Source organism: Anastrepha obliqua, chromosome 1 (assembly GCF_027943255.1).
Source record: "Anastrepha obliqua isolate idAnaObli1 chromosome 1, idAnaObli1_1.0, whole genome shotgun sequence".
Classification (NCBI taxonomy): Eukaryota; Metazoa; Arthropoda; class Insecta; order Diptera; family Tephritidae; genus Anastrepha; species Anastrepha obliqua.
The window spans coordinates 47,098,559-47,242,737 of NC_072892.1; the positions used below are offsets into that span (position 1 = coordinate 47,098,559).

The 144,179-nt window shown below is 37.4% G+C and overlaps 3 protein-coding genes across 13 annotated transcripts; 1 reads left to right on the forward strand and 2 right to left on the reverse strand.

Annotated features, from left to right (window-relative positions):
- The first annotated feature begins 993 nt into the window (after window positions 1-993).
- LOC129252524 (arrestin domain-containing protein 1) lies at window positions 994-55,925 on the forward strand. Of its 5 annotated transcripts, none has more exons than XM_054890942.1 (4): window positions 994-1,957; window positions 47,957-49,063; window positions 49,181-49,375; window positions 52,794-55,925. In XM_054890942.1, the coding sequence occupies exons 1-4, from the start codon at window positions 1,843-1,845 to the stop codon at window positions 52,850-52,852; spliced, it is 1,476 nt and encodes a 491-aa protein (XP_054746917.1). In that variant the 5' UTR covers window positions 994-1,842; the 3' UTR covers window positions 52,853-55,925. The 5 variants fall into 5 exon arrangements, with proteins under 5 accessions (XP_054746917.1, XP_054746915.1, XP_054746916.1 ...); XM_054890940.1 differs by having other exon boundaries at window positions 994-1,250; window positions 1,636-1,957; window positions 47,957-49,375; XM_054890941.1 differs by having other exon boundaries at window positions 994-1,250; window positions 1,802-1,957; window positions 47,957-49,375.
- Window positions 22,317-36,126, reverse strand: LOC129252580 (GTP:AMP phosphotransferase AK3, mitochondrial). 7 transcript variants are annotated; one of them, XM_054890946.1, is made up of 3 exons: window positions 36,020-36,124; window positions 35,836-35,931; window positions 22,317-23,515 (listed from the first exon to the last, which is right to left on the reverse strand). In XM_054890946.1, exon 3 carries the CDS (start codon window positions 23,394-23,396, stop codon window positions 22,725-22,727), a length of 672 nt encoding a protein of 223 aa, XP_054746921.1. In that variant the 5' UTR covers window positions 23,397-23,515; window positions 35,836-35,931; window positions 36,020-36,124; the 3' UTR covers window positions 22,317-22,724. The 7 variants fall into 7 exon arrangements, with proteins under 7 accessions (XP_054746921.1, XP_054746920.1, XP_054746918.1 ...); XM_054890945.1 differs by lacking the exon at window positions 35,836-35,931 and having other exon boundaries at window positions 36,020-36,126; XM_054890943.1 differs by having other exon boundaries at window positions 35,836-36,126.
- Window positions 38,571-43,194, reverse strand: LOC129252508 (tetratricopeptide repeat protein 14 homolog). The gene is made up of 9 exons (XM_054890937.1): window positions 42,354-43,194; window positions 41,851-42,056; window positions 41,592-41,788; window positions 41,142-41,351; window positions 40,643-41,040; window positions 40,459-40,557; window positions 40,104-40,285; window positions 39,866-40,041; window positions 38,571-39,805 (listed from the first exon to the last, which is right to left on the reverse strand). The coding sequence occupies exons 1-9, from the start codon at window positions 42,622-42,624 to the stop codon at window positions 38,800-38,802; spliced, it is 2,745 nt and encodes a 914-aa protein (XP_054746912.1). The 5' UTR covers window positions 42,625-43,194; the 3' UTR covers window positions 38,571-38,799.
- Window positions 55,926-144,179: the final 88,254 nt, after the last annotated feature.

Genomic DNA, 144,179 nt, shown 5'->3' on the forward strand with positions numbered 1-144,179 from the left:
TATAAAACTGTGGTGAAAAGAATTAAGAAGGTGTGGCCAATAACAGACCGTTATTCGGCACTGAGCAAATCTGACTGAATCAGCTGATGGGCTGGTGTCTCTTGGGATGTATTTACAACAAAACTGAGATTGTGTTGTTGATATGCGAAAAAAGTTAACCAATGACACTTCGTTGTTATCTGAACAACGACCAATTGGACGAGTATGAGCAGATGGGTGAAATTATCGTGCAGAACACGGCAGGTGAATCCCCTGTGAATGACTTGGTAATATTGTGATTATAAAATTTGTGAATTAAATAAACTAATAAAAGTTAAGTATGTATTACAACAATACCTCCAAATACTCGTATATTGTTTTGCTGATGACGACGTGGCAAGAAAGTGTGAATAAGTATAATTTCTTGTGTTTGGTAGTTTCCATTGCTTTCGCTTACTCTTCCTCTTGACAAAGAACTAACTTTTATTTCTTTTGCTTGCTTATCTGTAGCCCTGACGTCACAGCGAATTCAGAAGGTGCAATCTTGCACCCAGCCTTTTTAGGGTTTTTGGACGCACTCGTGCTCCAATTTTTTATGTGAGTTATAATGTTTCACCACAAATGAATGGCCTCCACTTTTATATATGAAAGGTAGATAGTTTTTTCCGTACTGTTGACTTTTATGAAATTTCACTCATATAAATACATACATATATACATATATATATATATATATATATATATATAAATAAAAGCATTTATTTTCATTTACATATAAGCAGAATGAGGAAAAGAGAAAACGAACAACTATACTGCAAATTAAACTTTGAGTTTCTTCAAAATTTTACACTGCAAAACAGCGTCAACCCTAATATTCATGAAGAAAGCTATTCACAATAGTTTCTTTAAAATTTATATACTTCAATTACTGCTTACAGCAAAAAGTTATTAAAGAAAATTTTTTTATTTAAAATGGTAGCACAAAAATTTACAGATGTTCTAATTATGTACTCAACAACCAACCGCTAATACTGTTCTCTTTCGCACACACATTGCATTGTGGCAATAAAATTCAGAGGAATGGTATTCTTCGACATATCTGGGAAAACTGTGAATGCCGCAGTTTTTCGCGTTTTCGATGAGTTCTTGCAGCTGGCGGCACCAACGCGTTTGATGCAGAATGAAAATATTAGTGAAAGCAGAAAAAAGCGAACGTAGCGGTAAATAGGTGCGGAACCGAGTCGGGTGAAGCAGAACAGCAAAGAAAATAAGTTCGGATATTTCTACATTTATTAACGCATTCGCTTTGTTTGTCATTTTTAGTTTGGTGCTGGAGTAATGAAAATTACAAAAAGTTCATTTGAAAGAAAAAAAACACAAAAGGAAGAAAAATGTTGAACATTAGCTAGAGTGTGTGTGTGTGTATGTGTATATATGCAAAATTCCTGATAGGGAAATCTATTGAAGGGAGGCGCAACAAAAAGTAGGTGACTGTTGTTGCAGAAACATACAAGGGACAAGGGGGAGCAAGAATTTACTCGAGTGTGTGTGAGAAGAAAGTGGAGGAGGAGCGGATGCGTGTGCTTTCGATTTACGTAGCGTTGGTGTCAAAGTGTTTTATTTTTGGATAAAATAAAAATATAAAAAAAAAATTAGAAATACCAAATATTGAGAGAGATAAGAAAAAACTTGGCCTTCTTTGCGATTTTGCTGGCAAAAGAGCAGCACAAGGCAACGAACTTGTGAAATGAACTAATTAAACAAATGCCTCGGGCTAGATTTAGTGAGTTTTGAGAAATTTATTTTGCTTTTTTTTTGAAAGAAAATCTAGCTGCAAACGTGAAAAGAAGCAGTGAATATAAAATGGAAACAGAAAGGTTACGTATCACGCTCAGCAATCCGGAAAAGTTGTATACAGCAGGCGAAACAATAAAAGGCGAAGTTTGTGTTAATTTAACCAAGCGCACAAAAATACGTGGTGAGTAAAATTGTACCAAATGTAATAACAGATATACATATTTACATGTGCAACTGCATAAGTACATGTGCAACTTATATGCATAGGAACCGTGCTTATAAAATTCATCATCATTAATTTTTATTTGTGTTTGCATACCGCATATGCAGTTATGCACTAAACTTATTTATGCTCATACACTCATCTGCACATACATAAATACTTGTTTATACTCGTAATCGGTGCAAATCTACTTCATTGGTCCAAGTATTATAAGAAAACCTGAATCATCAGTACTTGTGTATGCACTTACTCAGTGGCTCAACTCTTTTATTTAAGCTTCTTTTGTATTGTTGCCTTGATTCCAATGTGTTTTTCGAATAGTATTACGAACCGCAGTCGTGATGGGTGGAGAACAAAGAATTGTCATAAATCCAACATCGGTATTTTTGCCGCTGCCATTTTAATTTTATGCTTTGCTTTACAGTTGAAGGAAACATGTAAAGTATAGTAATTGTGATTCGTAAATTTCGCTTACGATGGTTACACATTTTATAAAATTGTTCTTACAGCCTTAACTGTTTGATTGTTTTGTTGTGTGCAATCGTTTGTTTTGTTTGTTGTTGCCGTCGCTAACGTCATTTGTAACTTGTATGTTTTGAGTATTTTTGTTTTGATTACACCGTGAATGATAGCCTCTGGCAAGAAGCAGCAGTTGGCAGGTGTGTATTTTGCCTGCCTTGTGTAGCTTTGTCACTCTACACATATCTGGGGAGGTATATCAGTTTTCTAGAATACTTTATTGGGTGTGAAATAGTAGTCTGTTTTTTTTTTTTTTGTTTTAGATAAATACTTTGAAATACTTACTCTTCGCTTACGATTACAACGATATTGGCGAGACTCGTGGGCAGCGAGCAATACAAATTTCAGGCAGATTTCTGCTCTAATTCAGATTTATATTGGTTTAGTTAAAGGGATAAAGAATTTAGTTTTTTTTTCGAGGAAACGGGTGTTATGTGAGTGGGTTGAATAAGTGGTTAGTATTGTACGGGGCAATACTGCTGTTTCCGTGGCGCCGCAATTTAATGGCGGATTCTTATAGAACTCGACAAAAGAAAACGAAATGAATAAGTAAAATTTTTTGATATCTCGCTTAGTTTTCAAGTAATTTAATGTTAAAGTTCTCTAATTTAGCGAAAAGTTGGTGTTGCCATACACCTGAAATAAAAACGAAGTTCGTATGCAGAGATGTTCAGTAGAAGGTTCATTGTAAAACTGCAGTATTTTTTGCTCTAATTTTAAGTTGAGAAATAATTTTGAAAGTAAAAACATACAACTCATTCAAACCTAAAAACAATGATATTAAGCGTATCTCAAAAAATAATAAAGTAATTAAAATTAAATTAATTAAGACAGTATTTTTGCGTAGAACTCCTTTTCGCGTGGGCGGCCTTCGGCCGCTCTTCAAAAAAATAACCCTCATCAGTCCAACTCCGGCTACGCAATCCACAGTATTTTTGCGTAGAACTCCTTTTCGCGGGGGCGGCCTTCGGCCGCGCTTCAAAAAAATAACCCTCATCAGTCCAACTCCGGCTACGCAATCCACAGTATTTTTGTGTAGAACTCCTTTTCGCGTGGGCGGCCTTCGGCCGCGCTTCAAAGAAATAACCCTCATCAGTCCAACTCCGGCTACGCAATCCACAGTATTTTTGCGTAGAACTTCTTTCCGTGTTAAAACCATGGAACCCAAAATTAAAACATCATATGCGTGTATGTAGTAAGGAGGCACAATAACCCCCTTCCCCAACATTAACACTAAACTTAAATACTTCATTTTTGTCCATATTTTTGTTTCATTTGCAGGCATCCGGCAACACCATACTGTTGTCATTCCAATCTTCTTCTTATTCGCGTTTAAAATTGGAAAGTGACTGTATGGACAAATGCATTTGCATTTTATTTTAATAAAAATAATTCGAATATAAGGATAAAAATAAGTAAAAACACGCGTGTGAGTGTATATTTCGTGAATTTTAGTGAAGTGTTAAAAAATATATAGTGTAATGTGGCAAATTATAGTGAAGTTCCGAAGGGCATTTTGAGATCTTTTTTATTCAATATCTCGAAAACTAAGCGAGATATCAAAAAATTTTACTCCTTCATTTCGTTTTTTTTCGTCGAGTTCTATAAGAATCCGTCATCAGATTGCGGCGCCACGGAAACAGCAGAATCCCCTTGTACGGCGTACCTTGACATGCCGGACACATCTTGAGTATGTCGGGGTCAATTATGGATAGGTAGGAGTTTAATCTGCTACAATATCTTGAAAGCAATTGTGCCAAGATCCGTATATTCCCATGACAAGCGGTTCTAAGAACCAGAATGATCTGAGCTTTCCCCGCCCAAGGGCTGTCTAGTGCGCTGAACGTCACTGTATTATCGGAGATGTTATTGGAAGGCTGTACAACAAGCAAAATTACACAATAACGACTAATTCGTGACAAAAAATGAATGGCGCTAGAAAGTTAACTAAAACTCAAAATATCTTAAGAACCTTAAGAGCGCAGATCTTTTGGTATTCCTTTACCTTAAGTAAATTCGATATCGGTGATATAATCACTTGTGTATACATACAATCTTATAATCCGAATAATAAAAAATTGATGTGAAAACCACTCGCCAAATGTTGAACGGCGGAACATCAAACAGCTGGAAAAGAAAGTATAAAAACAAGGAAAATTAAATGATAAATATTATCAGCTATACGATATCTCAGAATATGCTATATATGTCACGAATGTCAGTTATCTCTCCAGCCTTCTCGCTTCTACACTGCATGGAGTCTAATGCTCGCTTGGAAAATCCATGACCACAAGTTGACGGTTAACAACCTCAAGTTACTGGGCATCACAATCGACAGTTCGCTCTTGTTGTTGTTGTTTTTAACAGCGTAGTTAGCCCTGTCAGTGTAGGTATATCATCTGTCATCTTCGTCTAGCTCATCTAGGGGTAGGCCCAGGAAACATGCTGTTTCGACAGGTTGGGTCCAGAGGGAGAGGGGGGTTAGATGAGTCTGATTGAGGGGGCATGTGAAGAGGTGGTTAGTGTCGTGCGGGGTCCCTTCACATGCCGGACATGTGTTTGGTATGTCGGGGTCAATTCTGGATAGGTAGGAGTTTAACCTGCTACAATATCCAGAACGTAATTGTGCCAATGTTACACGAGTCTCACGGGGAAGCTGGAGCTCTTCATCTGCAATGGGTGGTGGTTGGACTCCGATTACGGCATTCACAGGACGGGAGTTCATGAAGGTGGTAACGGTCTCCCGGTGAATGTCGTTTATTGACTGTCTGAATACTGTCCTGTCCAGTAGGTCTCGGTTAGTTTTGTCCTGGAGTTCGTCAGCGTAGTCGAGGAGATGTCTCCTGACGTGTCTGGGAGGCGGCTCGGGCTCAAGCAGGTGTCTGCAGGGGTGAAACCTGCGGTAGCACCCCAGCAGGAACTGCTTGCTGAGCAATTTGTTGTGCTCCGCAACTGGGAGCATTTGTGCCTCGTTGTGCAGGTGTTGTATGGGCGACATCAGGAGGCACCCGGTCGCTGTCCGAATGGCGGTATTCTGACATGTCTGCAGCTTTGTCCACTGCGAATCACTAGTACCAGGCGACCAGACAGGCGCAGCATAGTTTAGAACCGGCCGGCCAATTGCCTTAAATGTCGAAAGCAACAGTTCTTTGTCCTTGCCCCAAGTGCTGCCGGCCAGCGATTTGAGGACCTTGTTGCGATTTTGGACCTTAGTGGCAATTGCGGTTGTATGCGCAGAGAAGGAGAGCAAGCTGTCGAAGGTTACACCCAAAATTTTGGGGTTATTCACAGTCGGAATTGGTGTGTCATCGACTTTTACCTTAAGGGACAGCTTGACCTCCTTTGTCCAGGTGGTGAAAAGGGTCGCCGTGGACTTGGTGGGGGAAAGTTGTAGATTCCTCGCAGTGAAAAAGCGAGAAAGGTCGGTGAGGTAGTTGTTCACTTTGGAACACAGGCCATCGATGTCATTGCCCGACGCCATTATCGTGCAATCGTCAGCGTATGAGATCAGGGAAACTCCCGCTGGTGGTTGGGGGAGCTTCGAGATGTAGAAGTTAAAAAGCAAGGGTGAAAGGACACCACCCTGCGGTACGCCTTGCTTAATCTTCCTCTGCTTTGACATTTGATCTCGAAAAATCACTGACGAGTGCCGACCGCTCAGGTAGTTTGCGGACCACCTCTTCAGCCCTGGCGGGAGTGTCGACTGATAAATATCATCTAGTAGCGTGGAATGGCTGACTGTATCGAAAGCCTTCTTTAGGTCCAACGCTACTAGGACAGTCCTCTCGCAGGGGCGGTTTTGGTTAAGCCCGCGATTTATCTGGGCGTTTATGGCGGTGAGTGCCGTGGTGGTGCTGTGCACTCGTCGGAATCCGTGCTGATGTGGGGCTGGGGCCAGGTGTGTCGTGAAGAGTGGGAGTAGGAGGGCCTCAAGTGTCTTCACTACTGGGGAAAGGAGAGTTATCGGCCGATAAGACTCACCTTGGTTGGCGGGTTTCCCGGGTTTCAATAGTGGGACCACTCTCCCTGCTTTCCACTTGTCAGGGATGATGAGAGTGGCCAGAGACAAATTGAAGACCCTTGTGAGATATCCTACTCCCAGGGGTCCCAGATGCTTCAGCATCAGCGCGTTGAGTCCGTCAGGGCCAATGGCTTTCGATGTTTTCGTTTTGTTGATGGCCCCCTGAACCTCATCACCGGAGAAGGTAAGTGGCGCACTGTCGTTCGTCAGTTTGTGCAGCCTTCTGGTAACACGACGTTTGGTTCTGTCGCCCGGAGGATGCAGTGTAAACAGCCGGCTAAAATAGCTCGCGCATCGCTTCGGGTCCGACGAAGTACAACCGTTGAAGGTGATTGCCACCTTGTCGTTGTGTTTCGTCGGGTTCGACAGGGACCTAACGGTGGACCAGAGCTTACCCACTCCGGAGGTGAGGTTACAAGTCTTCAGGTGCTCAACCCATTTAGACCGCTTATGTTGATTTACCAGTTGCCGGATCTCCAAATTAAGATCCCTTATGCGGGGATCCCCGGGATCGGCCTGGCGTAGGTGGTCACGCTCGGTTGCTAAACTGGCTGCTTCTGCTGGGAAATGAGGACGTATGTCCTTCGCTCTTCTTCTTGGGCCATACAATCGCGTTCCCGCCTAAAGACTGAGTGGCATTTAGGCTATGGTGACATAAACGCAGCACCTATTCGGTCGCTGGGAATTGTAAGCCGCAGTGGATAAGCTACAGATCCATCAGAATATCGCTCAGGACAACATTCGCTGAGAATTCATCAGCTCCTTTACACATTCTCGTCTTCTGATTACTGCCATCGGTAAGCAATTGCCACCAATTCAGACAATTACTTTCTGGAAATTTTAGCAGGTTAAACTCCTATCTAAGGGTGTTTTTTTTAGAGGTTAGGTTTTCAAGATGAAATAAAACGTATATAATTTAATGTTAGGGCCAAGAATTTAGCTTTATTATAAAGATAAGGGTTTGCCATTATGTTTTAAAAATGATTTCGGGCAAGTGGCCGCTGCGGCTGGCTCGAATAAATTCCAGCCGAGAGGCCCAATTTTCGACCACTTTTTGCAGCAATTGGGGCCGTATGTCATCAATAACGCGCCGAATATTCTCTTCCAAGACGTCAATCGTCGCGGGCTTATCTGCGTACACAAGCGACTTCACATAGCCCCACAAGAAATAGTCCAGGGGTGTTATATCGCACGATCTTGGAGGCCACGCCACAGGTCCACGGCGCGAGATAATGCGCTCACCAAAAGTTTCCTTCAATAAATCGATTGTTGCTTTGGCTGTATGGCATATAGCGCCGTCTTGTTGGAACCAAAGGTCGTCCACATCAACAACGTCCAAATCAGGCACGAAAAAGTCATTAATCATGGCTCTATAGCGCTCTCCATTGACTGTAACACTATGGCCGGCTTCATTTTTAAAGAAATATGGACCAATGATTCCCTCTGCCCATAGAGCACACCAAACAGTGACTTTTTGAGGATGTAACGGCGTCTCAAACTTCAAAGAAGGTTTATTTTTAAGATATGCCAATGTGACAATGGACGGACGTTGTTTCCTGGGAGAACAAGCTAACAAATTTGTTTTTGCGCGATACGTTCCTTGTTTTTCAGTATGGCTCTGAGACAACCTTAATCGATTACTCCGCCGCATTCCATTATTAAAAAAATTCGTATAATTTTTCTAAGTTATTTATTAATTTTACTGCTATAGTTTTTGTTTCGGTTAGCAGCTAACCAGCAGCCCATCGCCTGGTTCATTCTTTCACAAGTTGACTGACAGATGTTTGCTAACTAGCAAGTAAGTATGTTTCCACCAGCAATCATCAGTACAGAAAATAAGTAATGTCTAAAACAGCTTCTGTTAAGTATGAACAGTGACGTGCGATAAAATAGAAATACCAATTGCATTAACTAAATGTAATGAGTTATTAATATTCCGATATTTCTTGAATCAATTCGGGCTTACTACTTTAAATATCAGCGTCAGTAGACCGAATGCTGTCTAAATAGAAGTGCATTGAAATATAGAAAATTAAAAAAAAAAATGTTTACAACGAAAAGTTATTTGAAATTATACTTCTACAGAAAAGCCTCTTCATTTTCTTATGAACATAATGATAAGTAGCATAAATTTCAAAATCAAATGTAATAAGGTAAATCAGCTGTCTTTTTTTTCTTCTTTCGCCGTGTCCATGTGGCTGTCAGCCCCGAATGAAACAAAGCGAATTCATTCTTTGTTTTATACTTTGCCAATACTTCGCTTTGACAATCAAATGTACATAACATTGTTGTTGCTCTAGTGCCGCCACCTTTAATGAATACGCCATGGTTTAAAATTAAAAGAACATATCACTGAAGTCCAGCATGCAGGAAATTACATATAAAAGAAAAGCTTGCTTGTAATTGTAGGTGCTTGGGACAATGGGAAATATAAGCTTTGACCAGAAAATAAAGGAAAGAAGTGTTAAATGTCTAGATCGAAATTTCTCTTTGTTTTTGTTTTCAAAATTGTCAAATTTTTAGTAAGATATAATAATCTACTTGTAGAGCAAAATTCTAAATTCTGAAAGATACGCGTCGTTAAATTTTTAGGTGTGTATTTTTTAGAATGTACAATTTCTATGACGTGACATTTGAATTGATCTTTTTTTAATATTTACAGGATTGTGGTTCGACATTGTAAAAAGGAATAAGCAGTTTTAAAATTTTATAAAGTGCTGAAGTAAAAAAATTCTATAATATAATACATTTTTTGAAGTTAGTGTTCACACATTTGCCCATGCGTCAATTTTTTTGTTGTTGCTTAGCGCAGAAAACTTTAAGGAATTCGAAAATTCGGTTGGATATCAATATCTCTGGAATACAAAAATGCTGATTAACTTACGGACAAGATTAGTTCGGAAAATGCTTTTGCTCTCTAAAACTAAACTCTAAAAACGAGATTGCAATTTGTGCACGTGGATTGAAATATTCCTTGGTCGGATGAAACGAAAGCTTATTTCGTATGCTAGGCAGTCTTTCTACGTGAATACGCACAATATCGAATTTTTCCTGCAGTAGGACCATTAAGTAAATTTGAAAAATACGAGAGCGGGAACGATGTTGAGACATTTCTCATGCAATAGATTTAAATTACGGCATGTTAATTACATACATATATATGTGCTTATGTATAAAGTTTTTAAGTCACACTATTTTGCCTTGTGTTGATTTCTAATTTACCGCTTCGTTGGGCGTTTCAACAAAATATCGACCCGAAACATTTATCGCTGCGCGCTAATGAATGGTTTCTAAGTTATCATGCAACTTCGGGTTTGGGTCTAATGGCGCCAAACTTAGGTCATAACGAGAATTTGTGCCGAGAAGCAAAAAAGTGGTTCTAAGGTAAGAATTCATCTAATACGGACAAGCTATGGACTAGTTAAGACTAAATCGGAGAATGTATCAACCATTCATGCCAAAAATTTGTGGGTTTAATGCCTGGCCGAAAATTGATTGTTATAAAAAAAAAGAGGTCGTCTGTAAAGCCGGTTTACTGACGATAGTTTAACGTGACAACGTCATAAGAAAATATTGATGGAATGGTTGCAATTTTCAAAACAAAATTTTAATTTTATTTGTTTGATAGATATTTTGTATGGATATAGAGGAGGAGGTAAATGGAATTGCAATGGAATAGGTCAAGTTACATTTACACAAACGTGAAAAATGACGAAATATTTATCAAATTCATGAAAGATTTCTTCAATTTCGATTGTGCATCAGACGTTAATAAGTCAACAACACTAAGAGGCACCATCATCGATTTGCCTTTTTCAAGACACTTTACACTCGAAACACTCCCTTTCATTTCCTACTTTTTCTATCATCGTACTATTCTCAACAGAGAAAGGGTTCATTACCATGCACACAGGAAGAAGGCATATGCAAATACGAGTATGTGAATTTATATACAAATGCGCATATACATACATATATATGCTCACTCAAGTAGGACAGAGCCAGATGTCGAACGTTGCCGAACGCGGGGGCCGATTGTGCTCTTTGTCGTTCGTTCCGCGCTCTCGCTTGCAGTTCAAGCACATTAGCTTACATTTGCTTGCATGCGGAATAGATTTGTATATTTGATATGTCCATATGACTTGTATGCATCTTTACATATAGATTTGTTCTTTTTGAAAATTTCGCGAAATTGTATATGTACATATATGCATGTTTATATACATATATTATATTAGTATACAACATATCTTATAAGGTAATATATATGGTAAATATTACCATACATTTTTTCCTTCATATATAATATAATAAAAAATTAATAATAATAACATTAAAACAACAGGTATTATTAACAATCTTGGTTTTATTTTAAATTCTTCAAGTGAATCAAATTAATAATAATCAATAAGAAGGCATATGCAAATACAAATACGTGAATTTATATATGTACATATGCGCATATACATACATATATATGCTCACTTAAGTAGGAGAGAGCAAGATGTCGAACGTTGCCGTTCGTTTGCTTTGTTTGCTTTGTCGTTCGTTCAGCGCTTTCGCTTGCAGTTCATTCAAGGTAACGACAATGAGCAAGGTAACGGCAAATAATCAAGGTAACGACAAATGAGCAAGGTAACGGCAAATGAGCAAGGTAACACTAATGAGCAAGGTAACGACACATTTTTTCGTGCGTGCAGCCGGCTAAATTGAATTATAAGACGTTATCACGTCAAAAAAACGGTCACTCCGCTAAATATTGAAGTACAGTGAACCCTGTTCATTGTGCAATTTATTTTTCAACACTCACATATTTTATTTTGCAGAATCATATGTAGACTTCATCAAATGCAACACTGTCAAAGAACTTTGAAGCGTAATGTCACCTTAAATTGCAGTATGATGCATTGTGTACCTCGCGAGATATGGCTCTCTATATACGTACATCTAGCGAAAAACATACCGAAATATTTAATTCACTTCCTGTAATATGCGACTGTCATAAGCTTTTGTCGAAGCTTTCAATTGCACTTTATAAAAATATTGTAAAAGGCTGGAATCCAAAGCCTGTTGCTTTCAAAACTTTCCTTGATGTTGATTCTATATCATTGCACGCCACTGTAGCTTCCAATCAATTATTTCATATAATCTTTGTACTCAGCTACTCATCTAAAACGAGCTATCGTCATCGATATGTAGGAAATATTGACGTGATCTTAATTGTGGAAAGTCAAACAGCTGCTGCTATAAATATGAACTAATCACTTGGGAAAAATATGCTGATAAGACTATCCAATTGATTTAAAGTCAATAATAATCTAAATACAGACACATATATATGCATATGTACGTTAGTGTTTAGTAGTGGACTCTTACGCTACTTACGTAGTGTGGCTAATAAATAAAGAAACTAATGCTGTAAACCATTTTATTTAGATTTCATACATACATACAAGGTGAAGTCCAAAATTAACAAGACTGAGCTAAAATAGAAACGACAGGAGCTTTGTTCTGATAACTTCGAACTTTTAGAAAGAGTGTTTCAGGTCATTGACCGGAATGTTCTTCAGGATATCGGTACAAACCCTTTGGATGGCCTCTACGGACGCAAAACGTTTTCCTTTCATGGAAATGCAATTTTCCGAATAGGTATAAGTCACAGGGAGCCATATCAGGCGAGTACTGTTGATGGTTAAAATGCGATTTCTAGTCAAAAAATCAGTCATAAGAGTGGATCGATGGGATGTTGCATTATCATGCAATAGGCGTCAGCTTCCTCCTTCGCGGTATTCAGGGCGAATTCGACGAATGCGATGCAACAAACGCTTAAAAACGCCAAGATAGAAAATTGCATTGACGGTTTCGCCAGTTGGCAGGAACTCCTTGTGGACAATCCCCTTGGAATCGTAAAAACAAATGAGCATCGACTTGATTTTTGACTTCTCCAAACGCGATTTTTTGGGTGGTGGCTCGTCTGGGGCCTTCCATTCGGCACTTTGACGCTTAGTTTCAGGTTCATGTTGCAAACTCCACGTTTCATCAGCAGTTACAATGTTGTAAAGGATCTTCTCGTCTTTTCTCGCCTCTTTAATGAGGTCTTTCGAATGTTAAACTCTGAGCAGTTATTGGTCCTCAGTTAACTTGTGCGGAATGAAACGTGCACAGACCTTTCGTAAGCCCAAACAATCAGTTAAAATGCGCTAAATCGATGTTTTGGAGATATTAAATTCCGATTCCATGAATTTCAACGATGATTTCATTCATTTTTGATAAATCTATGAACAATTTCTATGGAGTTTTCGGTGATTATATGATTTTGGGCGCCCGTAAGTTCATTGCCATTTATGTCCTCACAACCATCTTTGAAACGTGTAAACCACTCATGAACTCTGACACGAGATAGACAATCATCGCCATAAACGTGTTTCATCAATTCAAATGTTTCGGTAAACGTTTTACCGATTTTAAAACAAAATTTGATATTAGCTCTTTGTTCGAAACTCATTTTTGTACCGATGACACAAACTCACTGACACTTTAGACGCAATAACTTCGCTTCCGCTGAATCGAATGCCACCAAGCTTTCACTGGAAGTCAGCTAGAGATGTAACTTCCAACGCACTAACTCATTAAAAAGACGGCGCCATCAAAAACATTTTTATGACGCCAGTCTGGTTTATTTTGGACTTCACCTTGTATGTATTTATTTATTGCAACTTCGACCATACACTCGCATCATTATCGGTACAATGATTCCATTGTGCGAAACAGCTCTGGAAGTTTTAAGTTAAGGGCGCTGATCTTTAATGGACTCACGTCTTGTTACTTTTAATGTAAATTCCACCTTACGAAACAGATAAAAGCCGCACGGCACCAATATTGGTTAATACTTTCACCTTCAGATACTCTTGAAGGGATTAGGGGTAGTCAGAGGCTCGAAAAAATGATGATTTTCAATAATGTTTTGTTGCTAGTCAATTGCTTTATTTTACAAATATAAAAACAGCATTAATGCATCATATTTCGACTTGACTTTAGCAAATTTTCAAAAAAAAAAAAAATAATAATAATAAAATTTTATTGGTTATTTCTGTTTGTGTGGAGCCCGTTCCTCCAGAAGTCCCTTGCGCTAATCATCACAAGTCCTTGGAGATTAATCTAAAATCAATCGGACAAGAGAAATTAGTTTTATTAATAGATAATCTTGAGCCTGATCGTAGCTTTTTTTTCAAAATTAACAATATGGCGGCCTGAGGAAATATTTTTCAGATTTTCGAGAAAAAACCTACAATTAATATAATTGTTAAAAATATTGAAATTAAAAAAAGAAAAAGTCCTTCGATCAGGCACGAGCTTTTTATGTTTTTCAAAAGCTGTATACATTTTATTGAAATCTACCAAGCGGTTTTTAAGTTATAGTGATCACCAGTTCGAAAATCATAGTTTTGAGAATAACGCATTTAAAGTTTTGCTATCGTTTTATGTAGAGTTATTCGAATTGTTTAATTACTTACACTCTGTCATCTATTCCTGGGCCATATAATAGTTCTTCAGCCGTCATAGCAGCTGCCAAAATATCGAGTTGCTGTTACCTACGTAGCATTCTACCTTCTCGAGTGCTATCATTAGCGCGGTTATCTGCCACTTTCATGCGTGCGGATGCTGGCAGCTGCTGCTGGCTACTTGCTCTCGAACACTCCGGAGCGCCCCAGCGCCCTTTGTTAATTGTTGAATAACTCGAAAAGTATTTGTCGGATTCACTTCAAATTTTCACACAATATTTTTAAGATATTATACTTTAAGAAAATGCAAAAAAACCCAATTTTTAGAAACTTGTGTTTTTTGTTTATAAGTTATTAGTTTATTAGTACTAGTTCATAAGAAATTAATTACGTTAATTAATTCGTTAAAAAAAAATATATTCGTGGAAGTTAGTTCTTCACATTTTGTCGCTTTATTTCGGCAATGATATTAACAACTTATATTTTACTAGGCAAACATCATTTCTGTCATCCCTCTTATGGCTTAACTATATTTCTAAAGTATCGAGTGTTTTTTTAGCTGCAAATTTAAACAACAAACGAGGGTAATAGGGCGCTTCGTCCATTTTACGTGCGGCTTACATGCCGGCGGCATTATCGGTCATTATTTCTAAATTGAAATTGAAATGAGGAAGAAACCGTCGTTACGGTGAATGGCGAGCGCTATCGAGTCATGCTGACTGCATTTTAGTTTCCAAATTTCAGCTAAACATCGACATAGTTCCAACAAGACTGCCCAACTTGCCATATAGCGCGCTTACAATCGTTTTATTGCAATATTCAAGCCACTATTTTTGTTTTGTATTATCATTTTCTCAAGCATTTAGAAAAACACCCGTTATATAGAAAGGTATTTAATGCTGAAGGGCAGACAATTTATCATATCAAGTTTATCATATAATTAGTTTAAAATCAAGCGAAAAAATTAACTCAAAAATTAACTTTCAATACAAATGCCAAAACATGTATGGTGTATATTAGGCCGGGTCGATTTGTGGGGAGGCAAAAAAATTGCCCATTACTCTGTGAAAATCGTATTCTAGGGATCAAAATAAGAAACTTTTCCGAAGTAACCATACCTCTAAAACGAATTCTGATGTCGCCCAATTTGGGTCGAACTTTTTAGTTTCTTTTCTATAACTCACTTAAATTAATTTTTTCATTTACATATGTTCTGACTAAATAAATTTCTTAAGAGAAAAAATAGATATTATTATAAATAAATAATAAATATTATTATAAATAAATAAAAATAAAGAAAAAACATAGCCATTTAGATGATTTTTTCATGTAAAGGCCAAAAATGGTGATATTTTTAAATTGGGGGACATAAGAATTCGTTTTAGAGGTATGGTTCCTTCGGCAAAGTTTCTTATTTTGATCCCTAGAATACGATTTTCACATAGCAATGAGATATTTTTAAATCGACCCGCCCTAGTGAATATGCCTCCTAAATGTATGCTTTAATATTGATACTGAATTGGAGAAACGTATAAAGCAGCGGTTTAAAAATAAGATTAAGTAAAAGAAGGTAAAATTGAGTACGTATATAGATGCAGAAAGGAACAAAAGCAAAGATAAAAATAAAGATTCGTAAACATAAAGACAAAGTTGAAGATAATACAAGGATAAAGGTAAAGGCGAATATGTAGATAAGGAAAAGAATTAAGATAAAGATAGAATGAAGATAAGGTGCCAAATATGGAATAAGTGCCCATTTACACACGAAGACATCTGGAAGGGAAACACTGGAAATTCTCTCTTCATGTTCTATTCGCGGTTACACGGGCAAAATTGTTTTCTACAACCTGCTAACATGTAAAGCGGTGAACGCCCGCAACAGTTTCTTAAATATTTGAATGAAGAATGCCAACTGGCTAAATACATTTTTTATTTACATTTTTGTACTTGAATAAAAAGAAAATTAAGTTAAAAATACTTCATATATGAATAATTAACTAGAGCATCTAGAAATGGGGGGGAAGATTAGAATTCAAAGTAAACATGCTCCATACGTTTTTTAAATTATACCTTTTTTACTAGGAAAAATATACTCCTGCATTTCTCAAACAGCGTTCTGATGTTTCTCATCGTTGGTTTGTTTAATTGAAAACCAACACAGAACTCTGAACTTTCTCCCACAAAGGAAGAAAACGAATAAAGCAATTGTCAATTCTTATTCGTATTTCTTATCTTAAAGCAATTTTTGACAGTTGCTTCATTCGTTTTCTTCTTTTGTGGAAGAAAGTTATAAGTTATGTGTTGGTTTTCAATCAAACGGAAGATAACAACGATGACAAACATCCGAACGCTGCTTGGGAAATGCACGATTATTTTTGCTAGTAAAGTAGGTATAATTTAAAATAGTTATGGGACATGTTTATGTTGATTTCTAATTTTTCCCTGCATTTCTAGATAGTCAAGTTAATTATTTACATATGAAGTATTTTTAATTTAATTTTTTTTATTCAAGTATAAGAGTTTATAAATATATTTCAATAAAAAAACAACAAATTATTAGTTATTTAACCAGTTTGCATTTTTGATTCATATATTTAAGAAACTGTTGTCGAACGCTCTTTGCTTTACAGGTAAGCGCGTGCTAGAATACATCCGAACCAGACGATGCTAAAGTATTAAATGCCAAAATGTCGCGGAAACATTTTTGCCCGTGTGTACGCGAATGAAACATCAAAAGAGAATTTCCAGTGTCTCCCTTCCAGATGTCTTCTCGTGTAAATCGGGACATACTGTCTTGGGTGCATAAATAGCAGACATTTTTTTGTCTATTTTTAAGTAAATGTATTGGTCGTGGTGGAGGTCGGAAGTGCGTAAATTATGTAATATATTTATATATATGTCAGTCGTAGTGATACTGAAAAATGCATCGAAGTGCCCCTCCAGTTTGGAACTCTTCAAAACAAAATTGGCCTCATCAAACATAAAATTCTTATACATATACTAGCAAACCCGGCCCGCTTCGCTGGACAAAGACACGGCGGGTCCACGTTTTGGCATATATTTCGAGACCCTAGTCATCAATAGGTATGAAAATTACCCCGCATTAAAGCACTTATCAACAGCTTTCATTTGATATCCATATTGTACAAACACATTCTAGGTTCCACGTGTTGGTCTCTATCTCGAGACCCTAGTCACGGAGCGGCATGAAAAATACTCTGAACTAAAGCATTCACCAACAGCTTCCATTTGATACCCATATTGTACATACACATCCGAAGGTTACCCGGGTCCACGTTTTGACCTATATCTCGAGACCCTATCTACCAATAGGTATCCAAACTATACGGAAACCATCTTCAATACCTCCTTAACAATGTGTGTAAGTTTGGTTTAATTCGGTGCAAAGACATGGCCGGTTAGCGAACACACACAAAAAGTTGAACACAGTGATTATAATTCAAATTGACTCCAAATTTTATTTTGAAAACGTTTATATGGGAAAAAGAAAAGTGCTGTTTTTAAGGTTTTCCCGGCAGTTATTCGAATTTTTCTCACCTTTTAAACCTTCCCATTTCAAGACCAAGATAAGATAAATCCGTTCAACCGTTCTCGAGTTTTAGCGAGACTAACGAACAGCAATTGATTTTTATATATATAGATTTTTTGTGATATGTGTCATTTTTTTTTTTTTTTTTGGTTTCCTTGTTCACTCCTCTTGGGACCATAGGACCTCGACAAGACTCTTCCATCGTACACAGTTCTGTGCTGTTGTGTTTGCACCATCCCTTGAGATGTCGGCTTCTGTTTTTTGGTCGACCGCGACCTCTCTTCCCTTGCGGGTTCCAGTCCAGTGCCGTTCTCGTGATGCTATCTGATGGTTTTCTCAATTTGTGACCAATCCATCGCCATTTTCTGCGTTTTATTTACCTAAGGATGGTTTCCCCGTTCGTTGATCTCTACAGTGCGTCGTTACTGATGGTGTTTGGCCAAAATATTCTGCAGATGATGTGGAGGCATTTGTTGATGAAGGATTGTATCCTCTTTGTGGTGGTGTTAGAGACCAGCCATGTTTCACTTCCGTACAACAATACGGACTTCACGCATGAGCGTGAAAAATATCTAGCAGAAAACATTCAGAAATTTTTACTTCACCAATATTTTTACCCTTTCAAATGAGTTTCGGATAATTTTCAATGCCATCCAATACGTCAATACAAGTTTTTTGTTATTCGTCACAATTTTATTCATACGGTTTAATTTTTCTACTGAAAAAAATAAGTCAACTCCACGGTAGTGAGAATAATGATGTGGCGCCTATTGTGGTAGGTCTCAGCAAATTTGACAATATCAGCTGATTTTCGTGATGTCACCCTAAAGCAATTGGGGATCAGTGTGGCCAGATTACAGTCTCCGTGACTAAATTGAATGGTTATTCTCTAGCAAATTGTGTTTTCTTCTCTACCCACGGAGTTTTAGTTCTTTCTTCCTGAAATTTTTTTAACCTCTTTCAATTAAATTGTGATGTCTATAATTATGTAAAATATAAATTCAGCTCTATTTAGCTTTACTTTTTTTATCATCTAGCCACTTTGTCGGCGATTGCGCTTATTGTGTGTCATTTGTGTGTGATATTTTTTTTAAATTTTTTTCGTATTTGTTCTTCTTCTTCGAGCAGTCAAATCTCTCACAACTGCGGTGTTTTGCCTAGTTTTGGCTATAAAAAAAGACATAAAATGCCCATTTAAAGAACAGAAAATACTAATTTGTTATTCAATTATTTAAATAACTTTGTTTGCGTCTCAAATTGTCTTTACTTGTGCGTTTTTTTAAACAAATGTGTTATGGTTCTGTACACTGGACTCTACTTAGACAGAGTACAACAGAGTTTTAAAAATCCATCCTTGCATTTAAAACTTATGTTAAGAGAATTTCGTTATATTTGAGGTTATGTAACAGGATAAGGTATTCCTTTTTCAAAACGGTTGTTGTTGTAGCAGCATATGCATTCCCCATACACATACGGGGAATGCTGCTGGAGTGAAAGTCCTTGATCGGTTCTAATCCGAGTCATTCCGGTAACGTACAACCGACTACCGTGGTAATATTTTCAAAAAATTCGTTATGGTTTCTTCAGTATTATTTGCATTTACTTTTTTTACTATGAACACACCTATATGGCTTTTATTCGTATTCAGCAAATTCAAAGGCTTTTTAAAATTTAAAAAAAGGTTTTAAATGTTGAGAAGAGTTGAGAGAAGAATATCCAATATTCTTGCATAACCTCAAAAGGAGCAGTTGGATTTGCACTTTCAAAACATTAAATTTTATAAGAATCTACAAATTTTCAATAGCATTGAAGTTTTCTTGGCATAAGCTGTTAAGGCAAGAGTGGCCTTTTTTAATTGTAAATTTTTTTTTACTTACAGTTTAGGCAGCTTTAAAAGAAACAAACACCAAACTCAAAAATGTTAGCATTTTGGGTATGAAAAAACACTAAATTTATTGCGAAAAGTTGGCAGCACTGCACGACTGCACCAATGTGACGTCACAAACGCTCTGATGGGCGCAATCTTGATTACATTATTCTTGAGTCAATTCTAATACCTATGAAAGCTAAGGTCAACAAGCTCTTGAGCAGATTTGTGATCGCAATCCTAGGGACCTCAGAGATCAGGAAAAAAGTTAGTAGAGGAACATCTCAAGGCGGTGTGCTGTCCCCTCTCCTATGGGTGGTGGCATTAAACTTCTTGCTAAAGAGCTTAGAGGAGAGAGGACAAAACGTCGTGGCATATGCGGATGATGTTGCATTGGTAGTAAGAGGGAAACTTCCCATTACACTTAGAAAAGTCATGCAAGATTTACTAAACATGGTTGAAAACTGGTCAAAAGCAAATGGGCTAAGCGTCAACCCCAATAAAACTGAACTCATCTTATTTACCAGGAAACAGAAAATTCCAAATATAGCTTCCCCGATTCTAGGTGGAACGGCACTGTCTTTCAGTGATGAGGCCCGCTACTTAGGTCTAATACTAGACAGAAAACTAAGTTGGAAGACAAATGTCGAAAATAGAGTAAAAAGAGCGATAATAGCACCCTACTCTTGTGAACAGCTGATAGGACTAAGTTGAGGTCTTTCCCCATCTATCGTATATTGGCTTTACACAGCAATTGTCAGACCAATCCTGAGTTATATTATATTAAAAGAACCATGGTACAAGTACATGCATCTGCGGGACCGTTAGGACTACGCCCACAGAGGCACTACATATTATGCTTAACCTTTTACCAATAGAGCAATTCGGTAAGGAAACAGCTGCCAAAGCAGCTCTCAAACCAAGAGAAAGCCTACTCAGAACGAACCAGAGAGGACACTCTTCAATTTTAGAAAAATTCCCCTGCATTCCTGGCACAACAGATTTCTGTAAGACCAAGGATATCGACTTAAATATTGTAAATCCTCCGTCACAGTACTTCCTTCCTAAAAGGATTGGGATAACAGGCTTATTGTTAAGAAAAATAATATAAACATCTATACAGATGGTTCAAAACTAGACAACAAAATAGGTGGGGGAGTTTACTCCAATAAACTCGGCGTATGCCAATCATTTCGCCTACCTGACCATGCAGTGTTTTTCAGGCGGAAGTCACTGCCATAAAAGAGGGACTTACGGTAATAAAAACGAGAGTATTATCCACAAATGAAGTCTTCATATACTCGGACAGTCAAGCGGCAATAAAAGCGCTGGAATCTAAAACACACTCGTCAAAAACAGTCTTAGAATGTTTTAAACTTCTAAATGTCGTATCTAAGTGCTACAAAGTGCAGGAATATAGCAGGAAACTGCAAGGCGGATGAACTTGCTCGAACCGGTACAACGCTCGATCTCCAACCGGATAAGACGCTGATACCCATGCCTATAGCCACTTGTAAATTACTTATAGACAGGGAAACCAACAAAAAGGTAAATACAAACTGATAAAACCTCACAACATGCGAACTAAGCAGACAGACATGGCCGAACTGGAACAGCGGTCGATCGAAGATCTTGTTAAGATTTAACAGAGAAGCTAAAAGAAAAATGAAAAGGGTATTAACTGGTCATTCTAGCCACGCTAGAAGGTTAGGACTCCCGTACTTCGATTTTTGTAGAAGCTGTCTTAATACAGAAGAAGAGGAAACGGTCAGACACCTTTTATGTGAGTGTGAAAGCTTAGCTATGAGGAGGCTGCGCACTCTTGATACAGCATTTTTAACCAATGTAGCGGACATGGCGCATCTAAAACTAACAAAGCTCTGCTCGTTTATTAAAGCTACCGGATGGTTTGAAAAGAAACACATAGGCTAAGGATAAGTTCCAGTGGCATCACAATGGACCTGCGAAAGGTCTAAGTGTGTTGCTACGACAACCACCCAACCTACCTACCTAAGGTCATATTGATTTGTTTGCGGAAGCGAGAGGAACTACTTTTGAAAGTGTATCCCCCGACAGTCGGTTCTACGTTACCGGAATGTCCCGGATGTATGTCCGGCCAAGGACTGTCACTCCAGCAGCATTCCCCGTCCCTGTGTGGGGAATGTATATGCTGCTACAACAACAACAACAATCTTCGAAAGAGCAGGCGATCGCTGTCCAACGAGTTTTTTCTTCGACAGCAGTGCCCGCCTCTTCATTTAATAGTCAATCCTCGTATTTATAGTAAATATTTGTTTATTGTGTTAAATGAATCAACCCCCATTCAATTAATGTTAATCAGTAGCAGGCAAACGAACTTACTGCAGTGTGACTTTAAATCAAATGGGATATGTGCGGATCTACATTTATTATAACTATGGTTAATTCCACTTAGAAATGCAATCATCACTAAACAAATCTAACCTGCACTGATTACGCTTAGCTTATCAAATAATCCACATTATTTTTAATAATTTATTTTATCTTGATTACGCTTAGTATCATTCGTGCTACTTCATATATGGTGTACGAGTATACACCCGTGGACTTTTCACTTTCTAAATGCCAGCTAATAGAGATATGAACATTACTCGGCTTTACAAGACATTAACTTAGCATACACATATGGGCAAAAAGAATACTAAGTTGGTGGCGGACGTGATTGGCTCATGTTAAATAGTTGAAGCCTTATCAGTGCTTAACTGAAATCTAGTTGCTTTTTTTTACTTATCATTTTTTCTTTTTTTGTCGCTGAATATAAAGAATAGTAATTTCAATTGGCTTTAATAACTGCCAGCGTAAAAAAAAAGCGGTACCACTTTGAGTTGACAAAAGAGTTAAATTGTTTGGTTTATTTCATTTAATTTTTATTTAAATATACTTACTTTCAAGTATATATTTCTTCAGCTATTCTTGCATTTCTTAAAAAAAAAATGCCATTTATTTCGGCTCACAATACACAAAACACCCGTACAAATAAGTTTCTACATATGTATAATAATTAAAAATTATATTTTGCCTATTTATGCTAAAGCAAAATATTTCGATATTAATCGTTGCCTAAATGGCAAAACAACAAAAACAAATACATATTTTTTAAGTAAATGTTACAATTATTGTTCTTAGTTCCAAGATGTTTTAAGTAAAATGTCTTTGTGCAGTCACACAACAACATACATACATATGTACATATGTATGTAACATCAATATGGTGTATTCCTACCACCTTATAGGCTATTCGCCGCCACAGCTGATCTCGTTTTCTCCGCCAAAAATTTTTCCACCTGCGGCCATATTTCAGATGTGGTGCGACCCTTGAAATTGGTGATTAAATCCTGTTCCTGGTAGTAATTCATCACAGGTCGCAACATCTCCTCGTAAACTTGCAAGCGCTGTGCGACCACTTCTGGCTTATCGTCCCCGCGTTGCACCAAATCTTCACCCGTCACATCATCTTTACCCGGCACTTTCGGGTCATTGAAACCCACATTGTACACCCGTCCTGACGGCAAGTGCACCCAACGTCCTTTCACCCGTTCTATGATCACATCGTGCGGCACTTCTAAATTAATAACCGCCTGTATTGGTTCACTGGCTTTCAGTCGTTCAGCTTGTGCAAGTGTGCGTGGGAATCCATCCAACAACCATGATTTGTTGCCAACCTCAGTTATGCGACTCAGCACACATTTCATCACTATGTCATCTGGCACTAGTTTGCCCTCATCCATATACTTTTTCGCCTTCTTGCCCAAATCGGTGCCGTGCAGCACATTCAACCGTAACATATCACCTGGTGAAATGTGCACAAATCCAAATTTCTGGACAATACGCTTTGAGATTGTGCCTTTGCCAGAGGCTGGTGCGCCCAGCATCACCACACGGAAGACTTTAGAGAGCATCTTATTATTATGGCTTGAATCTTGACGTTTCGGCTTTTGCTGCTTTAGTAGTGCGTGATGTCTGCTTTCTGCTTGACTATCCCCAATTCACTCTACATTCACTGGCGCGCCGAGAACAACTGAAAGTAGCAAAAATACAAAACTTGGTGCTAACAGATAAGCGAGTGGCAAAATTTATATTAATATTAAATACGTACAGTTGCGATAAAAAAATTGTTTAGTTTAGCTATAAGCATTCAAATAATTACTTAACGCTAGATCTTTTTTAAAGGATGTACATTTAATATATTTGTACGAGTATAACTTATTATAAAAAATTAATGATAATAATAATAAACAGTAGTGTTAATAATAAGAAAGCAATGTCGCTAACTCGTCTAATGGCAGGCTCAGGAAGCGTGCAGTTTCGGCGGGTTGGGTCCAGAGGAAGTGGGTTGCTAGGTGAGTGGGTTTAAGAGGGCAAGTGAATAGGTGGATAGTATCGTGCGGTTGACCTTCATATGCCAAACATTTATTGGGTATGGCGTGGTCTATTCTGGATAAGTAGGAGTTTAACCTACTTAAATATCCAGAACGTAATTGGCCAAAGTTACGCGGGACTCTGCGAGACAGCTGAAGCTCTTTGTCTGCTATAGGTGGTGGTTGGTCTCGGATAACGGTCGTGAGTTTAGGAAGTTGGTAAGCAGCTACAGATGAATGTCGTTTAACATCTATCTATATACTGTCCACTTCACCTCGTCTCTACTAAGTGTCGCTGGGTTTGAGATATTTCTAAAAATCGCATTTGCTATCCGATTTGGCTCATATTGGCTATTAAGTATGTGAGAAGAAATACTATTTGTATTTCCGAAAATATGCCCGTTGAGTAGCGCTTGGGTCCTGGCTAAACCAACATATGTCGAGGCAATTAATTTAGAGAAAAGCAGACAGTCTATTGCTATGGGATGAAGGTTAGAATATGGTATATATTATAGCAGCTTACCGGGAAAGTCGCTCTAGTCGCCTTAATGACTATATTATTTAGGTTATCTCTGATTAATTTGGTTGTCCCAGACTTAACCGCTTTCGATGTAATCGATTTTAAATAAAATATATAATAAAGATATTCAAATAAAATTATTATATACATATATATTCTTTTTTTTGCTGTAAATCGGTCTTTTTCTCAGTTTTTTGTTAATGCCAATTAATAAAAATCATCAATAAAATTTGAATCAGACTCTGACAGTTAAAAATGGCTCCTTGATGAAGTTTTGAATTAATGATTTTTCACTAAGTGCTTCCTACTTCACATCATTAAAAAATAATAAATTTTGTATGCAAATTATTCTGCATATTATTTCAATTATATGTAATTATTATATTTTTCTTAATTATAATTATTTTATTATTATTATAAGAATAAAATGATTGAATATACTCAAATGGTAGTCCAACATCGATTCCAGCTTAATTTGAACAATCGAAATAAATCAAATTACCTCATCAGGAAAAGGGACGGTCATTTTGAGAATGAATTACAATCAATATAAATTTTGAAATTGATAAGTTTTTTGTTTTAGTCGCTTATTTTTTCTTATGAAAATTGTCCCTACACTAATTGATGCCGCGGTCCGCATACGGGTTAAGTCTTTAATTTAAGTATTATACTTTTTGGATAGCAAAAAAGACATACAAGTTTTTAAAATAATTTTCAGAATAGTTTTCATACATTTCTTTTAAATTTAATTAAACTCAACCGCAGCGAATTGAGAGTCCATAATAGACTGAAGTTGGATTTTTGAGATGTCTGTTTTTTCTTTGGCACTCTGTGAGCTAATCCTCGCTTTATTTATATTTTTATTTTAATTTTTTAATATTCCATAGTTTGTTCCACAAACTTTTGTTGAAATATCAAAAAAATACTTCGAATGAAGGGTCGATAGAATTATGCACTCCAAACGACTATTAGAAATATAGAAATATGGTTTTTGAGTTCCAAAAAAAAGGTATAACTCACTCCGTATTCTTTAAATAGTTTTTGAGGATTTCTGACATATTCGTATAGCAATTAAGTCAGATTACCTAATTTTGTTAGTAGAAATGCACTGACGGGTTATTACCAATCGGTAAGAAAACACTCAGTGTTGTTAAGAAAAGTGTATCTTAAATATAAATACCTTGAGGCAACTTTGTGCATTAGCGGGTTAACTCGTTGAAATAATTATAAATCAAAATTCTAAAGTGTTTGCTGCTTCAGTTCTTCTAGCTATACTACTATTATTTTTACAGCGACTGTATTTATGTTCATATGGACAAATGTACATACATACATACGTACACACGTGTAGAGAGTGTGGTTGTTGCAACGCGTGCTGTTCGAGTAGAATTGGGAAGGCGGGGGTTGTATGTTGAGAAAATATTATGCTGGCCACAGACGGAAAACAAAACGATTTGTTGACGATTTTGGTTTCACGCTGTTCGTTGCTGAGTGAAAAGGAGGGAAAATGATTGTCATGTATGGTATTTATTTGTGCTTGAAAAGAGGAGGGGGAGAAAGATTTTTTTTTACACTTACTTTTCTATATTAGTATTTTTATCTACTTTTTTATATATTACGAATAAAATTTGCTACGATTTTAATTTTATAATTCTGTCTTTATATTGGTCACTCTTATTTTTCCACAATGATGGTTAGCTTTTGAGCAAATCTTTGAGCTCCTCAATAAATATTTTGCTTCATATTTTTGCTGTTTGTTGTTGTCAAAATTTCAAAATAAATGAGAAAAATCGTCAACTTCGCTATACTACACGCAAACGATTGCAAGTTGACCAATTTTTTGTAAATTTTCAATCAGTTTGCCAAACGCGCCACAAACATTTCAATCTGTTGAAATTTCAACCGATTGTTTCGATATGTTTTCCGTCTGAGGCCTGCATTAGGTGAAGTAAAAAGTTCTGAGCCCTTTTCCGCTAAATGTTTTAGTGAGCGATACCTCTTGACGTATACATTGATTGATAAACTGCTACAACAACAACAACAACAAGGTATGCATTGTATTCAGAGCGAATTGAGTACTGAAGGTGGCGTCTTCCCAAAATAGTTACTTTACTTTTCGCGAGTTTGACAAGTCTGACCAATACAAAACAAACGAACAAAACAAAACAAAAGGAGGAGCAATTACATGTTTGTGAAAATTCAGTGAACGGCTTTGTAATATTGTGATTTGTGCGATTTAAACTAAGCAAACTAATGAAAACGAAGGGCCGCGTGTTAAATTGTGAAAGCACAAATTAGTAAATATAAAGTCTCCAAATGCATTTCTTTTGCATTTTTATGCGGAAGCTGCCGTTGCAAGAATGTGTGTGTATAATTTCTTGTGCTTGGTAGTTTCTATAGCTTTCGCCTACTTTTCCTCTTCACAAACTAATAATTCCCCCTTTCTTTTTTTGTTCGTTTATTTATGAGCTCTGACGACACAGCGGACTCGGAAGACGCAACTTTTTATTCTATCATCCTTACTATAATGATAGAAGTTGTAAAGTCGAACCGGTTCGTGAGTGCTTTCTCCATTATGCAGGAATTGAAGATAAATCGAAACAAAAAAGAAGCAAAGAAATTTAACTAAATCAAAAAGGGTAAATACCTTTGAAAACATTTAACTTCACCTAATGTCGGATGTTTTTCTTGAGCTGCATGAGAACTATGGCTTGACAGCTAAGAAAGACAAACTGTGTTGACATTTCTGTTCAGTGAGGCTTGTCAAGTCATCATGAATCGTTTAATGTCAGAACAATGTTTCCAAATTGTGGAAATTTAATTTGAAAAAAAAAAAAAATAAAAAAATAAATAAATCTGTTCGCGAAGTTCACAGTTTGGTCTTTATTTTTTTCGAAATGAGGAAGGAGCTGCCGTTACGGTGAATGACGAGCTGGAAATGATATTCAAAAAATAAATGCCACGATAATAAAGGCGGCCGCCGTAGCCGAATGGGTTGGTGCGTGATTACCATTCGGAATTCACAGAGAGGTCGTTGGTTCGAATCTTGGTGAAAGCAAAATTAATAAAAACATTTTTCTAATAGCGGTCGCCCCTCGGCAGGCAATGGCAAACCTCCGAGTGTATTTCTGCCATGAAAAAGCTCCTCATAAAAATATCTGCCGTTCGGAGTTGGCTTGAAACTGTAGGTCCCTCCATTTGTGGATCAACATCAAGACGCACATCACAAATAGGAGGAGGAGCTCGGCCAAACACCTAACAGAAGTGTACGCGCCAATTATTTATTTATTTATTTAATAAATGCGCCACCCTTTGTGAGTGTTTGGCTGAGCTCCTCCTCATTTTTTTTCTTTTGCGTGCGTCTTGTCGTTGTTCCACAAATGGAGAAACATACTGTTTTCAAGCCGGCTCCGAACGGCAGATATTTTTATGAGGAGCTTTTTCATGGCAGACACACACTGGCGTGTCGAGGTGCGACCGCTATTAGAAAAAGATTGTTCTATCATTTCGTGTTTCATGCACGGAGAAGCTACGAACTCCCAAATGGTAGTCACGTATCAATCCATTCGGCTACGGCGGTCGAAGTTATCTACCAGATTATAATAAAAAAATGCATTCCAACAATATTTCTGTTTTGTGTTATCATTTTAAGTTCTCGAACTAAAAAAAAAAACACCCGATATATGTATTCCGGCTCAAATAACTTTTTTTTACTGAAAGCTTGTTATTGTTATTTGTAAGCATTTAGTTCAACAAAATGTTATTTGTTTCTGTCATTTACGAGTATTTTGCATATCGGAGTAGATGAAACAAAGCCAGTCAAAGGTTGTTTTCGTAAAGAAATACTTTTAATCACGTTATTCATAGATGAGCGCTTGATGTTTAAAAGATAACATGCGAAGTATGTACATAAATTTTATCGGGCGGCTTTATTCTTCGTTTACAGTAGGGGCAATTCCTATAAGCTGACAATTGCGCTTTTTTGCTAAACCATTTAAATTTAATGTTTACAAATATTGAATGCAAATTTGCTTACTTTCGTTTAATGGCAGAGCTTATTGTATGTGTCTGCGAAATTTCTTAACAGCTAATTGCTATTCTTCCTATTGTGCCTCAAACCACCAAGCTTGCTTTTAGCCAGTTGGGCGGATTTACAAAAGCAATTCATTTCAAAAAAAAGCTAAAACAAGGTGTTTGGCATGAATACATCTCTGCCATATCGCCAAACATTAGAGCTTTTTGCATAGTTGTGTTAAAAAGTAAAGCAATTTAAAAATAATAAATAATAAATTTTTAATTTTCGCGTGCTTATTCGGATATTAATAAAATCTTGGAATAGAATTTGGCGTTACCATGTCATTCAATTTCAATTAATTTTTATATAATTATTTATATTTGTTTAATGTTTTTTTTGAATAGCTCTTTTTTTAAGTATAGCTCATTAAATCAATGCTGGAAAAAAATCAACAAAGTTTCTTTAAAATTCCAGAATTAATCAGAATTCCTGACCTACAGTTTTTTTTAATAGAAAGACGACCGTCAGCAAAAACTAAAAAAATTAATGGGTTGTTTAGCAACTCAAAAAAAAAAAACAAAAATCGATGGGTTTTTTAGCAAATCAAAAAAAAAAAAAATCATATACTCAATAGGAATGCCAGTTGTTGTTGATAACTGCTTATGTTTTGATCAGTAAAGGACTGCCGCCGTATACTTTAAAATATCGCATAAAATGTGCGACAAATGCAGAACACTAAGAAAAAATAGTACATTTTCAGGTTTTTACACACAACGGACGTTTAAAACACAGGACGTATGTAACTGTAACTAAAGTTGCACATTGCATTTAAATACCCTGATTCCAATGCAATATCTCGTAAACTTTTTTCAGACTGTAAATATTTTCTTCTTCTTCTAATGCTTAACCATTGAATGAATTTTAACTTTTAACTTGATTTTTTTCGTAGTTCATATTTTTTTTATTCTCTCGAACTCGCCATGTTTCTTTTCTTTTTCCGCGATCTTTTCCTGTATTCACAGTCTCATGGACTTATATTTTTCTACCTAGATATTTATTCCATAACCTGTAAACAAAATGAGTATAATTGGGGTTGGTGTCGAAATTCTGTATGTACAAAATTCTAAAAACAAAATTCTGCTTTTTAAAATTCTGCTTTTTTACAATTCTGCTTTTTTAAAATTCTGCTTTCTAAAATTCTGCTTTCAAAATTCTGTATTACAAAATTCTGTATTAAAATATAATGTTAACAATGTTAAAGAGGGAATGTAATTATTTAATTTATTATTATTATTATTTTTTATTATTATGCGGTCGCCGTAGCCGAATGGGTTGGTGCGTGATCACCATTCGGAATTCACTGAGAGGTCGTTGGTTCGAATCTCGGTGAAAGCAAAATTAATAAAAACATTTTTCTAATAGCGGTCGCCCCTCGGCAGGCAATGGCAAACCTCCGAGTGTATTTCTGCCATGAAAAAGCTCCTCATAAAAATATCTGCCGTTCGGAGTCGGCTTGAAACTGTAGGTCCCTCCATTTGTGGAACAACACCAAAACGCACACCACAAATAGGAGGAGGAGCTCGGCCAAACACCTAACAGATGTGTACGCGCCAATTAATTAAAATTAAATTAAAATTATTATAAAATAATAATAATTTTTTCTTCAGTTTCGATAGAATCCACAGTATTTTTGCGTAGAACTTCTTTTCGCGTGGGCGGCCTTCGGCCGCGCTTCAAAAAAATAGCCCTCATCAGTCTAACTCCGGCTACGCAATCCACCGTATTTTTGCGTAGAATTCCTTCTCGCGTGGGCGGCCTTCGGCCGCGCTTCAAAAAAATAACCCTCATCAGTCCAACTCCGGCTACGCAATCCACCATATTTTTGCGTAGAACTCTTCTAAAAAAAACGAACAGCTGCGAAGAATTATTAAGAAAAGAAATTAATTAAGTCACACTACATATTTAAAAAGAATTCCAAAAAATATTGTAATTGGCTAAACTAAAATATTGTTATCGCTTAAACATATACATATGTATATTTATGGAATAAATGTTTATTTTGTTACTTCTTGTATGACGAAAATCACAAAACTCGAATAAAGCAGAATTTTTCGCATTAAACATGCAGAATTTTGAAAAAGCAGAATTTTGGAAAGCAGAATTTTAAAAAGCAGAATTTTAAAAAAGCAGAATTTTAAAAAGCAGAATTTTTTTGCAATTTACAGAATTTTGTCAACCAGAATTTTGTAATACAGAATAATGACACGCTCCCTATAATTGTGTGATCATAAAATGACTAATGTAAACGTAGTATAAAATGGCCATATGCACTTCTTTACAGTTTGTTTAATTTAATATCTTTCATTTAGAGGAATTATGAAGCGATTATATGCCAGTATAGAGGATATGTTCACACTGTGCAATAAGCCTTAACCATAAAGCTTTTGGTCGCTCATAACTAGTGTGTCTATATTCGGAAATTGTCAAAATATAATATATATACCCGGCGCGTATTCATCATCATTGTTAGCATACAAAAATTTTTTTGAAAGTGGCAACTCCATATAAACATACCAAAAAAACATAGATTTTTTCAAATTTATATTTATCCGCCGTCTCTGGTTTGAAAATTTACCATACAGGGTCCTCACAGGGCTCAGATATCACAATTTTTGTTGTGTAGTTTGTTGGATAGACGCAAATGAAAATTACTTCCCAGTAAGAGGTGGACGCGGTTGTTATCTAACTTCGTTAATTTTTGAATTATACGAAGCAGAAAAAAAGACAAAAAGAAATCTACAAAAACGCGTCTGTGGAGGTTGGCATAGTAGTTTTTGAAATAAAATAAACAGCTGCCAACCCTTTTTTTTAATTTTTGTATGCAATTTTTTTTAATCCCCTTCTGTACACATCTTAAAAAACAGGCTTCCTCTATATAAACTGTGAAGTTTTTTCAATGTGAAAGGAACTGTTCTCTTTGTTTTACTTATTGATGGGTTTAAATGAATTTAATATCTTTTTGTATTATTTTATAAACTTAAAAAAAAAAAATAATAAACAATAAACAGGTGACAGCACTAAGATCTCCTCACCTCCTCGCAGGTGGAATAGACAATTGCCTTACAAAAGATATTCATTGCAGTTGCTGCAATTGTTGTAACTGCTTAAACCGCATTTTTGCTGAATTGACTGTCCTTGGGAGTATATAAAAATGGGTCATTCCGGTAACGTAGTACCAATTGTCGAGGCATATTCATAGTTCGAAAGACAGCGGAGATGAAAGAGTTGCTGGAATAGCTGTGGGCATTCCATTAGTTCATAGTACATTTCCAATGGATACCCTGTTAAAAGTAGATATTTTCGAACTTCAAATAGCTGTTAACAGCGGATTCTATCTTTATAAGTACCTATCATATATGACGAGGTTTTAAAGTTGGGAAATGTGTCGGTAATTATTTTATTTTAAGTAATCTTAGCCTTGCTAATATATGACGAAAAATTGATAATCACTAAGATAAGTTGCTAATTAGTTTTTTTGGTCAAACGGGAATATATAGGTATGTACATATGTGTATATGTATTCAATAAGATGATAGAATACACGATTGCGCCTTCCGAATTCACCGTGTCGTAAGAGCCCATCAATAAACAAGCAAAAGGGAGGGGAATTACTTGTGTGTGAAGAAGAAGAGCAGGCGAAAGCAATGGAAACAACTAAACACAAGGAATTACAGTACAATCGTGATATTCCGACATTTCTTAATCCGACACGTTCGGTAATCCGACAACCTCATAACGTCTATGGATGTAATTGGCATTATTTTATTTTGATCAGTCGTAGCAGAGCAGCAGAGGGGGATTGTGTTTTGTTTCCCGGTTACAACGTATTTGTCATTAAATTTGAACGACGCCAGTTTTCTCGCGATTTCTGACGGTGTTGATGTGATTTTTTTCTGTCTTTTCGTGTCATTAAATGGATCCTTCGGTAGTCTGGAATATTTGATAATCCGACAACGAGTCGGTCCCGTATGTGTCGGACTATCACGATTGGACTGTATACGCACACACACATACTTTCTTGCCACGGTGTCTTCCGTATAAAAGCGCTAACAAACTGCATTTAGAGACTTTATATTAATTATTTTTTCGCCGAGGCACTGAAAATACGTTCATCCCTTTCAGCTGTTTTTGGATTCAAAACATTTTTGCGCTTTTTTGTTCCCGACTTACGTATGTTAAGAGATTTTCTCATTTCTCTGGAATACTTAATTTTCACGAAAAAATTTCAGAAAAAAATATGAACGAACTCACAAGTTGAATGCTTGGCTTAGCTGCCTATACTGACTACCACTCTTAAATATTTTCCAGTTTGGGGAGAGAAAAATAAATATTTACCTTTCAGGTATAAAAAAACAATAACACGCTGTTGCTTTACGCATTTAAATACATTAGAAGGGAACATTTACAATAGTCAGGTGCATAAAAGGGACAGCATTCTAGGTAAACGCTGCCGCTTCGGTCTTGTACTCTCAAACACTCTGAAACACCTTTTCAAACTTGCGTGTAATTTCGAAAATATTCACCGGAACAATATTAAGTTTTCTGTGTGTATTCTTAAATATATGTACATTAAGAAAAAAAATCGAGTTTTTAAAAATTCTAACTGTATGTACATATATAACCCCTTAATTTGTGCTTTCACAATTTAATACACGGCACATCGTTTTCATTAGTTTGATTAGTTTAAATCTCACAAATCAGAATACTACCAATTACATTCACTGAATTTTCACAAACATGTAATTTCTCCTACTTTTGTTTGCTTTGTATTGCGAAGGGAGCTGACGCCAGACTTGTCAAAATCGCGAAAAATAAAGTAACTGTTTTTTAACGGCGCCATCTTAGATATCAAATCGCCTTGTATAGGTATACAACTTATCGATATTGTATGCCAGTGATCGGCACTGCTTTACTCATTAAGCGCTCTTTCTCTCACACATATTTGATGTCGGAGAGGCAAAAGTCGGCCAGTGACCAATCAGCAACCGAGAAGAAAAATATTTGAATGTGTTAACTTGTCGATTTCAGTTTTATTATCAATTATTAATTTCTCTTGATTCGCCTCTTAATAATATCACCCATTTTTAACTTGGAATGAATTTTCGGTTGGGTGTTTAACGAATTCATACCCGGTTGGGCACAGTCACTTTGGTAAAATCAAAATGGCTTATGTTGTCATAAAAGCAACAAAAAAATTACGGTATGTGTTTCCACAAATGGAAGGACATACAATTGTTATTGTTGTAACACTTCACTATACCCTGTCATCTAACGGTAAGCGCAGGAAACGTGCTGTTTCGACAGGTGGCGTCGAGAGGAAAAGGGGTGTTAGGTGAGTGGATTTGAAAGGGTGGTTAGTATCGTGCAGTGTACCTTCACATGCCAGACATATGTACATATATTGAGTATGTCGGGTTAAGTTCTAGATAAAAGTTTAACATATAGAACGTATTTGAGTCAAAGTTACGCGGGTTTCGCAAGGCAGTTGAAGCTCTTCATCTGCAATAGGTGGAGGTTGGACTCCGATAACAGCATTCGGGGGTCGAGAGTTTAGAATGGTGGTGGGAGTCTCCCGATGAATATCGCTAAGTATCTGTCTATATAGTATACTGTCCGGTCCAGTAATTGCAGTTTTGTTTGCTCCTGAATCTCGTTGGTGTAGTTGAGAGATGACTCGCATGGGAGATGGCTTAGAACATACAGTTTTATGCCGTCTCCGAACGTCAAACGGTTTTATTGAGCGCTTTTTCAGGGCAGAAATACACTCAGACATTTGCCATTTCCTGTTGAGGGTCGACCGCTGTTAGAGAAAACTTCTTGTTGAAGAGATGTCTCTTGACTCGCCTGGGAGGTGGCTCAAGACATACAGTTTTATGCCGCCTCCGAACGTCAAATGGTTTTATTGAGAGATTTTTCAGGGCGGAAATACGCTCAGAGATTTGCCATTTCCTGCTGAGGATCGACCGCTGAGAAAACTTCTTCTATCATATAATGTTGCATGCCCACAGGGAGTCTCGAATCCGGATAGTCAACGCAAACCCATTCGGATGGCCCCTTAAATATAACTACTTGTATATAGATCAAACAAATAAACAAATTGTTGTAACGGGAACATTTATTCCGCTCTCCTCGGCCCCCGCACATTTTTTTCATTGAATTTATATTCCAAACTAAATATATATATATTTGAAATAATATTACTAAAAAGGTAAGTCACAAAGTTGTTAACTAAAAAAAAAAATATATAAAAAAATTAATTTGACTCTGCTTTTGTATACTATTTCCTCAGCAACATATTCATTTCACATTTTAATAATAATAAAAGTAGTTCGCCGCTTACAACTCTTTCTTAATTTGTTTTCTTTAAAGTTAGAGTGCTACAGTTGTATACCGCTACTGTTCGCTAAATAGTTTCTAAGCACTAATTTTAACATTTCGTGTCACTGTACGTTTTATTGTTTACTTGTCAAGTTCTGACACTCTTATCACATTCCATTTTTAGATTATCATGAAACCGGTGCATAGGACTATTATTTGGTGATAAAAATAATAATATTGTTTACATTCAATGTAAATATATATGTATGTGCATACATACGTATGTGAAGTGTAAATATCTGTAGCCATAAGCAGAAAGATGTTAATCAGTAAATATTTGTTAAATTATTATTAGACGTGCGCGCGTCCAACTGTTCGAAGCTCGCGAATTACTCTCCTATGCTGGAGGGCTTGAAATGAATAAGTCAACTCACGTACCTACTTGTATCCTCATACGTGCCCTATGTATGTACATATGTATGTATGTATATACCATTAGCGGCGCAAAAGTTCTTTTGTTCAAAGTCCAAACGATGTGATAAAAACAAGTTGGGCCTGAATTGAAGCGCCAACCACGCCACAATGCTACTTGTGTATATATACTCATATACATACATAATCACATCACAACCACTAGTTATACTCTATAAACCGATCGCTACCTTCTTTGCATAGCCCACACAACCGTGAAGAGGGAAGTGCATACATACATACATATGTAGGTGCACCTCGCCTTTCCAAGCGCCATTGCACATTTCACATCATCAATTTATATTAATTGCCAGCAATTGTCGTAATTTTTTTATGTATTTATTATATTTGCATATATATATTTTATTTACAACTTAACTATGCGAATATGCACAAACAAGTGTGGTGTGATGCACAACTACTTGGTTGAGCTTATATAAATTTCGCAGTTATTTACATTTCTTGTTTAGTCACCCTGTTCCCACAACGGGCGTATGAGTGCTTTTACCATTAGACCGACAAGAAATATCTCCTGACGCATGCAATTGATAGGCACATCTTACCAAATATATACAAACAAACATACACATACATACATATATATGTAGATTTATGGAAGCAAACGAAGTGCACGTTATTTATTGGTACGAATGAAAGCGGCAATTTTTTCGCGTATTAGCCCCGTTAGTGCACTAGAACATTTAAAGGGTACGTTCCATCAAATTACAACTATTGTTTGTTTTTCCAAAGTAAAGATTATTTATATTCATCTAAAATTACTTTATCTACATGCCCTTGTTACTATTTTTTCCACTCTTTTTAAACTTGGTTATTCCTCAAGCAGTCGATTAGTTTTCTTACACATCCAGCGGCCGGCCATTGACTGATTGCGTATTCAGACAAACGAGAACTTCTAGTTAGGGGTTTGACATTTGTTGTTGATTGTAATTATGTATATACATTAGGGTGGTCCAAAAATGCATGGGAAAAAATTTATATTAAAATTTTTATGCTGCCGCCCCCCATAATGGTAAAGAATGAAAAATAAAAAGACCCGTATTTTTTTTTTTTTTAATCAGACCATATTTAATGGTGCCGCCGGGGCTTTGAAATATCCCATGTATTTTGCATGGGAAAAAAATACTTTTTCGTAGATTTCATGTAAAAACCTGGAAAATGAATATATTTTAACCGGATACCTCAGTTTCTCTTCATAATTGGTCAGGGAATAAAAACCAATTATGAAATAATTAATTTTTTTGTATTAACTATTTTTTATAAAACCCCAAAAAGCCCCCATAAAACGAAAATCTAAGAAAAAATCGAAAAACAATATTTTATATTACTTTTATGAAAATAGTTAATACAAAAAAAATTAATTATTTCATAATTGGTTGTTATTCCCTGACCAATTATGAAGAGAAACTGAGTTATCCGGTTAAAATATATTCATTTTCCAGGTTTTTACATGAAGTCTACGAAAAAGTATTTTTTTCCCATGCAAAATACATGGGATATTTCAAAGCCCCGGCGGCACCATTAAATATGGTCTGATTAAAAAAAAAAAAAATACGGGTCTTTTTATTTTTCATTCTTTACTATTTTGGGGGGCGGCAGCATACAAATTTTTTTTGGACCACCCTAATATACATATATACATACAAACATATGTCGCCTACATTCGTAACTCGTGGCTCTCTGTTGACATTGTTATTGTGCTTTGGTAGAAAGGGCGCGTGGGTTTCCCTCTTTTCTAATATGGAAGTTTGCAGTTGTTTATTGTGAACGAGTGAGGCGAATAGTAACAGTTGGACGAGTGCTTTCTTGCGTTAGCCCGTAGGTTGAATGGTGTGATTTTGACAATGTTAGGAAAGGCAAAGGTAGACATTTTTGAGAAAGTATGCATTTTACAGAAAGTAACAGAACAACGCCCTTCCCGGAAGGAAGTGCAATACTCAATGGTGAGAACCAAACAGAAATCTTTTCCACGAATGTTGATTCTGCGTCCGCCCAAGGATTGTCGCTTCAGCAGTATTCCTTGTGTACAATACATGTACTGGAAATGGTTTATGCTTCTACAACAACAAGAATAGTACAAGAAGATTTTAACACGCATTATGATCTTTGGCATTCAAGCTCACCCATGTAATATTGTGGGTGTTATTATTCACGTACCAAAGTATGCAGTTGACTGGTTCTGGTAGAGTAGATAAATAATTCAACATTCTGCGCAATAGATTACGAGTACTCGTAACCAAACATAACAAAAATATGATAGTCTGATAAACAGTAAGAGGCAGTTATGAATTTTGCATTATTCCAACTACCATTGGTTATCTCTATTGATAAATCTGCAGATTTTTTTCTATGGCTGACCTTATCCAACATTAATTTCGTAAAAAATAATTTGTATGGGCTTGCAACTTCTGTTTGCACAATTGGGGTCAAAAAATGCAGTTTTCCAAACATCTCCCCCACTGAAGTGTAGATTTAATCCTCAATATTTTTGGACTGTATAGAGAAATTAATTTTTTTAGATCGTGTAATCGCATTTAGCTCATTTGGGTTCCGGTGCAAAAGGACATATGTATGCAGGAACGGAGTAGCGAATGCATTGGCTAGAGGGACCCGTCTTCGAAACCAACAATATCCGCGCCTTTCCTGTCTATGAGACAATATACCGCCAAGGACGCGCGTAGAGGTGAACCGTCAAGGCTACGCAACTCAGAAGAGATTTTGACATCTCGTAAAAGGACACTGAGAATGTTCACAGGCATAATCACTTGACTTTGCAGTCATTCGAGGCCTAACGGCTCTTGCCGAAATTTTATACTTGCTTGCCATATGGAGAAGTAAGCATGTTGGTGAGGCACGACCAAAACTGAGGCACATACGCCATATGCTCAGTACCATCCGAGGATTATTGAAAGAACTGGGTCTGAGTGAGGTGTTGTGAAGAGCAGAGGCACAAAAAAATATTATAGCTTAAATTCACACCTCTATCGATTTCTATCTACTTGAAATTGATCGAAAACGCCTACACCGCATTGCCACTTGCAGGAGCAAGACTTAATTAAGGCCAAACGTCTAATCAATCTGAGGGATATTTCGCTGATGAAATGGAAAGAACACTTCAATGTTTTCAAGTTTGTTCCCCTTGTGGACACCTTCTATGTGTGTTTCTTTTGTTAGTGTTGCATATTTACATTTAAATAGTTTTACCTTTGTAGAAATTTTGGTATACAGTTTAATTAAAATGTATTAACCAGGTTTGTTATGGCTTTCTACGCCATTCCAGTTGCTATAAAAATAAATGAAATGATGCTCGAAATTTGTTTATTAACTTTGCGTTTATGCAAACTTTATTGTATTTATTTCTTCAAAATACACAACACTTTCGCCACCAAGCTATGAAGAATAAAGTACGAATGGGGATGGATTAGTAACTACGAATGTACATATGTACGTGTTGTATTGTTTTGCGTATATGTATGTATTGTATGTATTTTTATTGTAAAGCTTATCTACATACGTACAACTATTTTTATTTTATACCAAGCTTAAAATTGGCCGCCTGTTGGCTTTTTTAATATATCCTTGTCGCGTTGTATAATTTCCTGTTTACGTTCCTTTTGTGCTTTATTGATGATTTCATCGATTTCTTCAATTGATGGCCCGTCATCTGCTTTGCTTGGTTTATTAATTTCATCAAATCTATCGTGCAGCCAACGTCCATTTGAATCTTGTCCATCTTTTGGATCTTCACGACGCCATACACGATTTCCAAAAACGCCGCCTCGTGCTGCTCCCCTTCCACCACGGGTGGCCTTTTTTGGCCTGCCCTGCTTTATATCGCCAAAGGGTGAAATTGAACGCCGACGTGGTGGTGGTGAAGGTCTTCGTCCCCTGGTGCCGCCACGATAGGCTTCACGTCGTTTACCATAACCACGTGGTGAGGTTGAACCTCGACGCGAACGTGAACGCGTACGGCGCGGAGTACGTGAACGTGAACGGCGGATTAGTGATCTTGAGCGTGAGGACCGTCTGCTTCGGGAATCACGTCTGCGTCCACTATACGTAATTGAACGCGAACGAGAGCGGCGCCGACTATGACGATCTCGTGATCGTGAACGACGTCGGCTGCGGCTACGGCTACGTCGACGGCGTCCCCGTGAGGATGTACGAGAACGGGAACGAGAACGCGGTGAGAGACTTCTCTGTGCTAATGGGGTAGCAATGCGTAACAAACCAAATTTGTCCACTGTAACAGGCCGCTTAATTTGGAACGATAATTTTGGCGCTTCCTTTGATGACGCTAAAGCGGCCGCCGAAGTACTTGGGTAGGTAGAATACATCGAGGATGCGCTATAACTGGGTGCCATCTGACTGGGCAATCGCATCGAGGGGGCACGGGGTGGGGGCGTTTCAGAAAGTTGGCGTTCTGACATGCCGGCTTCTATGGATTGTACCAACTCATTTTGTCGCTTTTTGATTTCAGCAATTGTTTTTTCATATTTTTGCAAATTTTCCGTAAGCTTATTTTCGATATTCATGCTGCTGATCGCTCTGGGTTATTGTGTTCAAAATTTCTCATTATTAATTTGTTTAGAAAATTAACATACTTACTTGTAGGCCTCTTGAAAATTTATCTTGCTTAATATTGTAGCAGCGTTTTTTTCCTTGCGACCAACTTTTTTGGATTTTTTGCTCTTTTTCTTTTTTGTTTTCTTTTTTTCCTTCTTATGTTTGGAGGCTTCTTGCAATAACTTGCGCACCCGTGAACCAGTGTCGTCATCGTCCAGCTGAATAATTATATCACATTAAATATATAATATATATTAACACTTAATATCAAGGAACATACCCGGAATTCATTGAGATCTCTTGTTGCTACTACTGGATCAGGAGGCACATTATATGCAGTCATATAAAATGGCTGGTTTAGTTGTTTCTTTGTCTCCTCCTCTTTTTGTAGGCTGGCAACATGCAGAGCCATACGCTTGCTGAGTGGTGAGAGTGAACCTTCTTTGCCATTTTCCTCATTATCTGAAATACGAGTGCACCGGTAGTAAGCAAATTATATATGTCTTTTTTTTTTGTTTAACATTTTATTTCACTTCAAAGCGTAGCCAAAAAGATATGTTTGAACATAAAATATTCTGCAAAGTAAAAATAAACAAAAAAAAAAAAGTATTAACAGTTAATATCAATTTCCTCACCCGAATGGTCAGTTTCGGAACCGCTGCCACTGGACGTTGAGCCATCGTCACTCGACGAATCGGGTATAGAGATTTTTTCCCTTTCCACTTCCTCTTCACCTTTTGTGCACATAACAAATAAATCAAACACGCACATAAACAAAAATTCCGACTGTGCAAAATAAAAATTAATTTGTTCCACTACCTGGCGTACACATTAGATTCTCAAAATATTGACCACCGGTACGTTGCTGAATAGCCTCAAGCGATAAGCGCGCTTGCTCATGATTCGGAATAATGTTTAAGCAATCCTGATAAGCTTTTGTTGCGTCCTTTATGCGGTTCTCGTCCTCATAACGACGTCCAAGTGCCACTAATGTCTCTCCCATATATTTACGTGCATTCACATGGTAAGCGTTAAGTTTAAGTGCCTTTTCGAAATCATCCACTGCTTTAAGAAATGAGCCCTTGTTGGCGTAAAGTGCTCCACGCGCGACCAGACCTTCTACATTACGCGGGTCTATGGAGAGAGCTTTGTTTAGGCATTGAAACGCCTCTACGTGATTTCCATTCTTAAAGTGCTCAATGCCTTCGGCAACCGAGCTATTTCATTTTTTTTGTATGTACAAAAGTGAAACATTAATTTATAATAGCTAAAATGAAAATGAAACTTTTAGAATTTTTTGAAAGCACAAAGAACTTACCGAAATGCCCACTTGCTCGCTTGCGTGCAACGTAGTTCCTTGGCGTAACCATCGCGAGGAAAGGGATATTTTAACGAAGACATAAAAGTGAATGTTTCTTTCACATCTAACCCATTGATCTCATAGAGCGTATCATAGTTCGGATTTAGAAATTCCTTGGAATTAAGCATATATTCCTCGAAACTCTTCACCTTATTCTGATCGATTTGGCTTTAGGATAAGTCGGGTTGAGAAATTGTTGTATAACATAAGTACTTGGAGTTCATACATGATATATCCGCCAAGAGATGGCAGGTTTAAAGAGGTTTTTTTTACTATTTTTTAAATTTAATTGACCCTAATTATTTAAAAAAAGGAAATACTATGATCCAATTTTTTTTTTCTACACACCGCAGCCTTCTCTATGCGTTTCATATCTGACTCTATATAAATTTATAACTAAATACATACCGGTAGAATTTTGGCAATTCTGCTTGTGTCACAACACCCAGAGTAACACCCTTATTTTTTTCATGGATACTATCTAAACTCAAATAAATTCGTTCAGCATCTATCGACGTTTCTAATACTTCGCAACGGACTATATCATTTTTGTTGAAAATACGCGGTTTGCCGTTGCTATCCAAATCGGCTTTTGTCAAGTAAGCCTATGAAATGGCCATACAAATTAACGCACCTTTAAATATTTTTTTTCAAATCTGGTTTTTACCTTTATTGGTACATCATTTAAATAGCGCACCATCGGTTCTCCAATGCATAGGGGCTTTACCATATTCGTAGCGGGCTTTGTTACCAGGCAATAAATAATATCGCCGGGTTTTATAGCTTCCAGCACACAATGACAACTCTTTTGTTTGTCCTTATTTTTATTTACGAAGAGTTCGTATGGTGGTAGTGAAGATACGTGCTCCTCATCTGCAAGAGGAAAATTGTATTACATTGATAGAGCACTCATAAAAGGTGGTAATAAATACATTTCATACGAACTTATAGAAACGCAAAATATTCAATTCACTTTTCTTTAGCAATATATCATTCAGTCACTTCTCGGGCACTTTTGCTAAACAAGCTAAAACTGCAATTAATGCAAACCAGCTAATATAAAACGTGAAAATTGATATGCCGCATCCTTTTGCACATAATCGCAATAGCCTTTGTTCTTTATGTTGATTTAAAAAATGTCTTTCCTTTTACTTTAAAATATAAACTTACTTTCAAGGATTTTCTCGAGTGGCACTTTGTTGCTGGTTAGCTCCGTATCATACAAATCGGGGGCCTTGCGTGCAAAGAATTGATGCAACTTAAGTCGCTTTGCACGGTCTTGAAACGTAAAATTCTTTTGACGTTCCTGATATATGGAGTAGTCGGGTTGGGCGGGCACACCGCACTGATGTATGTTTCCAGCGCCGCGCTCATCCTCCCAAATCTTTTGCATGGGTTGACCATGGAAACACAAAGCCCGAGTTATATAGTTCGGATTCATGTTTAAACAATTTTTTTTTCCGAACTCTTTTATTATAATGTGTAATATTTCACTTTAAACGAAACTCACTTCCCGAAAAAGGGAAATTGCCTAATCTCGCGTATTCGCTAGTGTCGCGCAGCAACAAAAACGCGTTAAAGTTAATTTTTTTCACCGTACGCCTTATTTTATATTTTTTTACCGTACGCCTTATTTTTTTTTACCAACGTCATTACTGCGGTATCTGCAACATAAAATTAAATACTTAAGAAATAAAGCCTCCGAAGAATCGGCGTTTTATGAGCGCATCTTGCCGGTTCAAAGCTGTGTTGCCTTGTTTGTCCAGATTTTGCTGTATCCGTTTTTTGCGTCGCCCTCTTTCCACTTGCTCTTACAGCCGTCAGCAAATTTTCACTTGCTCTTCAGAATAATTTTTTTCGTGAATGTACTTTTGAAATATAAGTTGAAAAGTTATGCTAAGTTAATTTTATGTCTGCGACACACTACATTCAAAATATTGGATTATTTTAATCGCTTTTATCACTAATTAATAAATAGGAAAAAATTCTTCACTGCACCCGCTGGAAAAGAAAAATGTCAGACATCAATTGTGTGATGCGTTACAATAGTTTGTTATTGTGAATGGAAAATGCCTCCGCTGCAGTGTTGCCATATAACCTTCAGCATTTTTTCGGGGTTTCTTAAAACTAATAAAATATTTTAGGTTCTGAATTTTTGAATTCAATAATTTAATTAATTAAGTGTTAGTAAGTGCATTTTTGTTGTGCCCATTGTTAAGTCTGTACAACATTTTCTTTCAACATTTTTTTTACTATTAATTAATTGAAAATTAAGCAAATGCTTTGAATATTTTTTCTTTGTATATATACTTGTGTTTCTGAAAATGTATGCAGAAGAGTGAAACAAATAATGCCACAGGTGCATTTTTAATGCGAGAAGAATTCAAAATTGATACATAAGATCCCAAGAGCGCACGCTTATAATACGTTCACATATAAGTAGATGATATACTTTTTCGTGCTTAACTCCCAATCCGTAATTAAACAGCGAGATTTCCCATACAAAATTTCTCTCCCAAAATCTGAGATTATAAAATAATCCTAGATAATAACCATACTTTTTGACATACAACCCTGCGTTTTCTGTGTAATAGATCATTATTTTTCGCGTGCAAAGGAAAACATCAAAGTAAAAACTAAATAAAATGAATGCCGGCAAAGTAAACAGGTTTGTAGACATAATTCTAATAAAATGTTTGTTAGGTATTATTAACTATGCATTCATAAAACAGAAAAAAAGCGTGTGCCCATAAACGTCTGTCCTCTTATTATTTATTATAAAATGTAATATCGCATGCTGCCATTATTTTTTTTAAAACCTCAGTAAACGTCGTTTACGGATTTCCTCCAACTGTTTATTATTAGCAGCCAATGTCGCAATTAAATTAGATATTCCTTCTCCTTGTATTTTCTTCATATCGTTAATAATAATTTAACAAGCAAAAAACTCCAAAATATGTCGCCAAAGAAATTTCTATGAAGAAAAACCTTTCACAACTGTATTGACAGCTGATTGTCAATTTTGCAGGTAATCTGCCATATGTGAACGGGTAGATTAATTTTGTGTGGATTGATTGGTAATTAATGCATATGTGAACGTGCTTTTAGCCTTAGAAATTGGTGTAAGTATTTGACGCCCTAATAATTGTTCATTTCCAAGAAAAATTCTTAAAAACTAATTTTTCAGATCGCTGATATGTCAGAAACAGCGGAACAGGAAAATGATTGCTTGAATGCAAAGTGGCCATCCGAAAAGTGGAGCATTCGGTTTATCGAATGATAGGCGAAATCGCGATAGCGCCCAAAACGAATAGCCAACATTCTCCTCTAGCAGTCGTATGCCACACTGCAAGAAATCGAATATTACTAAAATTATGAGATATTTATTTATGAAATGTTAAGAAAATAAAGCGGAAAAATATAACTATGCGACTTTCATTTATTAGGGATAGATATTTACATTAAATTCATAGGATTAAATACAAATGTCTCCATCAACTTTTTCACAGTGGTATTAAAAGGTGATAGAAACTTTGTTTCGGAACATTATTGCACATTCCCATCAAAATTGACAGTCATATGATCGGTTAAATGACTGTCACTTGAACTAACTATATGAATAGTGTATGGGCTATTTGTGAATGAGCGGGCGCCGTAGCCGAATGGTTCGTGCGTGACTATTATTCGAAATTTAGAATACGTTGGTTCGAATCTCCATGAATGCCATACCAAAATGGTAGAAAAAGTATTTCCTAATAGCGGTCGCCAAAAAGGGTGTAGGCAACAATTATTTAGCCAAGGCGCCTTCATAAACCATATTCAAGTCATGGTGTACCATTGACTGGGTAAAAATATGGTTGTTGTTGTTGTTTTAACAGTAATAGAAGTCCCGTCAGTGTAGGGTATATCACCGGTCGTCTTCGTCTGGCTCATCTAAAGGTAGGCCCAGGAAACATGCAGTTTCGACGGGTTGGGTCCAGAGGGAGAGGAGTGTTAGATGAGTGGGTTTAATGGGGCATGTGAAGAGGTGGCTAGTGTGGTGCGGGGTACCTTCACATGCCGGACATATGTTTGTTATGTTGGGGTCAATTCTGGATAAGTAGGAGTTTAACCTGCTATAGTATCCAGAACGTAATTGTGCCAAGGTTACGCGTGTCACATCGGGAAGCTGGACCTCTCCATCTGCTATAGGTGGTGGTTGGACTCCGATTACGGCATTCACAGAACGGGAGCTTAAGAAGGTGGTGACGTTCTCCCGGTGAATGTCGTTTATTGACTGTCTAAACACTGTCTGGTCGAGTAGATTTCTGTCAGTTTTGTCCTGGATCTCGTTGGCGTAGCTTAAAAGGTGTCCTCCTAGCAGGAACTGCTTGCTGAGCAGTTTGTTGTGCTCCATTACAGGGAGCATTTGTGCCTCATTGTGAAGGTGTTGAGTACGGGACATCAGGAGGCAACCGGTCGCTGTCCATAGCTTTTGCATGTCTGTAGCTTTATCCACTGCGTGTCACTAATTCCAGGCGACCAGACATGCGCAGCATAGTTTAGAATTTAGAACAGACCGACCAATTGCTCTAAATGTCGATAGCAACAGTTCTTTGTCGTTGTCCCAAGTGCTGCCGGCAAGTGATTTGAGGACCTTGTTGCAATTTTTGATTTTAGTGGCAATTGCGGTTGTGTGCGCTGAGAAAGATAGCAAACTTTCGAAGGTTACACCCAAAATTTTGGGATTGTTTACCGTCGGAATTGGTGTGTCATCGACTTTTACCTTGAGGGGCAGTTTGACCTCCTTTGTCCAGGTGGTAAAAAGGGTCGCCGTGGACTTAGTGGGGGAAAGTTGAAGGTTTCTCGCAGTGAAAAAGCGAGAAAGGTCGGTGAGATAGTTGTTCACTTTGGAGCACAGGCCATCGATGCCATTGCCCGACGCCATTATCGTGCAGTAATCAGCGTATGAGACCAGGGTGGTGGTGGGCACGTTGTTTTGTTATAAGCCCTTGTGTAAAAAAGTAAATTAAATTTAAATTTAATTTTATTCTTTCAAAATTTACTCGTTTCGTAATAGGTACAGTGAGTCACAGTCAAAGTGAGCCACACTTCCTAGTCATCAGATTTAGTAGAAATTTGTTTAAAAATACCACAGATTGGAAAAAAGGTTTATGTGTTTTTATTGTTTGAATATTAGCTTCAATAATTCATCGCTTACATGAAGAACTTTCTTTGTTTATTATAAAAAAATGAACAAAAACTAAAATAATTCACAAATCTATCTCGCAGTAAAAGTGAGCCACCTTAGCTGAACTGAACTTAAATAACAAATTAATTGATTCTAATAACTTACAGGTATATGTGGAAGGAATTGCACGCCACTCGTCTTGTAAGGCATCTAAAAGACTTTGTTTTGAAGAAATGCTATGTTTCCGCAGGTTTTGGTCAAGACGGAACCATAAGTTTTCAATTATATTTATATCTGGAGACTGCGGTGGTACTTCCAATACGTGGGGGCAGTTATATAATAGATATTCCCGCGCAACAAACGACTTGTGCTTAGGATCATTGTCCTAGTAAAAATAGAAGTCGCCTTCGATCCCTAGTTTTTCGACACTTGGCTTAAGATTTTGCTTCAAAACGTCTATATAAACGTATTTATCCATTATGCCTGGAATATGTTGAAGATTTCCAGTTCCACCACCTGCCATGCAGCCCCGAACCATGACGGAGCCACCGCCGTGCTTCATACTGGGAGTTAGGTTTTTCGGCTAAAACTCAGTGTTTTTTTGTCGCCATACCATCTTCTTACAGTCAGAGCCAAATAAGTTAAATTTACTTTCGTCTGTAAAGAGAACTTACATCTACTATTATTATAACCTCTACGTTGCATTATACCGTTATGAACCTTTTTCCAGAAACTCATATCCTTGTAGACATATTTCAGCGCAAACTCCAACCTTTCTTTTGATTTTTCCTGCTAATAAATGGCTTGTTTCTGGCCGTACGACCATTATAACCATGCTTTCTGAGAACTCTTCTTACAGTTTCGGGGTTAACGTGGATATTTAGCTGCTCCTCAACCATCTCCCTCAATTTTGGAGCACTAAGATGAGGATTTTTCTTCACTTCCCGCAAAATAAATGCCTCGTCCGTTTCTGAAAACGCCTTTTTTTTGCTTTATTTCTGCTTGTTTCCTACTCTTCCTCCTCTAGTAAAGCGATGTATGATGTGTTGGACAGTTCCTCGACTTTTATTCACATATCCCGCAATTTTTCTTTGGGATTTTCCTTTTTTAAAAAGATCAATTACTAACTGTCTAATTTCAACACTTGTTTGTCGACTCATCTTTATAACCCGCTTGATAATAAACAACTAAAACACTAAAAATAAGATGCAAGCAAAAATTAATATCCAAAAATACATATACCGTTATTTTAAAAGAAACAATGTTAGGTGGCTCACTTTGAGTGTGACGTTAGTTTGTGCGTTTGTTTTTGTTCTTCATTATTACTCTTACTTCGGCAGCAAACAAACAGAAAAAATACAGTTAGATTACACAAGCATGCTCACTTGATAAAGTTGACAAAAAATAATGAGTGTTTGAAAGTATTTAATATACAAAAGTTGTTTAAACAAATATCTTCAAGGAATTGGTGGCTCACTTTGACTGTGACTCACTGTATATAATATTTGGGCATATTATTTTATTATATGTATATGTATAAGTAATAATGTTTGGTTGTCTGCAGATTTTTAACTAATTTGCTTAATTTTTCTTCTGCTTTCAGCAATAAAAGTCCAAATTACCGGCAAAGGGAAATGCAAATGGATGGAAATATTACGTAAAAATTCCAACAATGAATCTGCGCGGAGCCTCTTCTACTCCGGCAAGGAAATTTATGCGCACGACGAACATACACTGCCAGTCTTCGAGCCGCGTGGAATTGAACTGAGCCCCGGAGAGCATACTTTCGAATTTAGTATACCGCTGAGTTTGTATTTACCCTCTAGTTTCAAAGGTAGCTACGGTTCCATCAAGTATAAATTGCGTGTACTTATCCAGAGGCCATGGACCTTCGACGAGCGTTACATAATACCACTATCGATTTTGAAACATATGCCGCTCTCACCTTGTTATCGCTTGAATCCCACTGCGTTGGAGAAGCAAATCACAAAGACTATCAGCCTGTTTGGCACGCGTCCTATTACAATGGTGGCATTGCTGCCGGAAGACTCAGCAGTGCGCGGCGAACCATTGCGCATTTGTGCTACTGTTACAAACAATAGTACAACAAATGTGGAAAAGTTGCGTTTTACTGTACTACAGTACATTTTTTATTATAGCCATGTACCGTTAAGAGTGCAGAAAATGGAGTGCCTGACGATTGCCAATAAAGAGACTGGTGCAGTGCACAAAAAAAGTGAACGTTCCTTTGCGCATGAGTTAATGATTCCGCATACGGCGCAACCGTCAGACGAGTTACTAAGTGGAGTTATAAATATTTCGTATGAACTGCGCGTCGAAGCGGTGCTACGTGGCTTCTTTAAGAATCTCACACTTAATTTGCCCTTTAAGATTTATTCACGTGGTACTGGTGGTGTGCTTAATAATCTCTCTAGTGCTCCACCACGCCCACCTCCGCGTTGTGGTAATCGTAATAGCGTAAGTGTTGGTATGGTAGCTAATATAACGGCTAGTGAAGCAGGCAATCCATTTGAGAATAATGCCACAACATTGACTGTTGCAACTTATCCCTCACTCGAGTCATCAATCGGTTCGCCGTCACACTCATCGCAATATAGCGAATCCAGTTCAGTACATTCAATTACATCTGATTCCTCTGCGGCCACGCTCAGTCCGGCTGTATGCGCTGCAGAGCCCTCCTATGCTTCAGGTACGTCATCACAATTCAATAGCCCTTCGGCGCGTGCTAGTCTACGGAGCTCAACTGTGCCCTATGTCATGTATCAGCCGATTAGTAGTCCCATAATGATTAACTCTTATCCACCAGCACAAGTGCCAACATATCCGCCGCTCTCGGAATCGCCTGGTTATTCATTGATGCATTTGCCAGCCGGCGTTTCGCCGCCGACGGAACCCACGACAACTGCACTGCTGCGTCAAGAGTCTTCCACGTCGTCCACGTCAGCTGCCGCGAGAACATCATTTTTGCATGGGTTGCAACCGCCTGGAGCACATGAACTGCGTAAGTAATTGACTAAATTGAAAAACATGCTTCCGGGAAGAAGCACTATATATGTAGCGGGTGTTTTTTATGAGCTTGAGAATTCAAAATGATAATAAAAAAAAAAAATAAATAAATAATTGGCGCGTACACTTCTGTTAGGTGTTTGGCCGAGCTCCTCCTCCTATTTGTGGTGTGCGTCTTGGTGTTGTTCCACAAATGGAGGGACCTACAGTTTCAAGCCGACTCCGAACGGCAGATATTTTTATGAGGAGCTTTTTCATGGCAGAAATACACTCGGAGGTTTGCCATTGCCTGCCGAGGGGCGACCGCTATTAGAAAAATGTTTTTATTAATTTTGCTTTCACCGAGATTCGAACCAACGACCTCTCAGTGAATTCCGAATGGTGATCAAGCACCAACCCATTCGGCTACGGCCGCCAAAATGATAATACAAAGCAGAAATATTGTTGAATAAATTTTTTTTTTATACTTTTTTCAATAAATCTGACCGTATGGCCTCAATGGTGGCTTGCATATTGCAATGAATCGATTGTTAAGCGCGCTGTATGGTCAGTTACGCCATCTTCTTGGAATGAAATATCGTCGATGTTTGGCTGAACAAAGATTCAGCCACTATAGCTCGATAGCGCTCGCCATTCATCGCAAAGGACCGATGATGCCGTCAGTGCTCCATGAACTACGGAAAAAGATTTTTTTTTTTTTTTGAAAGTAAATTTCAACAATTTTGAAGCGATTTATATTATATATGTATATATATATATACAGTAGAAGCCCGATAAGTGCAATACCGATAACTGCAATTTCGTGGAAAGTACAATTCGATTTTGAGTCCATAGAAAACTCGAAAAGAGCAATAAAAAATTGCAATTTTCGGGCGCAAAAGAATTCTTGTTCGAAGAAATTTTACTTAATACGGCAATGTATTTGCGTTCATCACGCGCGAAGACACAGCTTTATAGCTATGGACAGTTATGGTTCTCCGAATTATTGCGACCAAAAACACTGTTCCCACGCTTTGTGATTTTTGATTTTTACAAATAACTGTAAAATTGTAGCGCTGATATCATAAAATATGGCATCGAATCGTTTGTGACATTCAACACGCGTTAGTTTCAAGCTGGTTCTTGAGAGTAAAACAATCGTTCGGAGTTTGAATCATTTTTTTTGCTTTCATCAAATAAAATCATGGGAAAAGTGAAAAAGAATCTACATTTTCTTACATTGAAAGAAAGAGATGAGATTCTCCAAAAAATTGAAAAAGGCGTTAAACAACGAGATCTTGCATTCGAATACAAAGTTGATTGCGCAACGATTTGCCGAATAAAAAAACAATCCCGTTCATTAAAAGAAAATGCATACAATTCAGTTTCACTTGGAAATAAACGGAAAACTTTGCGGTTTGGCAATCATCCAGAGCTCGAGAAGCGTTTGTACCAGTTTTTCATGAATCAGCGGTGACGAAATGCTCCTGTTTCTAGCTTGATATTGAAAAGCAAAGCATTAAAAATATTTGATGAAATAAAAAAGGATGGAGAACAATTCAATGCAAGTGATGGATGGTTTTCGCGATTTAAGAAACGCTTCGGACTTCGCTATTTGACTGTGACTGGTGAATCATTATCTTGTGATCCAGAAGCCATTGAGCCATTTAAGGAAAAATTGACGGCGAAAATCGTTGAAAAAGGATATGTAACATCACAAATATAATATATAATGCTGATGAAGCGGGGCTCTTTTGGAAACTTTTGCCAAATAAAACCTACGTTTCGAAAGATGAAAAGAGTGCTCCAGGCAACAAAGTTTCAAAAGATCGAATCAGTGTTCTTTTGTGTGCAAATGGTGATGGCAGCCACAAAATAAAACCATTAACGATCGGCAAATCTATGAATCCGCGTTGTTTTAAAAATTTTCGTCTACCGGTGAATTATGCTAGCAACAAGACTGCTTGGATGACGCGGGATATTTTCAAAAAGTGGTTCTTTGATAATTTTGTCGAAGAAGTGAAAAAATTCGCCAAAGAAAATGATGTTCCACCCAAAGCATTACTCTTGCTGGATCAAGCCCCATCTCATCCGCCCGAAGAAGAATTAGTTTGTGGTGAGATCGAAGTGATGTATTTTCCGGCCAATTGCACAGCGATTTTACAGCCAATGGATCAAGGTGTTATTAACTTGACAAAAATTCAATACAAAACATTGCTAATGGAAACCATAATTAGTGAAAAAGATTCTTCATTACATGAACTATTGAAGAAAATTGATTTGAAAACCGCCGTGATCATGTTGAGCCAAGCATGGGGGAAATTGCTCCCTGAAACGATCGCTAAATGCTGGAAAAGCGTATTGGGTACAAGCCCAACAGTTGACGCGATTATTGAATCTAATCCAGACGATATGCCATTGGATATTGAAATTGACGACCCCCTTCTTGTTGGGGGATTACAACGGTTAAATGAGATGGTTGAAAACTATGTGGGTGAAGCAGACACAGATGAAATCCGCAATTGGGTTTTGGAATTAGGAATAGATGAAGGTGATAGTGAAGCCAATGAACCCGAAGATACTACTCAAGAAGAAACAAGCGAAAAAGTCCAGCATGAATCGATTTTTGGCTGTGTCAATACAATTTTGAAATGGGGTGAACAGAACGATGTACTGTCATTCAATCAGATCGCTTGTTTGTATGATATCCGATCAAAAGCACTTGAAAAGTGTTACGAGAAAACGCAATCGAAAATAACAAAGTTTTTCCAAAAAAAATAATTGAATTTTGGAGCACACACTCATATGTCCTTCCGCATTGATCTCTTTGTATTAATTTCAATAAATATGTGTTTATTTTTCTTGAATATTGACCTTTTGAGCTCATTAATTGCATTGAATAGAGTTAAAATATTTTTTCCTAGGTATTCCTCGATCCACAGGAGAAATTCGCAAAGGTGCAATTTTTCGCTAAGTGCGATCATTGCTGAAATTTTCCAATTGTACTTATCGGGCTTCTACTGTATATTTATTTTTTGCAAAGTAAATTTCCACAATTTGGAAGCGCTGTTCTGACGTTAAACGCTTCATGATGACTTGTCAAACCTTACTGAGCAGAAATGTCAACACGGTTGGCCTTTCTCAGCTGTCAAAGCATATTTATCGATATCTATAATTCTCATGCAGCTAAAAAAACACCCGATACAAATGTATATGGATCTGCGCATTACGTTAATATGTGTTCATTAATAACTTAAAAAAAAAAACGTTGTTGAGGAGGCGACGTTTAACTTGAATATTCAGTTTTGATAGTAGAATTTGTTAGCATATCTAAATAAATTATTTTTTTTTAGTCAATATTTAGAGTATTATTTTTTCAATTTTAAAACCTACATTTTTCTATAATTTTTACTAACTTTTTCTCCTTTTTTCAGCACCTTCTTATGAAGAACTCTTCGGCTCCGCGACTGCGCCACCCGCATCATCCAAATGACATCGTGATTACTTCTAATCGAAAGCTTAGCGCATTTTTGAAATATCTTCACTAAACACCTAAAGCTGTACTGTAAGGCGCCAAAAGTTACTAAACCCACCCAGGAATGAAAAGCATATGAATTTGCGGGATGTGCCCATTTTTACTGTGGGCAAAACCAAAAAGCACTGAACAAAAAGCAAAACAGAATGGATTTTTGTGGTGCAACTAAGAATAATTGAAAAAAGTTGTGCAAACGCTAATAGAGCTTACGAAGAATTTTATTTTTTATTTTTGCAATTAAAAAATCTGCTTTGTTTATGCAGAAAGTGAATAAAAAATCATTGTATGTATTGTATGAATTGTCGCTAGTAAGTAAGGTAAAGCCAAGGTAGTTTTAGGGTTTATACCACTGACTAAGCAATGCTTTTTGCACAATAATATAGCACGAAAAATCTCATTTCTGTGACTTACAGCTTATTACGATAATATTTAGACATTAAGCTGACTATTCGAATATACGAAAATCTCGTTATTAAGAAACCTAAATGCTCCATTATAAACTTTTGTATTTTTCAAATATATAATATTTATTAATTATGAATTGATGGCAATATTAATTTTCATTAAAACTCAAAATACACAAAAAAAAGCTTAGAGCTGACTATGCACATATTTTGAATTAGCATAATTTATATGACAAAATGTGTCCGTTAAAAATCCATATGCATCAACACAAATGGCTTAAGTTGATATAGAAAACGTGAAAAAGTTTACAAAAATGAAACATTTACATATACAAATTTAAGCAATACACCAAAATGATAAGATAGATATATTAATTGATTATTATACTAATATAAATAAATTATAATAATATACATATGTTACATACATATTTGCAGTACTCAAAATAGCACAAATCGAATTATGCAACAGTGTGCACGAAAAGAAAACGTAACTGAAATTCCTAAGTAAAGTAAAAACAAGAAAATCTTCAAGAAATAGAAAAGCTACATGCAGATTTACGTTATTTTTAGACACAATAATTACTTATAATTTTTCAGCGAATATGTAAAGGTGGAATGTGTTGTTAGAAAATTGTTTTGCTTTGAAAGACTAAAGTGATCTTCGCGCTTAGTAAACTTCAAATAATTATGCAGCATTGGAATATCATTGAAAGCCAATTGCCAAGCTTGAGTAAGAAAAGGTCGACAATGTTGAGAATTTCAATGGAAAATTTCAGGCATACAAATATGTACTTAGTGCTGCCACAAGTTCTATTACAAGTTAAGTCCATTATATATATGAAATTATAATACTTTTTTAATGAATTTATTTTTATTTAATCATGTAAATATTAAAGAAAAAAAATGTCAATTTTAATTCGAAATAATCACCATTTACTTTTACACAAATCTTCAACCGATTAGGCCATTCAGTTTTGCAGCATGCACGGTTTCCATGGATATTGAAGTCGGTGCTCGAACCAAAGATTGTTGGAGACTCTCCAAATTTATCTGAGGCCTTCGGTAGGGCATCTTTTACAATTCTGACTACAAACCGTAGTCCAATGGATTCAGATCTGGACTTCCAGTAGGCCAATTATGGGCTGAATCGGAATCTTGCTGGAAGATTCTACTCTCTCCATTGAAGAGAGTACTGCTCAACTGCTTCACCACGTCTTCTAAGACATCCTCCTGGTACACTTTTGCCCCGGTCTTAAATCCTTTTTCGCAGAAATGAAGAGATGTAAGTAATTTACAAGGCACTCTCCACAAACCATTACAGAGGTTGGATGGTGACCACGCTGAACACTTGGAACAACATTTTTTGCGTCTTTAGAAGTTTTAGCATAGATTTTGTCGTTTTTTTTTTTGTTAAAAACTTCTTCAACGGTGAAAATTTTCTCATCTGTGGAAAGAAAATTTTGATGGCCGTTTACCGCGTGCCACCGAAGAAGCTGCTTGCAGTTGTCGAGTCTAATTTTCTTCAGTTGAGCGCCGCAAGGCTTTCATATGGAGGTCATTTCTATAATTAGTCTTAGATCTGGTCGATACATTCATTTCCCTGGACTTGATTTTCTGCTTTCTAAAGGGATTTCTGCGAATTCTTTCTCGAACGGCCTTCATGGCTGCTCTGGTATGAACCACGCGAGGACGACCATTTCTTTTTCTATCTGTCACTTCAGACGTTTGGTAAAAACTATTGATTGTGCGTTAAACAAACTTTCTCGAAATATTAAGTTTTTTCAGCAATTCGTAAATCTCATTTGCACTTTTACCACGTCTTTGTAATGCAATCACTGCAATGTGATTTTCCTTTGCTCCCCCACTCCACTGCTAACAAGCGAGATTTGCCACGAAAGGTATAATTTATGAGTAGACAATGCAAACGAGCAAAAGCAAAAATAACGGAACTTTTCTGCGAATTAGTTCTCGCCGTACCCATTCTAAAAGTTGTCACAGAATTTATGGTAAGACTAGGTATAAAAATTATGCCCCTAAACAGGAATACATTTTTGTTTTAATTTAATGAAATAACTTGTGTTTTTTGTTACACCTCTAAAGAAGCCTTCCGTTTGCCTAATCTACATTTGTTATTGTATTTAACAAATGCTTATATAAATTATTTGTCAAATAAACGCTTAGATAATATTAACATCAAAAAACAGACTGCGCAGCGCAACAACTCCAATACCATAGTAGATAAGCTCCAAATAATTTATTTATTTACATCCATTTGTAGTGATGTATCATGTACAGTATGTGAAAAAAATAAACTACCAATGTGGTTATATGTATGATACAATAATTTTTAGAAGATAATTTCGACTCAAAAATTGTTTCACGTAATTGGGACCAAACGTGGCATAATTCAGACAAAACGTGCCTGTTGATAATCACGCAATGTGGCCATTGTTACGATATTGCACTTTGCGATTTTCACATTTATTTTCGGTATTTTTTAAATAAACATTCAAATATTCATATATTTTATAACTAATCACTTCACTTCAACATTTAATATTTATTTATTATATATCTCACTGCTATGCCTAATCGCATCAACAAAAGTCAAAGAAATGAAAATGCAAGATTCACTGTATTTTTTTTTTATTTTGTGTATTTTTTTTTTATATAAAGTATAGTATGTATATAAAAATTAACTTTATTATTAAATATCCAAGCAATACGGTATAATAAAGAAAAAAAAGCAAGATCATAAACAAATTTAATTATTTTAATAATTAATTATATTTATCACATTTGGCACTTTGTTAGACTATGTTACAGTCTTTATAAATTTGTTTTTTTGGTGCTAACAAAAACAATTTTTCTTTTAATGTTCTTTCCAAAAATCGAATTTCCAAAAAACGAGTTCTATGTGCTGCCCAAAAAGAATCTCTTAACATTTTTATCATCTAAATTCGTGATAAAGTAAAATTATAATTTTGCTCCTCAGATGAATATAAGTTATTACAATTAGGAATTTAGGCCTTCCAAAATATTTAAAAATTCAGCTGTGTTGCTTATATACTCGTACAAGTTTCCTTCCGATAGCAAAGCAAATTTACATGCACATAATTTTGATCGTCTGAGCCAAGCCACATTTCACAAGGTTCCATTGCAATTGCTGTGCTCTTACTTCACAAGTCTCCATCCACTTATCCGGTGAATACGGCAGAGCAGAAAATTAAAATGTTTAATAGCTGCCTCCTCATAGCTATTCCGATTCCTAACATAACCAAAAATATCAGCTATTTTTTTCTTGCAAATTTTTTTATTTAAACATTAGGCCTCTTCTATTCGCCAAGCGTTAACAAATGGCGAAAAGATGAAGCACCTGTTATAAATGAATATATATTGGCAACGCGGGAAGTGAGCTGCCTTAAATTACTTGTGTTATACCAGCCCAATGAGGTACAATCATACTCGCCAGCGGCGAGTCTTGCTCGATAACTTTGTTGTTGTTTTCGCATGCAAATTTTTCGTCAAGTTAATCGAGCATAGATATAGCGAGCAGGGAAATAGCGAATAGAAAAGACCTATTATTGGCCTTCTAAAAGTTTCTGTAAGAAGGAAAGCACAATGAACAGTTAGTAGTAGTAGAACAGCTGATTAAATTTTTTTCTATTTATTTCGTCTCCAAATTGTAAAATTTTATATAAATTACTCTAAACTGCCAATGGAGATGGACAAAACTGACCTGTCATGTCCGACCGACTGTCGCAGATCCTCCTGTTATTTAGCAGAAGGCACTGTATGCAGCTGGTTGGACTGATGACGGGCCACTCTCTATCGGCGAAGCACATATATATATAATATTATAAATTGAATTTGAACTGAATTGAAGGCAATTGAAAAAAAGTTAATTTAAATTTTTAATCTGGTAGCTCCATTTCGAAGAAGATGTTATAGTAAAAAAACTATTTTTCTTTTAAAATCTTATTTCAAGTCGTCAAAACAATGATTAGCCAGGATTATGAATATAAAATACTCAAAGAAGTTGTTGCAAAAGTGAGTTTCCAATTTTGGTACTCACATTATAAAGGATAATTTTAGAGAGTCGATCCGGTAAGGTTGGGATTTTCTCAGTTAAAATTGTGTAGAGGATATTGTCCTGTTGAGATACAAAGTGTATCTTGCCGTATCTTCAAGTATTTTTTTTAAACAACAGCATTCAGTTTCGCTTGAAAATTGATGATCTCGCTGGTACCTTGAACATTATACATACTTTTATCTATAAACACTGCCTTATCTTATCTACTGCTTTAACTCTTCAGGAGTTATTTTAGGCCGCACGAGCCTTTTATTTACATTTATTATTTCATTTTCTACGAAATATTCTCATAAAAGGTGGTAGACAGCCGAGAAGCAGGCACAGAAACACAAAAAGCACAATTTCAAGGCGAATCTATTAAAGGTGGAGTTGGTAAATCAGCTGAGTTGTGTTTTTTTCTTTCGCCGTGTCCGTGGCTGTCAGCTCAGAATGAAATAAGGTGAATTCATTATTTGTTTTCTAATTTTTCAATACTTTGCTTTGACAATCAAACGGACAAATCATTTTTGTTGGTCTAGTGTTGGTCTAGGTTTGTAAGGGAATACGCTTTGATTGCAAAGCCGCTAACTAAATACTTGCGTGGAGAAAATGGAAATGTCGGTGCTAAGCAATCTCGGAAAATCAAAATAATCTTGGACGAGGAAGCACTTAATGCATTTAATAAAATTAAAAGGATTCTAGCATCAGAAGACGTACTGCTCTTTTACCTTGATTATAAGCAACCCTATGACTTGACCACGGACGCCTCTTCACATGCTATAGGCGCCGTTTTATCACAAAACAGCAGACCTATCACCATGATCTCGAAAACCCTTTCTCCAACAGAAGAAGTTTATGCAACCAATAAGAGACAGCTATTGGCGATAGTATGGGCCTTACAAAAACTCCGCAATTATCTATACGGAGTAAAACACTTGAACATCTATACTGACCACCAACCACTTACCTTTGATTTGTCCGAGAAAAATCGAGAAACAAAGATGAAAAGGTGGCGCACTTTTGTGGGAGAGTATTAACCCACAATTTCACTATAAGCCAGGAAAAGAAAATGTTGTCGTCGATGCGCACACCCGGCAACATATAAACAACGCTGCATTACGAGGTGGATTCAGAAAGCGTAGCCGCTAACAGTGAGGAGTCACTGACCCAAACAATACCTACAGCAGGAAAACCCATTAGTTGCTTCCAAACTCAAATTATTCTTTAAGGAGGCAGCACATTATCAGTTAGCACGACAATAAACTTTAAACCACGAGTGAGGCGTCGAACAACCATTAATGGCCTAAGTGATCTAAAAAAATCTATGAAACAGTGTGTTAATCCGAACGTTGTTAACGGATTGCTATGGAACCTGCCCACTTTGGCATGAATCCAAAATGAACTAATCACAGCTTTCCTATCAGTTAAGTTCCGCCACACCTCAAAGCAGGCAATCGACGTGTTTAACAAGGAAGATCAGCATGAACTTTATGTTCGGTCGCTTGATCCAGCACATAGGTCGCTTCGTGAAAACGAACAACAAGTCCTGGAGAGCTGTTATTTTCCCGATTTACGAAAAATGCTAAAAGAAATAAATACGAACTTCAAAATATGTCATGAGGCAAAATACTAGCGACATCCCACTAATCCCGGAATAGGAACGAGTCCTATGCCTTCGTATCCAGGAGAAATTCTTCACGTTGATATTTACTCAACCGACAAAACACATTTTCTCACAGCAATGGATACAGTTTCCTAATTCGCAACAGTTTTTCCAATAAAATCTAGAGCCATATCTATAATGGGTTCCACCACCTTTAATGAATGCGTCTTGCACGTCAAACTGTTAGGGAACATTGTAGTTTTTTTTTAACAAGTAAGAAAAAAAGCGGAATAAATTTACAATCCAGACAATCACTTTTCTAGTTTTCCAATTTTTAAGTTTTAATCATTTGTTTAATTGTTATAAAGGGTGTTTTTTTTAGAGGTTAGGTTTTCAAGATGAAATAAAACGTATATAATTTAATGTTATGGCCAAGAATTTAGCTTTATTATAAAGATAAGGGTTTGCCATTATGTTTTAAAAATGATTTCGGGCAAGTGGCCGCCGCGGCTGGCTCGAATAAATTCCAGCCGAGAGGCTCAATTTTCGACCACTTTTTGCAGCAATTGGGGCCGTATGTCAGCAATAACGCGCCGAATATTCTCTTCCAAGACGTCAATCGGCTCGGGCTTATCTGCGTAGACAAGCGACTTCACATAGCCCCACAAGAAATAGTCCAGCGGTGTTATATCGCACGATCTTGGAGGCCACGCCACAGGTCCACGGCGCGAGATAATGCGCTCACCAAAAGTTTCCTTCAATAAATCGATTGTAGCGTTGGCTGTATGGCATGTAGCGCCGTCTTGTTGGAACCAAAGGTCGTCCACATCAACATCGTCCAATTCAGGCACGAAAAAGTCATTAATCATGGCTCTATAGCGCTCTCCATTGACTGTAACATTATGGCCGGCTTCAATTTTAAAGAAATATGGACCAATGATTCCCTCTGCCCATAGAGCACACCAAACAGTGACTTTTTGAGGATGTAACGGCGTCTCAGCAATGGCTTGTGGATTATGTTCACTCCAAATACGACAGTTTTGCTTATTGACATACCCATTCAACCAAAAGTGAGCTTCATCGCTGAACAAAATTTTCTTCGATGCGTTGCGCGAACCGAACCATTATTTTGGTAATAAATTTGCATGATTTGCAAACGTTGTTCAGGTGTAAGTCTATTCATTATGAAATGGCAAACCAAACTGAGAATAAATCAAGTGACAGCTGTCAAAAAGACCATCTACGAAAAAAGGAGTGCCAACTTGAAAACCTAACCTCTAAAAAACACCCTTTATTTCAATTAATTTTATACTTACACAAAACAAATTCGCAGTTTTCAAAAACTCACCCGGACTTTTTATACGGTTTATATTCTAATTTTTCGCTCTTTGACCATAGCTCATTAAACCCACAATGTTTGCCGGCCGAAACAGATAGTTTCCATATTTAATGAATCTGATTCGACAATTCGCCCTTGAAGGTCGATTTATATTTCATTCAATTCTTCAATTTTTTAACAATTCCTTGTATTTATACGAGTATACCATTAAAATTCGGGCTCGGATATGCTTTGTACAGCTGTTGGTATCGAGTATATTCTCGGATGTAGGGCTTTTTAATAATTCAATCTAGTTCTTTCTGAGGTAATGATTTCTGGCGTCTACCAAAACGGGGCAATCTTGAAATATGTGGCTTAAGGAGAGAGCTCTTCCGCAATGTGCGGCAGACTGGAGGTGGCTTCTCGGTCGGAATGGGTTCGTGCGTTTCAATAGTGTGGCCAAGGGAGACATGTTTTATCTGTGCTTTTCATAAGCCTGTGGGGTATTGTGGGGACATATGCCCTCGGTTTACCGTAGAGTATTGATGGTGGGTCTAGTTTAGCCATTCTAGTTTCATTTTGGTTGAGATTCCGTCTAATTGCTGATTGCTTATCTGTCTTTTCACCTGTGGGATCTTTTGTTACCGATGCTGAAGAGGCTTGTTTGCACGCACTGTCTGCCATCTCGTTCACGTGAATTCCTATGTGACTTGGTATCCAAAGAATTGCCAATGAGCGTATCTCTTATTCTAGTGATGGTGAATGAGTTAGACAGGGGGTCTTGAAGTGCTTTTAGAACGGATTTGCTGTCAGTGCATATAAGAGCTTTACAATCGCTTTCCAAAGCTATGCTTATAGTGTGTCAAACAGCTACTGCTTATGCAGTATAAACAGATGCACACTCGCGCATAGTTTGCCGTTTATGTCTACCACTGCGAAGCTGGTTCGCCATCTGCGAACCACAAAGTCCAATTGTCAGCTCCATAGTATGTCTTGCGCTCTTGGAACATAGAAAGGAATGCTTCGGGCGATGTAGTTTTTTTTTGCAAATTTGGATAAACTGAGGTCGCACTATAATTTCGTTATCTCCCATTGTGGGTTTTGTGTTTGATAGTTCCCCATGGGGTTAGATAACTCCAGCTTGTTGATGATTCCAAGTATTTAATGCATAGCAGAAGCAACTTTTTTTAAAATAAGTATGCGAAATATATCCGCTTCACAAGACTTAAAAAAATTTTTCTTTGAGAAGCTGCCAAAAGTAGTATGCAAGAAAAGTCTGGTTCATTGATACTTCCGGCATACTAAAGAGTTGTTTTTTTCGAAGTGCTTTCCTAAAAAGCCTCATTCTGCCCGTGGGCGGACACATTACTTATGATAGCTCAGACACAATCACATAAAAGATTTTTATTAAGCAACATGCGGCCATAAGGGTCGGATTAATCATGTCGGTGCTGCTAGACAATGAAACTCAAGGGGGCCCTTAAGCCTTTTCCACATATAGTAGTTTGAAATATGACACCATATTATTAAAAAAAAGCAACAGTTCCATTGTTAATTTAATTAGCATTAATTTTCCTTGGTACGCAGGGTCCCTAACCAGCGCTGGCTGCCACCATAGCCGAGTGCTCTAGGCGGCTAGCCTCCGCTTCAATGTCGACATAAAATATCAAATAGTGGTATACTTTTTATCTTAAATTGGCTATGAAAAGACTTTATTTAGGAATATAGGATGCCGTTCTGAGAGAGGCATTTTCAGCATTAAGGCAAACATCGGAAATTTGAGAAAATGAATTAATCTTTATACATATATTATATTTTCTTGGTTTAATAGTTGAGTTTGATTTATTGGAATGTCATCATAGACAAAAAAAAAAAAACAAAAAAAAAAAAACACTGCTTCCAAGGAAGGCCACTAGAAAATAACCGGCGCATTGAATAATGAATAAATAATATAAATAAATGTATTTACGAGTCATAAAGGCGGTCTGATATTTGTGATGAACCACATCAGCTTAAAAATTTATACAGACCAAACTCTTATGAGCAAGAAACCAAGGGCAAAAATTAGTTATTAGTAAGGCGCATTCATTAAAGGAGGTGGTGGCACTAGATCAACAACACTGTTCTGTACGTTTGATTGCCAAAGCAAAGTATTGAGAAACTAGAAAACAAACAATGAATTCGCATTGTTTCATTCTGAGCTGACAGCCACATGGACACGGCGAAAGAAAAAAAAACTCAGCTGATTTACCAACACCACCTTTAACAGATTCGCCTTGGTTATTAGTTTCCGAATTCTCAAATGTAATCATTTTTGTTTTTAGCAAAATCTATCTGGAAGTTTAGAGTAATTGAAGTAAGTGTGACATTGCGATAAACCACACTTTTTCGCAATTTTTTTTTTCAAATGGAATTAAGGAAGGACAATAAAAATAAAAATTGTAATTTCTTATTAAAGAGGAAACTGAGATTTCCGAAGAGAATTGCGCTAATGTTACAAATAATCCTTTTAGAAGAAATTATTTATACACGGCAGTTTGTATGAAATTTTTTTTTTAAATTTCGTGAGCGTAGTTAAAAAAATTACTTCTTCATATTACTCAGCGGCAATGAGCGATTTGTTAGACGGAAATTACACACGTACTTTGAAATTTTGTATCCGTACCGGATGAGGTAGCAACTGGTCATCAACCATCATCTTAGAAAATTTCACTGAATATATTCCTGATATTTTCGGCAACATTTTTGTTTGGTATTCCACATTAATTCGACAGATATCTCACATTCAAAGCGCTTTCCCAAAAAAGGAGAACCTGATAGTGAAAGGCCAACTGACTTATTTTCTAATAATATAGGCTAGTCTCCTTTCCAAAAATGGTTGCTGAGGGGCAGACAAAGAGCTTCGCGATAACGAAATCTAAAAAAATTATTCAAGACTTTACTTAAATGGCTAAAAGTACAGTTAGTCTAGACTGAACTTAACTTAATTTTATTTAAACTGACGCAATTTAACTTAATGTAACTTAACTTAATGTAACTTAACTTAATTTAACTTAACTTAATGTAACTTAACTTAATTTAACTTAACTTAATTCCTTCCTTAAGTCCTTCAGTTTACTAATAAAAATGCAAAGAAAAACGGACTTTTTTACACGCACAAAATATGCACAAGATGTGTTCACTTAGCCGGTGGAACAGACGGTGGTACATCCACACGATGAATGTAAATAGATAAATGTAGATCAATAGATAAGGAGAGTGAGAGAGAGTGAGAGAGTGAGAGAGAGAGAGGGAGATGGATAATTCAATATGAAATAATTTTTTTCCCGAAGTAGTTATAACATTGAAGATTTTCGCCGCATTCAATTTACCAAATTTCAAAAATAAATTTTAAAATCTACGTGTTATTAAGTCTATTAAGTTAAGTTAAGTTAAGTTAAGTTAAGTTAAGTTAAGTTTTAACGGATCTTTCTTTCCATATCACCAGTCGTGTGAAATATTAAGTTAAGTTACGTAAATTAAGTTTAGACTAACTGGGGTCTTACTAAGCTATTAGCCGTTTGAAGATTTAAAGCTGTGTTAGCTAAGACTTTGACATAATTAAGCAAAACATTGTAAACATGGACGCTGAAAAATTAATATGGCTTGCACAATCGTGATTATATGCTGAGTAGCAATCTCTAAGCTTCCACGAAAACCGTTAAGTTAAGTTTAAGTCTTGGCTAACACAGGTCTTAATCAGACGGAATAGAGCTACAAGCTAACGAAATTTTAGTTTGAAAAATGTGTCAACAATACACTACTACTATTCGCCATTTAAAAGAAACCGCGCATCAATATTAAGTTTGTTTTTACATACATAATTTTTTTTTTTTTAAATTTCGAATTGTTTGCCAATTATTATTTACCAAAGACCCAACCTAAGTTTATGAAATATCATGACATCACTCTTCTGTAAGTGATTGCGAAAAGATGACCAATTTTCTTGCACACTGTATTTATGTAATGCGAAGCCGCTCCGTGTGTAGGAAGTAGTTTGAAAAATAAAAATAAAATTTCAATATTATTTGAATTAAATTCGTCAAGTTTACATTAAGGGTGCGCCCACACTTGTTTTTTGTTTGTTTGTGTAATCAATTATTTGAATAAACGCATTTTTGATTTGTGCAGCATTTCCAATTAATTAATTGAGTAATAGAAATAAGGAGTGATTAAAATTTTGCTTTACAAATTTATGAAATGATAAAATTAATTTTAATTTAATTGCAGAAAAAATTTGGTTTTTTTCCTTATATATATATAATCTGGGTTAGTAAATTTTCTGATAAAGCATACAACAGAGTGAGTGTTACTGGAAATCGTGCAGCAATTAGTTTCTTCAAGTGTTTTTATACAGTGAAACCTCCCTTGGGCGGACACTTACCGTCAGACAGCTCTTGTCCGTCTTAGAGGTGTCCACTTGAAAGAGAGTAATTTGTCCCGATTCCTAAGACTTGTTATAGGAAAAATTGTCCCGCGAAATGTTCGCTTAAGGAGTTATTCTAGTCTAGAAATTTGAAAAAATCGAATTTTTTTTTTCAAAATTCGATAGTTTAAGGGGTTACATGGGTTTCGTTGTTTCAAAAAATCGATTTTTGTTTTTTTGGCTTATTAATTTCTACAACATCTCAGGAATATTATCCTAAATTTTCAAGTCGATCCGAAAAATAAATTCTGAGATACAGCCTTTGGAATGTGTGCGCTCCAAGCCACTTTTATTGTTACTCAAACTTTAAACGCGTTTTTCTCGGAGCCGTGTTTTCAAAGTCGGTTGTCAAATGTTCTCGAAAACTACTCAACCAATCTTGCTGAAATTTTACACAGGTGTTCGAAATACAATTTACTCGTGCTTGAACGAAGGATTTTGATTTTTTTTAATTACAACTATTTAAAAAAAAAAAAAATTTCAAGCAAATTTGACCGAAATTTTCATTTTTTTGCAAAAATGTCTGCCAAAATTCCAATTTTTACTTTTTTTTCTTTCCTTCGTTCAAGCACGAGTTTATGGTCTTAACTAAAGCACTTATTTTTGTTTTTTCATTTTTGATGAGCCTGTCAGGAGTTATGCTGACAACGGGGACGCACCTTTTTTTCGAGGGGTCACAGGAAATGACGTCACAATGGAGGAGTATTAATTTTTTGTTTTTTTTGAAAATTTCAGAAATTATTCTTTAAATATGTATCTATGAGACAGAAAAAAGTTTGAATTAAATACATAAAAAATATTGAAAATAGGCCTTTTACCCGACGAAACCCATGTAACCCCTTAAGTCTTCAAAAATATCTCCCTAAAAGGATTTTTTAAAATTCGAATTATTTTCGAAGTTACAACTATTTTAGTGACGCGACAGCTAGACTGGTTTAAGCGGACGGCGAACTTTAAACGTGTTTTTCTCGAAACTACTTCTTTCGATACGGTCGGCACGATATCTCAAGTTCTTAATCAACCGATTTGCTTGAAGTTTATTATGAATATTCTTTAAATATATCTCTATCGGATGAAGTAAGAAAAACTGGATATTTAAATTTTTTAATATGTCTAAACAATTCGAAAAAGCTTAAAAATTAGGGAAAATCGAGCTCAATTTTATAAAAAAAAATTTGTTTCCCTTTTTTTCTGCGTCATATGATAATGACATTCATATTATATTAATTAAGAATTTGTCATCGTTTTTTTCAGATGACCACAAGGGTAGAAATCGTGACGACGAGGACACTGCCCTTTATTTTCACCTTCCACTTCAAGGACGCATAATTCCATGAATTTTTTTTTTTTTTTAATTCATTTTGTGTGCTCTTAATATATAAATAAATAAATGATAAAAAAATGGATAGTAAAAATATCAACAGCTTTTTTTATTCACCGTCAAAAAAAATGCTCGAAGTTCGGGCCTTTAGCCTAGAATACCCCCTTAAAAAAGGTGTCCGTTACGAGAGGTTACACTTTTATAATTTTTTGGTTAATTTATTGTAAAAATATAGTTCACGTTTTAACCAAAAAAGTGGAAATAATAGTCTGAAACTTTTTAAAAAAGTCACAAAAATTAACAGAATTTCATAATAATAATTTTTTGCTTAAATTTTTTTTTTAATTTTGTAGGTCATTTAATTTTAGTGCAATCTGTTGCCAGTTTGAGGTGGATACTACTTAATTTTTTTCAAAAACAAAAAGAAAATTGTGTGAAAATATCAACTACAGGGTACTCTCTCCTAACGGACACCTCTCTTAAGCGGCTACCTCCCATAAGCAGACACTTTTATCAGTACATACCGTAAATGCTTAAGAATTATTTAATTTTTTTTTTCTCTTGAGCGGGCAATCCTTCCATAACACGTCCCATTACATATTATTAGGGTTTTCCACACTTTTTTCATAAGCGTATACCTCCCATAAGCGGGACAATTTTTCAGCTCTTCGGTGTCCGCTTAAGAGAGAGTACAGTGTATATTTATATAATAAATTAAGAGAAAGAAGTAAACTTCGAATTCATTGCAAAAATTGTAGAAAAAGCAGCTGTACGATATTCAGTCGCACTCACTGTATGCACACTCAAATACATACAAACATATATGGCTAAAGATTTTTTAAAAAGTTCAATATTTAGTCTCCTTGCAAATTTTTCAAGTAATTAATGCAATAAAATCATAAAATCTAGGCGAATGCCTTGGAAAATCTGTGTTTCTGTTATTTGCATTTGGTAATTTATTAGATTAATTTCATTAAAATACTTCATGCGAAATGTAAGAAAACAGCTTTGAATTTAAGCAATCAATTATTTTTGTACATGTTTTAAAGCACAATTTGTGACACAAGTATTTCATTTTAAACTATTTATTAAGCAATTTTTTTTTAGATTTTCTACTAACCTCGCTTTTTCACAAGTCTCCAATTTTTTATTGCATAATTCTATGTAAAAATCATTAAATCAGCAACCACATGCACACACACTCACGTATATATGTATACATGCATAGATAAAAATATGTATTAAACGAACACACACAAACACACACAGATATAATACATAAATGATATTTTGTAAAACTGTTAAATTTATTTTATAGGCGAAACCTTACAATTAAATGAAATGTGTTATGTATGAAAATATTGAAATAATAAAGTATACACACACGCATATATACAATTAAATAAATTGTTTGTCAATTTTTAAAAAAATTTAGTTTTTTTTTATTTAACCCCCATAAGAGCAAGAGTTTTCTGGTTTTCATAAATGCCTTTACTTTGACAAAACAAAAGAGAGTTCGAATACAAAATACTCGTACCATATTTGCTTATCCACGCACTTTGTTGATCACTACTGCAACTGCAACACAACAACAAATCGGTTAAAAAATTTAAAGCTCAATTAAAGCAGCGAGTTGGGGGGTTAGAATTTGCCTGCGATAATTGCTGAGTTATGAGTTTTGACTCAACGCAAATAGGCTGAGCGAAATGAGTAGAGAAATGGCTTGGTGACGATGGGAGCACTGGCGCTATGGTACTAAAATTGATTGCGGAAGTTGGGATCAGAGAAATACTCTGAATCTACACATATGAAGGGGGTACAATAGATCTTTCAGGTCGCAATATTGAATTCCCTCATAATAATAATAATAACGAAGTACTCTGAAGAAACAGGTGTCGTACATTTATCGGGTGTTTTTTTTAGCTGCATGAGAACTATCGATATCGATAACTATGGTTTGACAGCTGAGAATGGCAAACTGTGCTGACATTTCTGTCCAGTAAGGTTTGGCACTGGCAAGAGGGGGATCTGCCATGAATAATGCTCTTGCAGAATCAGTATTCACACCATTAGGTGCAGTTAAGAGTGCAATTTCCCTAAAATACCTCCGAATCGCGGATTGGAGATGGAGTGACCAGACGAAATGCAAAATTAGCAGAACGTTATGGCCCACCTACTAGCTCAAACAATCGTCAACATTGTTAAACATGAAACGACGGGACGCCTGGAGACAAACGGAAGTCATAACTGGCTTGTGGTCTGTCGGAGAACAAGCAGCCAAAATGGGCATCCCTCACAGTTGTAAACAGCCAGAGAAAAAGGAAACAATCTTCCACTTCCTCTGTGAATACCCCGCCCCATGGAAGGACAAAATGTTAACACTGGGCAAACCGCTGTTCGAGGGTCTCGAACAGCTGTCTGGCTTAGATGTCAACCGCGCAGACTGGATATAGTCATGCCGTAAATAACTCGTAAACAAGTTGGTAACGAGGGTGTGGCAACAAAATGGTGCGGAAGCGCTAGTTGGATTCTGGATGAATCACCACTCTAACCAACCAAGGTTTGGCAGGTCATCATGAATCGTTGAACGCCAGAACAACGCTTCCAGATTGTGGAAATTTACTTTGAAAAACAAAAAACAAATCTGTTCGCGAAAGTTCATAGAGCACTTTGTCCATTTTACGGCCAACATAATCTGCCTAGTGAGCAAGCAATTCGCGAAGTTATTGATCGTTTTCGCACTAATTTTACTCTTCTCGATTCAAAATCATCAACAAAACAAAGAAATGTGCATACCGAGAGGATTGTGGTGGCGCGAAGTGCGCGATACGTCGTCGTTCTCAACTTGTTGGCCTTTGTCCTTCGACAATGTGAAAAATTTGACGTAAGGATAAAAGTAGTCAAAAATTGGACTGATCGAATGGAATCCGAATGAACTCGCCCGGCGGGCATACCCTTTGATCAGAAAGTACCGGGAATGTTTAAATAAAACAAAACAGAGTAAAATTTCAGGCAAATTTATTTTATATCCTTCAAAATATCAGGTAAGTCCATAAGTTCATGCGTTTTTTAAGGGTGGTTTTAAAATTAATAAAAAAGATGTTTAAAGTATTTATTAATGAATAATATATTTTCCTTCATTATTTACAATGCCTTTCCTGCTCAAAAATTTTTTGTCCTTGGAGCCAAAATACGCTTCGATATCGCTTTTTATAGATTCTTTTGAGGGGTAGTTCTTGTTACTCATACGGGATTGAAGTCCACGGAAAAGGTGATAATCAGAAGGTGCAATATCCGGAGAGTATGGTGGATGCGGCATTAGCTCCCATCCGAGCTCGTTCAGCTTGCCTAATGTTTGCCTTGCTGTATGAGGTCTTGCGTTGTCGTGGTGAAACAAAACTTTGCGTCTATTCGCTAACGACGGTCGATTTTTGTTAAGTGCCTCACTCAGGCTTGATAGCGGATGGGAATAATAATCAGCAGTTATCGTCTGGTTTGGTTCCAGAATATACAGGAGAATCTTCTTGGGGTGAAGGCCATCTCTAGGGGTCGGTTCTGGTGTTTCATCTTTATCTAACCATTGGCGTTTGCGAACAGGATTATTGTAAAGGACCCATTTTGCATCACCAGTAACGATACGGTTAAAAAAACTTTCAGTTTCAAGCCGTTGCAGCAGCTGAGAACACACATTCATTCTCTGCTGAAGGTTGGCTACGGAAAGTCTATGCAGAACCCATTTTCCCAGCTTTCAAACCTTTCCCAACTGAACCAGGTGCCTGTGAACTGTTCCATGCGATGAATTTAACCTCTGAGCTATCATATCGACTGTCAAATTTGGCTCAGCTTCCACGAGTTCGAGCAAGGCGTCGGAGTTAAAGACTTCAGGATGACCAGCGCGTGGGGCATCCTCCACGTCGCAGTTACCACTTTGGAGTTTTGAAAACCACTTTGCGCAGTCCTTACACTCACGGTATCCTCTCCGTGAATAGTGTTTATTTCTGCAGCAGCAGTTGTTGCATTTTTACCACTTTTCTAAAAAAAATACAAAATATGCCTCTTAATTTTTAACAACACGTGCTTCTATCCGCGATTAAAATCACTTGTTGAATGCTATTGTGCATCAAAGAAAATATAAATAGTTCCGTTATACTCCGCGAATAATTTTTTGTACGCAAAAATCGTACAAAAGTGAAATTATGGGTAAAATACGCACGAACTTATGCACTGACCTGATATGACCCGTCTCAGGCAACACACATATGCCAACGCTTAACCCAGTCCTCCATGCACTTCTGGTAGGCCAACGAAGGGATGGCCTTCAGCTCCTTCGTCGCATTCTCTTTGATCTCCTTTATAGACTGAAATCTCCTTCCACGAAGTGCTAACTTCAACGTGGGAAACAAAAAAGAGTCGCACCGGGCCATATCAGGTGAATACGGTGCTTGCACGATGGTATTTACTTGGTGGTTGGTTAAATAATCCAGCACAATTTGGGCTCGGAGCAATGGCGCGTTATAATCATGCAAAATCCAAGAAATGTTTGCCCACATTTGCGGCCGTTTGCGACGTACAGCATCTCTCAAACGTTTCAAAACAGATAAATAATATTCTTTATTGACTGTCTGGCCAGATGGAAGGTACAGGGTGGCTGATGAATTTTGCTACATTAAGAAACTCAAATAACTTTTTTTTTAGTGTATGGAATTCATTTATTTTTTTTTCAAGTTTAAGGTCATTAAATTTTATTAAATGTAGTTTAACTATATTAGTTTTAAAAATAATTCAAGTTAAATGCCCCCCATGCTCGTTGACACAAGTGCGGCATCTTAGTAAAAAGTTGTTCATTGCTGCTTTGAGAGTTGCGACAGGAATAGCCGCAATTGTTGCCCGAATGGATTGTTTTAGTTCATCCAAATTTGTTGGCTTTGTTTTATAAACTTCTTGTTTAAATAAACCCCACAAGAAAAAGTCAGGTGCAGTAAGGTCAGGCGACCTGGGGGGCCAACGAAATTCGGAGTTTCTTGAAATCAGTTTATTGGGAAATTTTCGTCGCAACTCTGTCATAACAGTCTGGGCTATGTGAGACGTTGCCCCGTCTTGTTGAAACCACACAGAGTTGAAAGGAATTCTCTTTCGGCGTAGTTCTGGATAGAAAAATGCTGTCAGCATTTTCAAATAACGGTCTCCAGTAACCGTAACGGTGTGACCATTTTCTTCAAAAAAATAAGGCCCGACAATACAGCGTGAAGAAACCGCACACCACACTGTCACGCGAAGAGGATGCAATTCCGTCTCGTGGAGTATCTGTGGGTTAGAAGTACTCCACATTCGACAATTTTGTTTGTTCACATTGCCGTTTAAATCGAAATGGGCCTCATCAGACATGAAAAGGCAGTTTAACATGTTTTGGTCTTCTTCTACCATTTGCAGGATCTTCTGGCAAAATTCCAAGCGAATCGGCAAGTCTGCTGCATTCAGTTTGTTAACCATTTGAATTTTGTAGGGAAATAAGTCTAAATCTTTGTGCATTATTGTTTGCAAAGACTGTCGGCTGACACCAAGTTGAGCAGATAAGCTTCTTGTTGAAACCCTTGGATTGCTTTGTATAGCTGCAGCTACAGCAGCGATCGTTTCCTCCGTCCGAACTGGTGGGTTTCGATGATAAGGCCTTCTTGCGACTGTTCCTTGCTCAGCAAAATTATTCACCAGTCTCATTATGGTCCATCTGTTCGGGGGATCGCCGCCAAACATCCGCCTGTACTCTCTCTGTACCAAAACTACGGACTCCAGTGCGTGATAGCGGTGGACTATCCAAATTCTTGTTTGCGTGTCCCAGTTATCCATTTTAATAAATTTTAAAGATCAATCTGCAAATTAAAACAAAAATGGAACAGATAACTTAAAAAGAAAAAAAGTTATTCAATTTTTTTTGGTAGCGGCTTTCATCAGCCACCCTGTACTAATGGTGCACTACGCCTTGGCAATCGAAGAAAACAGTCAACATCACCTTCCCGGTACTTTTTGATCATGGGGTATGCCGTGAAATTATCTATTAGATTATAATAAAAAAACATTCCAAGAATATTCAAGTTCTCAAGCTCTTAAAAAACACCCAATAGTACATTGGGTATATCCGGGTTAGATTTGTGTGACTATTTTCGTACACCATCTTCCATCTTCCAAGAAGAGTGGATAGCTCTTTAGTAGGAAAAAAATAACTCTTTTAGGTAATATCTCACTCCTGATTGCAGTACCGTGGGAATGTGCCAACCAAAAGACTTTTAGTTTTCCTTAAGAAGTTTGACGGTGGCTTGGATACAGAGGGTAAGAGACTAGATATTGGTTGCAGTGTCTCTTCGTTTTCAGGATACTCGTCAAACTGAGGGGAAATTTTCTAAGTGACTCTCCTTCATCAACCTTCTAACAAATTCTATACTTATGGTTAGTTTTATGTGCATAGACTAATTAAATTTGTAGGGAAGTTGACGAAGTAGAGTCACTTTAATAATATCATCTCTATCTATGTATGTACATACATATGTAATACTAAACATGTGGAAGTTGTGGGAAGGTTGGTGGAGCCATTTTCAAATTTTCTCCCGAGTCTTCCTACTTTGCTACCAGTCCGGTGTGAAATTTTCTAACCATTGCTGCTATTTTTCATTAATTTTTGTAGTACCACAGTGAACTTGTATATTTTGTGGACCTTGTATGAGACTTCTTTTCCTGCAACTGATGTAGTAGCTCAACCCAACCAACTAACAGGTGGCGCTAAAGTAATCCTCCTATCAGAAAATGCTATAAATTTTGCGATTGGCCCCTAATGTCAATTCTGTTTTGACATTTGTGTAGTAAACCCATGCGAAATAGACGTTAATAAACAATGTTACGCTACACTGCTCCAGAACGCGGAATATTGGGGACTATTTATTTGACCAATAATCGGTTGGTGACTTTGGCACAACGTGAATTTCGTCGCAGATTTCCTCGCCGTCCAACGCCTACTGGAGAAACACTGCGACGTTTAGCCGCTCGGCTCGAAGAGACTGGCACAACACGAGATGCTGCCAGGCGTGTGAGACCCCGGAGTAGCCGTTCTGCAGAGAATATTGCTGCTGTAGCGGAGGATGTCATGGAAGCGCCGTCGACATCGACCAGACGACTTGCCATGCAAATGGGTATCAGTCGACGGTCTTTACAGCGAATATTGGTACAAGATTTGAAGATTTTTCCGTACAAAGTCCAGACGGTGCATCAACTGTTAGCTGCTGACCGCCAATCGCGTCTAACATATGCTCAAGCCATCCTTAATCACCACCAAGAGGAATAATCATGAGTGATGAGGCCCATTTCCATCTTAGCGGGTACGTAAATAAGCAAAATTTACGCTTCTGGGGCACTGAAAATCCGCGTGTAACCCACGAAGAGCCATTACACCCTCTCAAAGTCACTGTATGGTGTGCTGTTTTCGGTGGAGGAGTCATCGGACCTTTTTTCTTCGAAGACGTCGCGGGCTAAACGGTTACTGTGAATGGTGAGCGCTACAGAGCAATGATCAACGAGTTCCTTTTGCCGCAACTTGATGAATTGGGATTGGAAAACATATGGTTCCAACAGGAAGGTGCAACGGCACACACTGCACTTGGCACAACCGATATGCTGAAGGATGCATTTCCTGGGCGCCTAATCCCCCGTTTTGGCGATTTGCACTGGCCAGCAAGACCGCCTGATTTGACCGCTCCAGACTTCTTTTTGTGGGGCTTTTTGAAGTCGCGGGTTTATGTCAACAAGCCTCAGACTCTTTCAGCTCTTAAAGACAATATCCGTCAAGAATGTGAGGACCTATCGCCGGAAGTTTTGGCCAAAGTGATGGAAAATGTCATAAAAAGGGCTCAAATGGCAATCAACTGTGGCGGCGGCCATTTACATGACATCATATTCTCGACTTGATGTAAAAAAAATTAAAAGACCAAATGAATATAATCCACAAGAAGAATCAAAGTTTTTCATTTTTTTTTTTTAATTACAGCCAAAAAACATCGCAAGGTTACTTTTGCGCCACCTTGTACATGAACCAACCATTTATGAAACTGTGGATTAGTCGAATGAAATTCTGCAGTCCGAGTAAACAACGATTATCAGGTCCTCGGATATCATCGAACTAACTGAACACAATTACGACAACAGGACAGTAACATTCCTTTACGTTTCTACCCCACTTGCGTTCCATATGAGTTAATTCACTTTTGAGGGTTTACTTTTATCACTTAATTAAATTAGACTTTTTTCTCCATATTTTAGCATTAAATAAAAATACTCCCTTTTGCTATTGCAATTTAAAAAGTAGTATTTATCGTATTTCTAACTCCCTCTACAGGTGTTGAAAATTATGAATTGCTGGTCACCGTCGCACTTATAATAATTTATTGTCGCCTCGCACGCTTACGTGCTCTTACTTTATTTCGTGACTCTTTATTTGTTTCTGGTTTTTTGTTTTGTTTTGCTGGCGTTTAGGAATTCAATTGGAAAAGCAAACCGGATGTGTGGCATTTTGTTTTGAGCACATAAACGCAATGGACGCAAATGAATTAAATAATTACGGAGAGATTTGTGGCAAAAGAATGAAAAATATTAACGTTGTACCCAGATTAAACGTTGGGGAGGTTTACAAAAAAACTATTTATATATAACAATTGCTTTTGGTGACGTTAGGCGCGACTTTTTAAGAGGTATGCAGGTATGTACCGCGATTTATCGTCTCATTACTGAATTCAAGAAAAGGTGTTGACAGTATGGCACTTGCAGCATATGAGCGTAGGCGTGCAGGTGGAAAGATTTCTTGTTTAAATTTTAACAGTTTCTACTTTCCATGAATGCGTTTGTGCGCGATTATAAATCGGTAAAGGCTGGGCTTGAAACGCACTGTGAGCATAAAACATCCAATTAAAAAAAAAAGTTCTTTCTAATAGTCCCTCGGCATAAAAAAGCGCCTCATAAAAACCCAACTACCCTTCCGAGGCTGCATAAAACTGTAGGACCTTCCATTTGTGAAACAACATAAAGACGCACTACGAAAGATGGAGGAGGAGCTCGGCCAAATACATAATAAAGGATTTATGCGCCAATCGTATATCTACTACTGTGGGCAAAAAGTAAGGTGAATTTATTTGTCAAACTTCGCGGGACTAAAATATCGCTCTAGTTATTTTTTGCATGAGTTGGCAGCACTGTTAATAACATCTGGGCCAACTTTCATGTGAATGTCATTATCAGTAATATATTTTCGCTTGTGTTTACCAAACGACCAAGAGTGAATTTTTCGATTTTTACAATGTCTGATTTGATTGAGCAGAAAAGTGCCATCAAATTTTGTTTGCGGAATGAAATTTCGGCTGCGGAAACGTTTAGCATGTTGCAGAAGGCATTTGGTGATTCGACCATGTCGCAGAAAAATGTTTATAAGTGGTACAAAGACTTCAAAGAGGGTCGAGAACGTGTTGATGACTTGGAGTGCTCCGGACGACCATCGACGTCAACAGATGACCAACACGTCAATAAAGTGAAGGAGTTAGTGCTCAAAAATCGTCGGTTGACTGTTAAAGACCCTACTGATATGATCGAAATATCAGAAGGATCTGTGAAAACCATTTTGAAAGACCATTTGGGCCTACGAAAAGTCAAATCTCGTTTGGTACCGAAAACTCTCAATTTCTTGGAAAAAAGTCGTCGCATTGATGTGTGTGAAACAATGCTTTCAGACTATCAGGACAAGCTCAAATGTATCATTACGGAAGATGACACTTGGATTTATGCTTACGACCCTGAAACAAACGACCAATCAAGCGAATATCGTGCTAAAGGCGAGGCCAGACCGAAAAGAGCACGTCAAAGTTGTTGAAAAATAAAGGTCATGATGACAGTTTTTTTCGATTTTCGTGGTGTGGTGCACTACGAATTCCTTCCACCTGGCCAAACTGTTAATAAGGAATATTATTTGAGCGTTATGCGTCGTTTACGTGAAGCAATTCGTCTAAAAAGACCCGAATTATGGGCCAACAACTCTTGGTTTTTGAATCACGATAATGCACCGTTTTGTGCACGTGACTGCACTCGTTCTTCGTGACCATTTCGCCAAAAATTCCACGCATATCGTTCCGCAACCACCGTATTCACCTGATTTGGCTCCGTGTGACTTCTGGCTATTCCCAAAACTCAAGAGACCACTACGGGGAACGCGTTTCGAGTCGATTGAGGAGATAAAAGCTGAATCGAAGAAGGTTTTGATGGCTATACCGGAAATGGACTATTTGGCATGTTGGCATGTTTGGCATGGAAAAATCGTTGGCATACGTGTATTTCATCGAGAGGGGATTATTTTGAAGGGGATGAAATTGATTTACAAGAATAAATAAAGATTTTTCATTTTACAACCTTACTTTTTGCCCACAGTAGTAGATGATCTTTTTCTTTCCAAATTAATAGATGGTATTCATCTCAAGTCAGGTTCTTCTGAAATTAAGCCATACATTGTCTTCACGACAACCTAACGACACAGTGTTCTTAATTTTGTTTTCTTCGGCACCAGTTACTCACGGGAGGCAATAGATCTTGCATAGAGTAGCTTTCTTAAATGCCCCTTGCCTTTTTGTTACTTTAGATTTATCTTTGATCTTAAAGCGTAGTATACTGGCTTCTAAGCATCTAAGTAGAAATAATCCTTCATAAATTCTAAGTTATAAAGATTTACGGAAGATAAATATCCTACAGTGACGTGTATTCCTATACTCTCAGGAACTCTGTTTGCATTGCCAGCAGATTGCCACCTTTTTTTGTCCTCGTTCGATGCTAGTCGAAACTTTTTCACTTATTTCTTTAGTTTTTACTTCTTTATTTTATATTTTCTAATAAATCAAAGAAGTCGCACGAAAATGAATCACCTTGTCTGAAACCTTACTTCGTTTTGAACGACTCAGAGAGGCCCTTCTAAAATTTTTTTGGGATGATGTTCAAGTTAACTGCAGTTCTAAGTTGTAGAAAAGTAAAGCTCTTAAGTGAGGAAATGTTGTTATTTATTTGAGTGGTGAAACTCATAAGAGCATTGAAACTTGTTGGCTGGTGAACAGAGAGAGATATTTATTTGCTTTGTTACTCTGAAGGTCGGGGAATGGAAGTTTGGTTCCATCCGTCATAAGATGACATTCTTAAGATTAACGAGTAGAGCATCTTCCGCCTTATCGTTGATCTTTATCGGCATGGCTTTTAATGTGATCTTAATAAGTTCTATATACATATAATGGCTACTTTTTCGGAACTTGTCCTACAGGTTTGGAATTTACTGCAAAGTGATCAGAAAACTGCAGTATAGTAAAGTAAAATCGCACGATCTCACTGCTCAATTCACTCAAGCCCTGCGATATATAATTATAATTTTAAACCCTTCAGGCGTAATATTTATTCTGGCGTTTTTCGTGTAGCACGTAGCACGATTATAATGGAATTTTATACGGTTTACACGTTTATTGTTCACTATGACCAAGAGCTTCAGCCTACTTGAAACTAATGTGGGTTTCTTGACTAGTTCTTCGTATGAAGGTATCGTATCATATCCTTAGTTAGATTTCGGGAAAAATTTACAGATGAAGTTCCTTTATAAGAGGGTTTGGAGAAGAGACAGAGTAAATATGAAAAGTTGCATTACCACCGATACCTTAGTTTCAGAATGGTCTTTGGTGTAATGACAGAGCATTCTCTGGTATACTAAGTTTATGTTTTTATCTCGTTTCGACTACCTAAATTTGCAATTACTTTCCAAGCGGAAGCAATAGCGATTGTAATGTTTTCTTCTCTTTTCAGCGGAAACTCTAAGAATTGAAATGTCGTGTCGAGAGTTGGAAAGCCACTGCCATCTTTACAAACAGCGAAGTGGCAGAGAAGTTAAGGAGTTCGATATGTAGCTCGCAAAAGCTTGGAACTATTCACGTAGGAAAATTAACGCGCCGCTCACTTGAAGTAATTAGTAGAAAATAACTATACTTAGAGCTCATATCAAAGGTTAAATCAAAATGGAACAAGGTACGCTCCTACAAAATTCCGAAGCAGTTTTAGTCTAACTATGAGAAGACAAAGACATTTTGGGAAGAGATATTTCTGCGAGGCCTCGTTTTAGCGCACAATAGACACCAGGCACAGGGTTGCTTCACAAAGAAAAATCTAAATGAGATCTTCAAGTGCCGTTCCACTAACATAAGTTCATTAGATTTATGGATAAGACCAAGTGGTTTGGGGGTACTGGCTAACAGACGATAGTAGAAGAACCCTTGACTCTCAGGTACTGGAATTGACTTAAGCGGTTTATCCAATTCAGTTCATTAACTGACCGACAGTACGAACTTCTAAATCACCAGCAGCTACAGAGTTATCTCAGAGTGGGCGAGAGTTTACGCTAGCTTTTATTTCAGTTAGTGGTGTATTGAACTTTTCGTATGAGAGTAGCACATCTCTCAGTTTGTGTTTCAAGTGATATTTGACATGGTTGACTGCAGTCTTCTAGTAAACTCCCATATGAGGTGCAACCGGTGGATTAAAGCGTCATTCGATATTCGAATCCGTTGTCTGATGTCATGTCCTTACAAAAGCTTCTACGATTTGTGAACCATTTAAAAACACCAAGGAACGCTGACGTTGAAGTCACCAGCAAATTCGATTTGCATCGCTCGAGTGCACATGCAGATGAACGAGATGATGTAGCCCTTGATAGTCTTAGCTCCTCTTCCTTGGGCGAACTTTTAGAGGTAACGTCCAGCAAAATCGATAGCGGTGTGAGAAAACATTGGGCGTAGGTTATGCGAGTGACAGGCAGATCATCCATTGCGGTTCAAACAAGTGCACTTCACGCACTTATGGTACATATTACGGATCAAGCTATGAGCGCTAACAACCCAATAAAGACGTTGTAAGACAGTTTGCACAATGCAGGGCCCGGCGTGCAGAGGGAGCTTGTGAATTTCGCAAACTATTAACTTAGCAAGCGAACAACTCCTAGGCTAGCTAATGGGATGCCTAACATCAACCGTGACTTCAGCATTTTTTAATCTTTCTACAACACGTAGAACACAGGTATCATCCAGAAATGGTTGCAAACCTAAAAGACTATCCATCAACCAATCTAAATCAATTCCCATCTTATTCAAATATACTTTTTGACTGACCTATCCAGAGCCGGATTATCCATAAAGGAGTGCAGGCAATTGACAAAGGAGCCACAAAACTTGCATTACCTAGAGGCCCCGACATTGTTAATCCGGTTCTGTGCTATCCAATTGCAGCAGCATATTCGCCTCTACTTTCCTTCATAATACTAAGTTACCACCTTAATCCCCTTATTTTCCTTTATTACCTCCACCACTGCCTTTCCCAAGTGGGTATGTAGTCAACTCGTTGACTTTTTGACACAACTGTAATTGTAGTTATAATAAATTACAATGCAGTAATTATGAGTAGTCTTTGTTGTTATTAATTTTGCCACCTTTGTAGTTGTTATTGTTGCTTTAGACGCCTTAACGCACACACCAGCGAAGATGTAGCAAGTCGAGGCTTTCGAAACAAAGCAACTTAAGAAAATATCCTCTGTTTAAGCATACAAAGGCATGGAAACAGAAAAAAAAACATTATCACATGAGCACTGAACTACCGTTATGTCTATGATTGTATGTTTGCATGCGATAATCGCTTTTTTGTAGTGCCAACGACACCGGAACGAAAGCAATACAACTTTAACGCTCGGCATGGAATGTGGCTGGGACCGTTTAGCGATGTCGCATTAATTAAAATTTAGTTTAAGTTACAAAGGTTGGTTGCCAGCACGCAAGGGAAGGGGAGGGGGTAGCCGGGTCTCAAGAGGGCAGCCAAGTTGTTAACTGGTAAACTACAAATTCGCTCAGAAAGGCAAGAACATTGTAATATGATGCATAGACAGGTGCATGTTTAAGTACTGTTAGGTATTTGTTTTTGGCTAAACGAGTGCTTGAGGTAAATAATTTTTCCCACACTTTCGTAATGTGTTTTGAGACGGCACTGAATGTGTTAGAGTATGATACTACCGGCGGGGACGTCTTGAAATTAATTTTACGCTGCTTTTTCTATATTAATTTTCAAAATTATTTTCAAACATGAAACTCAAGGGAAATTAATAGCTTAGCGTTTATTCATTTTTTACTCATATACGGCATATCAAACCTGAAAAAGTTTCGCATGCGCGTGTAACTATCGATTTCATATAGTAATGCTGTGTTACTCAGCTTTTTATTTCCTTATCAATTTAATTTTTTAAAGCACTTTAAGTTTTCAAAAGACTAAATTCTAAATAATTTAGATTTTTTCATTAAAATCTGAAATTTTTCCTATTTTTTTTTCTTTATTTTTGGTAAAAAATAAGTCACAGATTCACATTCTTCGTACCCGAATTTCCACAGAAATTTCTTTAGATGGTACAAATATTTGCATTTGAATTCATTTATGTTTTGTTTTAAGTACTCCTCTGCGACGAGCAACTCCAAATTGAGAGAAAAACGCTTAAAATCGGCGCGCTCTCTATATAAAACATACACTTTCGGAAAGACTTGGTTTCATCAATTACCCAGAAAAGAAACGCAAAATGTTTTACAGTGTTTTGATTGTAACTCATTTGATGGCGCCCAGTTCCCAGTTCCCAATTCCCGATTTCGATCAACTATCCTCTGGGAACCAATCAGACAACCGTTTGGGGGCGAGCTTAATTGTGAAGCGGTATCCAGATGGGGCTACTAAGATTTATACGGTTGAAGGGTTGACCAGAACTTTCAGCGTCTGTCTACCAGTGAATGCAGTTGCAAGTGAGCTTCTGCCTTGGAGCTCCGTGCTATTAAGCGTAACTTTAAATACAAATACCCCAGGGGCTTACTGTGCGCTGTCCTTGAGACCCATCGTGTGCAACGTAGTGTAAAGCCCCGGATACAAAACTGGATATCGGAGCGCGTGAGCTGGTACGACTCTTTAATGAAAAAATTGCTTCTATTCAGTGGGCTTATGCCTTCGTAAATGCGTTTTACGGCGTAAATTACAAAAATTATTGGACCCTATAATATCTACTATAGCTACCTTATAAAAGAGTTCTAATCCGTTGTCGGATTTGTGGTGTAAAAGTTGGTGTTAGTGGACAAGGATCATTCCACAATCTCAACTAAAGCGAGATTTTTCAGCGTCTCAATCATTTGAGTCCACGCTTTGACGGAAGAGAAGGACGAGTCGATGCTTTTGGTCTATATCACTAAAGTCCCACCACCTAGGTATATGAACTTTCGTCTTGCGAGAACTGCACATTTGCAGAGTGGGATCAATAAGGGATCGTTTTGGCGTCACAGTCGAAAAATTCAGATTACCCGATGGAAACTTGAAATATCCGATAATAAAAATTTGCGGAACAACATCAAGACACCCGCCACAAATAGAACGACTATCTCGCCAAACACCTTACAAAAGTGTACGTGCCAATTATTTATTTATTTTTAATAAACTAAGGCTGATCAACTTCGCCGAGCCCGCAACATGGTCATTTGGAGCACCAGATTCCCACACAAAAATATTAATCTAACTGCGTGGCTGCCTCCTAATCTAGAAATGAATGACTTAATCGATTACATTGAAACTGTTTTTTTACAACGAAAGCTTTAAGTCGAAAAGTTTAAATCACAAAAAATAACTAGTAGATTCGTCCCTGAATTCTCTTCACCGCTCACAGAAATTTCTCAAAATCTGTGTATCTTCACCAGAAAAGAAATTCAAGTTCCGCGAGATGGAAAAGTAATTTGACGATGAGGAATTCCAAATTGTCGCAGGGCCACGCTATTCATCATGATATCTCATTCAAAGCCAATTAACTCAGTAAATCTAGTACGAGTTTTAGAGATTGGGACCATTTCTTGTAACAATAAAGACAGCGAACTGGCGACCGACGTCCAGAGCATGCTTCAGATATGGGAGAACACTTCTGTAAACTGATAATGGCAACAGTAGAAAAAATTATAGAACAAAAAAAAATAAAAATAAAAATAAATAAATGTCATACCTAACAGTCCGAAATAAAACATTTTCCATAGGGGTCTATCAGCTTAACTGACCTCAACGAATGGCTTTGTTGACATTCGCTTTAATCTTAAGCGAATTATTTTCATAAAATTGGACCTCCTCGGCACCTCAACCAAAAAAGCCAAACTTCGTCAAATTTTCAAAAATAATATCGCTGAAACGGCTGATAGCACTGATGTGGCGCCCTATCCTGCTGAAACCAAAGATCGTACAAGTTTAAATTCAATTGTTCTCAATTTCTGGCCACAAAAAATGTTTATCATGCCTCTGTAGCGCTCACCGTTTCAATGAAAAATGGATCAATGATGCCACTGCTCGAAAATCCACACCAAATTGTCACTCCTGGAGGATGCATTGTCTTCTCGACGATCACGTGTGAATTTTCCGATCTTTAGATGTGCCAGTTTCGACAGAAAGGATGATTTTGAGCTCCTCTTAAAAAATGTACTGCTTCAGCTACACAACATTGACTTTGGAAATAAGGTTGTTGAAGCCTAAAGAGATTTATTACGTTCCGCGGAGGTATGATACTGACTTTCTGTTAAGATTGTCAGCAGAAAAGAGTTTTGACTATCGAAATACCAAAAATTAAAAAAATATCAGTCCATGGACTATCTTGTAGAAGGAAAATGCTCACCAATAATCTTTTTTGCGAGCAAAAAAGAGCCACACTTATCAGAAACTTGGAAACTTCGCATTTCAGTTCTCTCAGCGTAAATGTAGTAAGAGGGTTGCTATTTATACTACTGGCCTGACAACGGAAAAACTAATTTTTGCATTGATTTCAATCAATTTTCGAAGCACTTTGCCCAGTCGCATTTCAAGTGCGTTTTTAAATTGTGTGGAATCCAAAATGAGCCCACCCTTTTTTATGCAAAATTTTTTTGACGCTCGTCATACAAGGATGTGGTCATTATCCTTCAGCCTTATAAAAATAAATAATTAATTGGCGCGTACACTTTTTTTAGGTATTTGGCCGAGTTGCTCCAAAAATGCAGGGACCCACAGCTTTTAAGCCGATTCTGAATGGTAGATGGTTTTTACGAGGAATTTTTTCAAGAGAAAAATACACTCGGATGTTTGCCATTGCCTACCGAGGGGCGACCACAATTAGAAAAAAACTTTTCCTATCATTTGGTGCTTCATGCACCTCCGAATAGTAGTCACGCACCAACCTATTCGGCTACAGCGGCGGTAAGTAATAAAACGCTTTTTGCTCAATCATTTCGTGCACAACATCGATATTTTATAGCACAACAACTTAATTTGGACTATTTTCTGCAGAAAATGCATTGTATCAGCTTTACGGTGTTAAAGGGCGATGCTTGTTTGCCGTATAATGATTTAACTGCAGCGATGCATTCTTTCGAAAATTGTGAAAAATAATAGCACGAAGTGCAAATCGTGAGCTTTAATTCCAGATGAATTTTGTAAGCTACTATAAATGACACCAACACAGTCTGCGACATACAAGTGCTAAATAGAGGTCAAAATCTAAACGAAACAGGACATTCTTGATGTTCTTCTAATAAAATTGAAGTGCAAATAGAGGTCAAAATCTAAGCGAAACAGGACATTCTTGATGTTCTTCTAATAAAATTGGAGTGCAAATCTCAACAGGAGCTGTTCGGATATAAGTTGTTTCAACTGGAATACTTAAATTTTTCAACCAATGCAGATAACTGATGTTTCCATTTTATTTATTTATTTTGGCAAGTGATGCGACTACAACAAACACATATGCACATATGTATGCCATATAATGACAATGCAGCAACACATACATTGATATGTAAGTAATACAAATTTTATCAACAAAGTAGCGAGTGAAAAGCGTTTGAAGAGTTGAACACAAGAGGCAGCAGAAAAGTATAAATCTGATATTAAGTGATATTGGGAAAAGTTGCTCTTCACATTCTGGAGACTCGATAGCATAGCAGTAAGTGCATGCAGCTGCTGTTAAAGGCTTTGTTGTTGCAAAGGCACTAAATTTGTTGTTGTTGTTGCTGTAATATTTGTTATTGCGATTGCTATTGTCACTGGTCAAGTTATGTGCACCAGTGAAGCGTTCAAAAAGTAACATATTGAACAGAAATTTTACGCCTCACTGACGTGATGGAAGCGTTTATTGACGCAAGTAAAAATGGAATCGGATTATTAGTTCATGGAGATAAAAAGAGAAAAAAAAGAATATAAGAAGGAAGGGCGAAAGTAATACAAAATTTTATATTTTATTAAAAGACAGAAACTAAATAAAAGATTTTCGTGCAAGCAATTTTATCACTTCACTTGGTAATATGACGGCACCAGTGTGGCAACTAACAGCTGTGGCACAAAATGCTCACTTCTAATGTTGTTGATTCGATTAAGCTCCTTATTGCTATTGTTGTTGTTGCTTTTGTTGTTATTGGTGTTGTTCACAAACGTGCTTTATTTCTTTTCACTATTGAAAGGAGCACACTTCATACGTAAAAAAAATAAATAGAAACATACAGAAGTCAAAGGCTGCCAAAATATTGCTCATACGCCATGTAGTACAACAATCAAAAGTCAATTCAATTTGTAAGTCTCGCGAATAGGGGACTACTGCATTTTTAACGTGAGTAGTTCCTTATTAATTCATGTTGGGTATAATAATAAAATTTGTTTTTGATATTGGAAGAATTCAAATGTTTTTCGTATTAACTCATTTGAAGTCCGAATAGGGTTATGAGAGCCTAGCCGAGTGGAGTTGAGCGTGATTACCTTTCGGATGTTGATGTTTTTATGCTATAATAAAACTGTTGCACTGTCGTATCTATATAAGTATATTGAAAATATTATTAAACAAATTATTCCGGATAAAGTAGGTTAGGATAAATGGATGCCCAAATGAGGGTCCACTTGGGCAAATAATTAAATTCATCCAATATGACAACATGCAGAGGAACAAACAGGAAAGGGAGGGAGAGAAAGGAAAAACAAAACACAAACCGAAGGGGGGGGGGGGGGTTGGTTAGAGGAAGAGGATGACGATAAAACGGTGACTAATTAAATTGCGTTATCCACTTCATGTTGATGATGAAACGAGAGAGATATCTGAATTTTAGCCCAACCAGAGTGGCGCAGCTGAGGAGAAGGTGCTAAGCTGATTCCTCCTTGTACTCCAAACAGTTTCTGCGGAAAACACTTGAGGAAATCCTAAGTCTCACCGCATAAGCACTTGACGGAAAATGCCCGGTAAGGGCACCCGTGAAATTTTAAAGCTGCGGCTTTTTTAGCCTCAGAAGTTCCCTCGAGCACCACCTACCTACCCGTGGCCAGAAGCATGTCGTGACTTTGCACGTCTGTTTCCTAACTCAGTACTGACTGAGTTGACGTGAGTCCAACCTTTCCAGGAGCAGACCGAAGGTTCTTAAGGCAACCCCAATTCTCTCATTTTGCGGTGAAACCGTCTCGAGGGTTCCTTGTATGGCCAACTCATCACCACAGCAGTTTTCCGCTATGCCACTGTGACTGGGGACCCAAATGAGCTTAATATCAAAGTATTCGGATGCAGTCGAGAGAGAAGTAAGGCAGTCCCAGACTAATTTCGAACGCATAAACAACGAGCCCAGAACTCAAATTGCCGCTTGGCTGTCGGAGTAGATATTTACCTGGCTTACAGCAATCGCAGAGGTAAGCAACTAATCCACTGCTTCTTTAATTACGGCTACGTCCGCTTGGCAAACACGACGGAGGTCCGGTAGCCTAAATCTGATCTTGATGGGGAGCTCATTGCAGAGTACTCTCCCACCAATCCTTCCGTAGTGCGCTTAGTAGCTTAGTCTGATTCAGCATGTCCAGCGGCAGTTTTCCCTACTACGTTCACCGGTACCACATTCATTATAGCGTTAAGCGCTAGAGTAGGAGCGGTCCGAAGTGCCCCACTGACTCAAATAAGAGCAGAGCTTTGGATCCTCTCCAGTTTCTTAACTGATTTCGTCCTTTCCAGCGAGTCCCACCAAACAAAGAATTCATACAGCAAAATTGGCTTTATAATGTGTGTATAAATACATATAACTGAATTCATACAAGGCGACTATTACTTTCCTGATTCTCTCCTCAATGTTAGACTTCCACGCCCTCTGACATCAAGGATAGGCCCCAAGTACTTCAGACTGTTAGAGAGCATCAACAGACCACATGTTATTGATGGAAGTTGAGTTCTAGGTATTTTATATTTCCTCCTAAATAAGACGAGCTCAGCCTTCAGAGGAGTTACCGAGTGACCGCAATGTGCGGTCCATTATCCAACTAGATTTAGGTAACTTTTTTTCAATACCTTCACAGTATCTAAAAATTTCTCTCTAATAATAAATGAAACGTCATCCCCTTTGGCAAATACTCCACAGACCCTCCTCTCCATCCCCTCCAACAAGTCATTAAAAAAGACGACCCAGAGTAGTCGCAATAGAGCATCGCCTTGTGGAGTGCTTCTGCTCACCAGCTGGCGGAGAAAGGCGACATCCCAATCTGCGACAAGATACCTCAGGTGATACCATGTGTACTCAGATACCAAGTGACGTGAAGGACTTGAAGGAGTCAATCGCCCAAGCCAGTTGGCGCTTATCCAGCAGCAGCTATGTATGGGCGCCCTTGCCCAGCTGATATTGTTTGATTTGCCGGAAAATGTGCGTGGCGAAGCAACTTGAGTGACTCCTCGCTGCTCATCATCTCGTGGCGTGATCTGCCCCTTAGGTACCTCATGGTCGTGGAATTTCTCAACTTAACTTAGTGAACTTAGATAACTTTTGTTTTAGTTTTTTAAGTTGTGAAGTAAGTTGATTCTACATATTATCCAGTCTGGGTCTTGAACATCCGTGCCACAACAGTAACTTGAAATAAGGCGCTTTCCCTTCTGTTTGCTAAAATTGCCTTAAAATAATAGAAATTGTGTAGGAGTAAGAGAATTAAAGTTTATTTCCTCCTACGTAACATAGGCACTAAAGAGGAAATTTATACCTAAGTGGCATAAGAGAGCTAATTTGTATATGTACGTCACCCCCTGCCAAATCGAATCTGTTTATTTTGAAGCATTTAGCGAACGAGCGGGGTAAATGTCCTGCTCTTTATAGAAAAATAGCAGAAATAATTAAAAAATATTTGTAGCAAAAACGTCACTTTAAACACAACTTAACAAACTAATTATTTAAGAGTAATAAATATGGATTAACAACTTTTTTATAAGTAAATTTTTTTTGGCTACCCAAATTAATGTGCATACATATGTACATAAGTAGCTCGAAATTAAGTGTCTGGTGTTAAATAAATTTACACATCATCACTTCCGTCCCACAAAAATGTATGTGCTTTGGCCTATTTACCGGATGCCTGGATGTGTGTATATAATTGAAATTATTGAGAGTAGAAATAGGTTTGTGGGAATGTTTGTAAATTCGAATTAATTTTTTTTTATTCAGATTCATTAAAATAAAAAGAATGTGAAATGTGTTTATGTCTGAAAGTGACCGTAAATCTAGTTTTCATTTTAACACTGTAACTTTGATATTACTAATAAGGAATTTTTTTCATTGTGAAATCAGCTGTAGATGGGGTTTCTTTTCATACCACCTTGATTAAAAAGTTCCTGGAATGTATTCAGAAAACTGAAAATACAAGTTTATCCCTCAAAAGAGATATTGTTTTGATAGTTGAGAGGGTATAAAATGCTGTTAACGCATCATCAAAGCTGCCGTCACAGCAATGGTATGTCCGGATACTAAAAAATACACTCTCGCCCACCATGGAACAGCGTTCGCAATACTTCAGAGTGGCGTTCCATCTCTCTCTTTATATCTGGAACATTTTTTCCGCGAAACCACTGATAATCTCCCACGTTTTCTCGCTGCTTAGCATCTTGTCGAATAAATTTTCCGTGGTTATGTGACCGAGTGCATTCTCCAGCGTTCGTCGTTCTTGTTACCAACGCGTGCATTGGAAGAATGTTTGTTCATCTCCATTTCCTTTGTGTTGGACCCCACATGTTTGCCATCAGTCTACTGAGTAGGGATGCCATCTTAGCAGTTTTTTCTGCTACCACCTTCTAACAGGATGTACTTTTGCTTAGAAGTATTACCTCCGTTTTCTCTGTGGCTAATTTGAGCCCACGGGAATCTAGCCACCTTTGTGTCCATATCATAACTTGGTTAAGTTTTCCATGGGCTTCTTCAAGGTTTCGTGCTGTGATGACTGCTGCGATATCGTCTATGTATCCAAATAGAAAGGTACTAACGGGTATTTCTCTATTGAATACCTCACCATGACTAATGTTCCATAAATCGGGATGGAGAATCACGTCTATACAACGAGAATCCTCTGGGGTTTGATAGACCAGTTTACGGTCCCGTAAGTAATTCCTCATTATGCGCTGTAGGTATGCCGGAATTTTGAACCTTAGTTCGAAGGCGATCAATATGTCCGCCCATCTTACGCTATTGAAAGCTTTCGTTACATCTAAGGTGGCAAGGAGGATTGAGTACGTACTGCTCTGTTGCGCTGCTTCTACGCTGTTTATGACAGTTTAGATTGCCCCTATTGTGGACTTGTTGTCTTGCTGATAGCCTTCTGACGTTATCTATGGCTACGGCCTGTCGAGGTCTGATCAACCTTTCAAGGAGCTTGTCTGCTGTATCAAGCATGCATAATGGCCGATATGCTGATGGCCTCCCATCGGGTTGCCTTTACTCTTGCTTATTTGTACGAGCTGCTGCTTTTTCCAGATTTCTTTGAAAATTCTCTCTCTTAGACAGGCGTTGTATATGTCTAGTAGGGCTTGCGTACGCATTTTTGTGATTTCCTTGAGGACTTCTGCGGGTCCTCCCCGGTCCTGGTGGCTTGTTGTTTAGAGCTTGCTCGCATCTGACTGGAGTTCGTCACTAGTGAATATTGAAGGCTCTTCTATCACGTTTATTTGCCATTCAATGGCTTATCTGAATTTGTGACTTGGAAAGAGTTCTTCATGTTTTTGATGGCGCCATATTTTTAATGAGTTAGTTCGTTGGAAGTTACATCCCTAGCTGACTTCCAGTGAAAGCTTGGTGATATTCGGTCCAGTGGAAGCGAAGTTATTGCGTCTAAAGTGTCAGTGAGTTAGTGCCATCGGTACAAAAATGAGTTTCGAACAAAGAGCTAATATTAAATTTGGCTTTAAAATCGGTAAAACGTTTACCGAAACATTTGAATTGATGAAAAAAGTTTATGGCGATGATTGTCTATCTCGTGGCAGAGTTCATCATTGGCTTACACGTTTCAGAGGGAGTTGTAAGGACATAAATGGCAATGAACATACGGGCCATGCAAAATCAACAATCACCGAAAACTTCATCGAAATTGTTTGTAAATCGAATCGGAGTTTAATATCTCCAAAACATGGATTTATCGCATTTTAAATGATCAGTTGGGCTTACGAAAGTTCTGTCCACGTTTCATTCCGCACAAGCTAACTGAGGACCAATAACACTGTGCGACAGTGATTTTATACTTTTGTGGAGACCTAGTACAACTTGTAGGTATAGTAAAACTAAGAAAAATGGTATAGGAGAAATTTCCAATACACCCCCAAAATCTCGTTTTATGGCCATAAAACCGTTTTTCAGTAGGTTGATGTGAAGAATCACTCCTAACTTCGCCAATTTCCATCCGATTTCGAATTTGTTTTTTTAGTTCGAAAGAACAAAAATAAGCCTTTTTGACAGTGTGTTGACAATTTTTCTAAAATGACAACTGACGAGACTGTAGACGGAAGTATTTGGAATTTTTTTATTTTTTCACTATTTTTTCAACTTTGATATAATTTTTACGATATTATCCGTTGTTGAGGATTTTTTTTAGTACATTACTGTTATAGTACATTTAATTTTGCGTCGAATGAGCTATATTTAGCTGTAATTGAATTAAAATTAAAAGAGTTGTGTGAGTTTTAAGATTTTATTTTATTTTTTTTCTAATTTGGTATGTAGGTATAACTTACGCTAAATGGGAATAAGGACGTGTTTTGATGCGTTATTATAGATACGTAATATTTATTGGAGTATATATGTATACATAAGAGTACACTGTACTGCATACAACAAAACTGGTTAGAACTTACGAAAATATCTGCATATTACAGCACATTTTTTTCAATAGAAATATGGAAAAGCTCCCAAGTGTACCAAAGTTCACACTGTACATTGATTAACAAAAGAAGTTTATTATTATAATTTAACCTTATTAAAACGTCAAAGTTGTATTGCTTGTTTCATTGAAATTCAAGAGATATAAATCAAAACGTTGCCACAAAAGTCGAATTTCTCAATATTCTCCGATGATGTGGCATCATCAGCCTTACCATAAACCAGATGATTGTTATTTTTATAAAACGGACGTAAACGGTCATCATTATAAAGCTCGAAAGCACATAAAGTATGCTGATGTTGCAACTGTTAAGAACCCCGTAGTCTTGGACGATATGATTGACTCAACTGTAGGAACTGAAGATGATCAAACTGATAACAATAAACCTGATGATGAAGAGTACTTTCCGTCCGGTTCTAAGTCTTCAGAACGACACATTGTATCAAATTCAGATTTTCAGGATCTTTCTCGTGATTTACTTCTATCGGGAAAACAATCTGAAACGCTCGCTTCTCGATTTAAACAATGGAATTTAGTTGATGACGACTGCAGATGAATGATGATGATCGAATTTCTTACAGAGAAGTATTCAAAACTGATGAAGAGAATGGCAAATGTACCGTACCATACTAAACTCCAAAGGGCCGTTTCCAATGCATTTTTAAGTTTGGAACCAGTTCCGTTGTGTACTGCACCGTACCGCACCGTACCAACCGTACAGTGCTTCACTGCACTTCACTCCAATAAATATTATGTGTTTATAATGACACTTGTTATCATTTTTATGCTTCGATGCCTACATACCAAATAAGTAAAAAAAAAAAAAATCTTAAAACTCACACAACTCTATTAATTTTAATTCAATTACAGTCAAATATAGCTCATTCGACGCAAAATTAAATTTACTATAACAGTAGTGTACTAAAAAAAATCCTCAATAACGGATAATATCGTAAAAATTATGTCACGGTTGAAAAAATAGAGAAAAAATAAAAAAATTCCAAATACTTCCGTCTACAGTCTCGTCAGTGGTCATTTTAGAAAAATTGTCAACACACTGTCAAAAAGGCTTGTTTTTGTTCTTTCGAACTAAAAAAACAAATTCGAAATCGGATGGAAATTGGCGAAGTTAGGAGTGATTCTTCACATCAACCTACTGAAAAACGGTTTTGTGGCCATAAAACGAGATTTTGGGGGTGTATTGGAAATTCCTCCTATACCATTTTGTTTAGTTTTTCTAGAGCCATAAGTTGTGCTAGGTCTCCATAAAAGTATATTTAATTTTTTTTTTTTTGTCACACAGTGTAATTGCTTAGAATTCAACATTCGAAAGGCCTCATTAAAGAGGCGAGAAAAGACGAGAAGATGCTTTACAACATTGTAACTGCTGATGGAACGTGGAGTTTGCAACATGAACCTGAAACTAAGCGTCAAAGTGCCGAATGGAAGGCCCCAAACGAACCTCTAAGGGGATTGTCCACAAGGAGTTCGTGCCACCTGGCCAAACCGTCAATGTAATTTTCTATCTTGGCGTTTTGAAGCGTTTGTTGCATTGCGTTCGTCGAATGCGTCCTGAATATTGCGAAGGAGGAAGCTGGCGCTTATTACATGATAATGCATCATCTCATCGATCCACTCTTGTGACTGATTTTTTGACTAAAAATCGCATTTTGACCACCGTGTGCCCCTGATATGGATTCTGTGACTTTTGCCTATCCGGAAAATTGCATTTGGCCATGAAAGAAAAACGTTTTGCGTCCGCAGAGGCCATCCAAAAGGCTTGTACCGACATCTTGAAGGACATTTCGGTCAATGACCTGAAACACCCTTTCGAAAAGCTTTTAGATCGCATAAAACAGTGTATCCAGGCCAGAATAAATAAACTCGAAGTTATCAAAACAAAGCTCCTGTCGTTATTATTTTAGCTCAGTTTTGTTTATTTTGGACTTCACCTTGTATTTACTAAACATTTTATCGAAACATCATACATGAATTTTCCCCTTCTAACCTTTTAAATCCAACCTTTGTACAAAATCCAGTAAAATTCAACGAGTTTCAAAAAATTGTTTTCACAATTTTGAACTACTAATACATACTAATTTTAATATAATAAAGTGTATGTAACTGCCGCTGCCGTAGCCGAATGGGTTGGTGCGTGATTATCATTCGGAATTCACAGAGAGAACGTTGATTCGAATCTCGGTGAAACACCAAAATTAAGAAAAACATTTTTCTTATAGCGGTCGCCCCTCGGCAGGCAATGGCAAACCTCCGAGTGTATTTCTGCCATGAAAAAGCTCCTCATAAAATATCTGCCGTTCGGAGTCGGCTTGAAACTGTAGGTCCCTCCATTTGTGGAACAACATCAAGACGCACACCACAAATAGGAGGAGGAGCTCGGCTAAACACCCAAAACGGGTATACGCGCCAATTATATATATATAAATTTGAAGTTTTTTAAAAGAACCTGAATTTCATGCAAAATATCTCTTTGATATCACTAAAGACATGATATTCAAGGCTGTATCCGAGCCAACATTCATCAAACGCATCATTATTGAAGACGAGACGTGGGTTGATGAATACGACAGGCAATCCAAACATCAGGCGTGTGAGTGTAGAGCTCCGAGAGAACCAATACCAAAAAAATCTCTCCATTTTTAGTCAAAAAAGAAAGCATTGCTCACAGTTTGCAGTTTACAATGGTATGGGGCACTACGAATTTTTATCAGAAGGTCAGACAGTTAGGAAGCAATTCGCCAAAAATTCGGGAACACAATTCGTGGATTTTGCATCATGATGAGGCACGGTCGCACAGTGCCTTCATTATCCGTGAATTTCGACTAAGAACTAAACAAAAACTATTCAACAGCCATCAGATTCACCTGATATGGCTCGCTGTGCTAATATAGGTATCTATGAAGTGGAGACACTTATATGGACTGCCTTGTTTCAATGATACATGCAATTTTTAATTAATACCTTAAACTAACCATATCACTGACAAGCTCATTTTTTACGTTTTTGGAAAAATCTTCGCTATGAGAAGAAGAAGTCGTTGTTTTCCAATTTCGTTCGTTTTCAATATTGTCAGCATCTTTTGCTAGATAAATGCTAATAATGTAAATGCTAGTAATGTATGTACCGACTTCCATTAATAATACCCACTTTTTTTTAATAATATAATATGATTAATCACATAATTTCGTTTTCGAATAATTTTTTTACTAAATAAAGAAATGATTTTGAATAATCGAGATCTTTAGTATGACCTTTACTCCATTGATTGGCTATTTGTATGCTGCAGCTGTTTAATTTATTTCTAATTCTAAAAATTATAAATCGTTCTATGATTAATTTTGCGCCCCTTTGTATGTCTGTTTTTTTATATTTAAATGAAAGTATGCATTAATTTGTAATATAAGTCCGAGAGACGTACCCCTAGGGAGTATCCCATTTCAATCATTTTTGGATTTGTTCTCAACTATTTCAAATCAAATATGCGTACTAGATTTCATTATTCAGAAGCACTCCTAGGTGCTAAAAGGTCTTTCAAAAGTCATTAGTGAAAACTTCTTAGACGACACCTGTTTTGTTTTAGCATCTTCGACGTTTATCAAATAGAGAGATGTTTAATTCTGAGCTATAAAACAACGCGCTAAAATTATTGAAACTTATTACGAAAATTGCCGATCTATAAGAACAAAATATCGCAAAATTCATAAAATTTTTGGAGGAAATAATCGTTCGAAAGAGTCCACAAGCCAAAGGTTGGTGAAAAATTTCAAGAAACTAGTTCTATCAAGGGTAAAAAAAAAGATTGACAGACCAAAAACTGGATGTTCTGTTGATAATATTACTGCTGTAGCGCAAAAACTTGCTGAACAACCTTCAACTTGCAAATATCGACGTTCTCAACATAAGGCTGTTTGGCGGGTTTTATCTATTAGATTAGATTAGATTCTTTATGAGGTGTGCACTTCATCCTCATGGTCTTTTGAGGCATCTACTCATCGCAGTACGTCACCCAGACCCAGTTTCCTTATTAAACTCAGGATGAGCTGGGTTGGATTGTGCGTATGTGCCTTTCAGGAGTTTACCTGCAGACGTGCTCCTGGTGGATATTTAAATGATGCAAATTTTCATATTTTTCATAAACATAACTTTTAAAAGCCGCATTTTAAATAAAAATAGTGAAAACTAAATAAATCGAAATTTTTATGTGCAGACCACATCTTAGCGCGTCTTTTGAATGACCTAAAAAAATGTATGAAAAGTGGTTTGGCCACTTTGCGGCACCCAATCGACTCCCATTGAGCACAGATACCTCAGTTGACTCTCCTGTCTCACTTGAATATACTACAGGTAGATAGATGATATGGCTTCTATAAGAATCTTTGACGTTTTCTCTGGCTTAGTAAGGCACCTAATCACGGCATGAAACTCAATTTTCCCCACAATTCAAGTTTTCATCTCAACTGACTGGTCTATACGGCGATATCTCAAAGGTTAATGAAATGATTTTACTGAAGAAAAATAGCTATATATTTATAATTAAACTAAGTTGCCAAGTAATGCTTAGTAAAAAACTTCCTGTTTCCTTTCCGCAACCCCGCCATTCAGCGAAATTTTTAATCCCGCCATCGTAGCGTTGCTACATCAGGTAATTACAATATTTGTTGTTTTCTTTATTGTCCATATGAATATGTATAAGTATATTGGCAAATTCACATTAAATGTAAATTTTTTTTATTTGTTGTTGCATTACCACGAGTAATGTATTTTAATTTGACAATTGCCACAACGTGGCGATAAGCGCAAATAATATAAGCAAACAAATAAACCGACAACCGCCAACCAACAACTAAGAACTGCACAAAAAAGCAAATTACGCAAACATTGAATGGCAATAAAGCGGCAATGAGAGAGCACATGATTAAATTTGGAAATAAATGGCAACACCACGTTGCAACAGAGCAGCAAAGCCGCAGAGGCACCACAACGCTCCACCGGAATTAATCGTCCGCGACAAATCAGGCATAAAATTAGCCCTAATACCGCCCAGCGCCAACAGTGCGTAGGTACAATGAACTCTAACCACTTCTAATCACCGTTGGAAATGCCACAAATGGGCAATGTTCGAATTGAATTTTTTTTGTTTTTGCATTTTGGTTTTTTGTTTACTTGCGATAAAATGCAAATTTTAGAGAAATTGTTGAAAATGTTCCTGTTTTTCAGTCTCTACCCACATTTAGATCCACATCTATGCACGCACATGCTGGCATGTTTATTCTAATAGTCATTTTATGTATACTCTAAATAAATTTAATATGCAATTAAATTATTTGGCCTGAAATGCAAATGTAAACATGCAATGAAATTATTTTCACTGTTCAAATAAACGATATGCAACGATATTTGGATATTCAGGTATTTATGTAGTATAAATGCAAGCACTAAGGTAAACGCACCCACACGCACATATACACATACATATGTAGGTGTATGTTGCTCCCACATTCACATGTGGAAATAAACAAATATTCATGGGCATTTGCATTTTGGTTATTGCAAATTAGACATCGAATTGTTCTTTATCTGGCACAGGAACACTCATAGGCTCAGTTGTACCGGAGTTTCTCACCCAGCTGTACACAGGAGTGCACAGGAGTATTGAGCTTCGAAATATGTATCGATTTGCAATAAATTTCTTTGTACAAAAAATATCTTTAAAACAACAAAAATATACATAAAAATGGCTACTATTCCGCAATTTTAATAAGCGTCTAAGTTCAAGTAAAATGGAGTAGGAAATCAATATAGAGATAAATCTGTCATCGATCATACATTCAATTTAATGCTGAGTCTCTTAAGATGTAATTTTGAAACTTGGCAGGTTACAAAAAGAAAAGGTAGGTCTGCATTTACATTCATACGCAAATAAAGGCGTTTCCAATAAGAGGTGTTATTTTGATATTCAAAGAAAAATGCTTATTTTTAATATACCATAAATTATCGGATGTTTATTTCATTATAAAGAGGAAGGTATGCCGTTAATAGTGGAAAAAACATCAGGCAAATGACTACCACGACCACGCAATTTGCCATAACCGAATTGCAAAGTGGCTACCCTATGTCCTCGATAGCCTCACGAGTTCCATCTATGAAGTTTTGAAGCGACCCTGGGCTGTTGGCGTAGACCTTCTCTTTCACGTGACTCCAAAGAAAAAAGTTACAAGGTGTTAAGTCACAAGATCTCGGTGGCCAATTCGAGAGATAACACGGTCTGGAAACTTTTCCCGTACAAGATCAATGGTTTCGTTGCTTGTGTGGCACGTAGCGCCGTCTTGTTGAAAATAACGTTGGCCAGATCAATACCATCCAATTCCGGCCATAAAAAATCGATAGCGCAGTCCATTCACCAATAACACCTGTTCTTGGGAACCCTTTTATATAATATATTACATCCATACATACATACCACCTCTATCAAAGAGCTTTCACGGAACAACCGCCAGCTGACGCTCTAAGTCAACTGATTTGAGTTCTGTTTCATTTTTGTTAGATTGCCACATATCTGATTAACATTCCTACCAAAGCTTTATCGCCATTGCTTGACATTATACCGTCTTGAATAAATCCACCACTGCTCATGATTTCGATTTTTTACAGTTTGAATTTGCAACAACAAGTTTGTATCAAATTTTGCGCTAAGAATGGCGCGAGAACTGTGGAAATGTTGTAAAATTGTTTCGGTAAGGATACTCGAAAGAGAAAAGTCGTCTACGAGTGTCATGAACGCTTCAGAAGAGTTCGTGAGCCAATCGAGGATGACAAACGGCCTGCCGTTGGCATCGAAAACTGATGAAAACATTAATAAAGTGAAAGAAAAGTTGATCAATAACCGCAAATTAACCATCAGAGAGTTGAGAGAGCACTTGAACATTGCTCCGTTTGCCAAAGACATGATATCCAAGGCTGTATCCCACCTAACATTCATCAAACGCAACATTACTGGAGATGAAGCTTGGGTTTATAAATACGGTACGCAATCTAGACATCAGGTGAGGGAGTGGGGAGCTCCGAATGAACGAAGACCAAGAAAACCGTGGCGTTTTCAGTCAAAAAAGAAAGCGATGCTTGCTGTTTTTATAGAATACTAGTGGATAATGTAGTTTTCGAATGGTGAAAGAATTTTTAAAATCGGCCCAGTAGTTTTTGAGCCTATTCGTTACAAACAAACAAACAAACAAACAAAGTTTTCCTCTTTATAATATTAGTATAAACAATGGATCGGACAGTTAATAAAGACTAAATATTTGGTTAAGCAATTCGGCAAAAAATAGAAGATTTGTGGGGAAACAACTTTTGGATTTTGCACTATGATAATCGCCATCATTATCCATGAAGTTTTGACCAAAAACGAAATAAATAGCATTTAACAACCATCGAATTCACCTGAAATGGTTTCCAACGATTTTTTTCTGTTCGATTGAGTCAAAAAACTACTACGAGAAACGCGTTTTAATAGCCGAAAGGAAGTAATAGAAGTAACAAAAAAATTTAAGGCGACCCTGATGGCTTTACCGAAAACAAAGATCCAGAAATAATTCAAAAGCTGGCTCCAACGCTGATAAGTGCGTTGCAGTTGGCGAGGAGTACTTTTGAAGCGATAAAGTAACTTTTGAGGAATAAACTTGTAGTTTATATTTTCTGAATACATTGCGGTGAACTTTTTGATCGAGATGGTATGTAATTTATTCAAATACATTTTTTGGTAAACACAAAATGGTCTACGTTGCACAATCACAAGGACAAAAATTAAACATAAAAAAAGCTGAAAGAGGAAATGAATATCATGGCAATCAATGCGCCAAATCGTGTCCATTCGTTCGCACAAATACATCGCAATCAAAATAATTTATATTTAATTTAAATAATGATACAATTGTGTACTTAACAGCATATTTCATTACGTTACATGCAATGTTAAATATTTAAAAATAATTGAACAGAAGAGGTGCAGGCAAATATTCAATAGGAGTACAATTTCTGGTGGGGGTGTATGTACATACCCTGCAAGGAAAAGCCAAACTATTGTGCAAAAATTCTAGTTAAGATACTGGTATAAAAGATAGACTAGTTCGATAGTGACTAAAATAACACCAGTAGTACAATTATCAATTTCTATGTAAATTAGTTCATTTTTTTCTAAAAGGTGGTTAAATTTCAAGGGCCGATGTTGAATGTGAACCACACCTAAACGTCAACGATACCGTTGGACTTCTTTCTTTGGGGTTATTTGAAAGAAAAGGTGTACATCGATAAGCCAGCAACAATTCAAGAGCTAAAGGATGAGATAATTCGGCACATTAACGGCAGAGAACCTCAATTATGCCTCAGCGTCATCGAAAATTTGGACCATCGGATGGAGGTGTGCCGCTGAGGGCGCGACGACCATTTGGCCAATATTTTGTTCTATACGTAATTGAATTATACCAGTGATATCATAATAAAGAGTAGTGACAATAATTTAAAAAAAAAATTGTATTTTATTCAAAATCAACACCGGCCCTTAAAACTTAACCACCCTTCATAAGAAAGTTTAAGACTCCACTGTACTCGTATAAGTGGATTATATCTATTTCGAAGGTTACCGACACAAAATGCGCTGTGTTTAACGTTTCCTTCAAAGTTGTAAACTAGATTTGAAAGTTTTATTAAAGATGAGTAGCAAGAGGATTACTACGTCTTATAAAAAAGCAAAAGAAGGTGCATATATTTCAATACTGGAACCAATTCTTTTTCCCATAAAAAATTCAGAGATGTTTCACCCTTGGCGTCATATCTTTATCTGATTTTTATTTAGGGTATGATGATGATGTTCCCATTCTAGTATAGATAGTTCTAAGTCTCCGAAAAAAAATTAAAATTCTTCTGCGCATATCGCAGAATCCTCGTTTCGAAAGAAAATCTTAGGTTTGTTCGTTGAGCATAGACCACCACGAATAGCATTTGAGGACTCATTTTGTATTTTGCAAGATCAAAATTTAGATGTTTCAAGATGTTCGGACACTTTTTTTACCAAAAAAGGCAAATGGGAAAATATTGAAAGTGGGATATATTGCCCAAGTCGCTTAGATCTCATTTTCCTCTAAAGTCTACAAAGATTTAATTAAGATGAATGAAAAGGTGGTACCGCAAACCCGTACTGTGATGGTGAGCATTATATTCAATCACAAAAAAAGAGTATAAAGTATATGATTTTCCAATAAGAGGTGTTATTCCCATAAAAGATCAATGGTTTCGTTGCTTGTGTGGCACGTAGCGCCGTCGTGTTGAAAATAAACTTTGTCCAAGTAAATACCATCCAATTCCGGCCATAAAATTCGTTAATCATCTCTCGATAGCACAATCTATTCACCGTAAGTGTTGCACCAGCTTCATTTTCGAAAAAGTAAGGTCCAATGACTTCATCGGACCATAAACCGCACCCCAACAGTCACACGTTGAGGATAGAGAGGCTTTTCAATAATAACTCTTGGATTTTCTGAGCCCCATATCCGACAATTTTGCTTATTGACGAATCCACTGAGGTGGAAATGAGCCTCATCACTCAAAATGATTTTTCGATGGAACTCCGGATCATTTTCATGCATTTCAACGACCCAATCAGCAAAGACACGACGTTGTTGATGATCGACCGGCTTGAGTTTTTGTGTTATCTGGACTTTATAAGGCCTTAAGACCCAAATCTTTATACAAAATACGGTGTAATGACGTTTGTGGAATGCCTAATTCCAAAGAACGACGAAGAATGAACAAACCTGGGTTTCAACACTTTCGGCTACAACAGCGATATTTTTGGCTGTTCTTGAGCGACGTGCATGGGTTTTATTCTTCACATCACTAACTTGTCCCAACGGCTCGAATTTTTTCACCAGTTTCTGTATTGCGGTCTGACAAAGCGCTTCACGATGACCCAAAAATGTTCGAGTTTTACGAACCGTCTCTACCAAATTTTCACCATTTTTATGGTGAATTTTAATAATTTGAATGCGTTGTTGAAGCTTGTATCGTTCCATTTTTATTAATGGCGTAGTTTCCACTTATCAAATATCAAAATATGCCAACTTCAAAAGTGACATCTACCGAAATAGCGGGCTATTCAAAATAACACCTGTTATTCGAAAACCCTTTATATAACAAGTACAAAAACTCAAGAACTTCGCAGAATGTTTCTCGCAGCTTCCAGATGACAAAGTATGAAACGGAAATTTAACTAGCATTAATTCTAAAAAAAATACCTTAACACGTTCACTACCAAAGAGATTTAATCAGTTCGTCATCACAGACCAACTAGAAACTTATTTATTTTTGTCTAATAATGCGGGTTTCGCTTGAAACTGGGTATCTTAGAAACTCAAACTCATTACCAATGTAATCTATATATATAAAAAGAAGTTACATTTCCTTGGTAATCTTATAACTCAAGAACCGCCGAACCGATTAACACAAAATTTTCAGAGTTCTTTTCTATCTTTGAGGAGGTGGTTTGTGTGAAGCTTGATTGAAATCGGTGCAGCCGTTCCTGAGTATGACATTTTATGTGAGTAATGGTTTCCTCTCATACTCTCGCTTATGAGCGTTTCTGTTGTACTGTTGTGGTTGTAAGTGTATTATGTTAATACTAATTTTGGACGAAAATATAATAAAAACTGGAGCATTCAAGGAACTGGAAAAAAATTGTTAACTTTATTTATTTTAGCATAATTTATTTAGCGTAAAAAATTGAAATGGAAATTAAAGAATCAAAGTTTAATTACAAGTTTTTATCGGTTCTTTCACCTTACCTGTATATAGGTGACCACCACAATCAAATTTTAAAAAAGTACAGAAAAGGCTATTGTGACATCTTTAGAAAGTATGTTGAATAAAATCAACTAATTCAACTGTTTAAATATTTTACGAGTTCTATAAAGAAAACTTAATATGAAAAATTTCCTGCGATATAAAAAAAAACATTTTATGTATGGTGGTGCGAAGCCCACTGGGAAATGCTAGTTTTATTATATTTTCAAATATTTGTTACGTTACATGTTACATGAAGACATGTTTTGGTTTAGACATTTACATATGTCACAGGCAAACTTTAGGGTTTTATACATTCAAAAATACAAACATACAAAATATATGTCTAAATGAAAACACAGTTGTCTTGTGGCTTATTTTGGGTTTGAAAATCTCTAAAACATGGAAAGATACATAGATCGATTGCTGGACCTTTTATTGTTTCGACAACATACACGGCTTAGGCACGATTAAGTCAGAGTAGCCAGGTGGCCCCCATTATGATACCTGCATTTGGTTTCCATACCCTAACTAAGTTGTGATTTGGACATGGTTTCAGACCCCATTGCTTGCCAAATGTCCTCTCGCAGATAAAGGGCAGTATCTTCACAGTATTTTCGGACATATTTTCGTGGAGTTGAGTAGTAAGAAACAATTTGGTCGCATCTGTCAATAACTAACATATCCCATTATAATAGCTGGTTCTGACTTTTTATTATTGTTCCAATAAGACTTTATATTGCGCATTTGGAGTTTTCCCATAACGATTAACAACCCAAAAAAACGTTTTATTTCTTCAGACGTAGTTGGAGTTCATTTGTTCATATTTGAAATGCCACCCAAGGTGTATCTGAATAAATTTTGCAATTATGTAAATAACGGTCCTTTATTGGCGTCGTTACATTTGTAAACATTGAAATACCAGTCTTTCAGTTTTTTAAGGTTATACAACGAATATTAATAAAATTTTGCACAGATTTAGACGAAAGTACGTCTTTTATGCTTTATTTATATTTTTTAACTTTGGTGAGTGTTATGCATATATTTCTTATGTTTTGACTATAGTGGGTCGAGCGCAACACTGCCCCATAGAACAACGAAAGCAGATTCTGAAATTGAGAGAAAATGGAAGATCTTACAGAGAAATACAAAATATTCTTTCATGTTCAGCAAAAATGATTTCAAATACAATCAAATTTGTAGAAAGGTCCGAAAGAAGGGGGAAAACGAAAACCTTCCACGCGAGGCGGTTGCAGAATTTTAAGGTGCTCCAAAAAGAACCCCACGAAATCAGCCATACAATTTAAAAAAGAAGTCAGCTTAAATGTCGTTGATATGACCGTACGTAGAAGACTACACGAAGCTGGACAAGTAGCTCTAGCCAACGAAAAAAGGCACCCGTGACACTAAAACATGAGACAAAACGTTTGGAATGTGCAAGAAAACGTGCCAGTTGGACAGCTGATATTTTATTGAGTGACGAGGGTAAAATAGTTTGTATAATGACGCGGGTTCACGACAGTATGTTAGAAGTTCACGTGGTACCGAAAATCAGCCACAACACACGCTAAAAATCATTAAACATGGCGGTTAAAAAGTAATATTATGGAGATATTTCTCATATTATGGCGCAGCCACCATACAAACAAAATCGATGGCATAATGGAGGCCAATACCTATGTGGAAATAATGCAGAATGTTACGTTGCCGTATTGTAGAAAGGAAATGCCAATAAAGTGAGTCTACCAGCAGGATATTGGTCTTAAACAGACACGTCGAAAGGTCAAGGATTGGTTTCGCTCAAATTAAGTTGAGGTTATGGAATGGCCAGCTCAGTCTGCCGACCTCAATCCTGTAGAAAACCTGTTGGGGGACTTAAGAAGAGGTACAGCTCGAATACAGATCTAACAATAATGCCAACCGAGTAATAATCAATAACTTTGGGAAATTGTTAAAAATCCGTCGCAGAAGATTTCTAAGTAGCTATGTGAGAAATGGGTGGACACAGTACCCCACCGTTGTGCTGTCTTAACAAAAATATTGGGGAGTTCAACTAAACATTAGTTACAACTTTGTATCTACAAACTTGGTCAATGCAGTTTTTCTTATATTTTTTTTTATAAACTTGGTCAGAATACGTTCTTTATATGTCCACTGCTATTTTAATGTTAACCCTGAATTTCTTATTTTATCTTTTGATATACAATTTTTTGTCTTCAGTATTGAATGAAATAAAATTTTAAAATAATAATAAATATTTTTTAATGGCTTCATAGTTTAACAATTTTTGGAAAAATCTAAACTTTTTTTGGTGCTGCTATTTTCGTGTACGCAACTGTATGTATGTGTGACGCTGAGGTGATATTTGATTAAAAAAAAACATATTCCGTATTTACTTTTATTATGAAATATAATATTTTAAAACGTTCGAATGAATAGAATGTTTTTGCATTTATTTTAACTGGGCTAAAACTGGTTACTTTAGAAATGTATTGGCTCAGATGAACTGGTATTTTATCTAGTTTTCAGCTGATGAATGGCCGCACATTTGACATTTCGTGAGACATCGCCGTATTAAAAATATCTCTGGCTAAGTTTGGAAAAAAGTTAAACCGAAAACCGTAAAGTGAACTAATAGTGCTTTTACCTACAGGGTATTTACATACAAATGGATGTGTGTGTGAAATTTTTTGTGAGAGACAAAATTTTAAAAGTTTCATCGTGGAAAACGAGGTGTGCATGGCAAAGGGGCAAGGTATTGGCATAACTCATACGGGAAACACTCACGCAGAACGTAATTTAATATCAAATGTGAAAAGCGTACTTTTGTGTGACTTTTAATGAGTTCAAAAACGTATTTATTCATTTTATGCGAAAACTTGCAGCGTATAAATGTTGTGCGTGTCTTCCTGTTTCTACATTAAAATTGTTAATACTCTCTGTTACATAATCATGATTTTGAATTAATTATGAATTTGGAAACTTTTAATGAGTGGTAGGCAATAAATTTCGAAATTGCCTCAAACGTACATATTCTGAGTTCAAGCAAACTTTCAAAGATTCAAATACATACTTATTTATTTGTGTGTTTGGTTTAAGGGGCAAGGGAGTACTTGTAAGACCAAAGTAAAAACAATTTTTTTAGATTTATTTTTTGAAGATTGTGCCGATTATTTATTTCAGGAAGTTACTGTAATTTCTTTTCTTCAAAAGTGGAAAACAGTTGAATTATAGCTAATCTCCAAGCATAAAAGTTTGTTTTCCATATTTTAATAGTCTGAAACGAAAAAACTATCAGAATTAGTTAAAACTTATTGTCTCTTCGACTTGCCTATGCGAAGTTTTTTATATTTAAATTTATATATGTGCATATTCCATAAAATGTCTTGTCGGCAAGGGGTCCATAGAGAAAACAGAGCTTCCTTCTAACCAACAGACGTATCCCGTTAGAAGTAGATATTCAAGTACTCGATGCCATTTTATCGACAAAAAGAGTTGCCAAATACCTATAGCGCAATTAGATAAAAGGCTAACTTACTGGTAAGCGACATGTTAAGTAAGCTCATGGCAAACCTTGGAGGTCCAAGACAGAACAAGCGAAAACTTTTAATGGACACGACGAACTCGATTCTCTTATACGGATGCGAAATATGGGCAGATTCGCTAAAAGTGCAATGCCGGCGGAAAACTTTGCAATCTGTGCAACGCACCTGCGCTCTTAAAGTGGCTTCTTCATACAGAACAGTGTCTGAAGCAGCGGTGTTAGTTATCAGTGGAACCCTCCCTATAGATATTCTAGCACAAGAGCACAAACGGAAAAAATCTCAGGAACTCCAGTACCACGCTTCTCCGATATTAGAGTTCACCCGTTACAATTTGGCAGGCAAGATGGATCTCTGAACGGTACGGTAGATGGACAGCGAGACTAATACCCAATCTAAAAAAGTGCGTAGAAGAAAGCAAGGGGAGGTTAACTATTACGTCACACAGTTTTTGTCCGGACATGGGTCCTTTCGCAAGTATTTGTGGCGAATGGGAAAAGTGTGCCTACCAAACTGCATACGAGTATATGGAGATACTGAGTATGATGATGCGCAGCACACCTTCTTTAAATGCGAGAGGTGGAACATAGAGAGAACAGGTCTGCAACGAGCTATTGGTGTGTTTAACCTGAAGAAATAATCGAGAAAATGATGATAGACGAAGAAAAATCTAATGCCGTAGCAAATTTCGTGGAGGATATTATCCGAAAAAAAAGGGTGAAATGGAAACTTATGTTGAAGAGCATTGAGCATAAGTTTCTCAAAACAGGCAACCCTGGATGCAGGTTGAGCAAGTAAGTGTCCTTCTTAGGATGCCGTCTTGGCCCTCTACCTCGAAGCAATGCGGAAGCAGTGCCGGGGTGGAGGGAAAAATCCAAGAGAAGAGGAGGGATAGCGAAGGCATTTTTAACCCAACCTCACCGCCGAAAAAAAACGGGTCCTTGTAACGGTTCTTGTGTCAGAAATAATCGATGCTGTGGGTCAATCGATCGTACGATCGCAAGATCGTCACGTGACATATCGCGATATGGAGGCATTCTAGGGCATTAGTGGGACTAGCATGAACATTTTTTGGTCATCAAGAAGATTTGTTCTTTGAATACCGCATTTTGTAGTTTGACAATTGCCCAGAAAAGGACTCGTGTCGGTTGGTGTAAAGAAATGTTGAAAAAATTGAGCCGCGCTGATTCAAAGCATGTCCATGGAACTTTAAACAGATGGAAAATCTTGGATCTAGGCATATAGGTTGGAAAGTTTAAAACAACAAAAGTTGTTCGCGAGCGAATCAACTCAAAGCAAATAGTCGCATGTTTCGGAAGTGTTAGAGAAATTTGGCCGTGTCGCAACTGCATCACTACTTGAAACCATGAACGCATAAACTTTACACAGCTAATCCTGAGTGTTGCCCAATCATTTGTTTGCTAGAAGTTTTCGGAGAAGTGAGAAAAACCAACCGCCCAAGACTAATCATTCTTTACAAAGCCTATGCGAGCTCTCACAAAAGAAAGTTTTCAAAAGATAGAATTAATGGGTCATCCGCCTTTCAGCTCTGATAAAAAATAATAATGCAAGGTCAACATCTAAAGAAGCTGTTGAAGCCCTTAATGAGCTCGTTTTGGAGATATCCACTTCTGAAGGGCAAAAGAACTTTGGAAATTGGTTTAAGCAAATACAGAAGTGAATCGATTTCCAAGCAGAATATTCGAAAACCAATAAAGACATTTTCAGGATAATTTTACTGTATTTTCATTATTGGGCGCAAAACTCATATAACGGGCAACCCTCGCATTAAAATACGTGGGAAAGGAGTAAACGTAAATAGTTGATGGAAGTTGCATGAAATCTACATCTAGGGCAATAAAATTTTGAAAAATCCTAATTTAATTTTGAATATGTATAAGAGATTGTCATGTGCAAAAAAGAAAGTAGAAGAAAAGCCTTCCATTAAAACAACAAACGTTTTTACCTAAAGGTATATATATTTTTTGGTATACCTATAAGTTGAGTAGCTTTGAAAAGATAAATACATATTTTCCCTTTTTTCAAACTCATTTTCTTCTTCTATACATTTTATTTTATCTACCTTATTTATGTACAAAACAAATAACAATATCCATAAAACAACTGTTGCTTCGCTTTAGCTCGTAGCTATATTGCAAATTTGCATGTGTTCTGATCTTCTTACGCTGATTGGAGTTCAGAGCTGTGGAAAATCCGTGCGCGCAACGCCTTGCCGCGCAATAAAATAAATAAAATCTCTGTCGTATAGTGCACATTTCGTTTCTGGTAAGCGAATTTGTATATGTAGTAGCTTTAGCAGCTATAAGCGATGGCAGTCCCGGCATATCGGGATTTTTAACTCTCGAAAATCACGAGATTACTTGATATGAACTTTATCAAGTTAAAATGTAGAAAAAAAATCGTGAAAAGAAAAAGTGCGTGTAGGGTAGTACACATAACAGAAGTGAAACTTTCAAGGCAGACAAAGAAAGAGGGAGAGACCCGAGATAGAATGGGAGAGAGAGAGAGAGAGAGAGAGAGAAAGAATATATATATAAATAAATTCACAACATTTGCAGAGAATACAAATAGACAAAATTTACAAAAAACGGAGAAGGGTCGACCGGTGTAGGTAAGCGCCGGACACAAACCGTGGCAACAACGCGTAATACTCCGAGCGTTTATCACACGCACAAACGCAGCGATTCCAGGACCGCAGCATCGGCACATATTACCGCAAGGCAATACCAATAAATCCCTCGCCGGAATGGATGGCACTTTATAGTACGCACAAGCACAAGCCAGGAAACGGAAATAAGCGGCAAATAGTAGGCACCAAAAAAAAAAAAAAAACGCCAAAAAAATTGGAACCAGAAAACGCCCCAAACAGAAGGCACCAAAAATATATATCCTACAAGTTTGCACCAACAAATAAGCGCCAAAAAGTAGGCAGTGTTATTTCCCACAAGAAATTAGCAACCACAAGGGAAAACTCAGGAAAAATAGCCTTAAGTGTATCTAAGATATATATTATATAAGGTATAGCTCTCTCTCTCCTTTTCCCCTACTTTATACCTTTTTTCTCTAACGCGGAACGAAAATCCCCAAAACGTTGCATGTCCTTGAAATTTTACTCTCCATTCTAGCTCGTCCATCGACGCCTAAGAAGTTTCACTTCAAAAACTTGTAATGAAATTTTATTTCGAAATTTTAGTTAGAAACGTCATCAAAATTACGAAATTTTACTTTTTTATGAGCAAAGCGCCTGTATAAGTGCACAAAATTGTCAGTACGGAACATTTGCAACTCTTACTTTTTGCTGAAGATAAGCTCTAACACTGAGATAGATATTGCCTATCGTGCTAAGTCGTAGACCTCTGAAATATATTTTTTGATATCGTTCACACTCCCTGAAAAAGTGATGCATTACAGAGCCTGGGCAGAACTAACAGCACTACACATCTTTCAATAGTACTTTCGAAATTTAGAAAACGTCAATTCGGCTTTAGAAATTATCATTTGAATGAAATTGGGTATAGAAAAAACACAAATCTACTGTAGAAGTTATCAGACGTACTGATATTACGTACGTGATATTAGAATTTATTTAAAATACTAAATACGGCAGCCTTTATACAGCAACACTCGGTTCAATCAAGTCTGAAACCTGTATTTTTGGCTTACCATGCACCTTGACAGTTTCTAAGGTACACTTTTTTATATAAATCGAAAGTACTAAGCCTTCAGGTGCCTACTTTGTCAGTTTTATTTGTCTTGTAACGCCTGCAGTTCGCCTATAGCAAATATAGTTTTCAAGGCTCCGCACGAGAGTATTGCAGTCTATATATTTTGGAACATCTTTGTATTTTTTTTAATTTATATTAAATTTTCAATTTTTATAAACTTTTTTAATTCTGTTTTTCATTTTATTTTTATTTTTTTAAGCTGTTCTTCCCGTGAGTCAGATTAACAATAAAAGGACTAATTAAATTACTGCTTTTAGTTATTTGTTTTATTTATTCGTCATATTTCGACTTCAATTAGAAGCCATAAACTTATACATAAATCCATTCTTGAATTTTTACCCTATGATCAAAAAGTACCAGGAATGTTTAATTTAAACGAACCGCGCACGTGCGAACTGGTTCATTTTTTTTCTTATGTTGGTAGGACTGTATGACAATAAAGAATATTATTTATCCGTTTTGAAGCGTTTGAGAGATGCTGTACGTCGCAAACGGCCGAAAATGTGGGCAAGTAATTCTTGGATTTTGCACCAAATAAATACCATCTTGCAAGCACCGAATTCACCTGATATGGCCCCGTGCGACTTCTTTTTGTCTCCCAAGTTGAAGTTACTACTTCGTGGAAAGAGATTTCAGTCGATAGAGAAGATCGAAGAGAATGCGACGAAGGAGCTGAAGGACATCCCTTCGTCGGCCTACCAGAGGTGCATGGAGGACTGAGTTAAACGTTGGCACATGTGTGTTGCTTCAGACGGCTCATATTTTGAAGGAGATAAAATAAATTTGACTAAAATTTAACTGTGTTTTGTTTTATATAAACATTCCCGGTACTTTCTGATCATAGGGTACATTTTTATAAATCCTTTTTTTTTATAAAACTATTTTTTAATAATTTTTTTGACACTTTTGTAGGTGTATTTTATTTTATATATCTATTTTCTGATCGGCCGCCTGCAATTCGCGTACAATAAATGTACGGAGGTTGGGTATAATTTTTGGAAATTTTTTCTCTTTAACTATATTTTTTAATATTATATATTTATTTTATCTTAGTTTTTATACATTTTTTCAGATTTGAGAAAAAAAAATTAATTTGTAGAATATTTTTATATATTTAATATTAAATTTTTTATTAATTTTTATTTAATTAATTTTATTTATTTAATTTATTTTATTTTTTACATTTGGCTTTTAATTTTTGTACTAACTTTAAATTTTCCCTTTTTATGTCGAACGGTTCGTTAGCAGTTAGGTAGGTTGCTAGCCCTAGCTTGATGACAGGATGTCTATCTGCAGCTTCAAGCAGTGCTTATTTTGTTCTGCGGGTGGTATTTTATGTCCCACCTACCTCGCATATCAACAGGGCGTTCCCAGATTCGCCACCTGGGTTTACAACTGATGGGAGACAAAGAACTCCGCACGGACGGCCGATTCTCTTATAGGTGTTAGAGGAAAAAATGTAATAATATATTTTATGTAGGCAAGCTCAAAATCATATAATTTATTTTCTGATTGGTCTTCAGAATCAAAAGAATAATTGTCCTTTCAATAAGAATTTTTTGAAATATGTACGAGTATCTTGAAAGAATAATTTTCTTTGTGGCCTGAGCGTGTCGATATGTTAGTATTTCGCACGGAGATTTTTCTTTAACTATATGAATAAATATTTGAAGAAAAGCAACCTAAGTGCGTTTAACTGTAAGTGCTGTTTGCACGAGCTGAACTAAGCTATCCAAACGAAGTTTAATTAAAATTAGAAAACGACCGCCATATTGGATCCGCTATTTTAAATTTTGAAGAGCCAATGAATCAGAAAATCAGCTACTTCAGAAAATGCTCTTTTCTAGCTGTTTTTGAGAGGCTTCTGGTCCACAGTTCATAGTAAGGATTGTCTGTTTTTTATAATTTTTTTGTTTGTGACAAATTTTCGATCTCTGGGTAATAAAATAAGAGCCATCGTGCCGATCCGTTTCAATATTATTTTTCTCGATATTTTAGAGTCTTATTGAATTTGCCATTTTTAGTTTTGAACAGTTAACTTAAGAGCCCTCAGCTACCTCAAAAACTGCTCTATGAGACGTTTTACTAAAATCGACCTCTAGTTGAATATTTTCGCCACTATTTTGGTTCATAGTGCAAAGCAAGTATTCCTGTTTTTGATACATGTTTTTGTGGCTAATTTTTCATCTCTGTGCATTGGAATAGGTGCTCTTGTGCCGGTTCGACTCAATATTTTCTTGTCGAAATTTTTGTTTATCCTCCAGCTCTATTAGCGATTCGATGCCCATATTACCCGAGTAAAATCACCGGAACCACTGCCATTCTTATGTATTCATTATTGAGTAAGGTTCATAACCAATACACATTTTTTAAGACAGTTGGCACCACATTTTACGCTGGTCGTAGTGATACTGAATAATATATTGAAGTCCGTCTTTTTTTTCTCCATTTTGAAACTCTATTAGTCACAATTGACCAAATACAATATAAAAACATTTTTCTTTCAATCGTAATATCACCTTTAAAACGCTCTATGATGATGTTATAATTAGATTCAATGTTTGCCTCGTGACGTATGTGACTTACTAAAGACATCTAGCAAAAGATGGTCAAATCTTTTTACTTCACCATTATCAGCGCATGATGCGCTAAAACACTCCTAGTTTTTATAAAAAAACCAAAAAAAAAAAATTGTCTTTTCGAATTTTTACCGAATCCCGAATCCCGGAATTTTATCAAAGTATCACGAAATCCCTGTATCAACAACTACTGCTAATATTGTCATCCCCAGTAGCTCCATACATACACACGCACATATGCTTGTCTCTGATTTCAACTTCATCGCTCCTTGTTTCATCTTTTGTTTTTGTTTTTTGTTTGCCTCTCTCCACGAACAACTCTACATATAAATATTTTCTTTGTAACGCATTCGCGCATATCCTTGTAAATTACCACACAGGATTATCGTGGGGAGTTTGGCGGCGTGATGATATCCCTATCAGTTGGTAGCTAGTAGCTGGTAGCTATCAAAGATATCTACAAATATGCATACGCATAACAACTTTTACACTTTGCACGCAGTAGAAAAAACCTTTTTGCCCACCCACTAAAGCCGGCACATAAAAAGTGATTTGTGCCCAGATTTTTGTTTTCGAGCTTGCTTGCTTTTTTTTTAAGCCATTACTTAGGTGTTGCTTTTGCGTCCGATGCCTTACTTGCTGTGCGTCATATCTAATCCGTTATACAATAGAATTTCTATTTTATTTTGCTTATCGCTCTGCGTTGCTACTTCTGTTGGCTTACATTCAGCTTTTCTCGCCTAGCTTTGGCACCAACTAATGCGGCTTTGTTTAAGTGTGCGTGTATGCGTTCATTTTCATTTGCGTGTTTGTGTAGTATTGTTTCGTTTCACATTGCTTTATTTCAATTTTCACACGCTCTTATCCGTACTCGTACTCGTACTCTTATTCGTATTCGTATTTGATATCCCACTCATATCGAGGGTTTTTCGTGCGCTCCCAACCCAACACAGCGAGTTATCAGCGAGTATTGCCCTATAAATCTGTCTGTCAATGCGTCTGTTTGTCTGCTTGTCTGCCAACTGCCATTCAATGGCAACACTACATAATGGCGGTTTGTTTGGTCTGTGCGCCGTTACAGATATTGGTTTGACATGCTACCAATCATACAACCAATATCTGAAGCTTACTTTTTTTACACCTTTTCCACGTCTAACACACTAGCTGGGTTGTCTAGATTCATTGGCGCGGATTTGTTGTTTATTTGATGGATTGTTGGCTGGTTTTTTGTCCCAAAGCGCATTTTCAATTGTGTTATGGTTCGCATTCTTTGTTTATAGATTTGTGCTTTGTTTTCGCTCAATGCTGTACATGTGTTTGAAAAGCAGAAAATTGCTTACACAATTGCTTACACTACACACTAAACATAATCGCTCAATTGCTCAATTGTTCAATGCTGTCATTCACACATCCGATTTTTAACGCCGTTACTATTTCCTTTTTATTTAAGCCCTTCCCCCTTTTCTATTCTCTATTTGCCATTTACTTTTTTTCATTTCCATTTTCCATTTGCCAATTGTTGTTGGTTCTGATTTTTGCATTGATTTTTTGACATATGCCCGTATCGCTTTATTTGTTGCAAAATAGCTCGTTTATTGTGGTGCTAAGTGTTGTTTAGATCTGGTTGAAAGCCGCATTTGAAACTTCCGCTATTCAGCGCTGTATTAGCAGTTTAAATCACAATTGTAATAGGAGTGTTGATGTCAGGGACAGCTTAGAATTGTCAAAAGGTTAAAAGCAGGATAAATGCGAATCGCATTTCATTGTGTTGAGCGCTTGAATTCCGGTCGTTTTTTAAATATTTGTGGAGATTTATATTTTTCAAGTAGTCAAATTGCTTTACGACTGCTCTAGTCAAGTAAGTACGTATGTTTGTGCGTGAAATAATTGCAGTAGATCTTGACTTTTCGAACTACGGACTTACAGTGGTTAGGTTAGGTTGAAATGGTTGCCCATACACTTGGGCACACTTGGACGAAAATCAAATCAAAAATTCGTCCTTTATGAGAGATAAGAAGGCTGGGATGAAGGGAAGGAGGAGGATGACGAACGATGACTGATTGCGGTGGTGTTAGCCTCTTCGTACTGCTGATGCAATTCATCAGGTTTTAATATCCATGCTTGCAAAGAGATGAGAGCCAAGATTTCGCCCGGCAGTTAAGGGGAAAGTGCTGAGGCGATTCCACCTCATCGTCCATTCAACGGACGAAAAAATGGCTCGAAGTAATCCTGAGTCTCACAGCATGTATACGACGCGGCCAATGTCCTGTAAGGGCACCCACGAAATTCGAGAGCTGAGATTTTATTAACAGCAGAAGATCCCTTGGCCGCCTTCGATCCACTCGTAGCTAGAAAGATTTCGCGACTTATAAGTTTGTGGACTTGCACTCGCCGAGTTGACGCAAAGCCCACTTCTCCAGAAACAGACCCAACGGGATCCTAATAATTGCGTTTTGCGGACTTAAAATGGTACAATGGCATAAAGGAATTGAGATAGATATATACATATGCCAAGACCAATATGCTGAAAATGAGGAGGAGTCCACTTAGCCATGCCCGTTCGTTCGTCCGTGTGCACGATATCTCGAGTTCAATAAAACTTTGTATGATATTACTCTTTGTTCAAGGTAATTTTATATATATTTTTTTGTGTCGGGACAAACTAGCAAGCACAGCAACCAGAAACAATTAAGTCCACTGCACTCGGGTACTCCTTATAATTTTCTTTAAATCTATTCAACCTTCGAAAAAATTTGAGTAGATCTTGTGGTACTAAGGAGCTATGGCGGTCGCTTCTTGACACATCAGTGCCAAAGACCTCAAGTCTGATTCGAGCAAAGGCTGGGCAGATGCACAGAAAGTTGTCCGCCATCTCATCCTCCTCTCCATATGCTGGGCAGAGTGCACTGTCTAAGATGACCTCCTTTTCCATGTGCTTTGTCCAAAGAAAGTGGCCCGTCAATAGTCCATCCAGCCGCCTCCATCCCCCTTTGCTTAATGACAGGAGGAACTGCGACAGTCGGTTGGACATGATAGGTAACATCAGTTTTGTCGATCTGCAGCTTCTCGTAGCCTGCCAAGCTAGCTTGTGGGTTAGAGTAACCCGTTTGCTAACCGTGGCAATCAAACTGCAGAAGAGAGTGGCAGAACGGGCTCCGGGCCAAGGAAGTTAGCCTCAGAGCCCATTCTGGCTAAAGAGTCGTTTAAGGTGGTGAGCAGAGGATCGATGACCATGCACCAGAGCAGTGGAGACAGAACACCGCCTTGGGGGCAACCTCTGTTAACCCCGGATGACACCAGCAGATCTTCATCTGCTTGCACCGAGAGGATTCTTTGGGCTAGTATCGGACGAATCCAATTCACTAGCATCCGGTCTATGCCGTGCCTACTAGCAGAGCTGCACATACTATCAAAAGTGGCATTATCAAACGCCCCCTCTATGTCTGAAAATATGCCCATAGAGTAATTTTATATTGAAAATGGGCGAAATCGGTCAATACTCACGCCCACTTTCCATATAACAATAATATAAAAAAGAAACAAAGAAACCTGTTATGTCTGTGCGGCCGTCGTTGTCGAATGCATTGGTGCGTGACAACTATGTATTTGGAAGTGCACAGGTTGGAAACACCAAATATTAGAACAAGTTTTTTTCTAATAGCAGTCGCTGCTCGGCGTGCAATGGAAAGCATCTGAGCGTATTTCTGTCATCACAGGCTCCTCATAAAACCAATTTGCCATTCGGAGTTTGGTGTAAAACTGTAGCTCCCAAAAAACAAAATCAGTAGAAGTTTGTGCAAACGATAAACCCAAAAAAAGAAATCCGAATGAGCAATTTTGGAAAATGGGCGGTGCCACGCCTACTTTCGGGTAAATGCAGTTGCCTTGGTAATGAATTAATAAAACTCACTTTAAACTTGGCATACAGTTTTTGGGCCTCAGCTCTGTTAGATCAGTCCGAAGAAACCTGTTTCCAATATACTGTCCGCTCTTTACTTCGACGACAAAGCTGCTAATACTCCTGCTGATAGCCACTATAGCCCTATTTCAAAGCTTACCGGCAAGAAAAAAGCTCTCTTAATGCATCATCTAGAAAAAATTGCTTGTGTGGTGCGTTCGAAGCAGCATGACTTCTTTCCTGGCGACTCAACCGTGTCTCATTTAGTTGTTTTTTCGGATGATTGCATCGGTGCCTTCCAACCACGCTACAAGGTTGTCCTCGTTTATACCGATTTCTTTAAGGCTTTTGATTGGGTTTCCCATATATTATTAATTAAAAAAATTAGCCTGCATTGGCTTCCACTCAGCCTTCTTGGGTCGAACCACATTTTACGTGGCCATTGCTTGCTTGTATTACGCCATGTTTTCTTTTGTTAGGCGTCATAGCTCCGGTTTCTCCGACCCTTTTACGCTGAAGCTTTTGTATATGGTGTTTGTACATTCCAGACTCGAATATGCGTCCTTCACTTGGTCTCCGCATTATATATGACATGCTGCTATAATTACACGGTTCCAGAAAATATTTTTACATTTAGCGTTGCGTAATTTACGCTTTTCGGATCCTATCTCTACCTATATAGCGCGAGGCTTATTTATTAACTTGAACTCATTGCAGAACAGGATAATAATCTTATCTTTGTCTTTCATTTTTGAAGAGATTTTCTCTAATATTTTGGCCAGAGCTCTTCGTAGCTCGGAATTTTTATATGTTGGTCTATCAAGATCTCTTTATGCTCGAAATGCTCCTATTACTATAGCCTTAATTGAGCTTAATAAAATCTCTTAACTTGTTGTTGTTCATTTGATAAAGATCGCCTAATGAAAATTTGAATATTTGTTAAAAATAGTTTATTTGTACTGTGCGGGTATATAAAGTTCGAAGCGGGCCAAATTTAGCACTTCCCTACATGTTTTTAAGTCTTTCCAATTAAAAATACGGTAAAATTCGTATGCTATCGTTGTGTAATTTAAACACAAACCCAAATTTCAGGCATTTTTTAAAGTGAATAAAATTAAAAAATAATATATTTTTTTCTTTATAATTCGTTGAATCGCCACACTAAGCCACTGTGAAACGCTGGCATACCGAGTTCCAATGTGGTCATCGATCCTTGCAGGACAAACAGATTGGCGCTGTGTGTCAGTTGATGACGCAAAACCATCATGTGACATATCGCAAGATAGAGGCACCTTTGGCATAGGACCAGCATAAATTCAATATTGCACGGATATAGCATAGCAAAAAAGAACTCATGTCGATTGGTGTAAAGATGTGTTGAAGAAATCCTCCCGCTGTGCTTCCATCACCATCGTAACCGAATCTTGGATCTATGCATATGAACAATGAAAACAAAATAGCAATGAACAGTATGGGTGTTCCAAGGCGTGCTTTATTTTACCAAAATTGTGCGCGAAAGAAGCACCTCAAAGCAAGTGGTCCCCTGTTTCGGAAGTGTTTGGAAAATCTGGTTCTGTTGCAACTGTATTACTAGCGAAACTGAAAGCCGTCAATTCTGAGTGATACACAATCATTTGTTTGCTAGCAGCTTTCGGAAAATTAAGGAAAACCAACCGCCCAAGACGAATCATCCTTCACCAAGACAATGCGAGCTCTCATGTATCGGCTTCCACAATAGAGCTTTTGAGCATTAAAAAAATCGAATTAATGTGTCATCCGCCTTACAGCCCTGATTTGGCACCTAAGGATTTCTTTTTGTTCCCGAACATCAAACATAAAATGCGAGATCAACGTTTTTCAACGCTCGAACAAGCTGTTGAAGCCTTTAAATAGCTTGTTTCAGGGTTATGCACTAGTAAATGTACTTTGAAAATTGGTTCAAGTGAATATAGCAGTGAATCGATTTCCAAGGAGAACATTTTGAAAAACAACGAAGCCATTTTTTTTATTATTTTACTGTGTTTTCATTAATGGGCGTAAAGTATAAGAGGTAAACCACGCACGATACTAGTAAGTAAACTAAGAGAAACATATATGTATATAAAATTTATCTGGTAGGCCAAAAAAGATTATAAGTAGTTTCATTCTATTTGCAGTAAGCCTAAATGCTTTCAATTATTGTGCTACATGGCCTATACGTAACACGTAGCAAAGCATAAAAAATATCGTACGCCATTTTCATAAAATTTATTACTGCCAAGAAATACAGTACATTTATAAATAAGCCAATTAATAATCATATTTCATACTTCAGCTGTTGGGCTTACCAAATTCTGACAACATGTAATCCGAAGCGCTTTTTAATAAATTCACATTAGCGGAAAATACTTAAGCGCTTTTACTATTTACTTTCCCCCATTCGCCGCTTTTGCTGCTTTACTTAGAATTTTTCCATACATTTTTCTTCTTATATAAATCCAACTATAAAAGTAGTTTAGTTTTTGGTTTTGTGTTTTTTTTTTGGACATAAAGTTATACAAATGTGTTTGCAGCATAACTGTTGCGATTGCCAGTGCACCCACTTCCGCTTCGTCTATAATGCCCACGCTATTCATAATAGTTAAAGAGGCTAAAGAAATAAAATGCCAGCTCAACTTGTCATACACTAATCTCTTCACATTCGCTTTTATGGCGAATTTTGCTGCAGCGTACCCTCATCTTTTTGCTCCAACTCACCCATATCCTTTTACTGCGCGCTTTTTTTTCTGACATTGTTGGTGTATCCTTTTTTTTATTCCATGTTCATTTTGCTAGCCATTTTTCTTTTCATATTTTCTATGTGTCGACGGTTTATCGTATCAGTTTGAATCAACAGCGCTGGTAGGTGGCGGAAAAAGTGTTAAAGTATTTTTTGGCAAATCAAAAAATTTCAAGACACATTTATTCCAGTAATTTGTAGCTTCGAAAGCTAGTGAGTAGTATTTGTTATAGCTTTTTATTGAGTTATAATCTGCCTTCGATCTATTAAATTTTTAAACAAATCCGATTTGCTTAACAGGTTTAGCTTAGCTTACGCTGGCTGTCGCTTCACACGATAGGCCAGTATAATGTAATTAGAACTGAATGATGCAATTGCGGACGATACATGAAATTTGTACTGCTTTATTAAATAATTACACCAAATAAACAAGGTTGATAATTTTTAATAATTTTTTTTCTAATTTTTCTGATTCAAATTTCGTGCAATAACTTTGAACTCCGAATCAGCATTCCTGATTTTTATTTTACGAATAAACTCTATTTGTATAAGTCAGGTAGCTTCTAGCTAACTACTACATACAAGTTGGCGCAAAATTAATCATCCATATTTTTAAAGAAAGTTTTACTAAATTCAAAAACAAATATTTTGTGTGATGGAAATCTTTATTTTGAGTTTTACGTGCTTCATTGCTTATCTGCTTGTATACTGCAGCTGTCGTACTATAGTGCAGCGAGTAAAGATCCACCGACTGGGGCATGTCGTCCAAATGGATACGAACGCCACGGCTCTGAAATTGTACTATGCGGCCGTATAGTGGCTTAAATATTGCAATAAATCGAATGTTAAGCGGGATGTATGGCAAGTTGCGCCGTCTTGCTGGAATCAAATGTAGTCGATGTTAAGCTGAACTTCGGGAACAGAATAATTTTTTTCAAAATAAGTTTCCACAAGTTGGAAAACTTCTCAATCCTTATTAAACAGAAATGTCAACTCAGTTTGCTATTCTCAGCTCTCAAATCATAGTTATCGATATCGATAGTCATGTGGCTAAAAAGGCACCCTATATAATGGTAGAAAAGATGAGGATATTTTGAAAATTTCTGAAAAAGGCATAGTGATTGCATATCTCTAATTCGCCGAAGCCTTTTTGAAGGACACGCGGCTGGAGGAAAACATTTATGATAAATAATGAATACATGAGGCAAACGAAAAAGTTCTAGCCCATCTTGTAATTTAAATTTATTTTCTTAATAGGCAATTATAGGTAAGCTGGTAAAATGGTTGAAGTGCACCTGGCACTCCTCAAGTAGCACTAAAGCGCCGTTTTGATACCATTACGAGACCTCCAACAGACAGATCTCTACAGCCAACCAGAGCTGTAGATATAATGGAGGATATTGATTGGATTTAGGTTGGCGTACTGCCCCAGGCTGTCGAAGAAAGGAGCTTCCAGTGATCTTAGTCGTCTAGCTGCCAAACCCGGACATTTACAGAGAAAATGTCCAACAGTCTCCTTCTCTGAAAGGTCCACACAGCTTTTTCGTCTGTGTGCCGATCGTCTAGTGACCGGTAAACTCAACTACGAGTTTGGAAATTGAATGGCGAGGAGTCCAAAGAACTTTTCGAGTCTTTCGTATATTGTACTGGGGTCAAAGGATTTTCGAAATAGTACATGAAGAAATGGAGCTCCATCTTTTCTGTGCTTTCCTGAGAAATAATTTGTGCAGTTCCCCTTTAACAAGTGTTAATGGGATGCCGATGACTGGGTAGGAGGTCTCTGAGGTCAATTCAGTCAAGGAGAGCTGGCAAGCTCATCAGCAATTTCATTTCTCTCTATGTTTCTTTGTCCTGGAACCCAGATCAGAGAAATGTTACCTGCATAACCAAGAGATTTGATCTCTTCTTTACAGGAGTTTACTAATTTCGTTCTGCACCATAGCGTCGTCAGAGCCTTAATCGCGGCTTGACTATAGGAGAAAATGTAATATCTCCCTTGCTCCCGCGTTCGCTAAGAATTTTGCATTTCTGCAAGATCGCAAAGAACTATGTTTAAATTAACAAATTATATATATTTTTTTGGCGCATACTCCCTTTTTGGGTGTTTAACCAAGCTTCTCCTCCTATTTGTGGTGTGCATCTTGATGCTGTTCCTACAGTTAAAGCCGACTCCGAACGGCGGAGGAGGAGCTTTTTCATAGGGCGTCCGCTATTAGAAAAAAACGTTTTCTTCATTTTGGTGTTTCACGGAGGTTCAAATCTACGTTCTCTCTGAATTCCGAATGGTAGTATCGCACCAACCCATTCGGCTACGGCGGCCGCCGTTCATGAATTCCTTAAAGCTCGATATGGAATAGCGGGGCATACTTGTTAAGGGTGAGAATATGCTACATTCATCTCAGATGAAAGATTAACAGCAAGAGTCAGTTTTTTGAGTCGTTAGTAAAGACTCCATAATAGATTAAATGTTCAGGTATTGACATTAAACTGATCCGGAACTGAGCTCAAAATGCTCAGAGAACTTAACTCTTAATATGCTCTGATTGTTTCAGTGGAGAATGAGGACAAAACTAGGCACAACTCCATTTTTAAGTTAGACGCTTACCTTGTGAAGCAGACATTCTTCTAGAGATGTAGTATTTCACTAACGTTAGTTGAGGCGTGGAACAACACCAAGACGCACACCACAAATAGGAGGAGGAGCTCGGCCAAACACCTAACAGAAGTGTACGCGCCAATTATTTTTTTTTTTTTTTTAGTTGAGGGGTTAGTCACTTCAACTCTGTAAGCAGTGATATGTAAATTATATCGATTACAAAAAAAGTTATTTGAGTTTCTTATTTCAGAAAAAAAAAAATCCTGAGTATGCGCCTGCTTAGCCTTAATAGGTTTTGGTCTTCAAGAAACATTTTTGGGTAGCTGAATATCTGACCCCTCTGACGCACGTTTATCTTTTTCTGCGCAGTCCAAAAAGGTTTGCCATTTCCTACTCGAATATTATATTATATTATTATTATGCATTCCTAAACAGTTATCCTTTTCCTGTCAACATGTACAAGCATTTGCATTCTGCCGTTCTGCTTGAATTTGACATTTGACACTTTCCACTGCACTTAATATTTCCTGTTATTCCTGGAATCGTCATACATACACGTGGTATCCATCATCCATCACTCTGCATCTAAAGGGTGATTTTTTAAAAGCTATAGGAAAGTTTTTCAAAAAAACACACGTAAAATTCAGAAAGATGCACGAAATTTTTATTTAAATCGATAGTACAGTCCATATAATTTATTGTTTGAAGATTATTTCATGCAAATGTTGACCGCGACTGCGCTTCAAATGGTCCATCCGCTTAGTCCAATTTTGGCATACTCTTTCCAATGTTTCGGCCGATATCTCACATATAAATGCTTTAATGTTGTCTTCCAATGCGTTAAATGAAGCAGGCTTGTCTGAATAGACATGAGCTTTAACATAGCCCCACAAAAAATAATCTAAAGGCGTTATATCACACGACCTGGGTGGCCAATTGACAGGTCCCGAACGTGAAACAAAATGTTCACCGAACTCGCCTCTCAACAAGTCCTTGTTACGCGTGCCACATGTCATGCAAGTCAAGCTCTTGCATTTTGGGCAAAACAAAGTTGGATATCATTTCACTGTAACGCTCACCATTCACAGTTACGTTACGATTCCCAGCATCTTTGAAGAAGTACGGTCCAATGATACCTCCAGCCCATAAACCGTACCAAACTGTGATCTTTTCTGAATTGCAATTCTTCTGGCTAAACTTCACTCCAAAATCGACAATTCTGCTTATTTACATACCCATTGATCCAAAAATGAGCTTCGTCGCTGAACACAATTTTTCGATAAAAAAGTCCAACTTTCCAAGAGCCCATTCACCAAAAATTCTGCGTTGCGGTAAGTCGTTCGGCTTCAATTCTTGCACCAGCTGTATTTTGAAATGCTTCACACGTAAATCCTTTTGCTAAATTTTCCACGTTGTTGAGTAATAGAGGCCCAATTGCTGTGAACGGTGACGAATCGATAATTGATGGTCATCATTAACACCGGCCGATAAGCGTGTTGGGTGTTTGAAGTGCAATAATGTAAATATGGTTCTAAATTTAATCACAATAGGTCGAATAGCCGCTTCAGTGGGTCGATTAAACTGACCATAGAATGGAAGAAGTGCGCGATAAACTTTCTTAACAGAACACGCATTTTTATAATAAAATTCAATGATTTGCAGGCGTTGTTCGTTTGTAAGACGATTCATGGTTAAATTATAGACCAAACTGAAGATGTTTGACAGTGAAACAAAACGCGAAACGTGCGTCAGCTGTTTAAACCAACGGTTTAAAAAGATAATAGCTAAAAAATCACCCGTTATATGCAACTGCCAGTAGATATCACTCGTCACATAACTGCCATTTACCATCCTATGCCTACCTATCACAGCCTCACTTTGCTAACGCAAATACTGCTTTGGCTTAATAGGTATAGTAAGTGTATGCAAGCAAATTTATTTGACTTTAGTAAATTCATGAGTGAGGATGCTAGGAAAAGAAATTGTTTGAGACCGTCTTATCACGTTGCGAAGTTCGATAAGGATACAAACTCTCTGCTGTACTCTTGCTTGGATTTTGATCGGAAAATATCATTGCGTAGTAGGATGGTTCATGTCTTGTACTCGTATGCGGTGGGTGTAATGAGATTCGGTAGTAGAGAAGCCACATTACCTCTAAATTTTAGAGAAGTATTGCAAAGAAGGTTATGAAACCGGGCCAAATAACCAGAGGGTACATATCCGTGTGGAGTTGGCCGTCTCCCATCGGACGCGTCCCCGGGTGGCGGATAGGAGAAAGTTCGACAGATATGTAGGGTAGGTGGGAAATAAAATACCACCCGTGGACCAAAACAGGCAATAATTAACTCGTTTGCAGTTTTTGTCATCGAGTTGAAAAAAAAAATCCATTCAGTAGCTATCTTACAATAAGCGGCTGTTGGTCAGTGTCTGACTCAGTATGCAATAATATAAATGGACAAATTGAAGATAGACATACTAGGCTAGCGAAACATGGTGACCTGATAGTGGTGAATTCATATCAGATGATGTGAAAATATACTATTCTGGAAATCAAGACAGAAATCACAGGAGGGGTGCCGTTATTATTATGAAACAGTCGATAGCGCGCAACGTAGTTGGCTTTGTCCCTAAATTCGATAGAACAATGTTGATATAATTAGAAGTAAAACCATTGAATATCAACATTTTACAAGTTCATACGTCAACAGATGACAAAACCAGCAACGGCGGCTTCGTTTATATACTGAAATAGAAGATCATTTGAAGTTTACTAAATTACTAACATCCAAGCTGATTTTAACTCTAAAATAGGCTCCTTATATGTTGATCGAATAGCAGGAGGCTTCGGACTCGGTACTAGAAACGAAAGAGGTGACAGACTCATACAGTTTTGCCAAGAGAAAAATCTAAAAATTTGCAATACCTGGTTTAAGTTACCGAATACACGACTGTGCACATGGAAGTCACCACAAGATAAAAATGGTAAGAATGTAAGGAATCAAATTGATTTTATATTGATTAACAAAAGATTTTGTTCCGCATTTTCCAAAGCGACCACATATCCTAGTGCCGATATATCGTCCGATCACAATCTGCTACTAGGAATTTTCAAACTAAAGCTGTCTGCCACACGCAAGAAACAAAAAAAAAATAATAAGAAGATAATCAACACAAAATTGCTGAAAACTGACGGAGCTGTAAAATCGACGATCAAATGTGGAAAAACGTACAATTTTCACAAATGCTCTAAGCTCAAAAGAAACCGAAAAAGATTAATAAATGAAAGGAGAACTCATAAAAATAGAGACATTGAAACCTACAAGCAATTAAATTGGGAAATTCGTCGAAAAGTACGGGTTGCAAAAACTGCGATGAATAGAGAAGCTGCAAGCTGCACATGATGATTTCAATCTTCAGAAAATGCTCAAAAGAACTTGCGGAGTTCAACCTAAAAAAAGACACCTCTACTACTTGATGAAAAAAAATGTGGCCATAACAGACACAAATAAAAAGAAACTTCTTTAGGAACGATATGTCCGTAATCTATTTACGTCACTGGTTACAGCATTACATTAGACAAAATACAAAAGGCTGTACGTTTCTCAAAGGAAAACAAAGCAAAAGGTCCTGACGAAACTCCTGCAGAAATTTTAAAATTGATTGACGAAGAAGGTTTACAGATAGTTCTGCGCAGTTTTAACCACATCTACGATACCGGACAGTTTCCACAGGATTGGCTAAAATCTGTATTCATTATATTACCAAAAAAATCCAACGCAAAGGAGTGCGAGGAATATAGGCTCATAAGTCTCATGAATTACTCACTAAAAATGTGGTTTTAAAATTATACACAATAAAATTTATAAAAAGTGTGAAGAAGCCATGGGCTCTACGAAATTTGGTTTTAGAAATGGCATGGGAACTCATGAAGCGCTGTTTTGTGTCCATGTTCTTGTCCAAAGCTCCAAAGATGTGCAAAAAGATGTGTTCATGTGTTTTCTAGACTATGAAAAAGCATTCGACACAATGCACCATGACAAGATCTTACATCCTACCATCACCCGATATTGACACAAAAGAGTTACGATGTTTAAGAGACCTTTATTAGAATCAAATTGCCGTAATTAATGGTGACAATGAAAAATCACAGGAAATCTCCATTCTAAAGGCGTTAGGCAAGGATGTATATTATCACCATTCCTTTTCAACATCTATTTTCCAAGAAGCTTTTTGGGATTCACATGAAGGCGTTAAAGTTAATGGTGTGCTTATAAACAACTTAGATACGCCGACGACACAATACTTTTAGTAGATATTTTGAACGATTTGCAAACGTTATTAAATAAAGTTGTTCATCACAGCGAAAATCGGTCTTAAAATTAACATTAATAAAACGAAATTCATGCATGTCAGCAGCAGGCTTTAATCAAACACTGATGGTTCATAGTGTAAATAGAAAAAGTTTCGAATTTCAAATACCTTGGATGCTGGTTGAATGAAAATTGGCACACATCAGCCGAAATCAAACCAGAAGAGAAATGACTAGATCTACATTTTGCAAATTTAGAAAGATCTTAAGCTGCCATGACTTCGATATGAATCTAAAATTTCGTTTTGTGAAATGTTATGAGTGGTCTGTGCTCTTATATGGCATGGAATGTTGGACACTCAAAGTCGCTGACATGAACAGAATGAAAATTCCGTGGATCGATCTGGTTTCTAACTTAGAACCTCTAACGACGAATTAATCGAGAACGAGAACTTCCACAAACAATAAAACGTCACCAGACAGCTTATCTTGGACATATTTTGAGAAACACCAAATACCGCATGTTACAATTAATACTCGAAGGAGTGTAAGAATTGAAGAGAAACGATGCGTTGGCTGGAAGCAATAGCCATGGTTACGAAATATAAGGAATTGGACAGGCATATGCAACGTTGCAGATTTATGGCTTGATTCTCTCTATATCTGTTATGAAAGGGCTCCTCATAAAAACCTATCTGCTGTTCGGAGGCGGCTTTAAACTGTAAGTCATTCTATTTGTGGAACAACATCAAGACGTAAATCACAAATAGGAGCATGAGCTCGGCCTAATACCCAAAAAGGGTGTAAGTGTCAATTATATACATGAGCTGGTTTCAGTTAAAATTGTCTACTAAGTGTTTCTTTGAAAAAATAAATTATTTCGCACTGAAGAAGATTTCTGAATAGTTCCGCTAATTACTCGGACGATTTTACATGTGAGAAACTCCAACTCAGTAGAAAGCGGCTCAATCGGAGTGTAATTTGTGTGTATAACTGGCGCATATATTATTGGCTAGGTGTTTGGACGAGTTATTCCTCTATTTTCTGAAAACAAAATTTTTTTTTTCTCCAGGTATCGACTTATGATTCTATCTATATTATAATCGAACGACATTCAACTTAAGGGACCAAATGATTTCCGGACTATTTTAATAACACTTAAAGAGCAAAGAAACTCGTTCGGAGTTAAATATCTGCTCTGAGGTTTGTAACTCATGTCGGCAAAGCGAATGGTAACGCAATAATCGAACTAAGTGCGCATATGACCGATTGGTTGATGAACTCATGCTGACATGAGCATTAACCGGCCATGCCTTCAACTTTTGATTACAGAAGTTGGTTATGTAACGTTCACCGCTGACCGAAAACGGCGTTTAAGCAGAATTTTCGAAGCAAAGTATCTCTACTCTTTTTGTGCTAATTTAAGTAGTCACCGAGCAAACAAATGCGCCTATTTAGAAAGGAAACAATTTCTGTGCAGGTACCGATGATGAAGTGGATGGTCGTTGCATGCCTGCAATTACTGAGTAAAGTGTATATTTTTAGCATATAATACGGATGTTTGGACAAAATGCTCAACAGGCTGCAGCATGAAATGTTAAGATGACGAGCCGATGTTGCTGGAATAAGTTGCACACCGGCCTTAAGGCCGAAGTTTACTTTGAAACTCGCTAGGAGTGTAAGTCTCGGAGTCCCGAGATACGGCGAACTCAGCTTTTTTGAATTCTGATAATGTCCGGTTTAATCGATTCAAATCAAGGGATTATTGTGAATAATTTTTTTTTCATCAAATGCATTTTATAACCAAAATTTCTCTTTGTGAGGAAAGATATAGTTTATGTGTAACGTTCGTTGAGCTCTTGCACTTTTCTTTTATAAAACAGCTGAGTTTGCATTGTGTGGACACACACGGCAGTTAGTCTAAGGGATAAGCTTAATAGAGAGTGGTATGCTATGCCAGTAGACTTCATTAAAAAAATTCATACATATTAGGTGCGCAACTAAGTTCTCGCTGTTTTTTTGATGAAAAAAATGGTAACAAGTCAATCATTGAAAGTATTGCTCATCGCTGGCTACTACTTTTTCCCATCTTTCTGGTAGATCTCGTATACCGTCACGGTAAAACTGTTCTTCTTTTGAGGCTATCCACGGATCAAGCCATTTTTTGATGTCTTCATATGAATGGAAGTGCTGGTCAGCTAGACCATGTGCCAACGATAATCGGACGGCGCAATATCTGGAGAATATGGCAGGTGGAGTAGGATTTCCCATTTCACTGTTTCCAGGTAGGTTTTAACGGGCTTGGCAACGTGAGGCCGAGCGTTGTCATGCTGTAGAATCACTTTTTCATGCCTCTCCGCGTATTGCGGCCGTTTCTCGCGAAGTGCTCGGCTCAATCGCATCAATTGAAGTCGATACACATACATAAAATAAAATCCCGAAAATACCGGGATCAGTAAAATTCTGAAAATTCACCCCATTAGTCCTTAGTACTCTACTGCACAAAAAGAAAATCAACAAAGTCTATACTTCAATTAATTTCGGACAGTCCCGAAATTTCGGGACTATACAATAAAATCTCTGGTCTATAAAATTATTTCTCGAAAATATCGGGATCAGTAAACGCCCGAAAATTCACCACCTTATACTGACCATAAAGTTCGAGCACCGCTACAAATTTACTCTACTCCAAGACTTAAAAATAAACTAACAATTGCGCCATTCTGTAGACTTACTGGTTAGCACCAACGTCATTGTTGACCCAAATTGAAAAGCCTACTCCCATTAATGAGAAAAGCTTGTTGTCTAAAATGTTTTTATTGTTGCTGCTAACTATTGCCACAACAATTGCACCACTGTTGTAGTGAAATTGAGTAACCTGAATATTCCACATTTGACAGTAAGTAGAGTTCGACCTACGAGCATCACATACATACATACGTACATACCGCACTTGCATGTCGTTTTATAAGCCCCAAGTAGATGTGTGCGCTTGTATGGAATTGGCAGCTCTGTTGGACGCGCAGTTCATGAAAGTTCGGCATACACTCGCTCGCCTCTGCCATTTCCGGCACAGATCAGTGCAATCTGGGTGTTTTTACCACTGTGGTAAATGTTGCTCCTGCTTGGCTCCCATATTTTCGCTTCAATCGTTTTTCCTGCATCTGTATGGTTACTGCACTGTAGTTGTTGCATTTTATGTTCGTTACTGTCTCTATGGCATTGAAGTGTTATTGTGCTTATTCTCTTTCATTGCATATATACTCCAAAAAACAAACAAAAATTCATTTTTGCTAAGAAAACCAACAAAAAATCAAAAACAGAAAAAAAGACTCGGAGTGCTAGAGGCAGGAAGCAGGCGTTGTTATGATCATTTGCTACTCTCTCATTACTGCCACAATTTGCACTTCTTTTTTCGCTTGTGGCAAAAGCTGGTTATTTGTAGTGGCTACACAACTCCGGCGTAAGAAGTGCCATTATGTGGTTACTTCTGGTTATTTAAATGCCGAAAACGAAGTAATTCTGTTGGCGCAAAGTACGGATGGGGTGAAATGGTTATGGTTGTAGAAGTTGTCCTGCAACTCTCTTCATGCTTTTTTCTCTTTCTTTCTCTCCACCTCGTGATAGCAGCAAATTCTTTCGTGCACTGCCAGGCCACACAATTATGGGTAGCTTTGCTTACGATGACTTTAACATGGAATGGCTGTGGTGCAAACTGCTGCTCAAAGCAATGCAATAAACCTTGTATGTATGTGTGTGAGGTTGTGCGTGTTTGCACCATAGCCAGCGCAAGGTATAAAAAAAAAGCCACGACGGGATAATCATTCGTTTTATGTTGTATAATTTTCTGCTTGTAAAGCCGGTTAAACAATTGAACTGTGCAACAAATGCAAGAGAAGAACGAATTGGGTTCACAAAGAAATAAAAAATTTAAATAAAACTGCCCACAATAGTCGCGATATAAACAGAGAGTGAAAAGCCACATTCTAAAAAAAAAAATACAGTTATTAGCTAGTGGGAAACAAGAGAGAGAGGTAAGCTACGTCCTAATAGCTTTTTAGCAGGTTTCCTAATGTTTTTTGAGTATTTTTCGCCAGATATCTTTAGTGGGCCATATTTCGCGGTAAACCTGTATACATTTCATTGGGTCATACTATGCGGAGACTTTAAGGTGATATTATATTAGGTATGTATATATACAGGGTTGCCGAGAAAGTTGTCCTAGATACTTAACTCTTTGCCCTATAGCAACGTGTGGAAGACGTGGGCCTACTTCCTTGCCTAAAAGGAGAACTGATCAGACACTGATGACGTTTTCTGGCCGAAAGTGAGAACCTCGTGCCAAACACGGGATTGTTCTTACGCTTCTAAGCGGTTAAGGACATTATTATTTAGATCATTTCTGCTTAATTTGGTTATATGAGATGATGTCCAAAACTTAATTATTTTCGAGATATTCTTATTTTTTAAACATTTGTTTTTTAAACATAATCTCTTTCAAAAGTTGGCCGCAACTGCGCCGTAATTCGGCCATCCGTAAACACCAATTTTGAATGACTCGCTGGAGGACTTCGGTCGGTGTCTCGTGAATAATTTTATAAATATTTGTTACCAATGCCTCAATCGATGGTTTATCCACAATGCATTTAGACTTTAAATACCCTTACAAATAAAAGTCCAAAGTTGTGATATCACACGATGTTGATCTGAGACGAGAGATAAATTGGTCACCGAAATGACGACACTGTAAATTCACGGTTTGACGAGCTGTATAATAAGTAGCACCGTCTTGTTAGAACCAAATATTGTAGAAATCACGAACTTCAATTGCCGGCATCAAAAAGTCGTTTATCCGTTTATAAAGGCGCTGTTACATTGGCGCCAGCCTCGTCTTTGATTCCGATGATTCCTCCAGCCCATAGGCCGCACGTAACGTTTGTTTTCAATAGATGGAATGGCTATTCTGGAATTACTTCTAGTTGCTTTTCAGCCCAAGGATGGAAATGTTGCTTATTGACGTAACCATTAGGCCAAAAATAGGCCTCATCGTAAACAAAACTCGGGTCCCAAAAAGCGGATCTGCAGCGAGTTTTTCAAGAGCCCAACTGCTGAAACTATGACGCTTTGGAAGATCTGTTGGCTTCAAATTTTGGACTAGCTGCATTTTTTACGCTTTCAAACTAAGATCTTTGGGTAAAATCCCTCAAGTAGTGCCGTAAGATAGGCCAAATTGTTGGCGAAGATCGGCGCCGAATCGATTCTTTCGTGTCTTTGGCAAAACTTTCATTTACATCGGCAATATTCTCTTCACTTCGGGCAGTTTGTGGTGTAATCGGTCGAGTATTATCCAGTAATGTAAAATTATTCTCCATTTTTCTGATGGTTTACCGAATAGTGAGTTCAGAAGGATGGTTATGTACACCATAAGTTGGCTTGAAGTTAAAATTTTTTAAATAAGAACTTAAAACAAAAACCATTGAATACGCAGTTTTATAACCCATACAATTTTAATATAACAAAGAGCCAGTTTCAAATGGCTCAATATTTTCGTCGAGAGTTCAAAAAATTTTCATCAAATTTGAGAGCTTTTTATTCAGAATTTTTACAAGAAAGTTTTGCTACGTAGTTTTATAGTCCATTAAGTTTTATGAGTTTCAAATTGCTAGAAAACCCCGTTGATTTATTATAATCGTAGATTTTTCACCGTCCAAATATTGCGGAACGTCATGGAGGTGGTCATAAGAAACTGCAGCGTCACAAGAAATGGTTCAAAACGTGAAGAAGCGTCCTGAGCGAAACCCCGACGAAGTGTCAATCAAATGGCGTAAGAACTGAAAATATCTGACCGTGTGTGGGCAGCACAACAACAACCAACAATAAAATAACAACAACCTGCCCCAGCCTAGCGGAGATTAAGGATGCAATTAAGAAGTTGAAGCTCAACAAAGCGGCGGGCGAAGATGCCATACATCCTGAACTAATAACAGTCGACCCGCAAATATCAGCGAAAATTCTTCATCCGCACATCATTGCGGCAACTGGCGAGGAATAACCCTACTTAACACCATTGTAGCCGCAATCATATAAAGCAGGCTCAAAGATATCGAACGCTCCTTAAGAGAAGAGCAAGCTGGTTTTCTGTTGTTGTTGACCAAGCCAACATACTTTCCATTATAGTAGAACAATCAGCTCCACATACTGTTCGCAGACTTTAAGAAGGCGTTCGACATTATCAACGAGATAATCCGCTCATCAAAGCCCTCTACGAGAACTGCAAACTAGCGGTGCTTCATAAAGGCGATATCAGCGATCCCTGTCCGCTGTCGCCCTTTCTCTTCGCCATCGTCCTTGATGATGTCATGAGCCAACTGACCCTACACAAAAAAGGTATCGTATGGAATTTCCCCAGAGATCTTGAGGACCTGGACTTCATCGATGATATCTGTATCCTCTCTCACAAACTCTCTGCCATGCAAGCGAAGGCGGACAAACTAGTCGCGCTGGCACGCACTGTTGGAGGTCAACATCGCCAAGACCAAGGCCATGAGAGTTAACTTTAATACAATAATTCAAGGCAGATATTGGTTTACGGATGCCAGGTGGAATTCGTTTCGCTTCTGCTACCTCGGTTGCATCACCACGGTGGATGGTGGAGCAGATGAGGATGTCAACTGCAGGCTAAACAAAGCAAGGGCGGCATTCGGGCGAATGCGTACAGTATGGGGAAGTTCGCAAATCTCCAGGCGCGCTAAATTACGAATGTTCGGCTCATGCGTAAAGGCAGCATTGTTGTACGGAAGCGCAACATGGCTGGTCTCTAACACCACCACAAAAAGGCTACAATTCGCATCATCTGCAGAATATTCTGGCCAAACACCATCTGTAGCGACGCATTGTGGAGATTAACGAACGAGGAATCCATCTTTAGGCAAATCAACCGCAGAAAGTGGCGATGGATAGGTCATACACTGAGAAAACTTCCAGATAGCATCATGAGATGGCACTGGACTGGAACCCGAAAGGGAGCAAAGGTCGCGGCCGGCCAAAAACACTTGGAGAAGGTCGATACTGCGCGAACTAGCAGATGCCGACATCTCATGGGATGGTGCAAAAACAACATCACAGAACCGTGTACGATGGAAGAGTCTTGTCGAAGCCCTATGCTTCTGAGAAGAGTGAACTAGGAAAAAAAAATGTAACAGATAATTACGTGCAATTTTGGTTTCGTCAATTCCGTTTAGGGTAAAACGAAGTATATGCTGTCTACAACGCGGAACACACGGTGTGTAGGAACGCACGTCATTGCAGACAACTATACCTTAGAAGTTGTGCCAGAATTTATTTATCTTGGCATTGCCGTTAGCAGCAACAACGATATCAGCCTGGAGATCAAACGGAGAATCACTCTTGCTAAGCAATTGAGTAGTCGAGCCCTCTTTCGCATGACCAAACTGATACTTTATAAGACGCTCATCATACCCGTGTTGCTTTATGGCGGAGAGGCATGGGTAGTGTCACAAAGCGATGCAGCCGCTCTTGAGGTGTTCGAGAGAAAAGTTCTTCGTAAGATCTTCGGTCCTGTGCGCGTTGGCGAGACTACCGTTCAAGAATGAACCACGAGCTGTATGAGCTCTACGCCGACATTGACGTAGTTCAACGCATCGCCATCCAATGCCTGCGTTGGCTAGGGCATGTCGTGCGTATGGATGAAGAAGCTCCAGTAAAGAAGGTGTTCGAGGCCGAAGTCCAAGGGAGCCGACGCAGAGGCAGACCATTGCTCCGGTGAAAAGACCAGGTGGAGAAAAACCTATGCTCGCTTGGTGTACAGAATTGGAAAAGGCGCGCGCGGAGCAAAGGCGCCCGGAGAGAGCTAGTAAGGTTGACCGTAACCCGGTAACGGGTTGTTATGGCCACCTAAGTAAGTAAGTAAGTAATTCCGTTTAGGCATTTTTGATGTTAAAGAAAATGCCGAAAATTTCGATAACATCACAGAACAAATCGAAGTAGTCATGGCATCGCCCAGGAGCTAAACATCGGCCATAAAACAGTCTATAACCATTTGCGTCAAAATTTTACGCAAAAATAATGGATTTATTTTTCCCCAAATTAATATATTGTAACCTTTAAGGTGAGCTGTATTGATTTATTTTGCCATCATTGACCCGGGGCACCTGCTCTACACTAGCAATGCCTTCCTAAATGTCGCTCTGAAGGGTAAATTTTTTAAAGAAGGTGGACTTGCGTTACTTTAACGGCTGGACACTCTCGAGTAATTTAAAATATAGGTGTACCGATAAAAATATTTCATTTGCCATATTTTTTGCTTGCATTTTCAATAAACTTAAATTTTTATAAAAATTATAAAATTAACAAAAGAATTAAAAGCAATAAAACCTCCATTCCTTTTTGGTCCTTTGCTACGATATCATCTGAGGCGCCTGTGCTGTGCTGAGATATGACACTCACTTAACATTTCGAGCATTTCAATGAAGAAAAAGGGTTCATATTCAACAAACTTGAGTTTGAGAGGGCACATATATATATTTATACATATATATACCTTATATATACCATATATATACATACTTACATCTACATAAGTATGTAGATAAAACTTCTTTAATATAAGCTCAAAAGCGAACCTCCACAAAACATTTTGCATATGTAAGTAAGCTTTTATATGAGCATGCATGCAATTTTTCATATGCACTTGTGCGTGTATGTGTGTGTAGGTATGTGTGTAAGAAAGTAACAGCTTTTGAGTGCACTTCAGCTTGTGTTCAACATAAATGCAAAATGTTTACCAGCAAAAGCGTCCCGGCAATTCCTTTTGTTGCATAATGTATTGCATTTTGTATTTTGGCCTTTTTAACAAACAAAAAAACCAAAAATAAAAGAAATCCTGTAAATCGCGCTCATGTCTCAAGTAGGTAATTCCTGTACGAGGTGTTTAAAGTTGAATGAAAGAGTTCTGAAGAAAACAAATTTTGTGAATAAGAAGAAGCACTTGATGCAAGTAATTGCTTGAATATCATACATTATAGGAAACAAACAATTACAGGAAATTAAGCAATTAATTCGAAATTAGCGCTTTGATAAAAAATTTTGTTAATCACGTTTAATGCAGTTATATATAGGGTTGTTCAATAGGTGCGCTCCAACTTTTTTCCGATAGGGAGGGCGAACGACGCAATATTTTTTATTTTTCGCTTGTCATTTGTAAACTTCATTAGTATACATTTCATCATGGAACGCTACACACTTGAGCAACGATTGCTAATCGTGCAAATTTTTTATGAAAATAATCGTTTTGTTGCTGTTACTTTAAGAGCATTACGGCCATTTTACGGTCCATTTAACAAGCCGTCCCGTTTTGGGGTTATGTGAAGTCATTGGTCTACAGTAACAAGCCGGCGACGATTTGTGAGCTCAAAGCCAATATTGAACGCGAAATTGCTGGAATTTCGGCCGATTTATGCAAATGAGTGGTCGAAAATTGGGTTCAACGATTGGACTTCGCAAAACGTGCACGCGGTGGTCATGCAAAAGAAATCGAATTTCATACTTAAATGTGTATGTTCAAACTCGATAATAAAAAAAAAAAATTAGTTAAAAAAGTCAAACCGTTTGTGTTTTATTCAAAAAAGTTCAAAAGTTGAAGCGCTCTTACTGAAAAACCCATACTTACATAAGTAAATCCTTGGAGTGCGTCCGTATATTTGAAAATATTTGCCAGAAAGAGTTGTGCACTGGATTTGAAACTCAGCATTCATAAAAATACATCTCACTTAAAAATATGCTTCGGAAATTCCGCGCTTGAAATTTGCAAGCCATGAACGAATCAGCTACATCTGCGCAGCTGGTTGATGGCTTAGTAAGAGCACCGCCATCCAAGAGGTATAATGGACGGGGCGAGGCAAATACTATTGGAGCTTGCGATGCCCACTATAGCCACATTTTTAAATAATACATATCTATGTGGCAACATCAGTCTCACTATTTTTCTTTCGTAACTTATATCCGTTGCACTGAAAAAAGATTCTACTCTCCAAAATCACTCATTTTTAATTTATTTTGCTCACCATGCTGCTATGATGGGTGGTGGAAGAGAAAGTTCTTCGTTTATAGCGATAGACGAGTGTCGAGCATAGAATAGAGATTTTGTAATACAAGGTGGCACAAAATTAATCACTCTATCGCAAGATTTATAATTTTTGCAAATGTGGTCGCACGACAGTCATTAGTGAACTAGGCAGCTACTGCATACAAACAGAGAAGCAACGAAGCGCACGGATGCCAAATCAAGATTTCGATCACTTAAAATAATTTTTTTTTAATTAATAAGAAAATTGTTTGAAAAAAAAGAAAAAAATTGGATGATTCATTTTGCGTCACCTGTACAGTGGTATTTGTACTTAAGCAAAGATAGAAGCGATGAACGACGAGACCAAGGACCATTTGTATAATTGCTTAGAGTGTACTTGCCGGGCGCTGCCTAGCCACAATATCAATGACATGATAGGTAATTTAAACTTTCCTTTGAGAACTTTAAGTCCCTTGGACCTGACGGAATATATCCAGCAATGCTTAAAAAAGGAGGAGACAGGATGATTGAGGCCCTGAAAAGGATCTTCACAGCCTGTCTTGCATTTGGTCATATACCATGCCAATGGCGACGCGTAAAAGTAGTATTTTTTCCGAAACCTGGAAAAGACGACTATTCCCTAGCAAAAAGTTTTAGACCAATCAGTCTGACATCGTTCGTGTTGGAAAGTCTAGAACGAGTGGTGGAGAAACATATTCGAGTGGAGGTATTGCCGAGAAGTCAACTTAGTAGAAATCAACACGCTTACCAGAGTGGAAAATCATGTGAATCAGCCTTACACGATCTTGTTCGCAAGATTGAAGCCGGGCTCGAAGCTGTCGAGTACACAATGGGCGTGTTCGTGGACATTGAGGGGGCTTTTGATAATGCCACTTTCGGCTCAATATGTTCTTCTGCTGAACGACATGAAGTTAATCAAACCATTGTAGAGTGGATAAATTCCATGCTCTCTGAGAGGCTGTTAAGCGCTGGTGAGAACAGTGACGATATAATCACCGTCAGGGCCAAGCAATGATGTCCCCAAGGGGTGTTCTTTCTCCGCTGCTGTGGTGCTTGGTCGTAGACTCTCTACTAGCGAAGATGCAGGAACTCGGTTTTCATGTCCAAGCATATGCGGACGAAGTCTGTGCGCTAACATCAGATAAATCCCTAAGGAGGCTTTGCACGAAAGGGCAGAAGATTCTGGACAAAATCGATGACTGGTGCATGAGACAAGGTCTTTCCGTTAATCCGAACAAAACAACCATAGTCTTGTTTACGAGAAAACGGAAATTTGATGGACTCAGTCTTCCAATACTGAAAGGTGTGACACTCAGTCTCTCTGAAAAAGTTAAATATCTAGGAATAATCTTGGATAAGAAGCTGACTTGGGAAACACATGTTCGCTCAAGGTGGATCGCGCATTGAGGATCTTTCAACAATGCCGTAGAGCCTTTGTCAAAACCTGGGGAATAATTGTGCCTGTCTTGCTTGGAGGAGGCGGATAGCACTTTCTCTGTTAGTGTGCCGCCTTTGCTAGAACAAGATTATGAGTTTCGGGTTCCGATGTCGTGAGAATAAGTAATATTCGTTCTCTAAAACTGGAGAACTTTTACAGATTTACCAAAGAATCTGGAAAACTCTCATGGGACTAACTACCTTTGTCTCTGTCTCTATTCCTTCCTATCTCTTTCTCTGATACCTTCCTGCTTCCCTTCTTGACTATCTAGCCTCTTTCCAGAGATCTAAAGGCTTTTTAGCCTGAGTGTTTTAGGAGCCACCAAAACAATATCTGCCGTTCGGAGTTAGCTTAAAACTGCAAGCCCCTCTATCAAGACGCACACCACAAATAGGAGGAGGAGCTCGGTTAAATAACTGCCAGATTTGTAAGCGCTAATCATTTATTTATTTATATTTAAGTTAAATCGCATTGATTTTTGAGAATTTGTTTTTGCACCAGCAAGGTGGTCTTGTGCATTTTCTCCACCTAAGAACGCTTAATATTTTCGGCATGAGAGTTTAATAAGGCTTGAGAGAACAAAGATACGTTTATCGATAAAGTGGACTGCACATTTAGAGGGACTCGATGTTTCGACAGTAAAAACAATAATAGTATAAATAATTTAAGTTTAATTTAAATAATAGTAAAATAATTTTTGTGAAGGATCAGAGAGTAAAAACAAGAGTGAGTAAGTATAATGGGATAGTAACCAAAAGGGGAATGATTTCGCATTTAATTTCTAAAATCTTCATCTTCATTCTGTGAGTTCACGATGTGATAGATTTTCAAGGTTAGGTCATTAACTTTGGAGAGCGAACTTCGGCTGCCACGTTACACATCCCTTGATTCTGTCAAATTTACTCAGAGCCGAATAACGGCTTATTATTGAGCACACCTTCTTAGGTCTTTTCACTATGGCGTACCGCAGTTTGTTCTGAATAAGCAGACACAACCATAGCAAAAAGAATTCAAAAGGTGTGGCCATGATCAGACCGTTAACCGGCTCTCAGCGAATTTTAAAGAACCAGCTGATTGGCTGATTGCCAGCAGGGTCAAAAAATAGAGATTGCGTTAGTAATATACGAAGGATGGGTGTGCAAACACATGATTTCTGTAGAAGTTGTCTAAATGAGGTCGAGGAAGAGACAATCTCGCACCTACTGTGTCACTGTCTTGCTCTATCCGGACGCAGGATTACTATTCTGGGTAGACAATTTTTTAATTAGTTGGAAGATCTCAATTCTACAGAAATCAGAGATATTTTAACATTTTTGAAAAGCACACACTGATTTTAGGGGAGATAGGGACAAGCTCCCTACGCGGCATCACAATGGGCTATGAGCCTGAGTGTGCCCACCGGACAACCGCTTCAACCTAACCTAACCTAGTAATATACGAAAAAAATCAACACAGTCCCGGTTCATGTTAATTTGTTGCCGTCTGAAGAATAACTGATGGGACGAGTGTGTGAATGTGTGTGATATGATCGGACAAAATTTTATTGTCGAGTACGCGGTGACTTGGCAACTGTAGTTATTCGCTCATTTTCGTTTTATAACATAGCAATAGGCCAAATCAGGTAATCTATCATCCTTGGAGAAATTTCAGTTGCTGGTCCAATGCAAACTCGCTTTGCTTGCTTGACTTCGATAACTGTCAATAATGAATAGAACAATACTAAAATATATGAAATAAGAACAATGAAATCATTACTTACATAGGTATGAGTTGATAATTTGACAAAATTATATAGAACGATATAGGCTTTTACTATTTTTTAGGCATTATTTGGAGCCATATATAAAGTATTTCGAAAGATTACCCATTTGGCAGCAAGTATGCCTATAAAGTATTATCCATAATTATATGTGCACGAGAAAACTTTTTATTAAAATATTCCTCTTTGGTCTGTATAGCTCTGCTTGGATAAGGCATCATTAAATGGTGCCTCAGGAGAAATGCTACCTGACCAACAAAGTAACGGGGGAATGGATCTAATTCTCATAGCATTGGATAATCTGCTGGAATATTAAGATACTTATTGCCGAACTTGAAAAATCTCCCCATCACTTTGGCTTATACGCCCTAATATTGACGCATGTAAGTGAGTAGTTGGCGTCATATATTATCATGAGTATAATGCTGTAATTGTCTTTACAATTGTAAAACATATATCCTGAATTCGAAGGGCATGTTATGTTGAGTGGCTTTCCATCTATGGCGCCGAAGCAGTCAGGTATATTCTACATTACTTGAAATTCATTGCCACTACGTACGAGTATACACTCCGTTTCGGTTGTTGCCGTCGCTTAGAGCCCTGGCAGCGGACTCCATATTGTTTCCCTCGTTTCTTCTGAATATTGTTATTTCCATTCTATGCACAAGCGTAGCAAATTTTCAGCGTGAGCCAAATATTTTAAAGGCTAGTTATTTACTTTCAATAATGTAATAAATAATCCGTAGTGAGAAGATATTGGAGCCCTGATTGAATACTTTCTTAAAGAATTCTCCAGCAATTCTAGCAACACGTTGAACAACGAAAGTTGTATTCGTAGTGATTGCTTGAATTGCTTCCTGTCTCTTGCAAGCTTACGCAAAGCACTTTCAAACTGCCCATGGTTTTGTCCATCTAATTGGATCGCACATCCAAAACATTCATCTTTGGCGTGATTGGCGTCTTATCTCGTATATTTTTACTATTATATTAAAAGAAAAATTAGCAATATATTTTTACAGCTTCTAATTAACATCATGATTCAAAAATGTATTATGTATTATTAAATATGGCTAACATCTTTATTTCCTTTTACTGTACCAAGCAGCTGAGTGTTATGCCAGCGTTTATAGAGTCCATTTGTCCATAGAAGTTTTTAAAGTCAAGCAAAGCAACTACGGCAAGCAAATCCAGTCTGCATTCGGCTAACACCCTTAGCCAGTTATATTGGGCAAACGTGTACATGTGTAGGTAAATGGAGACTGGCATTTTTTTTTCATAGTACTTTACTTGAATTTAATCACTTTAAGAAAATAATATATTCTAAAGGTGCGAATATTGGTTGCCAGAATTATACTCAACTAAGTGATTGATTGAAATCTTCTGCGAATACACAAATTTGATATTACAGGGTCCGGCGCTTGAAGCGTAACAAATTAAGAAGGCCATAAATTTAGTTTGGAACATTACTTTTATTCAATTCGAAGTAAAAAATGTGTGAAAATAGTAAAAAACTAAGAATCAATTTACTTTTGCTCAATATGACTACCTTTTGCATTGACTATGACCTTGAGACGGTCCAGAAACAAATCGCAAGCTGCCCGAATGTGACTTGCAGGTATTTTTTGGCCCACTCGCGGGCAATGGCTTTTTTAAGCGCCTCGAGACTGGTGAATCTTTTAGTTCGAATCTTGCTCTCCAAAATGGCCTTAAGAAAATAATCCAACGGATTCGTGTCTGGGGAATTTGAGAGCCATTTTGTGGACGTTATGAAGTTCGGGTCGTTGTTTTTTAGCCATTATTGGTTTAGTCGAGCTTTGTGAGACGGTGCCGAGTCCCATAGAAACGTCCATGGTCTGCCACTGAAATGTTTGTCTGCCCACGGCTGCAAAGTAACCTCCAGCATGCTTTCCCGATAATATTTCGCATTTACTTTGACGCCAGGTTCGATGAAAACGATTGGAGAGCGCCCATCTGTGGTTGCAGCGGCCCAAAATACTATCTGTGGCGGGTGCTGCCTGCTGGTGGCCAATCGATGACTCAAATTCTCGTATGAACGGTCGGTCAAAAAAACTCTATTGTTTTAGGTTTCACGAAATGCTCAATTTGAACATTTTTCGCGTCAGAAAACGCAATATTCGAAATTGACCGCTTTCGGTCAAACGAAGTAACTCTTGCGCTCTCTCAAGTCTGACTCGTTGCTGCTTTGGTGCGAGATCATGTGGATTTTTTATCTTGTAAGGCTTGACATTGAGATCATTTTTCTGTGTGCGGCGGACGCTACGGTCAGATATTTTCAGTTCTTTCGCCATTTGATTAGCACTTAGTCGGGATTTCGCTCAAGTCGCTTCTTCACTTTTTGAATCATTTCATGTGACATTGCAGCCTTCTGATGACCACCTCCATGATGTTTTGCGGTAAACCAAAGCTTTATTTATTTTAAGTTGCTCAAGCTCATGAACAATCGCTGCTTGTGATTTTCCAGCCAAATATAATGCAATCAAATTATTACGTTTGAAATCCATTACTGATTTTCTCTCTTCGCGTTTACTCTCGGCAAAATGCTTCCGCGTGCTTGTAAACAATACTCTGGCCTGCCATTTAGCCAACTAACATACAGTCAGGTCTGGCACTTCGAGTGTCGGACCCTGTATTTCAGAAAGACCATAGAATATCAAACAATTAAATTTACGACTTGTGATGCATTTACTTGTAGTTAATGCAAATATTGCTTTAATTATTTATTTGTATATATGTAAATATATTAACTATGATATACATATGTATATAGTTTGTGTACTAATATTCATATGCACGCATGAGTAAATAAATAGGCGTATATTTTAGCAGTCAAACAGAGCAACTGAAATGAAACTGATATAAGCAATGCTATAAAAATATGCTAATTACTTAACACATATTGTAGGGATTTAGGCACTCATCGAAACGTAAGTGTGTTTGTGCATGTACAAGTATCATTGTGTATACATTGGTCTAGCTAACTGTAAACAAGGCGAACTATGTGTACGTGAGTTAATGCCGAAGTGTATGCTTACAAAGAAAATTAATGATTTTACAAATAGTAAACGTGAATGTAAGTCAAAGGCGAAACTTCCGAACATTTATTGAGTAGTAAAGCTAAATTCATAATTGTGTTTCGAATGAATTAAACATTTCATACAAATGCCCATTTGTAAGTTATGATCGTACGCCATTATTATTGAATGATTTATTGCATTGTGCTAAGCAGCTTAGTAGACACCAGAACAAGTGTGTTCGAAAATAGTAAAATGTATTTATTATAAAAGTGTATAATACGAGGTGTGTTCAAAAAATAAGGTAAATTTTAATTGTTGTCAAAAATATTTATTTATTCATCAATTCCTATTTTATCTCCTTCAAAGTAGTCACCATCAGATATAATACACTTGTGCCAGCGTTTTTTCTAATCCTGGAAGCAGTTCTGATATGCACCTTTGGTATGTCCTTGAGCTCTCTCAGCGATTCTGTTTTTATCTCCTCAATCGTTGCAAAACGCCGTCCTTTCATAGGTGTCTTCAACCTTGGGAATAGGAAAAAGTTGCAGAGGGCTGAATCTGGTGAATACGGTGGCTGCGGCATGATAACGTGGTTCTTTTGGCCCTATAATCTCTCACAAGCAAAGGTTAGTGAGCAGGTGCATTATCAGGATGCAAAAGCCGTGCTTTTTAACCCCAATTCCGGGCGTGTTTTTCGTATTGCTTCACGCAAACGGCGCATAACTTGAAGCTAATGCTCCTTATTTACCGTACGATTTTGTGGTAAGAACTCCTGATGCACTACACCATAGTAATCGAAGAAAACAGTAAGCAAAGCCTGACATTTGGTTGAACTTGGCGAGCTTTTTTTAGTCTTGGCTCTCTTGGACTCTTCCATTGGAATGATTGGGCTTTGGTTTCGATGTCATAACCATATACCAATGATTCATTAACACCAAAAAAAAAAAAAAAAATCATCATCACACGAGATAGTGGTAGTAAAACGGTGCTGGTCACTAATTAGGAGCATTTCAGCTCAGAAATGTTCAACCACCTCAACAACAACAACATCACCAGCTATGATCCTTTTAAGCTAATCTGGATCATCGTTGACGTCATTCAATAATTTTTGAACGATGCTCATGCGACGTTGTTTTTGGTGAAAATTCAGCAATTTTGGAACGAACTTCGCGGCCACATGCTTCATGCCGGAAATTTCCGAAAATATTGCAGAGGATGAGCCAACCGATATGCCGACCTCTCCAGCAACTTCTCTAATTGTTGTGCGACAATTCTCCATAACAATTATCTCCACTTTCTCAACATTTTCATCGGTTGTGGATGTGCTTGGGCGTCCGGAGCGAGCATCGTCATTTATATCTTCTCGAGCTGAAAGCCTCCGTTGCTAGCGCTGCGTTATCTTTTTGTTTATTTAGCAATTCTATTGTTATTTAAGCTTTTAAAAAATAAAAAAATAAAAATAAAAATATATCTTCTCGACTTGCTGTGAAAAGCTTGTACCACTTGTAAACATGTTTTTTGAGTCAGAGTACTCTCACCGTATGCCACTGTCAACATTTCAAGTGTTTTTGAGCACTTAATTCCATTTTTTACACAAAATTTAATGCAACTTCTTTGATCCATTTTTTTGATAGCAGAAAATCGCCGAACACGCAAAACACTTGTCTTATTTATGCCTCTCTCAAACGAACCGAACATTTTATAGTGCTGAAACCGTAAACATATTTTCGAGATGAATGTACAAACATAATCGAAAGTCGAAGGTATTTAGCCCGCGAAATTTGAAAATTCACCTTATTTTTTGAACACACCTCGTATATTAGCATATTCGTTTGCTTGTATAGGTATATGAACAAGTAAAGTAAACGGAGAGTTTTGTATGAAGTCTACATATTCTACTAAAGTAAAGGGTGTGCCGAGAGAAAAAAAGTAAAGCATGCTACATAGGCGTTGAGTCTTCGACCACTTTGAAGTGGAGGGAAATGAAAGAGCGGATGAGTGTACAAGGAAAGGCTCAGAGCTTGACTTTCAGCGAGTGGTATAAGACTGAAAATTTCCTCTAAAAAAATATACACTGTTATCGACTTGCGCGTAATCGCGGAAACCAATAGAAGCTGGTATCTGACTACTAACTGCGGGCCACGAAAGCGCTCTGGGTAAAATTGAAACTTAAAAGGACAAAATGTCTGCTTGGATTCAACAGATCAACTACCAGCGTCCTCACAGGTGTTATAATAATCACAATAACTTCAGCAGGAGCTGTGGAGAAGAAGAAGAAATTAAGTCGGTACAAGACCTCTTCTGTGAATGCAGTGCACTTTAAAGAAGACGTGCGAAATATCTTGGCGATTATTTCTTTGAAGACCTGGGAAATTTGCAAAATGTCCACTGGAGGGACTAGTTATCTTCTTAAAAAGATCCAAGTGGTTTAAGCAGCATAGTTAGGCGATGGAAATCAAATACAGGTGGGATAATAGGCCTTAGGGCTAGCGAGTGTCTTGTCTTAGACAAGTAACCTGGCCAACGTAACCTATAGGCGCATCCTTTATGTAATACGTATTGCGCATTTTTTAGGTTTTGTGAAAAATTTACAGGGTTTGATTGAAAAGTAATGAGCCTTATTTTTTTAAGCAGTTTTATTAAACCTTTTGGCTTATACAACTAATATTCTTCAAAATAGGACCCTTGAGCGTCAGTACACCGCTGGTAGCGGTCCTTCCACTGCAGGAAACATTTTTTAAACTCATCCGCCGGAATCGCGTTCAGTTCGGCTGTCACAGTTTTTTGGATCGCCTCGATGGAGTCCCCTTCAGCTTTCTTTTCAGGCGCGGGAACAAGAAGAAGTCCGGAGGGGACAGGTCTGGGCTGCAGGGAGGGTGGGGAAGCACCGGAACCCCCATCTTGGCCAATACAGAGGTGTGCGCCGGCGCATTGTCGTGATGAAGGGTTGATGAAGTCGGGCCGAACCCGGGCGACGCGGTTTTCCAGCCGAAGGAGCACTTCTTTGTAAAATGACGCATTTATAGTGCTTCCTGGAGGTACAAACTCCTTGTGAACGATGCCTCGAGAGTCGAAAAAGATGATCAGCATGGTTTTGAATCCACTTTTAAAACAGCTTTCATCCACGGAGCGATGTTGACTGCACCGCTGTTGCCAGCGAACTGGGACCAGTTTTTAGTGGAAGGGGAAGGTCCAACGATCATTTTCCCCCACCAGCCGATTCGG

Excerpts from the sequence above, each read along its gene's own strand:
- LOC129252524 (XM_054890938.1), top strand. The coding sequence starts at position 1,843 with ATGGAAACAGAAAGGTTACGTATCACGCTCAGCAATCCGGAAAAGTTG. Across the intron at positions 1,958-47,956 it reads CAAGCGCACAAAAATACGTG|CAATAAAAGTCCAAATTACC; the intron begins GTGAGTAAAATT and ends TTCTGCTTTCAG. Across the intron at positions 49,376-52,793 it reads GCCTGGAGCACATGAACTGC|CACCTTCTTATGAAGAACTC; the intron begins GTAAGTAATTGA and ends TCCTTTTTTCAG.
- LOC129252580 (XM_054890945.1), bottom strand. The coding sequence starts at position 23,396 with ATGCTCTCTAAAGTCTTCCGTGTGGTGATGCTGGGCGCACCAGCCTCT.
- LOC129252508 (XM_054890937.1), bottom strand. The coding sequence starts at position 42,624 with ATGAATCCGAACTATATAACTCGGGCTTTGTGTTTCCATGGTCAACCC. Across the intron at positions 41,041-41,141 it reads GCGAGCAAGTGGGCATTTCG|CTCGGTTGCCGAAGGCATTG; the intron begins GTAAGTTCTTTG and ends AAAATGAAATAG. Across the intron at positions 39,806-39,865 it reads AATTTTCAAGAGGCCTACAA|AGCGATCAGCAGCATGAATA; the intron begins GTAAGTATGTTA and ends ACAATAACCCAG.